This window comes from Anabrus simplex, chromosome 4, assembly GCF_040414725.1.
Source record: "Anabrus simplex isolate iqAnaSimp1 chromosome 4, ASM4041472v1, whole genome shotgun sequence".
Lineage (NCBI taxonomy): Eukaryota > Metazoa > Arthropoda > Insecta > Orthoptera > Tettigoniidae > Anabrus > Anabrus simplex.
In genome coordinates, this window is record NC_090268.1 from 348,215,994 (window position 1) to 348,360,172 (window position 144,179).

The 144,179-nt window shown below is 40.0% G+C and overlaps 1 protein-coding gene across 1 annotated transcript; it reads right to left on the reverse strand.

Moving 5' to 3' along the window:
* Positions 1-17,233: 17,233 nt before the first annotated feature.
* LOC136871982 (inositol monophosphatase 1) lies at positions 17,234-101,896 on the reverse strand. The gene is made up of 6 exons (XM_067145758.2): positions 101,497-101,896; positions 89,056-89,189; positions 41,693-41,952; positions 33,969-34,074; positions 17,861-18,012; positions 17,234-17,491 (listed from the first exon to the last, which is right to left on the reverse strand). Exons 1-6 carry the CDS (start codon positions 101,560-101,562, stop codon positions 17,385-17,387), a joined length of 825 nt encoding a protein of 274 aa, XP_067001859.2. The 5' UTR covers positions 101,563-101,896; the 3' UTR covers positions 17,234-17,384.
* Positions 101,897-144,179: the final 42,283 nt, after the last annotated feature.

Consider the following 144,179-nt stretch of genomic DNA (forward strand, 5'->3'; position numbering starts at 1 on the left):
AGTGCGGATGGTGTCCTGAGGGATGGTTCTCCATTCTCTGTCAACCATTTGCCACAGTTGGTCGTCCGTACGAGGCTGGGGCAGAGTTTGCAAACGGCGTCCAATGAGATCCCACACGTGTTCGATTGGTGAGAGATCCGGAGAGTACGCTGGCCACGGAAGCATCTGTACACCTCGTAGAGCCTGTTGGGAGATGCGAGCAGTGTGTGGGCGGGCATTATACTGCTGAAACAGAGCATTGGGCAGCCCCTGAAGGTACGGGAGTGCCACCGGCCGCAGCACATGCTGCACGTAGCGGTGGGCATTTAACGTGCCTTGAATACGCACTAGAGGTGACGTGGAATCATACGCAATAGCGCCCCAAACCATGATGCCGCGTTGTCTAGCGGTAGGGCGCTCCACAGTTACTGCCGGATTTGACCTTTCTCCACGCCGACGCCACACTCGTCTGCGGTGACTATCACTGACAGAACAGAAGCGTGACTCATCGGAGAACACGACGTTCCGCCATTCCCTCATCCAAGTCGCTCTAGCCCGGCACCATGCCAGGCGTGCACGTCTATGCTGTGGAGTCAATGGTAGTCTTCTGAGCAGACGCCGGGAGTGCAGGCCTCCTTCAACCAATCGACGGGAAATTGTTCTGGTCGATATTGGAACAGCCAGGGTGTCTTGCACATGCTGAAGAATGGCGGTTGACGTGGCGTGCGGGGCTGCCACCGCTTGGTGGCAGATGCGCCGATCCTCGCGTGCTGACGTCACTCGGGCTGCGCCTGGACCCCTCGCATGTGCCGCATGTCCCTGCGCCAACCATCTTCGCCACAGGCGCTGCACCGTGGACACATCCCTATGGGTATCGGCTGCGATTTGACGAAGCGACCAACCTGCCCTTCTCAGCCCGATCACCATACCCCTCGTAAAGTCGTCTGTCTGCTGGAAATGCCTCCGTTGACGGCGGCCTGGCATTCTTAGCTATACACGTGTCCTGTGGCACACGACAACACGTTCTACAATGACTGTCGGCTGAGAAATCACGGTACGAAGTGGGCCATTCGCCAACGCCGTGTCCCATTTATCGTTCGCTACGTGCGCAGCACAGCGGCGCATTTCACATCATGAGCATACCTCAGTGACGTCAGTCTACCCTGCAATTGGCATAAAGTTCTGACCACTCCTTCTTGGTGTTGCATTTGCTCTGTCAGTCAGTGTATATATGAAAAAAAAAAACTTTTTTGTAAGTAAAAGCTAGTGGATGGGGACTCAACCAGACATTTAAATGTCATGCTAGTACTTTAGAAACGGCAGAACCCGAAAAATACCACCGCCAAATGATCCGCAGGAGTCCGGCGTACAATAATATGCATAAATAGAAAAATCAATAATTTTTACTTTTTCCACCAAAAACTCAGTCCCAGCCTCCCTTAAGACAAAGTCGTCAGCATAGGCCACACTGCTTACTACATTTCCATCTAACTGAACCCCTCCCTGCCATTTTATACCTTTCAGCAGATGATCCATGTAAACTACGAACAGCAAAGGTAAAGATTACAGCCTTGTCTAACCCCTGTAATTACCCTGAACCAAGAACTCATTCTACCATCAATTCTCACTGAAGCCCGATCGTCAACATAAATGCCTTTGATTGATTTTAATAATCTACCTTTAATTCCATAGTCCCCCAATATAGCAAACATCTTTTCCCTCGGTACCCTGTCATATGCTTTCTCTAGATCTACGAAACATAAACACAACTGCCTATTCCTCTCGTAGCATTTTTCAATTACCTGGCGCATACTGAAAATCTGATCCTGACAGCCTCTCTGTGGTCTGAAACCACATTGCAGGAGGAATTTCGGTGGGACGTTTTTGACCTCCCACCGTACAGTCCCGATTTAGCCCCGAGTGACTCACCTCTTCCCGGGACTGAAAAAGTGGCTGGGAGGGCAGAGGTTCCAGGAGGATGAAGATCTTCAAACCAACGTTCGGGCCTATCTGAACTCACTGGCGGCAACATACTGTGCAGAGGGGATCGAAAAGCTTGTCCACAGGTATGACAAATGCTTCAACCTTCAAGGTGATTATGTTGAAAAGTAACCACATTTGTACCTAACATTTGGCAATAAATTCATTTGGATATGTACACTTGTCTTTCATTTATAACCCTCCGGAGTTTGAAAAAAAAATGCCTTCATACTTCTGTCTAATTTCCTCGTCCTGGAGATTTTCTACCCTTATTCGTTAGCAGACAGATTTCACTTTTTCTACCCTAGGCCTAGAGATACTTAGTTCACTACAGAATAGATAGTGGTCTGTATCATCGAAAAATCCACGGAAAACTCGAATATTCCTAACAGATTTCCTGAATTGGGAGTCGGTTAAGATATAGTCTATTATGGATCTGGTACCCCTAGCCTCCCATGTGTAGCAGTGAATAGCCTCATGCTTGAAGAATGTATTTGTAACTGCTAAACTCATACTAGCACAGAAGTCCAGCAAACGCTTTCCATTCCCATTAGCTTCCATATCTTCCCTACATTTTCCAATCACCCTTTCGTATCCTTCAGTTCTATTCCCAACTCAAGCATTGAAATCGCCCATTAGCACTATTCTATCCTTGCTGTTGACCCTGACCACGATGTCACTCAATGCTTCATAAAACTTGTCAACTTCATCCTCATCTGCACCCTCACATGGTGAATACACAGAGACAGTTCTAGTCCAAATTCCTCCAACTGACAAATCTACCCACACCATTCGCTCATTTACCTGCCTAACAGAAACTATGTTGCGTGCAATGGTATTCCTGATAAAGAGCCCTTCCCTTTCTAACACCCGTCAAGTACATTTTATAATCCCCTCTCTCTTCCTCGTTATCTCCCCTTACCGGAATATCACTTACTCCTAGCACATCCAGATGCATCCTCTTTGCTGACTCAGCCAGTTCTACTTTCTTTCTTCCATAAGCCCCATTAATATTGATAGCTCCCCTTCGAATTCCATTTCGTTCGCCAAGTTGTTTCCAAGGAGTCTCTCGCCTGTCAAATGGGATTGGGACTCCGTTACTCCCATAGGTCTGAGGCTTGCTTAAAATGTTCTGACTCGGTAAATTCATGAAGCAGGATGCTGCCCTACTTGCACATAGTCTAAGTGAGGATCTCTCCTCTAACGGGTTATGGACCACCGGTGAATTGTATTGTCCTAGCCGCCAGCACAAGGAAGGGCCATGACTCAGAATATGTCCAAGATGCCCACTCCCATTCCATATCAACTGGTATCCCTACTTTCAGGACCACATACTAGGCCACTCAGCCGTTGCCCATGGTTCACGAATTAGGACGTGACCACAGTAACCCACACCATGAACCATTATATTAATATAACATTTTTAAATAGAATTATACACATTTGCAACCTTTATAGCTAAATATTGTTAAGGAGGCCCATAATTTAGTTTTAAATACATGCAGTAACTTGCATGTTTCACAGGAGACAAATTTACCAAGGTTTCTTTACTGCATATCTGTAGACTAGTATCAATGAAACATTATCAGTTTCTCATCACCGTTGATTGACACTTTTACACAAGCTTGTAGTATATCCTGGCTCATTCTGTTTATTTCATCACAACCCTATTCATATTGCTGAATGACCTTTCTACATAGGCAGTGGAAATAGGAATGCAAGCACACATTCAGCAAGTGCCTTTAGAGCTTTGTACCGAATTGGCACTTAAGATAAAGGAAGTAACATCGGTCTCAGATTCTGATTTATTGTCAGTCACAGACTTATAAGACTGGAAGTCTGCTATAACAGCATCAACATTTTTGAGCCCCATTACTAAGTACAGTTCTTAACAGTCATCTTCTGTAAGTCGTTAAGTTTTAAATTCTCAAATTATGAAATTAATTGGATTAACTTCATGGCCTAGTCATTAAACCTTTGCTCCTTGTTGATACAAATTTCTTTGGATTTTGCAAAAAAGTTACAGCTGTAATTGACAAAGTCTATCAAATACTAAAGTGAACTTGAAAAGTTTTAAAAATCTCAAAATATGAAATTAATTACATTAACTTCACAGCCTAGTTATTAAACCTTTGCTCCATTTCACTGAGAATGTTGTACTGTACAAATTTCTTTGCATTTTTCACTGTTTGGTTTTTCTCTTCATTTAAAAACACACTTTTCAGTTCTGCTGCAGCGATCTCCAGATACAGTATTATGTATTAATTCATTTTCACCATGTTCCTTACAGTAATTATGTATGCTTAAGTGATTCGAAGTTCTGGACATTAAAACAGGAAGTTGTGTAACTGAAAGTTATTGGTTTAGCATGATCTTGCTTATGGAGACAGCATGTTATCATCATCATCATCATCATCAATGTCCCACTCCAGTTGCCCGAGTGTGTTTAACAAGTCTCCTCCACTGCTTTCTGTCCTTCCACTTTTCCTGCTCCATTACTTCCGCCACATCCAATCCAGCTTCTCTAATGTCGTTCCAGATCTGATCTATCCACCTTCTTCTCTGTCTTCTAACTGGTCTCTTTCCCGTAACTTCCCTTTCCAATTCCCTTCTTGCTACCCGTTTCTTTCCCATTCTTTTTACATGTCCGAACCATCTCAGTCTTGCTTTCTGTATGTTCTGTACTAACGGTTCTATATTTAGCTCTTCTCTGATTTTAATATTTTTGAATTCTATCTCTTATTGACTGCTTGGATCTTACTATCTTGTCTCTTATTAGTTACCAGAGTAATGTTTAGTCTAAAATCACCAAATCTACTAATAAATTGTAATTCACCATTTCTAATAGAATTCTCTCCGCCAAACTTGACAAATCAGCTCCATCCTTGTATGTTCACATACAATCATAGTCTAATGGATTAGTAGCACAGGAACACACTATGAACTGTGTAATAGGATGTCAATAGCTTCTGGGATTTTTAAAACTGGTTTCTCTAGAACAGAATGAACTTCATGCAGTATTCTTTCTCGTTTAGGAGAAGTATGGAAAAGTTTGTACACATCCTTAATAACATGCAACACCGAGCTCAATAGCTGCAGTCGCTTATGTGCGGCCAGTATTCGGGAGATAGTGGGTTCGAGCCTCACTGTCGGTCGCCCTGAAGATGGTTTTCCGTGATTTCCCATTTTCACACCAGGCAAATGCTGGGGCTGTACCTTAATTAAGGCCACGGCCACTTCCTTCCTACTCCTAGCCCTTTCCTGTCCCATCGTCACAGTAAGACCTATCTGTGTCTGTGCGACGTAAAGCAAATAGTAAAAAAATAATAATAATAAATAACATGCAATATATATCTCATCATGGGATGTTTATTTCTAAATTGGGGGCAGCAGTCGACCAAAACGTGCCCTGCAATGAATATATGGCAACTCATATACCTTTTCCTTCGGAAGTCAAGCGCGAACGCCATAGTCACAACCAATGAATTTGGCAGTTTCATCATTCAACGTCAAGAATTTCATTATATGGTCCGTATTGAATCGAGATTCACAAAGTAATGAAATTAAATATAAGGATTCACATATTCAATATAGAGAATTCTATTAGATATGGTGAATTACAATTTATTAGTAGATTTGGTGATTTTAGACTAAACATTACGCTGGTAACTAATAAGAGACAAGATTGAATAGGTGGATCCTTATATTTCATTTCATTACAGCTCCATCATGCCTTTACTGGCGAGATGTAGTGTTTACAGTGCACTATGTCTTCTGGTATGGGCTATATCAAATTTGTTACTTTCATTGACCTGTCTCAGTCTCATCCTTGGCTTTGACATTATGAAAGTGACTCAGGTATGAGTGATGCTAGTAATACCATTCCTTATGCAGCCAGTCTCTGTTATGAATGGTGTGAAAATATCGCTCATAGGGTCGGTTGGTGCATGCATTTAAGTGGGCTTGGCAGACTGATATGTAATAGCAATGGCTGACTCAATGAGGAAAACAACGGGAAACTACCTCACTCCTCATTTCCCTAGTACACCTTTTCAGTGATGGCTAGGCTATTTATGACAGCTGTTGGCGGAGCTGCATAGGATCAAACCAGCCTTCGGGCTGAATACCCAACATACACAGCTCCATCAGACAGACAATACTAATTTATGATAAGAGAGACTTCATTTCTTTTCACTCACTATCAATACCTATAAATATAGATTCATCATGGGTACTCTTCAATTCTATCATGCACATAAACCTTTTCTTAATTTCAACAGGGGATTTTTCAGTATACTGAACCAACAAAGACAGTTTACTACTTACTTACATTAGTCACTTCATCTGCCAATACAGAAAAGTATCATGAAGAATAATTTCATCTTGAGCATCTAAAACATCACCAGTACAATTTACTACGACGGTAATCCCAAAAATAAGGTCTCCTATTTTTTTATGAATACATAGACCTGTTTATTTCTACAATGGTTTACATCAATTTACAGCTTGAACATTTAGCTATTTTTCTACATAATCATTCCAGTTGATGCATTTTTGTAGATGCTGTGACAGTTTTTGTATGCTCATGTCATACCAGCTCGCCGCCATGCTGTTCAGGAAGTTGCGAGTGGTGCATCGGGAAACCTCGGGAACCAAAGAGCCGAGATCATCCAGGGTGATCCGCCGATCTTCACGCATGATTTGCTCAACATTCACGACTGTCTCGATGGAAACTGACGGTCTGCCACTCCTTTGTTTGTTCGTCGTGAATTTCAGTCCGACCAGCTGCAAACTCTCTACACCACTTACAAACATTTTTGACATCCATGCATGACTCACCATACATTTCCGTCAATTGGCGATGGATTTCAATCGGTTCAGTACCTTTTGCGTTCAAAAACCGAATAACTGCGTACACTTCGCACTTGGCGGTAACATCCAACGGGAGCTCCATTCTCAACGGCTGCCAAACCAAGACCGAGTGCCTCAGTGCAGCATGTGCATGTTTATATGCGAGCGTGGGAAACACTCTTCACAATATTGTGACCAACAGCCACACGAACAAAGTTCTGTATTTATAAAAAAAATAGAGACCTTATTTTTGGGATTACCCTCGTAGTTCTGAAGTTCTGTTTTTGCTAATATATTGTGACGAGTTGGTGGGGTAGTAAAATATTTAACACTAGACTGGTAGCTTCTACACTAAGATTTATTAACTAAACACTAAAAGTACACAGGACTACAAAGAACTTCCGCTCATTACACACACTTACACAGTTCACGCTTTTTTCTCTCCCTCTCTTAGCTCCTCGCTTGTTCTAACACTACAGATTATTCTTACAAGCTAAACAGTTATGTCACAAGGTCACATGCACTTGCACCCTAGGGCAGTGCACACTGTGTTTCAAAAGCAGCCGCACTCTACACAGTTCGTGCGCGCTTCTACACAGTCTAATACTCAAACACAAGGTCCATCACACAGCTTCATAGTCCCTCTTTTGCCGTCAGTCCACACTGTAGCACGCTAGTCCAACAGTCCCGGCAGTTCACGCACTTCACAGCACTGGCACTCACTGACTGAGCTCACGACTGAACTACACAACTCCAACTCAGGCAAGTCACCACTGTCTTATATATCTGCGCCAGTCATTCCAGAACAGTCCGGATACTGGATGTATCCAGGAACCGCGCGAGATGGAAGACTCCAGGTTAATCGTCTCGTAATTTCCATGGTCCTATGCCACGCCACCATGGGCAAAGCGAGAGGGGGGCCGGTCTAGCACTAAAGCCTTCTTCGTGATCGGCGCAGTCGAAGAGTAAGCAGGTGGGCCGATACCATGACGTCACCAGCCAATAGCAAGTTGGCATGTTAGGCGCTATAACCATTACAGTATGTAGATGGTGCATTATGAGACTGAACCCAATTTTCAAGGTTCGTTATTTTAATTTTTTTACAAGTTGTTTTACGTTGCACCGACAGATAGGTCTTATGGCGACAATGGGACAGGAAAGGCTAGGAGTGGGAAAGCAGCATCCGTGGTCTTAAGTAAGGTACAGTCCCAGCATTTGCCTGGTGTGAAAATGGAAAACCATCTTCAGGGCTGCCGACAGCAAGGTTCCAACCCACTATCTCCCGATTACTGGATACTGGCTGTATTTAAACAATTGCAGCTATCAAGCTCGGTCGTCATTAATTTTTTAGAACTACAGTGGAACCTTGGATTGCGAGCATAATTCGTTTCGGCAACATGCTTGTAATCCAAAGCACTCGTATATCAAAGTAAGTTTTCCCATAAGAAACAATTGAAATACGGATGATTCGTCCACAACACAAAAATATTTATTCACATACCATTTCTAAAACAAAATATAATGTAAAACAAATTAAAGTGCACTTTTTCTTACAATAGAATCATTGTTTGTGTGAGGGAGACGAGAGAAAACATGAGAAGGGTTACTGTATAGCACAAATTTCTGTAACAGAATCACTGCTATCTGTTGGTTCACTGGAATTGTTTTCTTTTCGTGCAACTTTAACGAGGAACCTGTCCAATGACTGTTGCTTTTGCCTCTTTTTGAGAATCACTCGCACTGCTACAGCCTTATTCGAGTGGTGTTTTTCTACAAAGTTTTGCACCGATTCCCACATTTTGCACTTCTCCCGAATCTCAGTTGAAATGAGAGATTCCATTGACTTTTCCTCCTCTTCCCCGGACAAGATCTCCATAGCCTCCTCCTCCTCCTCCTGTTTGCGATGCAGGTCCATCAGTTCGTTGGTGGTCAGTTCCTGGCTGTGTTCTTCCACCAGCTCTTGAATATCCATGTCATTCACCTCCAGCCCCATAGTCTTCCCTAAGGGCACAATTTCATCGACAATCGGCGGCTCATTGTCACCAACAATCCCCTCAAAGTCACGTCCAAGAACAGAGTCGGGCCACAGCTTTCCCCAAGTGGAAGTAACAGTTCTCTTGGTGACTCCATCCCAAGCTTTATCGATGATCTTCAGGCAGTTCACGATGGGGAAACCATTTCTCCCAAACTCTCGGAGGATAAGGTTTGTTCTTTCGATGACTTCGAAGTATCGCTGAAATAGTGCTTTGTTGTATAGCTTCTTGAATTTCGAAATTACTTGCTGATCCATAGGCTGGAGTAGTGTTGGGAGGAAGGAGCTTAACCATAACGAACTTGAATTCCTCCAGTAAGCCGTCCTCAAGGTCTAGAGGATGAGCAGGAACACTGTCCATAACCAGCAAGACTTTGAGCGGCAGATTATTTTCTGAAAGGTATTTTTTCACTACAGGACCAAAGATCTCGTTCATCCACTCAACAAACGAACAGGGGAGGGGAAAACGTAGGCACACGTGACACTCGTATTGCGGAACCTCACTCACTTATCAAGTTACAATTTATTTAAAATGTTTGCTTGTCTTGCAAAACACTCACAGACCAAGTTACTTGCATTCCGAGGTTTCATTGTATTCTATTCATTAGCGGTTCATACCGTACTTTGTTGTACATGTGATCTCTTCTCTGCGAAGGAAGTACACACTTTTGGTTTTAGTTCAGAGAGTTTAACGATTCAAAGCTTTATCTTCGTCACCTTGTTTAATTAACTATGAATGGAGTTATTCGATCCCTGTTATCTAAAGGTTTCAAGAGCCACAGCTATCGCACGCTTCTCTAATTTCTCTCTACTTCCTGTAACTTCTCGAAACTTAACACTATGCGCCCGCCGGTAGTAATATTACTACCACGCGGCGTGCGCCTGAGTGCCGCTGTTAGTAATACTACTACCACGATTTTGAAATTCAGCCACTCGAAAGCTATTCATGTTATCGAATTAGTTTTTGCTTTGACGTGTTGCCGATTTCCTTTACTATCGTTAGGTGGTGTTGTCGATCGATAGTGATTGGTGGTACAACTTAGGGACAATGTTTCGTAGCCACGTGCACTCAGTTAGATCTTACGTAATTGCTGACATACGCACTCCTCGCGCGCTCCTGTTAGATAAGCTCAAATTTATGTGCGTGTGTTCTAATGATAGATTATATGACTTCACAGATTTATAATGAAAGTGTAGTGAGGAAATAGTCTTCAATCATCTCTCAAGGTGATGGAAATCGTGTTGTGAACGCACTGTGGATCTATTTAAAGGTAAACTCCGAGTAAAAATACACTGACCGGCACGAACAATGCAAAAGAGATATGGATCCCGGACCTTGTACAAGGAAAAGGAAATCCTACACATGCATACAGCCCACGGATAAGTGAACAGATGATTACGGAACTTGTGAACGATTCAGATTCTGATCTGTATGAAAGTGATCGTGAAGAAGAAAATGAAAATATACAAGTCCCTCAGGGTACTGAATCATCAGATTCATCACCAGAAGAACCAGTCGCAAAAAGACGAAGGGAGGTGAGAAACACCGGAACACAATGGAAACAAGATATTACTCCTGTGAACAGGCCCATTTTTTCTGGCGCACCAGGACTGAATGCTAATAACCTTGGTATTTCTGCAGAATCTTCACCTCTAGATTTCTTTAGTTTAATTTTTGACAAGTAATATACTGAATGTTATCCGAGTGGAAAGTAACAGATATGCCCTACAGCAAATACGTCTAAAGAAGCAAGCAGAATACCTGCAGTAGGCGCAAAGAAGGAAGGACACGCGCAGCGTAGTGCAAGATTTGCTACAAGTCCAAACACAACACTGGTCGTGCTGTGAAGAAAATGACAACCATATATTGTCGTAAATATGACATAGGTCTTTGCATAGGAGAATGTTTTGAGTGTTTCCATACCAAAGCTAAGTACTGGGAATAACAATGTGTAATTCTGTTATTCAGTGACTAAAAACTATCGAACTTTTCTAGTGAATTAGAAATTCAAGTGCGTGAACAAGGATATCAGAATGGACCAATATTGTAGCCTAAGTTTCTTTCCAATGCTGAAGGTAAGCATTTTTTATTTGATTTCGTGGGATAGCCCAAACTTTGTACAATATGTATATAAATTTGTTTATTTATAATGCAAAAACTGACAGAACTGTGATTTTTTTTTCTGAGAGTCTAAATTACGCCGGCACCGGGTAGGGACGCCTTCTTGAAACGTCCGGGCTCATAGTGTTAATAAAGTCACTTATGAATAAACCACTGCTCTCTTTTTTTTTCTTGTTTTTCTTTAAGATCAGTTTTTAAAATAGTCTCATAAAATTTGCAATGTGCACAACCCTGATTCCTATCAAAATATGCCCATTCATACTTTCACACACATTTTTTATGATATTTGAATTTATGTTCACTACTGCTTTGTTTTTGTACACTTTAGCAACAATGTGCAAGATCAACTGAAGAACTTGCTTCACTTTCACTCTATCGTGTTACCATTTTGTTGCATGAATTATCTGCAACATGTTGTTTCTTCAGAAATACAGAAAATAATATTTGACATTTTGACTTCATTATCAAAACACACCAACTTCACAGAGAACTGAGCACACACTGACAGACTTACACTGTGCCAGATAGAGAAACATGGTCAGGAATGCCAATCATGGAGACTCTAACACCAACATTGAGTTTGTTAAGAACACATTATAAGAAATTCATTTTAAAATAAGTTTGTTGTCGCAGCAGACTTTGTGACTGTTGAGTTAATTGCACCAAATTTAGTAGAACAAAACTTACTGACTCGTATCTCAAAGCCCAATAATCCAGTTAATCATTCATTTGATTGTTTACTTTTAACTTCATTTCTTGCATAACGGTTTGTAAAAAGCATCGGAGATTTGTGTTAAATGAAAACTAATGAAGCAAGAGACTGAAAAGTGGTTTGTAGTTCTAACTAACCAAAAGTTGATTATTCATAATGTAGGTCAAGCCTGGTTTGCATAAAATAATGAAAAATTTTAAGAAACTGGTCGCGCGGCTATGAGCTTACATTCAGGAGATAATGGATTCAAACCCCGCTGTCAACAGCTCTGAAGATGGTTTTCCGTGGTTTCTCTTTTTCACACCAGCAAATGCTGGGGCTGAACTTAATTAAAGCCACGGTCACTTTCTTCCCACTCCTGCCCCCCTTTCCTATCCCACTGTCACCATCAGACCTATCTGTATCAGTGCGACGTAAAGCAGATTTAAAAAAAAAAGAACTCAAGGGGACTAATTGGGGCAATTATTAATTCATAGGAAGGAAAATTAGGAATTGGAATAATTTATCAAGGGAATGTTTGATAAATTTCCAAATTCTTTGAAATAATTTAAGAACAGACTGATAGGAAATCTGCCACCTGGGCGACAGCCCTAAATGCGGGTCAGTGGTGATTGATATTGGTTGGTAGGTACATGTTGCAGTATATATTAGTATACAACAGACTAAACTACACAGCTTGGCTCCCTAGTCCCTTCATAGTGTATATTATTTCATTTGGAGCTACGAAGTCAGGTTACTGGTTGAAAATGTCATACTTTTATGGCTTTAGGTTGCTGATGAGTGCACACATGAACTCTTGAGAAGGAGCTCCGACTATCTGTTAATGAAGTAGCTCCTAAATTCCTGTACATTTTGTAATCTTTGATGTATAGCAGTAGTATTTGTAACCTTTGATGTGTAGCAGTAGTAAAAGAGTTTGGCTTTGAGATGTTGATGGCCTCATTTTTCTACTCATTCAATTGCTCTCTCCCTCCCCCCCCCCCCCCCATTAATTACATCCCCAAATGGGAGAAACTTGTTTGAAGGAAGTACCTGGATAATAAGTCAAACCTGGGAGAATAACATTAATAATATATAAGGTCTCAACTACTAATGGTGTTACTAGAGTACAGGAATTTTGGTCTGAAAGTTGTTCCTAATACGTAACTGCTGATCTTACAACATGGGTCTTTTGCATACAGGCATCCTTAAATGCTATCCTACAGCGCTGGGATTTAAAACACCTCATTCTTGAGCAACTATTAAATTAACCACTCCTAATTTTTGGAAAAGTTTTATTATGTAAGCTCTTCAGTATGATGATCAACTTCTCATGAATCAGACAGCTTTTCAATTAGGAGGATGATTTTGAAATTTTATAGAATCTACGAATAAGGGATGCCCTTGACCTTGAATGCTCTGAGCTTCATGAAAACATCCTCAGAATGTAGATTGTATTTCACAATAACAGTAGTCTGAGTTATTCCCATGGAAAACAGTGTGTTCTACCTTAAGAGATACCTGAATAATAATTCATTCAAGTCCAAAAATGGGTACGTGGTTAACACAAGGAAAAATATTGTCATTGCACCTGCGAAAACTGCTATGTGATAATATTTTTGGAGAAATACTGACCCTGAGCAAACATATTATGTCCTTGAAGATATTCGCACAGTATTGAATCTTAGATGTCGAAACTTACCGACCAAAGTTCTAAGCTAAAATATTTCAGATAGTGGTTTTTGCAGGTGCAACGACGATATTATCAATATAACATGAAAAACACACACAGTTGAGAGAGAGAGTGTGTGTGCGCGCACGCGCGCGCATTACATTTTCCATAACAATGAAGCACTGGGGATTTTCACTTTATAGGTGCATGTCCATTGCACATAAGTTGCCAGAAAATTATGAAGAGACATTGATAGAATTTCAGTGTTTCATAATAACACGGCGCACTGAAAATGACTATCTTCTTAGTTAGACAGGAAGTGTTAACCAAACTTGTGTGTTTTTAATATGCTTGCAATTTATTTGATAATCAAAGGGAAGAAGGAAGTGAAAATCTAGTCAACAGGGAGTGAAAAGCAATGCGTGCCAGTTATGCTTACATGTATTGCCTGCCAATGGACATAAACTACCACTTTCATTGTGTTAAAACGCAACACAATTACAACTGGCTTTGCGTTGCACTGACCTTGATAGGTCTTATGGTGACAATGGGAAACGAATTGGCTAGGAGTGGGACGAAAGCAGCTGTGACCTTAATTTAGGTACAGCCCCAGCATTCGACTGGTGTGAAAATAGGAAACCACAGAAAACCATCTCCAGGGCTACCAACAGTGAGGTTTAAACCCAGCAGCTCCCGAATGCAAGCCCACAGCTGCGCATCCCTAAATGCACAGCCAAATTGCTTGGTAAAATGCAAGGCATTGCCAAAGTCAGAAGCATTTCTGAAAAGCGTCATTGTGTGCACCAATAGAATTGTTGCAATTGGTGGGCTCTGGTGTTTTGTTCGGTATTCCTAAGTCTCATTGAATGTTATATCTCATTACGTATTGATGGTTATCACTTTACAAATAAAAAAATACTTTTTTATTATTTGTAAAGTGATTCCTAAGTCTCCTTGTCTTGGATTCTTAAGCAGACCATACAACAAAGGCAATAAAGAGACAATTAAAGGAGAATAAAGCAGATTTGGCTATCATTCCAGGCAGTACGACTTAAATTCTTCGATTCCTTAACGTATGCATCAACAAGCCGTTCAAGGACAAGCTGACAGAAATGTACGCAGACTGGCTCACCCGGGAGAATGTAACACTGACGCTTATAAGACTTATGAAGCGGGCTAGTCAATCACAAGTCTGCACGTGAATTTATCGCTGCATGGAAGAGTATCTAAAGAGAAATGACCTATGTCTACGAGTTTAAGAAGTGTTCAATCTCGAATGTGCTTGACGGCACAGAAGACAATGCCCTGCATGAAGACAATTACAAAAAAATGTGGCAAATCTGAATCATCTGATGGCGACGACTGACCAAAAAATTAAATGGCAGAAAATGTATTCCTTATGCTTTGTATGCTTCATTAATACGTTAGTTTTAAAAAATTGTTTTTTAATTTCCAGAGGTCATCTTGTAATAATAAATACAGTATGCATAGGAAACAGATAGAGAGCAGTGACTTACCACATAAGCATCATAAAGGAAAGACATAGGTCATTTCTATTGCCTGCGCTGAATTTTCATTTTTGATTGTGACTGATCTCTGCTCTATTATGTACTGAATTTATTATGCTTTGCATATTTATTTTTTTTTTTTTTTTGCTAGGGGCTTTACGTCGCACCGACACAGATAGGTCTTATGGCGACGATGGGATAGGAAAGGCCTAGGAGTTGGAAGGAAGCGGCCGTGGCCTTCATTAAGGTACAGCCCCAGCATTTGCCTGGTGTGAAAATGGGAAACCACGGAAAACCATCTTCAGGGCTGCCGATAGTGGGATTCGAACCTACTATCTCCCGGATGCAAGCTCACAGCCGCGCGCCTCTACGCGCACGGCCAACTCGCCCGGTTTGCATATTTTTAAGACTAATAGTAGCAGAGATATGATCACTTTTCTCCGCATAAGTTCAATCATTTGGATTGGCCTGATATCCAAGCCTTTGTAGTAGTAGGCATAAAAGAAAAACATAGGTCTCTAGGTGTTTTCCATCCATGTGTGCTTACTTGGTAAGCCAATGTACATCTGGTTTTCATACATATATACTATTATTCTTGAAGTTGCTTTTCTACCTTTTTCCCTTCTTTTCTCTATATCCATTTCATGACCCTGGTAACATAGAATATGAATGTTGTAAATACAGTAATACCACATGGAAGGAACATGATGAACATTTCTTTCCGGATTTTTTTTTTTTTTTTTGTTTGTTAAGAAGGAAACCCTCCCCCTCGACTCGATTAACCCATTTATGCCCAAATTATCTTTTAGTTCAGAGATTCATATTTGCACATAGATATGTTCAATATGGACTGCTACTCACATAAATATAAACTAAAATTGCTTCGCTCATTTACTGTAGGTCCTGTATAAACACTAAACGAGGTACTTCTGAGCCACAAATTACATATTTAATAAACAATTTCCAGTGTATGACTTTTTTTGCTCCACTGTGTATTTCCAAAACAGCATACAGAGAAATCTTGTTATTGCATTCCTCATTAACAAGTTTTCTCGCTTAAGGTATCAAAATTTCGAAGTCCTGATTCCTAACGTATTAAGTCTATATAAAAATACCTCACACCTCGCCTCACAAATTTTTGCAATAACCATTCAGTATGATCACATTCTTTCTAGCCCTGAAAATATTCTCATCCCTTCTGAAAGGAACCTAATTACCAACACAGGAGGCAGGTCTGGTAAAATTGCGTGATGAACAGGAAAACATCTTGAATTGTTGAGTTGCACCTTCGGGAGCATGTCAACATGAGGAATGTTTAATTTTGCTAGCTGGTTTATAGTCAGATTGCTGATTAACCCAGTGACCCTGTCTATGCTTGTTTGTCACATTCCATTCAGAAATTAGAAATTTGTGTCGAGTGGTACACCGAAGGGTAGATAATATTTGCCTGGTGATAGCCTAATTATGGATACAGAAAAAGTGAGGAAATTGCTTACTAATTAAGACAAAATTAAAATCTTTCAGTAAGTAGACTGGCATCTGCATCTTTAAGCGCATAGAGGTAGCACAAATATTGAAACTTGTACCTTTGACTTTTGACTCAAGTCAGAGTTTTGCTGCATTCAAAATGGCGGCCAAAGTCATTATCTCGCACATGGCCGGGTGTAAACTCAAAATAATTCATGGTCAAAGAATGTGACCAGAAAACAACATTTAATAAACCACTGGTCCAAAATATAAGGCTTCAACTAACATTTGTTATAGTAAGGGTGCAATCTGCAATAATACAGTGATATTTATATTCTGGAAATGTTTTCATTCAATTTGTCTGGTATTTATCAGACCTTTTAATACACTATTGTTATTTTATAAGCTGCAGCAGAAAAGATTTCATACTTGTTCTCATGATTTTCACACCTTTCAATACTTTCATATTTTGAAACTTAACTGCTCATACATGATGTAAAATGTACCCATGTTGGGGAAAATCATATATAAAGTGTTTCTATATTCCTGCTGGATACTTTTTATTCATTTCAATAGAACGTTTTCTTTCTTAACACATTCATTTTTCTTGTCCCTTGCAGAAATGCAGTTTTACTGTATTATTAATCTTGTTTCACTTCAGTGTAGTTTCCATTCTCATTTAAGAGGACTGATAATAAAAAGAAACATATAGCATATTTCTGGAAGTACTGTAAACCAATTATTTAAAAAAGTTTAAAACTCAAAACTGGCTCCAGTTGCTCAAGATGATGACGAATCCATACTCTGTATATTATATACCATACAAACCTAAACAGATTACTTCAACATTTTGAAAAAATAAAATAAAATCTAACTCGCAAAGCAATCTGAGCTGTCGGAAATTGACTCTAAATGGAATATTATATATTGCAACAGATCTTTATATATATTTTCTCTCTTTATATATACACAAACTTTTGCACAAGAAAATGCTTTTCTTTAAATACAGTTCATAAGTACACAGAATGTATTGCACAGAAGTACTATTTTTGGAATGGTATATTATGTTAAGAAGTATTACACTAGTCTCTCTCCAGGTATAGCTGTTTCACAGTTGCTGTCAGTTTCTCAGCCAACTGGTCTGTTCCTGCGCACAACATACGTCGACTCATCAAGTCCAATGGCCCTCCTACAAAGAATATAAAATCTGTTGTATTCTACATCCATATAGAAATGTAACATGTACAGGTTAGAAATACAGAAGCCTTAAGTGAGTCCCTATCACTCATCAATAAAAATAATCCATTTTATAATGCAGTTTTTCCTTTTCAATAAACCCCATGACAATATCAACTAAATAAACAATTGGATATATTAATTATTTGGTTATAGGAAGGTATTCAACTCAGTATAGGAATCTTGTAAATAATGAAAATTCCTTAACAGATATAAATTTTCTATTTTAAATGAAATTTTGAAAAAACTTTCAGCAAGCAGAATATCTGCAAAATTCTTCATGTAATTTTGGCCATCCTTGGTTCTAGAAAATCACACCTACCTGCCGGATCCATAACTACTCCACCAGCCTCGCGTACAATCAGGTCGCCAGCTGCTATGTCCCAAGCATGAATTCCATATTCAAAGTAAGCATCAGCAGCACCCATGGCAACCATTGCCATGTTTAAAGCAGCTGACCCTGAGGAACGAGTGCTGTTGAAATATATAATGTAAAATAAATAAGTTGCCCTTGAAAAAATAATCAACACTACTGTCAGAATAATTAAGACATTATGCTAGGTAATAAATAAAAATTAGAAGAAAAGGAAGAGCAAATTTGTACTAAATACAGTTTTAAACCAGCTGTACATATACGTGGTCTGTGAGACCAGCGCTCAGGAATTTTCATTCTGTTTGATAGACAATTGGCCGTGTTGGATTCGTAGCTTATCTACCTTCAGTTTAGACGTATGAGACAGGGTAGATATGAGCAGGCTGCACCTGATGCATTCCTGACACGTAAGTTGAGTTTCAAACACTGCTGAAGTCTGTCAGGCCAGCTGCATGTTCCTGTATTCTTACTCATAGTTAAACGTGAGTTTATTGTTAAGAGCCCGGTCAAGGAAGCCAAGAATAACGGCCGAGAGGATTCGTAGTGCTGACCACGACAGCTCGTAATCTGCAGGCCTTCGGGCTAAGCAGCGGTCACTTGGTAGGCCATGGCCCTTCGGGGCTGTTGCGCCATGGGTTTTTTTAAATTTCTATTTATTTATTATTAACAGAGTTTCTTGAGTTCTGGGCCATAGTGGATTCCTTTGTACATTTCTAGTGTACCGATGAAATAAAATACATACGTTGTATTATAGTTAGATGTCTTGTATATTTAACATTAAAATTCTTTGAACCCACTTTTATACTACATTTTATGACTGGAAATGGTCAATTTAGAAGTTATTTTCAACGTTTTAAAATACCATCACCAGAAAAGATACCTTTGTAAGTGCCAATCAAAACAACTGGTAGTTCATTTCATTTTCTATTGTCCACTATACGCTATCAAAAGAAACAATTTGTTAGAACACCTCAGTTATTGCAATGTAAATTATTTCCGGCAAGTTTCTGATCTATTTGTGAAAAGGTGTTGCACTTCAGCTTTTATCCGTTTCTTCAAACAATGCTTTTAACTCTTTTTCTTATTATGCCTTTGCTGGTGAGATGTAGTTTTTACAGTGTACTACGTCTTCTGGTATGGGCTAGAATAAATTTGTTACTTTCATTGACCTGTCTCAGTCTTATCCTTGACTTTGACAATATGAAAATGACCAAGGTATGTGCAATGCTAGTAACACCATTCCTTATGCAGCCAAACTCTGTTATGAACGGTATGAAAACGTCACTCATAAGGTCGGTTAGTGCATGCATTTCAGTGAGCTTGGCAAACTGATATGTAGCAGCAACTTCTGGCTTGGTGAGGAAAGCAAAGAGGAAACTACCTCACTCCTCATTTCCCTAGTATGCCTTTTCAGTGACACCTAGGCTACCTGTGACAGCTGTTGGTGGAGCTGCAGAGGATCAAACCAGCCTTCAAGCTGAATACCCAACATACATACAACATTCTTATGCTATCATAAGTTATGATTTTCATTTCCATGTTGATGTATAACTTATATAATAGGAATTAATTGAGGGATGTTCCACCATTCAACACAATATATAATACATAACATTTATTAAGTGAAAACCGGTTTTAATTCCCTTGAAATCATCGTCAGTTCACAGTAAATAAATAAATCAAAGGATCTTAACAACAATCAACATGAAATCTGCTTTTAAATACAATTAAAATGGTTGACATGGGTTATATGCCATAAAAATTAATATTTAAAGAACGTCTTAGGATCCAGGTCACAGATAACTGCAGTGTGTTTGTACAATGTTGAACAGAGTTTTAAGATAATGCATAAAAACTTGAAGTTGAGGAATACTATGAGGTTCTTATTTGTTACTGTAGATATACAAAAATCGTATGTTAAAATGTTCAAATATTCGTAGTTGAATCGTCGATGGAGGGTAAAAACATGTATCAAAATTTATGATCTTGTAAAGTGCCGATGTTAAAGAAATTTACTGTTAAAACGATTAGCTGAGGAGTTGGGGGAACATCCGCGTTCTTTTATATCATCTGCTTTGTTGTTCAAACTCTCGCTGTTATTGTTGTTGAAGCAAAAGTTGAATGATGGTATGGCCTTGGTTGTATGGCAAAACAAACATACTTTATGAGGCCATCCACCCCCTTATTCTCAAGACGTAACTAGGCAGAACAGAGCTACAACAGATCACTCCCACTCTCTCACATACCCTCCACACCACAGCCAATCCAAAGCAAGTCCCCCCCTCTCAAAGCCAGCAATAAGCTCCACGCAGACGCGGACGAGCAGTGCACCTCCTACTTTTCTAACAGCAGGTTAACGAGAGTGAGGAATAAGGGATTAACTACTATCAAACCAGTTTCCAATAATTAAATCCAAACACACACATTAGTTCTCATTTCTTTTCTTTCTTCTTCTTCTTCCTCAGACATCCACCTTTTAGGATACTCCATCTCTTAAAGTATTTTATTTTATTAACATTTTCAGCTTCCATAACTTCTAAATGTTCTATGTTAAAAACATCTTGGAGATCATTGTTATTTTTTCTTCTTTCAATGTGTGCTTAATGGATAAGTTGGATATTTTACCACTACAGACAGTAAATACTCCTAAAATTATTATACAATGATCACTCTTTTCTTTTTTGTTACTCGCTGCTATACAAGGCTTATACAAGGGTCCTGGTCTGTACAAACAATTCAGTGAATAACTATGACAGATATTGATATACACTGGAGGCTTATCAGTTTATTAGTAACAAATTACACATAAATTATGAATAAACGTGGTATAAAAGTTATACACCGTTTATTAATACGACTGTCAGTATAGAAGTTCTCGTAGGGCAACAGCCAGGTGGCCCATACAGAAGGGACAACAGACCTCAGGAGGTACTTTTAAGTTTGTATGAATCTATATTAAACCCTGGCGGGAATATTACTGTTCTGGGGCTGTACCTCAATTAAGGCCACAGCTAATTTCTTCCCACTCTTAGGCCTTTCAATCAATCAATCAATACTGATCTGCAATTAGGGCAGTCGCCCAAGTGGTAGATTCCCTATCTGTTGTTTTCCCAGCCTTTTCCTAAATGATTTCAAAGAAATTGGAAATTTATTGAACGTCTCCCTTGGTAAGTTATTCCAATCCCTAACTCCCCTTCCTATAAATGAATATTTGCCCCAGTTTGTCCTCTTGAATTCCAACTTTATCTTCATATTGTGATCTTTGCTACTTTTATAAACGCCACTCAAACTTATTCGTTTACTAATGTCATTCCACGCCATCTCTCCGCTGACAGCTCGGAACATACCACTTAGTTGAGCAGCTCGTCTTTTCTTTCAATTCTTCCCAACCCAAACTTTGCAACATTTTTGTAACGCTGCTCTTTTGTCGGAAATCACCCAGAACAAATCGAGCTGCTTTTTGGATTTTTTCCAGTTCTTGAATCAGGTAATCCTGGTGAGGGTCCCATACACTGGAACCATACTCTAGTTGGGGGTCTTACCAGAGACTTATATGCCCTCTCCTTTACATCCTTACTACAACCCCTAAACACCCTCATAACCATGTGCAGAGATCTGTACCCTGTATTTGCAATCCCATTTATGTGATTACCCCAATGAAGAACTTTCCTTATATTAACACCTAGATACTTACAATGATCCCCAAAAGGAACTTTCACCCCATCAACGCAGTAATTAAAACTGAGAGGACTTTTCCTATTTGTGAAACTCACAACCTGACTTTTAACCCCGTTTATCAACATATCATTGCCTGCTGTCCATCTCACAACATTTTCTAGGTCACGCTGCAGTTGCTCACAATCTTGTAACTTATTTATCACTCTATAGAGAATAACATCATCCGCAGAAAGCCTTACCATCGTCGCCATAAGACCTATCTGTATCAGTGCGACGTAAAATAAATCAAATTTTTTACATACATACATAGATACATACATTATCATTATAGACTGTTATGCCTTTCAGCGTTCAGTCTGCAAGCCTCTGAGAATTTACTGAACGTCGCCACAATCCTCATTTTGCAACTAGTGTTGTGGCTTCATTTCGATCTATACCTCTTATCTTTAAATCGTTAGAAACTGAGTCTAACGATCGTCGTCTTGGTCTACCTCTACTTCTCTTACCCTCCATAACAGTGTCCATCATTCTCCTAAGTAACCTATTCTCCTCCATTCGCCTCACATGACCCCACCACCGAAGCCAGTTTATGCGTACAGCTTCATCCATAGAGTTCATTCCTAAATTAGCCTTTATCTCCTCATTCCGAGTACCCTCCTGCCATTGTTCCCACCTGTTTGTACCAGCAATCATTCTTGCTACTTTCATGTCTGTTACTTCTAACTTAGTCCACCCAGCTTTCGCTCATGTAAAGCAAAGTTGGTCTGAAAACAGACCGATGTAAAAATAGTTTCGTCTTGGAGCTGACTTCCTTCTTACAGAATACTGTTGATCGCAACTGCGAGCTCACTGCATTAGCTTTACGACACCTTGATTCAATCTCACTTACTATATTACCATCCTGGGAGAACACACAACCTAAATACGTGAAATTATCCACCTGTTCTAGCTTTGTATCACCAATCTGACATTCAATTCTGTTGAATTTCTTACCTACTGACATCAATTTAGTCTTCGAGAGGCTAATTTTCATACCATACTCATTGCATCTATTTTCAAGTTCCAAGATATTAGACTGCAGGTTTTCGGCACAATCTGTCATTAAGACCAAGTCGTCAGCATAGGCCAGACTGCTTACTACATTTTTTTTTAAATGTATAATTTATGAGCTATGAGCTTACAGGAATGCTTCTGGGGGGAAAACCCACAACTGTAGGATTACTGAGGAAAAATAAAAGGCAGACACCTCAAGACTTGTAGTAAATTCTTCTATGTCTGGATTTCAGAAACACTGCATTCTAGTGTCTTACATGCCCAAGAAAGGGAGGTTGTGTTGTTGATGTCCACAATGCACAATGATGACAGGATTGATCATGATAGTAGGCACACGAAAAAGACTGCATTGATTACATTCTACAATTAAAATATGCTGCTGAACAACACTGAATCCACATTTTTGGTGTGAAGTTGAGTTTTTAACGGAACATTGATGTATGTCATGCCTTACACATGAAAAAGTCACTGGAAGGTCCAATATCCATCCCTAGGTGCCAATAAAAGTCAGATATCTGAAGCACTTCAGTGGAATAATGCTGTATAGCAAACAAGACTGCAGTCACTGGAAGTATACGTTTCGCCAAGCACTATAAAACGACTTAATAGGTCAAGGAAATGAAAAATTAACATATCCCAGTGGAATAGTGTGAATGGAAGAAGTTAAGGGACTCCACAATGCCAGAAGCAATAATAATAATAATAATAATAATAATAATAATAATAATAATAATATAAAAGCCGAAGAGGCAAAGAGGTGGCTGGAAAGACACCTCCATATAAGATGAGCCGAACAATGCTGTATGTATTATTCCTACTGCAGTACACAAAATTTCCAGTCTCCAGATTGCCATTCATGATATTCATGTTCCTACACACTAATGTATGTGCTATTTTTAGGCTCTTTTCAAATGTTATGGCTGATATCAAATGTAGGCACCATTATGAAAGATGGATTATAATTTTAACACACTAGCTGCCACGAACATTTGACGACATTTGAATGAAACATGGTTTCTTCTTATATCCTATTTTATTGTGCACATGTACTGGTAATTAACCGTAAAAAAGGCAAAACATTAATATTCAAGGACTGAACAGACCTCGATTTCCATGAGACGGGACACCTAGCGAGCACACTTCCATTTAAAATACCCAGGGGTGATCCTGACCAAGACTGGATCATGGCTGCTCAGCACTGCTCTACACTTGTAATATGAACTGGCTCTTACCTGCCAATTGATTTACCAATTTGTGACATTGAAAGAAAAAGTGTGTACTCTTTGGAATATGTTAAAACTGTTATATTAGTTCTGAAGTGATCATCATCATCATCATCATCATCATCAATTTTCCACTCCAGCAAGCCGGGTGCGGATGTTTACGAGCCTCTTCCCCAATTTGTCCTGTCCATCCACAGCTGATGTTCTACCTTTTGCTGCCAATTTACAAGGTCTTTGAAAATTTGCTTTTCCCAACTACCACAAGGCCTCCCTCTGGACCTCTTACCAACAACATTCCTTTCATAGTTTGCTCTTGGGGTCCTAATTGGAGCCATCCTTCTCATATGTCCATACCATCATAATCTGCTTAATTCTAAGGTTTCCAACATGCTCCTGTCCAATCCAAGTTGTTGTTGTATACTTTTATTCCTTATTTTATCTCTCCTTGTCTTTTGGAGACATGACCGAAGGAACTTAATTTCAATGGCCTGTAGGCGACTTCATGGAGATTTAGTCAACATTGCTGCTTCCAGTCCATATGTTAGAATTGGTACAAGATATGTTTTGTACAGCGTGAGCGTACAAGCTTGGGGAAATGAGTCATCCCAAAGTAATTGACGAACGGAGTGGTAGAATATTGATCCAGTTTGTATTATATTGCCTATTTCTTGGTTTATGGTACTGTCAGAAGAAACGAAGCTCCCTAAGTATTTGAAGATATTGATAATGTCTACTTCTTCATTTTGAACTCGCAGGTGGACTGCTTCAGGATTTTGACTCATCACTAAACCGACTGTTTTAGTTCAGCTGATGATCATTCCCATTCTTTCAATTTTTTTTTTTTAATTTTTTTTTTTTGCTATGGGCTTTACGTCGCACCGACACAGATAGGTCTTATGGCGACGATGGGATAGGAAAGGCCTAGGAGTTGGAAGGAAGCGGCCGTGGCCTTAATTAAGGTACAGCCCCAGCATTTGCCTGGTGTGAAAATGGGAAACCACGGAAAACCATTTTCAGGGCTGCCGATAGTGGGATTCGAACCTACTATCTCCCGGATGCAAGCTTCACAGCCGTGCGCCTCTACGCGCACGGCATTCTTTCAAATTCTTCTTGCCAAAGATCTAGTTTAGATTGAACTTCTACTTCTGTCTCACCCCATAGTAAAATATCATCAGGAAATACAAGTGCATTTGTTGTCTGATCCTTCATTTTCACTGCTTTTATAACCTCATCCATTATAGTAATGAAGAGAAGTGGTGATAGACGACTTCCTTGTTGAACTCTTCTCTTGGTTTTAAAACAGTTTGACCTGTCTCCTTGAATTTGCACACAGCTCTTTGCCTCTTGATATAGCTGTTTTACTCGAGCTATAATCTCATCTGACATTCCTTTACATCTCAGACATTCCCATATGTGCTTATGTGGTACATGATCATATGCCTTTTCAATATCCAAGAATACAACTATAACCATTTTTCAAAGAGCATTCTTGTCAACAAAAAAATAAGGTCCAGCATTGACCTGTTCACTCTAAATCAATGTTGTTCTTCCTCAAGTTTAAGTTCAAGAAATTTTCTGATTTTGCTCTCCAGGAAGGTTTTTATATATTTTTAACCCATGAGACAGAAGGGTTACGTCTCTATAGTTGTTACACCTCTTTCGGTCACCTTTCTTAAATAGTGGAATAATCACTCCTTGCCTCCAGTAACTGGGGATTTCATTTTCTTCCTAAATTTTATTTAGTACTCTGTACAACCACTGTATTCCAGGTTCTCCAAGTGCTTTGATCATGTCCACACTGAACTCATCCAATCCTGCAGACTTCTTGTTTTTCACTTTACATATTGATGGTGATGATGCTTGTTGTTTAGAAGGGCCTAACATCTAGGTCATCGGCCCCTATGGTATGAAATGTGATTACATTTTAAAAGTACAAAATTCATCCACTGACCAGAATTCAAAACGTGATAATGATGAATGAACTGATGAATATGAATTTAAAACAATCCGTGGATAAGATGTGCAATGCCTCACATTCCCATAAACAATATTACTGACCAAGGGACTGCTTCCAAAGCCCAATCCTGAATCGATGATGCTTGTCTAAATAGGTCAATATCTATGTCAACGATCCCGCATAATGGCACTTATCACTAGTAAAGGAGGACCATGGTATTTCTCAAGTTGCGGTACTAATCAAAGGTAGTGTAAACTCAAGGTGTTCCAAACATTATGGTACTACTCACAACTATTGTACGTCATACAGGTAACGCAGACCTATGGTATTTCTCACACAATGGTGCCACTCATAGCCAACGCAAACCGATGAGGTTCCTCACCTAGGTGTACTAATCACGGGCGCCGGTATTCCCGTGGTGTTCCTCACGTAGTGGGTACTAATCACAGGCAATGCAGACCAACGGTGTCACTCATATAGTGGTACAACTCACAGGCAACGCGAAACCCACAGTCCACACACACACACTGCTGCTACTACTAATCACAAACCTATTGTGTACCTAATGTAGTGGTACTGCTCGCAAGTAAAGGCAACCCATGGTGTTCCCCACGTGATGGTACTAATCAAAAGTAGTTTCATGGTTCTAAGACAATCATCCCTTGGTCGCCCCTTTTAGTCGCCTCTTACGACAGGCAGGGGATACCTTGGGTGTATTTTTCGTCTGCATCCCCCACACACAGGAGGTAAAGAGAGAGAAAAAAGAAGAAGGAATCCATCACTTCGAAAAATGAAGTACAGGACGAAGAAAGGCAAGGGCCATGAAGGGTGTGAAAATGAAAGACTCCCTAGGCCTCGAATGCTCTAATACCGTCGGGGTCGGAAAAGAACAAGAGTTGATCAAGGGAGGTCGGACAGGATAGACAAAAGTGAGAAGCCTGGCACAAGAAAGTGGGAGCAATGCCAAGACTCAGCTAAGGGCCCCGTGGTCGTCAACCCACACTCCCAAGTTGACAGCCCCTTGGGCCCCTTTTAGTCGCCTCTTATGACAGGCAGGGGCCCCACACATATTGCTGTCTCCACTTCCAGCCAGTTTTCTACATTATAAATTATAGGGTTTATAGGGCCATCTTGTGTCTCATCAGTTGTATTACAGTTCAGTAACTAATTAAAATCTCTGTTGAACTCCTGTAATATTTCATTTTCATTTCTAGTTACCTCTCCGCTTGGAAGCTCGCATCATTTCTTTTGTTTTTAACAATGCTATACAGGATATGCTTGTAAAATTTGGTTTTGATTGAGCAGTGTGTGCTACCACAAGTAATTATGGGTACTTACATGCTTCACAACCAGTGTTGCTAACTTAGCGGAATTTCCGCTAATGGAAAATTCTAAATTCCCATGGGGGGAATTAGATATTTTTCACCAATAGAGCATGTCAAAAACATATCAGATGTAAGGCTGAATTAGAAGACCGTTGGCGGAGAAATATATAATTTAGCGGACAGCGGATTTTTTGGCGGAATTCTAGACTTATTATAGCGGAATTTAGCGTTTTATCTATTTTACATTTTTTAAAAATTTGTACTCCAGCCTGTCTCCAAGCTATTCCGTATTGCTTGTCAGGAGCTAGTAGTCACGTGAGGAAAATATGTTATATGGATTTGATGTTATGAGATCGTGGTATTATAAATTTGTAATGTGTGGGAAAAGGGTACTTATCTCTTAGTTGACGAATGACGACAGATAATGAAACTGTGAGAGAGTAGCATTTATATTTATGCTATGATGGAAGACCGTTTAATGAATTGGCCTGTTCTGTGTGTGGCCCTTCAGGTAGGGGCTTCACCTAGTTTGCACCCGGCAGTAAAACGCCTACAAGTTTTATCTCGCCGGCTCGCAGGCAGAGGGTTAATCCCAGTGAAACTCACAGATCAGATGAGTGCAGACATTTACTTTTATTATTATTATTATTATTATTATTATTATTATTATTATTATTATTATTATTATTATTATTTCCGGCTCCATGCCTAAATGGTTAGCGTGCTGGCCTTTGGTCACAGGGGTCCCGGATTCAATTCCCGGCATGGTCGGGAATTTTAACCATCATTGGTTAATTTTGCTGACACGGGGGCTGGGTGTATGTATCGTCTTCATCATCATTTCATCTTCATCAAGACGCGCAGGTCGCCTACGGGGGTCAAATCGAAAAACCTGCCCCTGGCGAGCCAAACATTTCCTGGAACGCTCCCGGCACTAAACGCACATGCCATTTCATTATTATTATTATTATTATTATTATTATTATTATTATTTGAGATCGGATTTCTTGGCGGAATTTTAGCGGATGTTTAGTAGTATTTAGCGGATCTTGAAAATATAAGTTGGCAACACTGTTCACAACCTTAAAGTGTTAGCTCTATTACATTATTTTTGAGGCTTTTCTTTGTATTTATGTTTATAAGATTAGAAATCCAAGTCTTATTAGTAAGTTCATCAATAAAGAACACACAGCATTGTTCCACGAAGTAACATATATCATTGTTCGACTGATATTTGCTTTAAAACGACTTTGATGTTGAAATGTTAGATTATAGACAGCTGATTCCACAGCCGGCCCCGTGGTGTAGGGGTAGCGTGCCTGCCTCTTACCCGGAGGCCCCAGGTTCAATTCCCGGCCAGGTCAGGGATTTTTACCTGGACCTGAGGGTTGGTTCGATGTCCACTCAGCCTACGTGATTAGAATTGAGGAGCTATCTGACTGTGAGATGGCGGCCCCGGTCTAGAAAGCCAAGAATAACAGCCGAGAGGATTTGTCATGCTGACCACACGATACCTCGTAATCTGCAGGCCTTCTGGCTGAGCAGCGGCAGCTTGGTAGGCCAACGCCCTTCAAGGCCTGTAGTGCCATGGAGTTTGGTTTGGTTTGGATTAAGAGTTACTTTGTATAGTTATGATGTAACATACCTGTTTCCTTGATATAAGGACTAAATTATTATTTATTTTTGTTATTTTACATATTTTGCCTCTACCATAAAAAATGGAAAATGTGCCATACAGCATTGTTCGGCAGTGCATTTCAATTTTACAAAGAAAGGTGCTAGATGTTGAGGATGGAATATCTGATGCATACAATGTAGCCCAGCCTACTCGAAGATGGACAATGGTGCTATTCCACAGTTTACTCAATAAGCTGCAATAAATGCGTGTGTGATCTGGAATACCAATAAGCCACCAACCACCAAAAGAGAGGCAGGAATTTTTGAGCTGCATGAATACCTCGCTCAGAAAGCCTTACAGCATCACAACCAAAGGTGGGAAGAGTTCAAGGGTGCTGCAACTGTGGACCAAGGAAGAGGAAAACCAGGTCATTTTGCAAGGGTTGCAAAAATTTCCTATGCCTTGTGCATTCAGTAATGATATGCAGAGGTGCCAACCTTTGAAGTGGGTTATCAGTAATCCCCCTCTGCACCTCCACAGAAAATTGTGTCAAACCCAAAGCATGCTTCTTCCCTCTTCATAACGACACACTGTTTGCACTTAATTATATCATATTACACAATACAATTTGCACATTGCCTGTTAGTTCTGTGATTTAAAAAAGATTCTTTGTAGCTTGTTTTGTACCCAGCAGCTCATCGCTGCGTGAGCAATTCCGCATATCTGGCAATGCTCTTCCTATCCATTATTATCCTTACGATTGTTCATGCTTCGCAGGCGTATATAGATATGCAGTTCATTAGAACAATTTTTGTTCTTGTGTTAATTTACCTGTGCTAATGTGCAAAGTAAAATGAACCTTAAATACATTATACTCTAGGAGTGTGTAAATACATCATGCAAACACACATTCCTATAATGCAGTACGGTAAGGATCATTTTCCTTTACACTTATGCATAGAAAACTAACATAAGGAATGTTGCCATTGATTCTTTCACGGCCCATACTTATAGACAATATATAGGCTTTTGGTCTTATGCCGTGTCAAGAAAATAAGATGAAATTCTTTACGTTTCACAGAGGAAACTGTGCTCTGCGTCACCAGAAGAAAAATCTCTACTGTCCACGATAAAGACTTCTTAAACAATGAGCTTTGAAATTTAGACGTTATAATAGAAGTGGAAATGATTCGCTCATTCGTCACCAGATGGCTCCCCAGATGCGGTACAGCGCTAGCGTTCGAAGCGGAAGCTGACAGAACCATCAGAATCGGTCTAAGAGGGTCACATAACATGTGTACGTAACATCACTGACAGGTGTATGACATTGACACAAGCCTGGAATGAAACATCTGGCAATGAGAAACATATGAATTTGGAAAACATAGAGATGAAATAACAACATGAACATGAACGTAATATTTGTCTCAACCAGCCAGACAAATCAGCAATAGCTGAGCACGCTCTATTGTCGGGTCATGATGTCATGTTCCAAGATGCTCGAGCTCTTACCCACACTAGACACTACAGATCCAGGATTATCCGGGAAGCTGTGGAAATACGTAGAAATCCTAACAATTTATACAGGGGCACTGGCTATCATTTAAGTAATATCTGGTTGCCAGCCATTAAGGATTTACGTAGGTAGTTCCCTTCCCTGTCCCTTCACTATTGTTATTTCGTCTCTGTGTTTTCCAAATTTGTACGTTTCTCATCGCCAGATGTTTCATTCCAGGCTTGTGTCAATGTCATACACCTTTAAGGGTTATAAATTTCATGTTGTTGGTCCGTATTCAACTGGGATTACATATAAATTATAAACATAAAAGTTTTCCACCTATTCAATACATAGTTTTATTTACGCTGTGTGTATTTACATTACATGGGACTAGTTTCAACCCTACTTGGGGTCATCATCAGCCTTATTTAAACGTCAAGTATTGTGTATAGTTTAAATATGGCTGATGATGACCCCGAGTAGGGTTGAAACTAGTCCCATGTAATGTAAATACACACAGCGTAAATAAAACTATGTATTGAATAGGTGGAAAACTTTTGTGTTTATAATTTATATGTCATACACCTGTCATTGTCATATACAATGACTTAGCAAATGTCATGGGATAGTCACCTAATAGCGTGTGGGGCCTCCTCTGACCCTGCAAACTGCAGTGAGATGCCGTGGAAGGAAGTCGACAAGTCCCTGGTAGTCCTCTGGACGCAGCTGACACCAAATCGTTTGCAGAGCAGCCGCCAATGCTGGTCTGTTCGTGGGTGCAGGATCCATGGTACGGAGCCTGCGTTCCAGGACATCCCAGATATGCTCTATAGGGTTCATATCGGAGCTCCTGGGTGGCCATGGCAGTCATTGGACCTCCGCTGCATGTTCCTGGAACCATTCCCGGGCGACGTGAGAGCGATGTGGCGGCGCGTTATCACCTTGAAACACCGCAGAACCGCCTGGGCACTGGAAGGCCAAAAATGGGTGGAGATACTCTCCGAGCAGCTCAACATACCGCATACCATTCAAAGTCTCTTCCAGAACAACTAGGGGGCCCATTTCATACCAGGAAAATGCACCCCAAACCATAACAGAGACACCAGCGCCCTGGACCACACCTTTGAGACAGGCGGGATCCATCGCTTCATGTGGTCTGCGCCACACACAGTGCCACCCATCGGCACGGTGCAGTTGAAATCGTGATTTGTCCGACCATATCACGTTACGTCATTGTTCCAGTGTCCATCGCTGGTGACTGGCGACAAATGTGTGTCGTCGTGTCCAATGACGGGTTAACAGTGGCACCCGTGTGCGTCGCCGGATCCCATACCCCATAGAACCCATGTTCCTATGGATTGTCCACTGGGAGACGTGTCTAGCATGGCCTGTGTTGAACTGAACCGTGATTTGTTGCATGATTGCCCGTCTGTCACTATTGACAATCCCTCTCAGATGTCGCCGGTCACGGTCTTCGAGGGTGGTTGGACAGCCGGTCATTCGTCTGTTGTGGAAGGTGACAGCCGCATTCATCCATTCACGATACACCCTGGACACCGTTGATCTTGTGAAGGCGAATTCCCGCACCACTTCCGAAATCGCACTTCCCATCCATCGGGCACCAACCACCCTACCCCGTTCGAACGGTGTCAGCTCACGACGACGTTCCATGTTACACCCGTCACTTGCACAGCCACTGCTCACAAGGTCTCCTATACAACTGCCGCTGGCACAGGGGGCGTGTGGTGCGCAGACACACCTGCGCATCAGTGCTCCGCTATCGCATGACATTTGCTCAGTCAGTGTATTATGTACACATGTTATGTGACCCTCTTAGACCGATTTTGATGGTTCCAGCAGCTTCCGCTTCGAACACTAGCACTGTACCACGTACGGGGAGCCATCTGGTGACGAATGAGGGTACTATTTCCACTTCTACTATAACGTCTAAATTTCTAAACTCATTGCTTAAGAAGCCTTTTTCGTGGACAGTTGAGATTTTTCTTCTGATGATGCAGAGCACAGTTTCCTCTGCAAAACGTAAAGAATTTCACCTTATTTTCTTGAAACGGCATAAGCCCAAAAGCCTATATCATGTCTATAACAAACGTTGTTCTAATGGACTGCATATCCATATGTGGATGGGAGGTGTGACCAGTATTATGGGAAATAATGGATAGGAAAAGCATTGTCAGATACGCAGTATTGCTTTCTCAGTGACGAGCCTATTTTTTCAGTGTAGATTTTCTTGAAGCATCCTCCCCATTATGACATTTTCCTCTTCTCAGCTATATGCTATTCCAGTGTAGATGTACTTAACACATTCACGGCCGATGACACATATGCATCACAATCCGCGCCAAATATTAAAGTTTGTATTTCCGCCAATATGTATGTAAACAAACAGACTTCTTATCTGTGCATTGTTAAGATGTTACTAACCATATGTGCCATACGGGCATCAGATCAATTGCGAGTTGCATGGGCCTGCAAATATCGGTAATGAACCATGGAACAGTGGTGGCGTGTGGTATGGTCCAATGAATCCCGGTTCCAGTTGTATCGAGCCCTCCAGATTCCCCAATTTTAATTCAATCAAGCATTTATGGGATGCTGTTGATGCTGGTGTACACTCCATGAACCCCACACCAACTACACAAGACCAATTGTGGGTAGCAGTGCACGATGCATGGGTTCAGATCCCTCCAGAATGACTCCAACACCTTGTAGAGTCGATGCCTTGCCCTATTGCTGCCAGTTTGAGGGCTAGCAGAGAAGTAACTCGTTATTAACATCACATTCAGTGTCTTCTCATGACTTTTGGCCACTCAGTGTAGTTAACGTTCTGTTTCAATGATTCTCTTCAAATGAAAATTTTATAACACATACTGAATGGTAACTTATGAACCCTAACAGGTGTATCAGGTTGTGTAAAGGCTTAGTTATTCTTTTCTTGGTAATTATTCCAATTCATGGAAATTGGAAGTGGTCGAGGAACTACCTTTTGTAAATATTCTCGTTGTTCTTTCATATATATATTCCTATTTATCAACCCTGGCAGGTGTATCGGGTTTTATAAGGGCTTAGTTATTCTTTTCTTGGTAATTATTCCGATTCATGGAAATTAGAAGTAGTCAAGGAACGTCCTTTTATAAATATTCTTGTTTTTTTCATGTACATAAATTCCTATTTGAGATAGATAATTTGGTAAACTATTTTTATGTACCTTTAATGTTATCTATTACTTAGTCTTCTCTGTAACATCCTTCTGTATCCAAAGTTTCTCTTAGTGAATATGGAAATAATTTCAGGACACTATTGTTAACATGTACAAAGGATTGAAAATGTAGGAAGATGTGAAGCAGCAATCCTAACAAGAGTCATTAAATTGGTGGGGAAGTATTTTAACCTTGGAATAAATACATTGCCCTTTTCTATTTTCCAGTCCCTATCTTAACTTTATTTGTATCATCCATGGAAACCTCTTCATATCCAATATGCTTTTGTCATCCATGCACACTATGGCAATTGATTTCTCAAATAAGTAACTAAAACAAGTAACCGTTACATGTAACAAACCAGTGATAAACTGAAAGTCTGTTAAAGTGGCTATGCCTACAGATTTCTGCTATAAAATGAAAAAGTTTCCACTTTGAAGTTTGCATGAAATATTTCTTTTTGCAAAAATAAAAAGTAAGTTATTACCCATGCACCAATGGAACAAGCATCTGCATATTTTCCATGACTACTTTCATCTTGTTCGGGTCACGACTTGTTCCAAACTCCATGATCATAAGTGACTTTGATAATTCTGGAAATGAAAAAGGTGCTGTAATACAACATACAATACAGATATTAAGAGAGAGGATCATGTCACAATTAAGATTTCCTTCTTTTTTAACAACAAATATGTCTGATTACAAGAATATAAGAACAGAATAATATTCTCTTCATAGAAACAACCAGCTCAATCAAATAATGTTTATAATGCAGTGCTCAAAAATTGTTCTGCACATTCTAGTCTAGTGCATTTATAATTCTGCTACGGGCATGTATGGTACCTTATACATTACGATAGGTATATACAAAGAAAAATAACATGCAGTCAGCTATACAAAAGCAAAAGAAATGCAACAAAAACACAAAGCTGGTATAGACTATTCCACGTAACTTTGGGCCCTGAGGGAGCAATCTATTTCTCCCCTATTACTACTGAAGGAAGTGATTTATAGTTACTTCCTAACAGTTGGGTTGCATTCTGCATCGCTAACCATACAGTGAAGGGACCCTGCTTGCCATTACGATATCTTGTAGTTATCTTTTAACTCGCATATGGCATTATCTGCCATAAGTTGAGCGATGAAAAACCACTGCCAACTTTTATGTCGTATTTGCTTTTTCTTTAGGAATGTAAATAATTATGTTAGCATAATACCAGGTAAAAAGAATTGTGGCATGTTCAAATAAAGCATTTAATAAAGTAGTCCGACAAGTTTGTATTTAAATTTTCATCGAGATGTCCAAGAATCAAGAAAAATCTCTACGAATATCTCCAAAAATGAAAGCAAAGTAGCTCTACAAAGTTCATTTCAGGACACTATAGTTAACATGTACAAAGGATTGAAAATGTAGGAATATGTGAAGCAGCAATCCTAACAAGAGTCGCTAAATTGGTGGGGAAGTATTTTAACCTTGTTTTTGTAACAAGTTTCTAATATAATATGAATTAGATAAAATTGAATTAAAGGTTTACTTTCATGATCAGTCTAACCTAACAGTAATACGTTGTTCAAACGTTATTCATGACTTCATGGTGGTACTATTTGCATTTTCTCTGTATTTCTATTGATTTATGGAAAATGTATATATTATATTTGCCTTTATATATTACTACAACATGCATTCAGTACAATCAAGAGAGTGATAATGAATTCTAAGAAATGTATACATGGCAGTAAGCATCAAAAGTGTGAACTGAAATTGACAATTTTACAAAGCAAGCCATTGCATGGTTTATTTATAGCAAATTATATCAAGCCAAGATAATTTCACAAGAAATCAATTGCAAGATTATTTATGGTAAACTATCTGTAGTACCCAGCTTTGTGGCTCTACTTGGGCACTTTCTTGAATGTTTAATTTTAGGATTTTTTACAGTGTTTGAAGGATTATTTCTTTGCGACATTGGCAGATAGTTTACAAACTCTTTTATAAATTTAGAGTTATTCTTATGTGTTTGATTTTAGTTTGAGATTATAATTTTGTGTTAAAGTACTTCCTCATGGCAGCCCAGATTGTCTGGGAAGTAGCTGATCCTTTCAAACAAATAATAAAATTAAGTTATAACTGTAAGTATTTACACCTTGCGCAATAGATATTAATGTGCACGATTCTAAATGTCACTGGGGCTGTTACCAATCAGGTTATGGACCCCAAAAACTGTAGTCTTAACACAAATATCGGTCATTTTGGACATATTCTTGTTCATCCCTTCTCAACCCCCCAACAGCAACCAGAGTGTCAGAATTCATCCCAGCAACCCTGAAAGCCATGGATTTGACATTAATATAAGTTTTTATTTTTTCTTATTTTCACATATCAACCCCTCCCCTTGAGGAGCTAGTGGTGTCTTGCCCCCACAGTATTTTTGCAGATAATAAGTCGTGCGTACCAAGTTTGGATGAGAGCTATGCTGGAAGATATACATTTTTTTATTTTTTTTTTGCTTTACGTTGCACCGACACAGATAGGTCTTATGGCGACGATGGAGCGCAACGAGCGATCCAGTCAGCCGTGATCTAATCGACCGGATAACGATGATTAAGAAATGGATTGTAATTTTAAGAATAAGTAAAGAATATATTATTCTCATACCTTATTTTCATATTTTATTTACCTATAATTCGGAGCTCGTATCCCTAGGATGTTTTCAACATTGAGTTGCTTGGCTTTTTTTTTTTTTTTTTTTTTTATCCAACATTTCGTTGCCCGCTGGAAAGTTGCACCATGGCCTTTGTATTGTCTTTTACATCTTTTGGATGAAATGAGTGGTTTAGTGGACGGGAGGGAATAACCGGTAACTCTACTGAGGCTCGCACTATACAAGCAATGATACAATTTGTATTCTTCTGATAATAGTACATCGTTTCACTGTTGTGCCTGGTTTCTGTGTAATCTGATGAGGAGGCCGGTCACTTTTGATTCCCTGAGAGGGGCGGTTACCTGCTGGATACTCTGTCTACTTCCATCAACCACCAAATTTTCTCCCCCCCCCCCCCCCTCATTTCCCTTTTAATAACACGTTGGTGTCCGACACTCGTTGGCTGAACGGTCAGCGTACTGGCCTTCGGTTCAGAGGGTCCCGGGTTCGATTCCCGGCCGGGTCGGGGATTTTAACCTTAATTGGTTAATTCCAATGGTACGGGGGCTGGGTGTCTGTGTTATCTGTCAAATAGAAAGACATGCACCTGGCGAGCCGAACCCGTCCTAGGATATCCCGGCACTAAAAGCCATACGACATTTCATTTCAACACGTTGGTCTTTATAGTAATATTTCCATTACTTGACGGGTTCTACCCGTGTTCTCTTGTCCTTGTTGTTTGTCTGTCTGTACCTCTCACTGTTTGAACCACCTTCTTACTCAAGTATCGTGCTTCTTTTGACCAAATGTAAGCTAAAAATTTTAAGACAGAGAGAGAGAAAGAGAGAGAGAGAGTAAATAATCCAAAGACACGTCCATGTAATTGTATATTAACTTGGCGACACACTTGGCTGCTCGACCACTGCGTTCTTGCTGTTGTCTAAATGAGAACTGCAATGAACTACTTCTTTTATGTTCTCTGGACTCGAGATGTTGTTGGCCCGATGCCTACGCAGCCTACGTTCATCCACCGTCAGCATGGAGGGTGAAAAGGGGTGAAAAAGGGAAATGTCCAAAATGACCGAGGTTGTAAATGTATGTGTGACCGAGCTCGATAGCTGCAGTCGTTTAAGTGCGGCCAGTATCCAGTATTCGGGAGACAGTACGTTCGAACCCCACTGTCGGCAGCCCTGAAGATGGTTTTCTGTGGTTTCCCATCTTCACACCAGGCAAATGCTGGGGCTGTACCTTAATTAAGGCCACGGCTGCTTCCTTCCCACTCCTAGCCCTTCCCTGTCCCATCGTCTTGGACTTAAACAACATCCAGAGCGTCACTATTCATCTCAGCAACTCCAAAAACTATGCATTAATAGAGTTTGTGGTTTATAGCATTTTAAAATCAGAGATTTAGCGTTTTGATTGTAAAATTTAGCGTTTCGTAGCAAATTGGTTAAAAATTAGCATAATTTGTAAAAATGCACACACTACAGTTGAGAGTAAAATCATACTATTTAATCACACATTGCTCATCATGCAGTTTTGAATACACTACAGAAAATTAAAAAAACATCAACATAAGACTGCAAGAAGTATTAACACATACACATGAATATGCATATTTACAAATTTACAAACAATTTCAAAGTGAAAAATGCTATTCTGAACGTATTCATTTATCACAGTACAACCGACCTACAAGGAAGAGGAATTTCAATGATGACATACAACATGCCAATTGTTTGAATAGTGTCCTTCATTCGAGACAACTTATCAGTTACAATCACGTTGTACTTGATAAAAAATCTCTCTACATTGACACTGTTCATAGGGGCCCAAATGCACTGCAGTGTTGCCGAGGCAAAGAAAAGAAACTTTAACCTAAGTGGCATCAACATTTGAAGAGTGTCAGTGTTTTTTTTTTTTTTTTTTTGCATCTATTGGTGATATGCCTCACAGCCCTCGACAAACTGATCAACAGTGACACTTCTAAAAAATGGCAATGGTAGTTTTCTATTTTTTTTTATTTCAGCCTTTCCCACCTTCACCCCTAGGGGTGCCTTACCTCCACAGTAATTTTTTCAGATAGTAAGTGATATATGTAACAAGTTTGGTTGAGAGCTGTGCTGGAACATACACACATTCAGCCAAAATTTTGATCATTTTGGACATCATATTATTATTATTATTATTATTATTGTTGTACCGGGAGGTACACCTCTACGCCGCACGTTTTAATCTTGCGGCAATTAAAACTCCCCTACAGGAGAAACTCTGAACTTAAAACTAGACCTTCGCCTGCATGGTCAGTTTCAATTTACATGAGTGTTTTTTAACAAAATAATGGCATCAAGATAATTGAGTTAAGAGGTTTGAATGATTGAATATGAGGCCTGGACTTAGCAACCGTACTATGAACTGGCTTCGTACTTTGCATCTTAACATGCTTGGGCGACTCCCACAGTTATGATCCCGTCTCCTCCTCCTTCCCAGTATAAACCTTGCAACATTTTTGTAACACTACCCTTTTGTCGGAAATTACCCACAACAAATTGAGTTGCTTTTCTTTGGATTTTTTATCAGTTCTTGAATCAAGTAACCCTGGTGAAGGTCCCATACACTGGAACCATACTCTATTTGAGGTCTTACCAGAGACTTGTATGCCCTCTCCTTTACTTCCTTATTTTAAAACTGTGTTCGTTTATCTCGTTCCGCTGAAGCTTGAAGTTTGTTATATCGCTTTAAATTGCCTCAACTAATATAAAACTTTGTAAATGGTCTAGGGGTTTCTTGTATATACATTATTTCTATTCAAAACATTGTTCTTATACTTGAACATGCTGTGGAATGTTGAGTTTTGTTCTGGTTATCTTCCACGTAGTAAGAATATATAGTCTTGGTTAACTTTACTATTATTCTTCTTATTCCCTCCACTGACCTCTCATTGGTCCCAGCCTGTTTCTTATTGGATAGCCTGCCAATGTATCTCTAAATAATTATTACGTCACATGGATTACTACCTTCTACGAATTGCTGCATATCGATACATGTTTGGTTACATATACCCCAACAATCATAACATCATTCCACGCCATCTCTCCACTGACAGCTCAGAACATACCACTTAGTCGAGCAGCTCATCTTCTTTCTCCCAAGTCTTCCCAGTATAAACCTTGCAACATTTTTGTAACACTACCCTTTTGTCGGAAATTACCCACAACAAACTGAGTTGCTTTTCTTCGGATTTTTTATCAGTTCTTGAATCAAGTAACCCTGGTGAAGGTCCCATACAATGGAACCATACTCTCTTTGAGGTCTTACCAGAGACTTGTATGCCCTCTCCTTTACTTCCTTACTACAACCTCTAAACACCCTCATAACCAACTGCAGAGATCTGTACCCTTTATTTACAATCCCATTTATGTGGTTACCCCAATGAAGATCATTCCTTATATTAACACCTAGATACTTACAATGATCCCCAAACAGAACTTTCACCCCATCAACACAGTAATTAAAACAGAGAGGATTTTTCCTATTTGTGAAACTCACAACCTGACTTTTAACCCCGTTTATCATCATATCATTGTCTGCTGTCCATCTCACAACATTATCAAGATCATTTTGCAGTTTCTCACAATCTTGTAACTTATTTATTACTCTATACAGAATAACATCACCTGCAAAAAGCCTTATCTCTGATTCCACTTCTTTACTCATATCATTTATATATATATAAGAAAACATAATGGTCCAACAATACTACCTTGAGGAACCCTCTTAATTATTGCAGGGTCAGATAAAGCCTCGCCTAGTCTAATTCTCTGAGATCTATTTTCTAGAAATATAGCAACTCATTCAGTCATTCTTTTCTCTAGTCCAATTGCACTCATTTTTGCCAGTAATCTCCCATAATCCACCCTATCAAATGCTCTAGACAGGTTAATCACGATACAGTCCCTTTGATCTCCTGAATCCAATATATCTGCTATATCTTGCTGGAATCGTATAAGTTGAGCTTCAGTGGAATAACCTTTCCTAAACCCGAACTGCCTTCTATCAAACCAGTTATTAATTTTGCAAACATGTCTAATATAATCAGAAAGAATGCCTTCCCAAAGCTTACTTTTATTTTCTTTCTTTCTTTCTTTCTTTCTTTCTTTCTTTCTTTCTTTTTTTTTGCATATTGCTTTACGTCGCACCGACACAGATAGGTCTTATGGCGACGATGGGACAGGAAAGGCCTGGGAGTGGGAAGGAAGCGGCCGTGGCCTTAATTAAGGTACAGCCCCGGCATTTGCCTGGTGTGACCAAAGCTTACATGCAATGCATGTCAAACTTACCGGCCTGTAATTTTCAGATTGATGTCTATCACCCTTTCCTTTATACACAGGGACTACTATAGCAATATCCATTGCACTCTGAGTGGCTTATAGGAGATAATCTCCTGTGCAAGATGGTGGGCACAGAAGGCACTGAAACATGTGGCTCGTGATTTGTTCTTGTCCACATTCACATCTTATATCGATTGTGCTGAATCCCCATTTCTTCAAGTTATCCCTGAATCTTCCCACTCCTCATTGTAGCCTGTTCAGGGACTTCCACACCAGCCAGCTTTCATTACGTCCAGGTGGTAACTGTTCAGCAGCTGACATCCAGCCACGAAGGTGAGGGGTTCTCTTCTTCCACAGCTCCAGCCTTGCTTTCTCTGGTGAGACAGTGAACACTTCAGATGTCCTCAGGAAGCTCTTCCAGGATCTCAGCCGTTGCTGAGGAGAGCTATGTCCATGCAGTGGGGGAGTGCTGTTCTGTTCCACTTTAAGCCCTTCCATGTTTGTAGCTACTTTTCTACGTATACAGGATGGCGCTATTCCAGCCAGGTAATAGAGCTTATCTGTCAGATTAGGCTTTAAGCTACCTGTAATCAACCTACAGGTTTCATTGAGAGCTGTATCTACCTGTTTGACATGAGGTGAACTGTACCAGACTGGAGAAGCATATTCAGCAGCAGAAAAACACTGTGCCACTGCTGAAGTTCACATTGTGCAACTAAAGCAACTGATGTAATAGAGATTTTGGTGAGGCTGAATCTTTGCAGAAATGAACAAAGAATTTAGTGATGGTTCCTCTGGCTCCTATCATTAAACCAATGATGAGGGAGGGTGAAATACTCTAGTAAAAAGATAGAAACCTTGACCCAATCCCATTCATGCAGTGTCTGGATCATGCTTAAGCCACCAAACAGGAATGTCTACTTGATAATAAATGAGAATGCTTATTTATTACTCTAGAAATATCAACCAATACTGTCAATGAACAAGGGACATGCACAAAGACAACATGCACTGTAGCAGAAATTATGCAGAGTTTAATTATTCAAAGTTCAAGAGAGATTCTAATATAAGAAAGAAAACTCAAAACAGAAAGCAGAGGAACAGGGTATCGGGAAGCACACAAGGAAAACAACATAATTTAAATAGATTTAAGCACTCGGAGAGAACTATACATTGTTTAGTATGCAGTAAAGCCACACAAAAAGAATAGTGCAGCACATCGAATTAAATCTGCAAACCTGTTTCTGATGAAGCATGAATTTGATTTCCATTAAGAAAGGCTCCCTTTCCTTTTTGGGCAGAAAAGAATTGTTCCAGCACAGGGTTATAAATTATGCCTATCTCAGCCACTTTATTCACCCAAAGTGCAACTGAGATGCATACATTAGGATATCCATGAACAAAATTCATGGTTCCATCAACAGGATCTATTATCCAAGTTGGAGCATCTGTTAACTCACATTTCAAACCTTCGGCAGTGGATTCTTCCCCTATGAACCTATATAATGAACAAATTATTACTTTGAAAAAGAAAATGTAAGAATATCAACAGCAAAAACCTGAAGAGAATCACAATCAATAGAGGTACCATATCGCACAACTAAAAAGATAAAATAACATGTGACACAAAGATTAATACAAAATCAGGAGGAAAAAAGAAAAGAAAAGATTTACAAGTTAGAAGTAATAATACAATAAGTAAGAATTTTTAAAACTTGAATGACACCTTAGCACAGAGCAGTCTCTGAAATACCTCAGAACAACACAAGTGATCAGGAATTGAAAAGTTATCAAGTAGAATTTGAAAATCAATCTCAAAAAGATACAGTAATAATAAACACTCTATATAATTGTTACTTCTTTACCTCTTACTTTTATTTCTTTACAATTTGCTTTACATCGCACCAACACACACACACAGGTCTCTCTTTTTTTTTTTGCTAGTGGCTTTACGTCACACCTACACAGGTAGGTCTTATGGCGACGATGGGATAGGAAAGGCCTAGGAGTTGAAAGGAAATGGCCATGGCCTTAATTAAGGTACAAATCCAGCATTTGCCTGGTGTAAAATTGGGAAACCATGGAAAACCATCTTCAGGGCTGCCGACAGTGGGATTCGAACCCACTATCTCCCGGATGCAAGCTCACAGCTGCGCGCCCTTAACCGCACGCCCAACTCACCCGGTACACACAGGTCTTATGGCAATGATAGGATAGGAAAGAGCTAGGAGAGGGAAGGAAGCAACCATGGCCATAATTAAGGTACAGCCCCAGCATTTACCTGGTGTGAAAATGGGAAACCACAGAAAACCATCTTCGGGGCTGCTGACAGTGGGGTTAGAACCTACTATCTCCTAAATGTAAACTGACAGCTACAAGCTTATTAGTAACATATTCTGAAACCAATAAATTTTGCTACTATTCAGCAGAATTGATCTGAATAATAAACTAATATCATTTGTTCACTGGCCCCGCGGTCTAAGGGTAGCATGTGTGCCTCTTGCCCAGAGGCCCTGGATTCGATTCCCAGCCAGATCAGGGATTTTTACCTGGACCCAAGGTTTGATTCGAGTTCTACTCAGTCTACGTGATTACAGTTGAGGAGCTATCTGACCAAGAGATAGCAACTTCGGTTAAGAAAACCAAGAATAACAGCCAAGAGGATTCGTCATACTGACCATGCATCACCTCGTAATCTGCAGGCCTTCAGGATGAGCAGCGGTCGCTTGGTAGGCCAAGGTCCTTCAGAGCTGTAGTGTCATGGGGTTTGTTTGATATCATTTGTTCAATTAATAACTTCGTCAGATTGTAACCAAGATCCAAAATTGTTTGATCACAATCCTTACAATATACTTTACATCCCAAACAAAAAGAGGAGAAAAAGGTTTCAAAATAGTTTCATTCTTTCATAAATGAAGGCCTCCCTGGAATAAGGATGCAACAAACAAATTTTTGAAAAGTGAGATTTCAGTGAAAATAAGGTGTATCGTCACGCCTCTATGCTGTGTTGAAATCTTATCTCTTACATTTGAACTCAAGCCAGTTTACAGCCAGCAGAACTTTCTCCTCCGTGGTGTAAAGATGGATCATCAGTCAAGATGGTGGACAGTGCTTGTGCTGGTTCATAACCAGGTGTAATACAGGGTGGTTGTAATTAAACTTTTGCTACTTGAGAGGGCCCTCATGAGAAACGAGTCATCACAGGACAATGAAACTTTGTGGAAGAGAAATAACTAATAAACTATTGAAAGAAACACATTTTAATTTCCACATAAGAGGGTAACATTTGTTAACTGCGTATCACGTTTACATTCCAGGTTACAAAGGTTGTTCAATGTGACGACCGTCTGCATCAATGACGGCCTGAACTGTACTAGATATTGCTCTACTGCTGCCCAAAACATCTCAGGTGGGATGTTGGCTACCTCCCTCCCTATGCTCATCTTCAACCTCCACCATGTGTTAGTGTCCTATTGATAAAACCCTGTCCTGCAGGTAACCCCACGGCCAGAAATCACACAGGTTCAAATCTGGTGATCTTGGTGGCCACAAAGTTTGGAACGATTGGCCAAAGATTCGGTCTTCTCCAAATGTGTTATGGAGTAACCACGTGATCTCACGAGCAATGTGAGGTGGAGCTCCATCGTGCAACAAAACAGTCAAGTCCAAAGCATCTCTCCTCCATAGAACAGGGATCATATGTTGGTGAAGCAGATCACAGTAACGTGTTCCGTTCATGCTGCATGTCCTCGATTCTTGGGGTCCAAGTTCCTGAAAGAAAAATGGACCAATTATGAACTGTACAATGAAGCTACACCACACAGTGACGCATTCACTATGAAGGGGAACTTCATGAACGTTTGCTGGCCGTGACAATTCCCAAATGCGACAATTGTGAATGTTCACTGCCCCAGTGAGCGTAAAGTGTGCTTCATCACTCCACAAAATGTTCCATGGCCACATGTCATCAAATTGAACCCTTGCAAGAAACATACGAGCAAAGTCTACTTGAATGTCTGCGTCACATGGCAACAGTTGGTGAGTAGAGTGAAGTCTGTAAGGATACCATTTCACAACTGTTCGCAGCACTTTTCGAATGGTGGACCATGGAACATTCAGCTGTCATGGCACAACTCGTGCACTGCTTGAAGATCGTACATTCCATCCAGCATTCATAGCCATGGCATCAATAACTTCTACAACAATTTGTGGCACAATTAGCCGTCGGCCTCTCCTAGGAGCAATTCCCAAATTGCCAGTTAATTCGAACTTCTGAATCACATTCTTCAACCCTGGTGCGGAAAGAGGACCTCTCTGTATTTCCTTAACACATCAATACTCGCGAAGAGCGGCAGCACCATAGCTGTTGTTTTCATAATACAACTTTATGAGTAAAGCCCTGCTCAACTTGTCCAGACCCATGTTGACTGTCTGTAACTGTAATGCACACTGATGCTTATGTTTCAACCCTATGTCTCCGTACTAGCACTGGTGCCTAACGGCAAGTCATGACAATAACAATACTAACAACGCAAATCCTGCAGTGTACAGTCTGAACATCCACCCTGTAAAGTTGGGTATCCATACGGTACATAGTTTTCTGTCTACACTGGCTCAAATAGTGAAAATTTAATTATAACCACCCTATCGATCATTTAAATAAAGGCCATAGACAAAAACACATCTATATTATGAAATATTTTCTTGACATTTTAATTGTTATTGTCAAAATTACACTAATATACACTAATACTATTTGCTATAATTTGTCTTCCAAGTGCATGTACAAGATTTCTCTTCTGTTATATACAAACATAATACATACTTGCATATTATTTTATATTGTATCACTTTAAATTCATGCATTTTTAAAATGTTTAGCTATAAAAATAAAATATTGATTTTTAATAGATGAACTCATTTGTATGTTTGCATATGCAATTGGTTCAAGTAGTGTATACCATGAAATAAACCCCAAAAATAACTTTCCTCTCTCCTGGAAAATTACTGGCTTGTTCGTTACATCCTTATCCTGGAGAGGTCTTCAATTCGTGCATAGCTGCATTCATATACTACCTACCACCTTCACATGGTAAAAAGACCAAAACTTCTTCCCTCTTAATGCTTCAGAGGCCTGAAATAGTTGTTGATATCTTGAAACCAGACAGGAAGATTAAGATGTATGGGACAGTTTCAAAAGTAGTACATGTTTATTGATGACTAGCAAATGTACCCATGCTTCGCTATGGTATTCTACCTTGTATAAGGAATTCTACGTACGTTACTGCACACAAAGTGAGTAAGATTATATAAAATTGCACCTCTCATAGTGCTATCCGAGAAACAAAACGGAGAAGACCCCATACGTTGTTTTCAATGTAAGACGATAACTGGAGGCCACATTTCCTACTGGCGTTCACAATCGAGTTCGGGAGTTTCTGCAATAACGGCAGGCTCACTTACCAGCTGCCATTCGCAATAGAGATGAATACTTTTCATTATAATGACTGGCCCCCTTTCCTAACGATAGTCCCACTCGAGTTGGAGAGATTTGATTGTAACCGAGACTTGCTGCTCTATCCAAAATATATAGAATATATATATATAGGCACAGGACCAAAGTTGAAGATCTCTCCAAATTGAACAGCGATGGTGTGATCTGTTTTGTGAAATGACTTACGGTTTAGAAAGCATTACCACGAAACGAAGATCTGAACCGTCATGGAAATTGCCTCCATATTTCAATATTTTCTGGGGCCCAAAAGTAATACATTTGAACAGCCTGGAATATTCCCTCAAAGGAAAGAGTGTGCAGTGACCAAGAGAAATAATGTAGATAACAAAGAGATGTAACGTACACGGGATGTTTCACATGTAGTCCACGTATTTTCCAGAAAATCAATGGTATAAAAGAATATAGAAAAATACTGTTGTGGTTTCCCTATAAACCTCCATTCTATTCAGCGATTTTTAAATCGTGTGCATATCTAAACCTTCCCCTGGATCATATGAAGTTTGGTTGAGATATATCCAGCCGTTTTGCTGTGATGGTGGAACAGACGGACAAACAGACATGAAAACTAAAAATCACTGATACTGGAAAAAATATCTGAAAAACTGGCGAAACAAAAAGAATTACAAACAGCGGAACTCCTAGAACTTTATTTATATAGATGTGCATGGGCACGTTTATAAGTGCAGACCTTCATTTTGAGATTTACTGCTTTTAAACGGTAGGTCATATCAACAAACTTATTCCGCCATCAGACGCCCCTTTTAGTGTTCTACATGGTTGGTCCTATGACATTTTCTCGTATTTCCTATATTTATGGATTAGATTGAGTTAGAATAAAGTAATGTGTGAAAACTGTGAAATTTGGGTACAGTTTCCACACATTACATTATTTTTCGGATAGTTACGAGCAGCTGGAATCATAAAATTTGGCTAACATATGACCACTGGTCGCGTCAATGTGTGTACCGCATTTGATGATTTTATCTTTCTGATAAGTGTGCCAAACAATAAGACATACATGTAATTAACTTAAAATTGAGAAATGCAACTCTATCTAGCATAAGTTATAAGGGATCGAGATACGACAATATGTCATAGGACCAAAGCTGTAGATCTCTCTAAATTGAAATGCGATTGTGCATTCTGTTTTGTGATACGACTTACCGTTTAGCTGCCAATTATCCCAAAATGAAGGTCTGCACAGTCATTGAAATTGCCTCCATATTTCGATATCTTCCAGGGCCAAAAAGTTATACATTTGAACAGCTTGCAATTTTTCCTCAAAGGAAAGAGTGCCTAGGTTCTTGGATTAGCACTCGCATACATACGGAGTAATTAAGGAAGAAAGTATTACAGTTAAGAAAGTTGAAATTAATAGAAAACAGGATTATAACCGAGGACAGCCGGATGGGACAACGGTACTTATAATGCATACATGTAAGTAAAGATAATACATAATAATAATGCTGAAAATAATAAAGACAAGGAGGAAGAATGAATTGAAAACACATATACAGAGAAAATGAACACCCAGAGTACATCAATGATTATTTCTACACTATGAAAAATACTGGAATTGAAACAAGGATACAACTAGAGTAGTAAGTGACTATAATAATAAATACATTATAGAGCACCTATTATATAGAAAAAGGAGTCTGAATTAATAAATTAGAAATTAGAAACACGGCCTTTAAATGTGTATTAATGACAGTGTGTGATTCTGAAAGTAAGTCTATTCCTGCAGCAAAAGTGTTGTAAAATCATAGCATTTTAATAAATGGCGAGTTCAAGTGATGAGACGTTGGAACTTGAAATACTGTGTTCATGCGAGCTCCAGCTCGTGGAACATGAAAGGATATAAAATTGAGCAGTTCTATGGGATTAAATTTATTTCTTAAGATTTTATTTAATGTTTTTAGAGAAATAATTATTCTTCTGTTGCGCAACGACATGAGGTTAAAGTTACTTCTTAAACACCATGTTGATGTATCAAAAGGGCAAAATGTCTTATTTGTTTTATAATACAGATACCGCAAAAACTTGTTTTGAACAACTTCAATAGTATGTATTTCTTTAGAACACGGGTCCCAAATTACAGAAGCATATTCTAATTTACGCCTAACAAGGCTAGTAAATAAATGAATGACAATCAATGATTGAGTAAATAATTTAGAATTCCTTACTATAAACCCGAGCATACGGTTGGCATTGTTCGTTATTTTTGTAATATGGGCGTTGAATGTTAATTTTTCATTAAATATTACTCCTAGATCTCTTATTGCCGAAATTAGTTTCTAGTTTGGTATCTTTTATATAGTACACCGTGATCGTACCTTTCTTTTTTCTGGTAAAAGTTACAGATTTACTTTTCTTCACATTAAGAGACATATGATTCATATCGCACCATTGTACAACACGGTCAATGTCCTGCTGTAGCTCATCATCCTCCTTCTTGTTATGTATAACTTTAAATAGTTTTACATCGTCAGCAAACAACTAGCATGACGAAGATTATTCGGCAAGTCGTCAATCAAAATTAAAAATAGAAGGGGACCCAAATTAGATCCTTGAGGAACACCGGAGTAACTAATGAAGTTGTCTGAGATTTCGCCTTTAAAAGACACAAACTGACATCGATCTTTCAGGTAAGTACATAACATTCGAAGTAGTGGTTTCGAGAACCCAAACTGGTGCATTTTTTGGACAAGAATTTTATGATCTACCTTGTCGAAGTCTGTATAGGCAACATCCGTTCTTCCATTGTTATCCAATACATCACACAGTGTCTGAGTGAATCCTACAAGATTTGTAATAACAGATCTATTAGGTAAAAATCCATGCTGAAATTCTGAAATACCTGCCTTAATGTGATGATAGATCTTAAAATATAGTATATATTCGTATACTTTTGCAAAGGCGTTAATAATGGAAACAGGGTGGTAGTTAGATATATTTTCGTGAGCGCCTGCCTTCGGAACTGGTGTAATTTTTTATATCTTCCACCTTTCAGGGAAGCAAGACTTCCTTAATGAAAGGTTGAAAATGACGGTTAGCTGTGGAACCAGTATTTCTGCACATCTTTTAATTATATAAGGTGGGATGTTATCTGGACCGCTAGCCTTTTTGGGTTTTAGTTTTCCATTATGACTCTTTTTACCTCCTCCTCTGATACAGAAGTAATATTGAGCACATCCATAGTTGGTAATACAGGAATCTCATCCAAGTCCATGTTATCGATATTATAATTAAAGTCCGGGATGGTATACAACGATGAGAAATATTGTGCAAATCCTTGCGCAATATTTCCAGTTTCATACCTGTTGTCGTTATAGAAATGGGCATTATCACCTATTCGCGTTACTCTTTTACTACTAGTAAACGTCCAGAAATTATTAATACTGTGTTTTATTTCATTTTCTAAGTTCTGAATATATATTTTATATGCAATGTTAATTTTAGATTTTAGTTCACTTCTAAGCTGCCTAAATCGATCGTCATATTTTGAAAACTTTCTCTTCCTGGCAGATTTATTTTTTCGTTTTAGAGTTTGGATAATATCGTGTGTAAACCATACGGGATATTTGGATTTTTGAATGAGATTCCTCTTGGGAATGCATGGATCTAAACATTTGTAGAGTGAGGTGTAAAAGAAATCTACTGCAAGGTCAACGTTCTCAAAGGAATACAACGGGTTCCAGTCAAAGTCACGCACTTCACAGTAAAGTTTCATAAAATCTGCATTTTTGAAGTCATAATATTCACGGCATATGTTCTTAAAAATGGGAAGTTTCCTGGTTGGAAACAATAATAGAGTGCGGGATGATGCAAATCTTCTGGTACCAGTACGAATTCTTCATGTTTTATATTAATTGGTCTGTTGGCCAAAACCAAGTCTAGTGTTCTAGAGTTAAAATTGAGAACATTGTTATATGATTTCAATCCTAAATACGACATGAAATTTGCTAGACTACGACTGGCCCTTGATCCTTCAGTAAAATTATAATTTACATCATCAATTTCAGCTAAATTAAAATCACCCATAATGATGCAATCGGACATTATAAGGTGATCAACGTCTTCGACATAGTTAATGTAATCCTGATATACAGAGTAGCCAGAAGAAGGAGTTATACAGACAACATTTATAACTAACTTTCGCTTGTTACCGAGAATTTGAAGAGTAAGAGATTCACATTGTTGACTATTATAAACAGAGGATGCTTTACACAGTATCCCTTTTTAATAGCTATTAATACCCCACCTCCACGTGACTTTCCTGTTAGTGACGTGTCCCTATCATTTCTAAATACTACATATCGATAATCAAATAATTCACTATCAGATAAGCCATTCGCCAAGAACGTTTCAGTTAACACTAGTATGTCAAATGAACAGCAAAGGAGATTTTGAAGAAATAACTCACACTTGGTTCGAAGTCCTCTGACATTTTGGTAATAAATTGACAAATTGTTCACAGACATTTTAAAAGGCAATTAAAAAGAATGTAGAAATTTTCAAATGACTGATCATTGGAAAATATTCATACATTAAGGGTAGAAAAGGAAACCAAAACGCATTACAGTTTACCTAAATCTTCCGACACTATGAAGGACATGAACAGGACTTCCGCCTTCTTTCCTGATCATTATTTTTCCACTGTTATTAATCCATAGATATTTATAATCTTTGTCGTGCTGCAGCTGTTTTGCCTTGGCAAACAGAATTCTCCTCCCTGGGGATAAGGACTGATTAATGTACACAGGATTAACAACTGTAAAGCCCAGGTGAGAAGTGGATAAGTTTCTTTTGATTTTTCGCCTCTCAAGGAGCTGTTCCTTATGACATATGCGAAAGAACTTCACAATAATGCCTCTAGTTGGACGATTGTTGACCTTTTTTAATCCATGGCAAGCATCAATCATATCCTCTTTAAGCTCAACATCTAAGACTCTAGCGACATTTATGACTGTCTGAACAACGTTTCCATTGGTAACCTCAGGAACTCCATATATTTCAAGAGTATTTACCCTAGAATATTGTTCACTGTCATCACGTCGGATCGAAAGTTCATTTACTGTTTTCTGGAGCCGCAGATTTTCGGATAACAGATTGTCGATTATCGTTTGCTGTCTTGCGATTATTGCTTGCTGATTATCAAAAAGTTTCTGATGCTCATCTAATCTCTTGTGGCAGACATTGAGTTACCTAGCTGCCTTTCAATATCAGTAGTTGATTTTCTTAGAGTTGCCATATCCTCCTTCAGAGTAACCAGAAGTTCATAGATGTCACCACAGATGGCATCTCAGCTACTGACATTTCATCACTCACAGCGTTCGATCTTTTTTTTACTATGACAGGCTTTGCACCTCCATTTATGATCACTAGATGAGAGTAACTTCAAGTCTCTGTCTTGGAGATTCACACATTTAGAATGAAACCATTTACTGCAATTAGAACACTGTATTTTAGCAGTGGTATCCTGCCTGGATACGGATTTTTCACACTCCAAACAGGTGCTCATCGCAAGCGTAGGCAAGGTCGATATCTCAAACAAACAGTGAAGAACGTACTCCGGTGTTTTGAATTTGTTGGGTTTGCAACACTGACCGCCCAATGTTTACATACAATATCCTTTATAAAGAATACAAATTAAACCAGTATTACGGCTATCTACCAGTGAATCTTAGTGTTATTACTGTTCGCTGAAACTTACTACATCGGTAGACACGCCTCCAAGTCAGGAAACCAGTATAATCAGCAAAAATAACACATTTACACTGGAGCACTATTCACACACGTCCTCACTCAACTGCCATCACACTAGAATCTGGACAGAGCCAACCTCAGAAACTGTTGCAAGAGAACAAAGGCCATCACAAACAACAGGGAAAAAAGACGCTGAAGCAATGTAGATATTGCGAAGAAAAATATTGAATAAGAGGGAAAAGGTTGTTCCATGTGAAACAACAGACAACAGCAGATGGGATTTATAAATAACTTTCGCTTGTTACCGAGAATTTGAAGAATAAGAGATTCACATTGTTGGCTTATGTTCACTGCTTTTCAAACAGCAACAACAACTGTAAGCAATAGCCCAACTGTGAATAGTGCCACAGAACATGCTTTGTCATGGAGAAAACAGATGTTTGTCAGAAGTGTATTGGTTGGATCTCACATGATGGAGCAGAATTAAAACCCTTTCACATAATCCCTAAACCCATGAAAAGCGTATTAAACACCGAAGACTGCTTGTAGTTTTACAATTACTTCTGCGAATGGGATGAAGATGATTTCATGCATTTGACACCAAGTGATGAGTTCTTTGAGTGGACAGCCAGAAGACCTACCACAGTGTGTGGCCTCTCTCAGTAGATGATATCATTCATGATGAACATTATCAGGAATTATTGAAAAAAAAAAGAGACTGCGCTGGAATATTTGTATTTAAGAGCAGAGAGAATGATGTGAATCATGAAAGAAGAGCAATCATGGAATGATAAATACTTCAGGGATATGGTTCTAGAGCAAAATGTTTTCTTCATCTTGTGAGATCCTGCCAATACACTCCTGGCAAACATCTGTTTTCTCCATGACAAAGCATCTGAGCTTTATGACGAATGCAATGCAACAGCTCTTGCGCAGACAATATAAATGTTGGATATTCAGCCTGAAGGCTGGTTTGATCCTCAACAGCTCAGCCATCACCTATCATAGATGTCCTAGGCATCACTGAAGAGGTGTACTTGGGAAATAAGAAGTGAGGAAGTTCCCTATTGCTTTCCTCACCGAGTCTGAATGTGCTATTACATATCAGTCTGCCAAGCCCACTGAAATGTATGCATCAACTTACCTTACGAGTGATATTTTCACACAATTCATAACAGTGACTGGTTGCGTAAAGAATGGAATCACTGATGAACATTTTGGAATAATTTTAAAAAATACTGTTGAGTCACTAATGATCCAAGAAGGAGATGCCAATAGGTATTCCCAACACATTCCGAGCACACCTTACTAATGTTTATACGACATGTAAGGGGACAAAAACAACTTTGAGACTCTTCTACACTCATATCCTGAAAGACTGCACACTGTTTGTGACTCTGAGGGTGGACACACCGAATACACTAATACAATGGAGAAATTATAAACATTGTTATATTAACTAGAGAGGGTAATGTACATTTTTTTCTTTCCCCAGACCCCTGCAAATTGGTTATGTGGTAGTAAGTACAACAAGATAATACCCTAATAAATACAACATACAAGTGTGCTGATTTCTTCTCAGTCGCATGTTAATATTTAGGATGATATCATTCATGATGACCATTATCAGAAATTATTGAAAAAAGAGACTGCGCTGGAATATTTGTATTTAACAGCAGAGAGAATGATGTAGATCATGAGGTAAAAAGAGTCATAATGGAAAACTAAAACCCAAAAAGGCTAGCGGTCCAGATAACATCCCACCTTATATAATTAAAGGATGTGCAGAAATACTGGTTCCACAGCTAACCTTCATTTTCAACCTTTCATTAAGAAAGTCTTGCTTCCCTGAAAGGGTCGGGGCATGCATTTCAGTGGGCTTGGCAGACTGATATGTAATAGCAAGTTCTGGCTCGGTGAGGAAAGCAACGGGAAACTACCTCACTCCTCATTTCCCTAGTACGCCTCTTCAATGATGCCTATGCCATCTATGACAGCTGATGGCAGAGCTGTTGAGGATCCAACCAGCCTTAGGGCTGAAGACTGAACATACATACTACATTTCATTATATAAGATGTCTTTTACCTTTGGAACCAAAGAACTGATGAAGGATATTCAAGCCAAATAATTCTATAAAGCGACGAGGAAGCTGTCTCAGATTTGCAGTTAACTGGTGATAACAGTAAGATTAGGAATAAATCTGTTTCTTTAGGAAAAATTATGCATGCATGTACTTAGAATGTGCTAACTGCTAGGATGATGTAAGCCCTAATTTAAAACCAGGTTTTTATAATGCGTGCATACATTCATACATACCAGACTGTTATGTCTTTCATTCATCATTACAACTTGCTTCACGTCGCACCGACACAGATAGGTCTTATGGCGACGATGGGATAGGAAAAGTCTAGGAGTGGGAAGGAATCGACTGTCGCCTTAAGAAACAGCCCCAGCATTTGCCTGATGTGAAAATGGGAAACCACGGAAAACCATCTTCAGGGCTGCCAACAGTGGGGCTCGAACCCACTATCTCCTGAATGCAAGCTCACAGCCGCGCTGTTATGTCTTTCAGCGTTCAGTCTGCAAGCCTCTGTGAAGTTACTAAATGCCTCCACAATCCTCTACTTGTAACTAGCTCTGTGACCAGGTAAGTTTCTGGCCTTTTATCTTTAAATTATTAGAAACTGAATTTAACAATCATAGTCTTCGTCTCTCTCTACTTCTCTTACCCTCCATGGCCGAGACCACTGTTCTCCTAGGTAACCTATCTTCCTCCATTCGCCTCAGATGACCCCATCAGCGAAGCCAGTTTATGCGAACAGCTTCATCAATCGAGTTCATTCCTAACTTAAGTCGTTATTTCCTCATTTCAGGTACCCCCTCCTGCCATTGTTCTCACCTGTTTGTACCAACGATCTTGCTACTTTCATGTCTGTTACTTCTAACTTACGAAGATATCCTCAATCCACCCAGCTTTCACTCGTGCACACCAAAGTTGGTCTGAAAACAGACCGGGTTAAAGATAGATTTGTCTAAGAGCCGACTTCTTTCTTAAAGAATACTGCTGATCGCATCTGTGAGCTCACTGCATTAGCTTTGCTCATCTTGATATACACATCATCTTGGGAGAATACACATCCGAAATATTTGAAATGATCTACCTGTTCCTGTTTTTGTATTCCCAACCCGACATTCAGTTCTCTTATAGATGTGTTACCTACTGACATCACTTAAGTCTTGGAAAGACCGGGCGAGTTGGCCGTGCGCGTAGAGGCACGCGGCTGTGAGCTTGCATCCGGGAGATAGTAGGTTCGAATCCCACTATCGGCAGCCCTGAAGATGGTTTTCCGTGGTTTCCCATTTTCACACCAGGCAAATGCTGGGGCTGTACCTTAATTAAGGCCACGGCCGCTTCCTTCCAACTCCCAGGCCTTTCCTATCCCATCGTCGCCATAAGACCTATCTGTGTCGGTGCGACGTAAAGCCCCTAGCAAAAAAAATAAAGTCTTGGAAAGGCTAATTTTCATATCATACTCATTGCATCTATTTTGAAGTTTCAAAATATTAGATTGTAGGCTTTCAGCACAGTCTGCCATTAAGACCAAGTCGTCAGTATAGGCCAAAACTGCTTACTAAACTCTGCCCAACTGAATCTCTCCTTGCCACTTTATACCTTTTAGTAGATGATCCTTGACAGCTATGAACAACAAAGGTGAAAAATTACAGTCTTGTCTAATCCCTCATTCTACCATCAATTCTCACTGCAGCCCAATTGTCAACATTTTGATTTTAATAATCCACCCTTAATCCCATAATCCTTCAGTACAGCTAACATATTTTCCCTCGATACTCTGTCATATCGTGGTAGCAGGTAGAGACCCTTATCGGAGGCAGTGCTACCCCGGGAATGATGCCCCTGCCTATGCGAGTCCCAGAACACACTGACCTGGTGTGTAGCATCTAGTAAGGGTTCCAGCTCAGGGTTGCAAGTAACGACCTCAACAACATCTACAGTGGAGAAGGTGGACTTTGGTACAGTGGATATGGCAGAAGAGGCAGCCTTGTACTCAGGTATTAATATGAATACAACCTGCTGCCTTGTAGGTTGAGGAGACTGGATATTAAAGGTTACGGTAGGAAACCATGAAAGAAAATCTCTCTCTGTGTTACACTCAGCAGGTCAACAGAGTAATTATTCAGGAAGCTGCTTTCAAGAATAATATGAGTCAAGGATATAGGAATTCAAGACAGCAACATCAGTTTGGTGCGTATGACGGCATAGAGCCTGATGTTACACGAGCTACCCAAACCAAACAAAGACCAAGAGTGTGGGAACATTAAATATCCTGACATGGCCAAACAAAACTGAAGAGCTGATAAACCTCATGGAAAGAAGAAAACTCTGATTATGGGGTTGAATGAAAGTAAGTGGAAGAAAACTGGGAAAATAAATATCAGATTGGACTACAGTCTGTACTGGTCTGAAAATGAAGTGGAGTCTAAGAATGGGGTGGTATTTTGAATACATAAAGGCATTGATGTTTGTGGTCAAGTCGAGTTTGTTAGTGAAAGGAACTTAGAAGGGAAAAAATACTATGTGATCGAAGTCTATGCCCCACAGGTAGGATGCTCAAAAGAGGAAAAGGCCAACTTCCTTAATAACTTGAAAGAACACCCCAATACGGAAATTTAATTGTAATGGACGATTTTATTTCACAAGTTGGCTCACAATGAACAGGATATGAATCCACACTGGATCCGTATAGAAATGAAGAGGGAGAATATATGCTAGATCTATGCATGACAAAAACGTGATAGTGAGTAACTCTTGGTTCACGAAAAAGGACTTCCATAAAATGTAAACGACATGTGATTAATTCACACTAATAAATGTAATTGTATTGAATATGTGGACCCCTAATAATTTCAATTATTAAAAAATCACAAGATATAACTGGGATGATAAAAAGGTTATAGTAATAGATAATATTCTGATAGATCAAAATGTACGGAAGAATGTGAATCATGTCAAGGTCATCTCATGTGAAGACCTTGGCGGTAGCAGTTATTGCACAGTAAAGAACTCCCAGAGTCTGTAACAAAAGAGCCAAATGTAAAGGAAGAATTCAGGGAAGGTGTCCACAGATTGTTGCTGAGAGAAGAAATTAAATTAGTAGATGAAGAATGGGACACACTAAAGAAGGTTGAGGTAGATACAGCAGAAAAACTATGTAGACGACAAGAGCCAAATACAAAATCTACAGAAATTGCCTGGTGAAATGATGATATTAAAAAAGCAATCAATGACAGAAACTGTCCAGCTCCATGATTAAATGGTTAGCGTGCTGGCCTTTGGACACAAGGGTCCCGGGTTCGATTCCCGGCAGGGTCAGGAATTTTAACAACCATTGGTTAATTTCTCTTGCATGGGGGCTGGATGTATGTGTCGTCTTCATCATCATTTCATCCTTATCATGATACACAGGTCGCATACGGGCATCAAATCGAAAGACCTGCACCTGGCGAGCCGAACATGTCTTCGGACGCTCCCGGCACTCGAAGCATATGCCATTTCACTTCAATGACAGAAACTGTGCATGAAGAGCCCTATATCAAGCAAGACCATTGGGGGGGCTCAACAGATAATAGTGAAACTGTCGGTTTACAGAGAGAGACCGAGTTAGTGGCTGTGAGGTTTGGGTCACGTAGCTGTCAGCTTCCATTCGGAAGATAGTGGGTTCGAAGATGGTTTTCTGTTGTTTCCCATTTTCACACCAAGTAAATGTTGGAGCTGTACCTTAACCTTTTGAACTCCATTACCCTTAGTGTATGCTTCCTGCTCCACTCCTAATTAATTTGTGCACTACGAACAGCTGTAGGATGTGAACAATGCAAAAGAATCTAACACAAAATATAAGTATGTTACATGAATATATTTACAATTAGGCACATAAAATATATTAATCCTTGTATGTTTTCACTGTGTGGTACTTTTCAAAACAGTTTTCTGGGTGGAGACCGGGTTTTCTCATTTTCTGAATTTTGACTTTAGCATATCTGTTGGTCTCATCGGCAATTTGCTTGAATAACTCGTCACTAAAAATAAGTTGAAAAAATCTGTAAGGTGTTGAGGGATTGTTCCTACCTGATGCTTTGTATCCACAAATTGTTTCATTGAATGAGAATGCAGGTAATTCAGTATCACCAGCTTTCCACTCGCGCCATGGTTATGAAGGAGCATCACCACCTCCGGTTGCATTATCACTATCACTTTGTTCACATTCACTTACATTATTCACTAATAAATCATCCAAGTCAGTTGTTGGTTCATCACCGCCACTATCACTGTCCGCTAACTGTTCTAAAATATCCAGTTCCGTGAGTGAAGACGAAGCAGAAGCCATGTTTACATTCAAACAACAACATCTGTGAGCTTGCATAAACATTCAAGAATAACAGAGCTTAAAAAAGTTACCACAATTCCCGCAAATTATTGTAAATAGGAAAACGTGTTCTCTCAGAGACCGTTAGATAGCTCTACAATACCAGAACACGGCACAGTCATCACACGAGCGCTGAAAGTACGAGAAATTGTCAAGTTGAGTGGAGCTCGACGTCGGAGCGCCAGTCTAATATTTTAACGTCGAACCGCACTCGACATAGGAGTGCAAAAGGTTAATTAAGGTAACGGTCGCTTCCTTCTCACTCCTAACCCTTTCCTATCCAATTGTTGTAAGATCTATCTGTGTCGATGCGACGTAATGCAAATTGGAGAAAAAAAGGAAGTTTACAGAGAGAAAAAATTACAAGTCATACAGTTGGTTGTAGCTGAAAAGCAGAAATAGAAGGAAGCTCTGGCTACCAGAATAACAAAATGTTATACAGAATTGTTAGGAATAGAAGAATTGGAAATTAATCTATCTAATCTGTAGAACTTCCTAATGGTGAGGTGACTAGGGATAAGACCAAGATATTACAAGAGTTCGAAAGGTGCTTCAAAACTTTACTGAACTGTGATGGAAACGTCACTCCCTTAGACGACGAACTTTATGATTTTGGCAGCACAAATACCAATAGTCTGAAATGATTGGAAGTGGAGACAGCAGTATCTAAACGGCAAAACAAGTCAACTGGATCAGATGAATTTAGTGTCTAGATGATCCAAGCACTAGGAGAGGATGGACAACAGTGGATGTACAGAATTTGGAAAGAGAATGTAATACGCAATGACTGGAAGCAGGGAGTCATAATCCCACTGTTGAAAACAGGTGACAGGAAAACCTGTGCCAACTACCGAGGTGTAACTCTGTCACATGGCCTCAAAATCTACAATTCCATTCTTGAGAGCAGGATTAGAAAATATGTTGAACCTACTTTTGAGGAGGAACAACATGGATTTAGACCTCACAGTTCAACTAACAACCTCATTTTGCCACCAGAATGCCCAATGAGAAGTAGGCTATTAGGAGAAAGATAAAATACTTATAACTGTTTTTCTGGATATTGAGAAAGCATATGATCGTGTACCACGCAGGCATATATGGGAATGTTTGAGACGTAAGAAAGTGCTGATGACATCATAGCAAGAGTACAAAGATTACACAATGAAACCAAGAGTTATGTCCAGGACCGGGATGGAAGATCAGGTTGGTTTGAAACAAAGAGTGGAGCCCAGCAAAGAAAGTTGTCTTTCACCACTCTTCTTCATAATCATAATGGATGAAGTTTTAAAAGCAATTAAAAGAAAGGATCCAACAACTAATATCCTGGTTTTTCCTGATGATGTGCTTTTACAACGTTAGGTCTTAAAATTAGCAAAACCAAGACCAGTTAGCTTGGTGACAAGTAGAAATTCTTCAACTGTTCACCTAAGAATTGGAGATGACGAGATGGATATTGTAGACAACTTCCAGTACAAACATTGTGTTCTCTCCTCACACAACACCATACATCAAGAGATCAGCAACGGAATACAGAAAGCTTCCAAATTCTATCATGCTGTACATCAAATACTTTGGGATGAAACATTTCTGAAAATTTTCCACAATCGGCTTGTACAAATTATATCTGGTACATATATTGACGTATGGTCTGGAAGCAGCAACACTTCCTGAATTAACAACAAGTTGTCTTCAGGCAACAGAAATGAAGTTCCTCCATTCTTGCCTTCAAAGAACAAACATGGATAAAATAAGGAATGTGGATAACGATAGCAGCTAGTATTGGAAAGAAGCTTGATGAGACCCTAGAATTGAAAAGATTGCAATGGTATCCAACACATGAAAAGAACAGATACCCACAGGACTCTCCGAGCACTTTGACCACAGTGTTCCTGGAAAGAGAGATGTTACGGAGAAGCAGATTTTTAAGGACTGAAATTAGAGATGTCAACTGGCATTGCATATATATGAACACCATCTGGGGATGGGCAGGACAAACTGGAGGAGTCTCATACACAACCACACCCGTTGTTGAAGCGAAGAAACGATGATGATGATGATGATGATGATGATGATGATGATAACGACGACGACTCTGTCACATGCTTTCTCTAGATCTATGAAGCGTAAAGACAATTGTTTATTCCTCTTGTAGTATTTTAAATTACCTGGCACATACTGAAAATCTGATACTGACAGACCGTCTGTGATCTGAAATTGCACTGGTTTTCACCCAGTTTACTCTCAACCACTGAACACACCCTCCCTTTCAAAATGCCAGTGAACACCTTGCCTGGTATACTGATCAATGAAATGCTTGGATAGTTGTTGTAATCCTTCCTGTTCCCTTGCTTATAGGTAGGTATGATTACTGCTTTTGTCCAATCAGAAGGTAGCTTACACGATATTCAGTTCCTCTTTTCCTCCCTATCTTGCTTTATTACTGTCCAGAAAGGTTTCCCTGCAGCTTGACCTAGCCTTTCCAGGTTATTAACAAAATCTTCCCAGGATTTCTTCGATTGATCTACATACAATTCCCTCTCTTGATCAGCCCCTTGTTTGGAGCCATTTCTGATACGCCTTCCTTTTATGTTTACACCAAAACATTAACCTTTTCCCATCCTATCACACAGTTGTTCCTAGACATTCCCTTGCTGTTTCTACAACAGTATCCCTGTATGCTACCCATTCTCTTTCTGTATCCCAAACTTGTGTACTGTCTTACTATTTTTAATATGTTGCTACTTAAATCATCGTACAATACGTAATAGTTTGCTTTATTTAGGCCTAATTTGTGTAGCTTCCCACATCTTTTTGCGATTCAGTAGTCTGTGGTATATGAATCATATTTGGGTTGTTCTGTACTGACTGAATAATAAAAGAATAATATGTAATAGGTCCACTTTGATCAATACACAAACGTGTCTTAAAAGAAACTTTAAGAAAAATCCACAGTTCTAGGCCTTCACACAAGCAACTCAATGTAAAAAAACATCCTACGGATATGAGATACGAATTTTAAGTAAATAAAATATAATAAGGTATGAGAATATATTCTTTATTTATTCCTAAAAATTACAAGCCTTCTCTTAATCATTGTTATTTGGTCGATTAGATTAGCAGTTTGCCTTTTTCTAGCACGACGAGTGCTAATGTGAGTCAATGCAGAGTTTCACTTAAGCCCTTATAACTACATTTGGTGTGGACATTTTTCTAAAAAAGCAAAAAATGCCTGAGGGTATTGAACCAAGGAACACATTACAGAAAAAATTATGTAAATAAGTTAATTTGGCCAGGATTTGAATCATAAAGAAAACAAGTAAAGAAACAACTGATTTTAAGCTGTTTTTCCGAAACTGAATTTAGGTGGAAGTGATTTTCGAATTATTTTTTTTTAGTTTACTAGTTATCCAACACTCACAATTTGAAACCTTTCCGGGTCCTTTAGCCCTTCAAATTTTGGCGCAATGTCACAAATTGATCAGCAATAGAATACTGAAAAAGTTAAACCTTCGCCCACAATCTACTTACAGGAAAATAACTGATCTTAAATTCTTATATAATGCTGTTAATGTCTTGCTTTGTTCCCATGAACCTGTATCCTTTTTCCGACATGTCCCAAATCGCTAAACCAGGATAAATCCGCTCCATCATATTCCACCCCTCTTGATGATGATGATGATGACAATGATTATGTTTGTTGTTAAAAGGGGCCTAACAGCTAGGTCATCGGCCCCTAATGGTATGAGGTGTAACTAAATGAAAACTAAAACTTTGAAATCTATCCACCGACTAGAATCTAAAATGAATGGTGATGAGAAAATGAAAGGAAATGAAAATGAAATGGCGTATGGCTTTTAGTGCCAGGAGTGCCCAAGGACAAGTTAGGCTCGCCAGATGCAGGTCTTTTGATTAGACGCCCGTAGGCGACCCGCACATCGTAATGAGGATGAAATGATGATGAAGACAACACATACACCCAACCCCAGTGCCAGTGGAATTAACCAATTATGGTTAAAATTCCCGACCCTGCCGGGAATCGAACCCGGGACCCCTGTGGCCAAAGGCCAGCACGCTAACCATTTAGCCATGGAGCCGGACGATGAGAAAATTATTGTGAGACAAAAAAAAAAAAAAAAAAAAAAAAAAAACAATCAGTGGATCCAATTCAGAATGTCTGAATTACTGGGATGATGATCTGAATGGGTCCAAAATCCAGATCAACGGCCCCTCACAATGGTACTAATCACTCTAGTAAAATAGAACCATGGTGTTTCTCGCATGGTGGTACTAATCACAGGTAACGTAAACTCATGGTGTTTCTCGCATGGTGGTACTAATCATAGGTAATGTAAACCCTTGGTATGTCACACACAATGGCACTACTCGCAGGTAGCACAAACCCATGGCATTTCGCACATAAGGGCACCACCCACAAGCAACGCAGACCATGGTGCTCCTCACCTAGGTGTATTTATTACGAGCACTGATATTCCCTTGGTGTTCCTCACTTGGTGGAACTGATCACAGGCCATGTATACTCATAGGGTCGCTCACATAGTGGTACTTGTTCCGAGGTATCTGTGGAACAGCAGAGGTGAAAGAAGGTGCGGGGGTGAACAGGTCTCAGGCTACGAAATTAAAGTTAATTTAAAATTTAACAAGGTTATATTTTCTTTGCAAAATCAAGAAATAACAAGCATGGCAGGTACAGAGTAGCAAGGCAACAAAAGTACAATTACCGTATTTACAGGATTTGGGCTTCGAGCCCCGAACTCACAATTCTTGAGCAATTAGCCCAGCTTTACCCCAAAACAAGTTTCAACAGAGGGGCAGAAAACCCCATTCATGCCCAGGAGCACTTGCTCCAAATTACACAGTAAAGCCTCCTCGAAGCACGCAGAACCAAATTTCAAAAGAGCAAACCGCTCTCAACGTTCAAGCCTATAAAAGGCCACACCAAACTCCACCTTCAAGTTGTCCTCTAAGGACATAAACACAGGGGTAAAATACCCAACCTAGTGAGGCCTATTAAGTGAGAAAAGGTTAATTACATGGCCTCTAAAATACCAATTTGAGAGGAGGCGATCTGCACTCCTAATACATTTTGTTTAAAACCTAATCTGGCTCTAGGCCGCTAATGCAAGGGCTAATCCCATACTAAAGAGGTGAGTTTAGAATGAAACAATTTACATTACGTTAAGGAAGAAACGGTTGAGAAAAAAATAAGTTCACCGCAATGCAATATGAGTGGGAGCTCGAGAGGGTTAAGCACTCTCTATCCCAATATGCAGCTTAAGAGAGAATAGATACTAAGAGTCTTTACATTTTAGGGAAAGGTTACATGGTGGAAAAGCATCGGACATGCCCCGAGAGTTAAACTGCTGAGCTAGCAAGAAAAGAAGTTATTAAACGGCCATTACCTTGTTGTTGAACTGCTGCCCGAAGAAAGAGGCGCTTCCCGCCCCCTGCTATGTACTTTACACACCAAAAGATGTTACTGGAGTGGCGCGGAGACCCGAAAATCAGCAGTTTATATACTCTCGCGGAAAGTTCGAGGCGTTTCAGGAATGAGAACACCCGCCCACAATCACTTTATTGGCTAGGGTTAAGCAACATATCCCCTTTGGGGAAGATACACCTGATTGGTCATAAATTAACTAAAGAAATTCGGGATTGGCTAAATTCAAAACAAGGGGAAAGAAAGGGTTAATACTGCCAACTTAAACCATGACTGCAAGAAATTTAACAAAGAACAAACTTATGAATTCAAATTTTCTCCAAAAAAACAGTTCCTTCACTTCGCACTAGGGTGCACCATTGTAGTTCTTCAGTAGTGTCCTCTAGAAGAGAAAGTTCACACTTCTTACTACAGGCAAAACAAAATACATCGAAAACGACCCAGTTCAGAAACTTCAAAATTTCCAAGTAGTGACATCTTCTGAGAAACTTGAAAATTAACACCTTAGATAAAGTTTAGACTTCCTCCAGTAGGGGAGTTTCAACTGGCGCATAGTTTGAATTAGCGACGTGGAGGTGTACCGCCCGGTACAGACCTCCCCCTCCAAAAGTCCCTCCAAGGGGTAACACAGAAGAACATAAACTTTTATTTCAACATAAGGTCCAAGCTATGATGTTGATATGGAAGTTAATTGCAGAAGTATTTACCAACAAATTTTCTTAAAATGATTGGATCCAGTTTCAAAATTCTTGTAGTAACTTTTGAAGTAATGTCTTTATGTTTGTAGAAGTTGAATTCAGAAGGAAACTTTTAGTTTTTAAAGTTGAGGAAAAATTTTCTAAGTCCACCAGATATTGGAGTAAAAATCCAAAATAAAGGTAGTAATGTTGAACTGGAATGTCCATATAGCTGGATATGTACTTTTAACGTTGATAAGTTTGACGGCCAGACCAGCCGCCGCTGCTTGAGTTCAGAGGAGGCCGCTCGGTCCCCTCAAGTACCCTGAGATACCGCTCACCCGCACTATGAGAGGAGTAGTGGAGTTGAAGCACGCCGCACCCGCGGCGAACATGCAGGTCGCGGGCCAGTTACAGGTTGTGCGCCGCACATCAGCCTTGGCCGGGAGGAGGACTCCGGCTCGCCGTACACAGGTTGGCCTCATTGGGGAAGGGCGGGCCCGTACCCTGCCTCAGGAGCGGTACGGCGCCGCGCTGCTGCGGGGGCACTGAAACATTAAAGCTCGGCGGCAGAATTTTGTTGGACCATCATCATTTTGTTTTGAGGCCACAGGCTTTGTGGAGAGGTTGAGGGGCCAGCGGCGTGAAGATATTCATGTCATGTATAAGCCACTGGGTGTTATGTTAGCAGGAGACGGGAGCGTGGTAATGGCCGTGGTAAGGACAGGATGGCAGTTCAACTGATCGGGGGAGGTTTACAAAAAATAATTACACACAAAGGAAACAGATTCCAAGGGCAGAAGGCCTTACGAGTGAAACCCCTCAAACAAAATATAACCTTCATATTCCCCCCTTCATATTTCTTTCAAAATTATATGAAGCAAGTTAACACAGAAATTACACCGGTTTCACCTGTGACAGGTGAACCCTAAATATCCTCTCGGTGGCTGGATTGCTTAACAATAAGGTAACGGGAGTAAGGAAATCGAGAATGATACACGGCCCATGAAATCTGGGGGCAAGCTTGCCCGCGGGAACAAAATTCTTGACCATCACCTGGTCACCTACCTTCAAATGGGTGGGTCTCCGTCCACGATCATATCTTTCCCTAACCTTTTCATGAGAAACTTTAAGGTTGGCTTTAGCCTTCTTCCAAAGATCTTTAATGTTATCTGGGTCTATTGTCTCAGGTAGAATGTCACTCAGAGACCACAGGTTAGAGAGCGGCGTGTTGGGAACGAACTTGAACATCAAAGAAGCTGGAGTAAACTTATGAGATTCATGAACTGCCGAATTCAAAGCAAAAGCTAACCAATGCAGGGACGTGTCCTACCTAGAATGATCTTCATGATGATAGGCAATAAGCGCGGACCTGAGATTACGATTAACCCGTTCAGCCAGAGATGGTTGAGGGTAACAAGCAGAAGTTGTCACATGAGAGATGGACAGGTCGAAGCAGAATTTACGAAATAAATTAGATGTGAAAGCCTTAGCATTATCAGACACAATATATTGACACGGACCAAAAGAAGCAAAGATAGAATTTAGACAAGTAATGGTGGACTGAGCGGTAGCCAGCTTAGTCGGAAATAACCAGGAAAATCTTGTAAAACAATCTACACATACTGTAATGTGAAAATGGGAACTAATATTTACTGGACATAACTGAATTATTACATCAAAGCATCTAAGAGTATTTATTTATTCATCTGTCATGTCGACTTGTGTATCCAGCCGTTATCTATATTATCGGCTATTGTTGGAACTGTTTCCTAACTGTGGAAGTTACCAGAACAATTTAATTCAAGTTATTTATCCATTATTGTCAGGCATTTGACTGGACTATGTGATGCGCTGAATTATCATTTTGTAACTTATGCGCACCTTCGCGGTGCACGCGTTGAATTGTGGGACGACTGGCTACTCGCCCAGCTCAGGGTGTGAGCTCAGTAGTCGGAGCAGTCTGCTCGCCGCTACTCTCCAAGATGGCTGTGTTGTGTGAAGCTCCCAAGCGGACGGCTTGGCAAGAACGGAAAGCGATTATAATGGAGCCGGACTCCGGCGGTTAAAGAATAATGTGAGGGCTAGGCCCTGTTATCCTTTGAAGGTTATTCAGTGTGCTCCAACCTTAATATTTTCTTAATGTAACATGTAAACTAGGTGCTATGAGTTAACCGTTATCGGTATGAAAAGTTGCAAGTGTCTCGTAAGTTGGATATCTTAACTCCAAGTAAGTACTGAAAATTATATTTATTGAAGGGATCCCGTTCGTTCAGGCACTAGTGTGAGTAATTTCATCGTGGACATGAGCAACATTATAAACGCCAATTTTGGTATAGTGTAACCTTGTAAGCAAAATTTGATACATATTTGAACTGAATCCGTTGAAAAAAGAAAATTTAATGTAATGTAGGGAGCTCGGGATCGCTAGTTATGCATCTATGAGGTGGTATTTTGTGTAAGTGACTTTCTTACGTTTTTGTCGGTGTGCATTATTGCCAACTGTTTTTCTTGATGTTCATTATGATGATGAATCTTATTATTATTATTATTATTACTTTTATTCTTTTGTAATTCATTTCGGTGCGTATTTTCTCCCTTAATTTTTCCCTGTTGGTTGTATTTGCTGTCTGATTTTGTCCTATTGCCTTCGTGGCTGATTATTTGTACATGATTATTGTTGCATTGTTGCGGGCGTTTATTAATGACACCTCATATTCGCATCGTAGCGGAATCCAGGGCCCCCTCTGTTCTAAAGTATGTAAACTGTTGGTAAATTGATTAACTAAAGCTAATGTAAACTGGTACTATCACCTCTTGGATAAATAATAATAATAATAATTATTATTATTATTTTAATAACTTTAAAATCTTAAGATTGAAATTTGCTGGTCGAAATTAAGTTTAATATGGGGGCTTTCTTTGGTTGTCCTATAACATGTCTCCCATTGTTTGGGTTCCTTGCTTTTGTCTTTATTACGTCATGTCATCCCTTCTTATCTAATCTGAAGATACGCTATTTTTTTTTTGGGTGGCTTTGATGATTATTATGGGATCTTGGCTTCGCGTCGGTAACGGGTAGCTCCTGTTGGGTGCTTCAGTGTTCTTTAATTATTTTTATGAGCGCACCGTTAATTGTAAATTTCCTTTAATATACTTCATCTTGTTGGTGTTGCTGTGCGCTATTCTTTTATTGTTTTCATCTACTTCGTTTCTTTGGTGTAATGTTTATTCGCGGTTGGAGCCACTAATTTTTTTTTTTTCTTTTTCGTGTGTCCTTGTGTGCGTCTTATAATTCAGCATTTTAGTAGTGTAGCAAATTTCAATTTTAAAGAGATTTTATATCGCGGGCCCGCATATCGGTTGCAACCAATTTTTAAATAATTTTATCTTTCTGAATGTAAGGTAATGAGTTAGTAATGAATTTCAAACTTTGATTTGGGTGGAAGCCAATGTTAATTTCATGTAAGCTTCATTTCATCTTAATTTCAATTTATTTTAAAATACTCATTTAGTTTAATTGCATTTTTAAATTTTGGAAAAAGAAATATATATATTTTTATTGTTCTTATTTTATACCATTTTCAAATTACATTTACTTAGTAAATTTTCTTCATTTTAAATTTATCTGGTGTGTCATTTAGTAGCTAGCGATTTTTACCTGGCAACCTGTCAAAGTTATGTAAGACCCTGGCCTTTTCATTCTCGTCTTTGCCCTCCACGCTTCATATTTTTTTTATGCTGCTGCCCTTCGGTAAGTATTGTGCTTGTTTTCTTCTTGATGTTTGTGCCTTTCATTTGGATGTTTTGTTTACTAACTGGTAAGGTTGCAGTAGTGTGTGGTAGCTTTCGTCGTGGTTGTTGTTGTTGTTGTCCTAACAACTTGATAAGTTGCCCGGGTCAGTGTTGCTGGCTGCTAAAAGTGACCAACTTTTAAACTTAAAAATTGTAAAACTGAAATGGATCCAAGTAATTGTGCTTAATATGTGTTTCATGTTTGATCGAGACTTGCTTGTCGCTGCTTTCTTGGCCTTGGAGTATGGCGTGGCTCTGTATCTGTGCACTTGCTGCTTGTTTGGTTTACCATGTTCCGTGGTCATGGAATCCTGTTGGTTTTGGGGTCTGCTTATACTATACCTGCCATGTAGGGGTAAGTTGAAGACCATTCTCACTTTTATTAATAATTAATTTGAAATATTTACTTAATTTGCTTTCTGATTAAAATAATTGAAAGTTTCTTCCACATTTTACCTTAATGATGTGATGTTCTTTGACCTTGTTATCTGCAGCTTCTTTGTATACTATAGGTCTTGCTGGAATTGCAGTCCCTGTCCTTGGTGGGATTTACTTGGATTAATTTGTGTTGGGTTGTTGGAACTGCTGTTGTAACCCTGGTTTAATCTCTATGTTTTTATTCCAGCTTCATTCCTGGTCCAGATGGAGTGTTACAATTTGTATTGTAATTGCATTTTCTCTTCCAGTGACTGTGTACCCACCTCGCTGTTTGGCCTGAACATGTGAAATTGATTTACAATCTTCACCCATGGTGACTCTCTCTCCTTCCACCTTAATTTTTTCCTGTTCTGCCTTGTCTAGGTTGCTATGTGCCTTGTGTTATTATTCTGAGTTTATTTAATGTGGTGAGTTCTCATGTTGTTGGTCATTCTTGCTTATGTAGGCTTATATTGGTTCATATCTGGGTCATGTGCTGTGGGATTTCTTCCTATTTTACCTTGTGTGGTCTTGTGCATGTTCCTGTTCTTGATATGGTGTTGTTGTAGGGCTGTATTGAACTCGTGGATGATTATGTCATGTGATTATGGTGTATTGATGGGAATCTCACTTGGACTTGTTGTGTTTAATCGTATTTGTGTAACCTTGGGCAGTCTTCTTATTGTCATATACTCTGAAAAGCTTTTCCTGATTGAACAGTGATAGGCTACGTCTGTATGGTTCATCTGAGATGGTATTATCTTTTTAATTTGATGTGTTCATGTCAGGTAGTTCTGTCAGTTCTGTTGTGGAGTGATTAATTTCAGTACCTGATGTTATTCATGTCTTGTCCTTTTGGTAGTACTCATCACCTTTTATTTACCTTTTCTGCTGTGTGCATGTACTTCACTCATGTGGTCTTGTTGTAATGAGGTGTGGTCTTAATTTCCTTGTGAATCTGTGGTTTATTTGACCTGGTTAATTGTAGTCATTGTGTATTAGCTTCTTCCCCTTGCATATTTTCTGTCAGGTGTCTGTGTACTAAATTCTTGCTTTGGGTTTCATTCTCTGCTGTGCATTATGTGTGACTAGTGTCACGCATGTGTGTGATCTTCTGGTGCTGGTTAATGATATCAGTTTTGGCCATGTGCTTGAGTGAATTTTCATTCTTCCTGATTTTTCATTGCTAGTCCTGGTGGGTTGCTCCATGTGTTGATTCTTGTTCATCCTTATCTCTTGTCGTTATACCTGTGTGGTGTTACTGGTACTTCATGGCGGTTGTGTGGGTTCATTTCTGAGTTCTGGTGTGGAGTACAGCTGGCTTTTCGCTTAAACGACCCCTCGTTTTTACTGTGTCTTCATGTTGGGATTTTGGTTGTGAGTTTTGCAATTGTTGTGTTGTTACTGGTGGCATTCTTTATCTAATTATTGTGGAATCTGTTCTGAAATTAACCTTCTCCATTAAATCTTCCTTCCTGGTTATTTTCTATGGATTATGGGAGTGTATTTGTTAAATGTTGTCATTTCGTCAATGTACACTGTCCTGATCATATCTTCATTTGATGTCTAGTGGTATGAGAGCTTATGTCTCTTTTGATTTGTATCCGTGTATCTGATGCTGTATGTGATCTGCTGTTATTGTGAAAAATTTGTGTACGAGAAGTTTTCCTTGCATCTGGTGGTTGTCACTGTGTAATGTCTTCTGATTTATCTTATTTACATATGGCATCCCCTTGTTCGTGCCTTCCGTAGTTCCTCATCTGGTTTAGTAAGGTAACCCCTTGTAACTCAGTTGCTTCTGGCTCTACCCTGCATGTTTTTGCAACACTATATTGTTGCCTGGTTTTCATCTGACTGTTCTGGGTTCTATTCCAGTGAGTATGGGATCATTTGGGGTAAATCCGGAACTGTCGCTAAAATTCCTTGTCCGTCGTTGGGGTATGGAACCCAACTGATTGACTGAAGGTTCTTCTCCATCAACTTATGCGCCTTGTCATCGTGTAACCTATCACTTCTTCATCGTTTATATTTTATTATATCCCGTGTATTCCGACTGGCTGGTAGGGTGTCTGTGGTGATTGGCCTAATCACACAGGGTGGACTGTTGTTTTTTGCCACCATATTATTAGTCCTGGGTTATCCAGAGGTTCTTCTGAACACTTGATGGTTGTGATAATACACCTGTGCTCAGTATATTCAAAGATTATTTATATGGAGAGGTAACTTTCCCTGAATTTTGGCCCTTGTTATGCTGCGTTTAGCTGGTTCTGTTTGATGTAATGTAATTTCCATGTCTTGTCAGTTGTTCCCTATCGTTCTAACTGTAATTGTTGGCTGTCATGTAGTTGTTGACCTTGGTGATGGTTGCATGGTAATCTCTTGTGGACACACTTTGAGATCTCCCCACCATCTATTATTATACCGGTTAAGTCTCCAGTTATTGCCATTGCTTGCTCCTTATTCTGGGTCGATTATCTGTGTGATTGCTACGTTACGGTTGCGGACGGTTGTGTTTATTGCGAACGTTTCTGCCTCTGCGTCTCCTGTTTTCCTAATCTTCATGTTCTGGGCTACCTGTTTTCTGTACATGGTTTGTCGGTATGTGCTCTGCTGCCTCCATTTAGTAATATGTTTTTGCTTGGTTACCTTCCTGTACCCCCTGGTCATTTATCTTTCCTGTTCTTGGTCTTAAGGATCTTTGTGGTATCTGTACTGTCCTGTGGAATTATGTAATGTGTGGAAGAATGCTGGTATTACATGTAAAAGAATGTGTAAACTATAATGGTCTTCGACCTATCATATTGTTGAGTCTATTGAATTTTACTTAACTTGCTGGGACTAAACTGCTGTAACTTGCCACTGGATTCCATGAGCCATCTTAAATATTCAAAATTACATTTCTGGTCTCTTGTGATTAGTCTCGATACTAGTATATTGAAGTCTTGGGATATTTCAGTTATTTTTTCCCTTTCCTTAATATGTAAGTCTTATTCAAAGGTTGGATGGGTAATACTATAACTCATGAATTGGTAATTCAAAAATTTGTGTATGTTTGCTTACTAGTCAACAAAAGAATGTAAAACAACCTCGTTATTTTGGTAATTCTTCAAATGCCGATACAAAATATGGGGTCTGGTATAATGACGTTAACGGTGTTACTTGTGTGTTTAGCTCGGGTGCAAAATTGGAGCTATTATCGCTGATAAATTTGGACATGTGGAACTTGCGTAACTGCTCGAAACATAATGAAATATTACTAAGGTGTCCTGGAAACCTAGTTGGAAAAATTTTGTGGTCCCTAACATTAGTGGTTGAATCATTTCCGTTTATTATGGTCTGCTATGTACACTTGGACCATCTCTTTCTGCTCCTGTGTGTGGTGTTCCAGTTATTTGCGCGGGCAAGCACCCATGCATCTGCTGATCGGAGATCTAATGTGTGTGATATCTATGGTTCCCTACTGCACTCGGTACTGGTGTGATCAATGTGCTGAATAATGTACTGTCAACTTGTGTGGTGCGTGATGAGACGCTGGCCCCGTTGCATCCCATTCTGTTCACACTCAGCATGTTTGTCTGCTAGTATTGTGTGAAGGTCAACATTCCTGCAACCAAGTAAGACCATTCCTTGTTATTTGAACCTGAAAAGAAAAAATTTGGTGTGTCTCTTCCTGTATCCAACGTATGAAGATTTGTTTGGACATTGAAATTATACCTATGGCATGCTATCCATTGTTTTGGACTTGCGCCTCCACTGTGTTCTGGCTTCGGGAGGGGAGGACTGTAATGTGAAAATGGGAACTAATATTTACTGGACATAACTGAATTATTACATCAAAGCATCTAAGAGTATTTATTTATTCATCTGTCATGTCGACTTGTGTATCCAGCCGTTATCTATATTATCGGCTATTGTTGGAACTGTTTCCTAACTGTGGAAGTTACCAGAACAATTTAATTCAAGTTATTTATCCATTATTGTCAGGCATTTGACTGGACTATGTGATGCGCTGAATTATCATTTTGTAACTTAAGCGCACCTTCGCGGTGCACGCGTTGAATTGTGGGACGACTGGCTACTCGCCCAGCTCAGGGTGTGAGCTCAGTAGTCGGAGCAGTCTGCTCGCCGCTACTCTCCAAGATGGCTGTATTGTGTGAAGTTCCCAAGCGGACGGCTTGGCAAGAACGGAAAGCGATTATAATGGAGCCGGACTCCGGCGGTTAAAGAATAATGTGAGGGCTAGGCCCTGTTATCCTTTGAAGGTTATCCAGTGTGCTCCAACCTTAATATTTTCTTAATGTAACATGTAAACTTGGTGCTATGAGTTAACCGTTATCGGTATGAAAAGTTTCAAGTGTCTCGTAAGTTGGATATCTTAACTCCAAGTAAGTACTGAAAATTATATTTATTGAAGGGATCCCGTTCGTTCAGGCACTAGTGTGAGTAATTTCATCGTGGACATGAGCAACATTATAAACGCCAATTTTGGTATAGTGTAACCTTGTAAGCAAAATTTGATACATATTTGAACTGAATCCGTTGAAAAAAGAAAATTTAATGTAATGTAGGGAGCTCGGGATCGCTAGTTATGCATCTATGAGGTGGTATTTTGTGTAAGTGATTTTCTTACGTTTTTGTCGGTGTGCATTATTGCCAACTGTTTTTCTTGATGTTCATTATGATGATGAATCTTATTATTATTATTATTATTACTTTTATTCTTTTGTAATTCATTTCGGTGCGTATTTTCTCCCTTAATTTTTCCCTGTTGGTTGTATTTGCTGTCTGATTTTGTCCTATTGCCTTCGTGGCTGATTATTTGTACGTGATTATTGTTGCATTGTTACGGGCGTTTATTAATGACACCTCATATTCGCATCGTAGCGGAATCCAGGGCCCCCTCTGTTCTAAAGTATGTAAACTGCTGGTAAATTGATTAACTAAAGCTAATGTAAACTGGTACTATCACCTCTTGGATAAATAATGATTATTATTATCATTATTTTAATAACTTTAAAATCTTAAGATTGAAATTTGCTGGTCGAAATTAAGTTTAATATGGGGGCTTTCTTTGGTTGTCCTATAACATGTCTCCCATTGTTTGGGTTCCTTGCTTTTGTCTTTATTACGTCATGTCATCCCTTCTTATCTAATCTGAAGATACGCTATTTTTTTTTGGGTGGCTTTGATGATTATTATGGGATCTTGGCTTCGCGTCGGTAACGGGTAGCTCCTGTTGGGTGCTTCAGTGTTCTTTAATTATTTTTATGAGCGCACCGTTAATTGTAAATTTCCTTTAATATACTTCATCTTGTTGGTGTTGCTGTGCGCTATTCTTTTATTGTTTTCATCTACTTCGTTTCTTTGGTGTAATGTTTATTCGCGGTTGGAGCCACTAATTTTTTTTTTCTTTTTCGTGTGTCCTTGTGTGCGTCTTATAATTCAGCATTTTAGTAGTGTAGCAAATTTCAATTTTAAAGAGATTTTATATCGCGGGCCCGCATATCGGTTGCAACCAATTTTTAAATAATTTTATCTTTCTGAATGTAAGGTAATGAGTTAGTAATGAATTTCAAACTTTGATTTGGGTGGAAGCCAATGTTAATTTCATGTAAGCTTCATTTCATCTTAATTTCAATTTATTTTAAAATACTCATTTAGTTTAATTGCATTTTTAAATTTTGGAAAAAGAAATATATATATTTTTATTGTTCTTATTTTATACCATTTTCAAATTACATTTACTTAGAAAATTTTCTTCATTTTAAATTTATCTGGTGTGTCATTTAGTAGCTAGCGATATTTACCTGGCAACCTGTCAAAAGTTATGTAAGACCCTGGCCTTTTCATTCTCGTCTTTGCCCTCCACGCTTCATATTTTTTTTATGCTACTGCCCTTCGGTAAGTATTGTGCTTGTTTTCTTCTTGATGTTTGTGCCTTTCATTTGGATGTTTTGTTTACTAATTGGTAAGGTTGCACATACAAAGATGAACTTGTTGGCATTTCCCTTTGACTGGGGGAAGGGTCCTACATAATCAATATACAGGCGTTCCATAGGGCGCGACGCTTGGTGAGAAGACAACAGGCCTACCTTGGTGGACGTGGTGGGTTTACTAAGCAAGCAGGATTTACAAGCCTTTACTAGTTCACGGATTTCACCGTCCATACCCTTCCAGATGAACATTTCACGAATCTTCTCACGAGTTTTAAAGATGCCTAGACGCCCCCCTAATGGGGTCTCATGATAGTACTTAAAGATCATAGGTACAAGAACAGCTGGAACGACAACTTTCATCATCTTATCATGCCTCGAAGGGCAACATAGAACACCATTCCTCAGTACATAAGGGACGACACGTTCCCCAGAAGAAAGGGTTTCCATTATCGGAGCCAGCGTCGGATCTTCCCGTTGGTATTTCTCGATATCCCTAAAGAGCATGGGAGCATCTGTTAAGATGGTATTAACATCAGATAGCATGGACTCGGGACGAAATGAACTATCGACCGGTTCATGGGTGTCGACGTCGCTGGAAAACATATGGCTAAGTCCGTCTGCAACGACATTTTCGGTACCTCTGATATGCCTGACATCGAATTGGAAGGCAGAAATTCGGATGGCCCAACGGGCTATACGACCAGTACGACGCGGCCTACCAAAGACCCAGCTTAAGGCTTCATTATCTGTCTCCAGGTCGAATTTGACATGTCCCAGATAGAGACGGAACTTTTCTAAGGCAAATAAGACTGCCAAACCTTCGAGCTCATAGATGGAATACTTGGCTTTTTGAGCCGACAAAGTCCTAGATGCATAGGCGATGGGTCGCCTCCCTAGTTCAGTTTCTTGAAGAAGGACTGCAGCTACCGCCGACGACGACGCGTCAGTTTGGACGATGAATTTCTTCGAGAAATCGGGCATAGCAATGACAGGGGCATTACAGAGAGCTAATTTAAGATCTTCAAAAGCGGCTTGTTGAGAAGGTCCCCACTCAAATTTGATGCCTTTCCTACGAAGAAGGTTCAAGGGCGCCGTTCTACTAGCGAAGTTAGGAATAAACTTCCTGAAGAAATTCACCATACCAATGAACCTGGCGATACCTTTGATGCCCTTGGGAGGCTTAAAATCACGGATGGCCTGTGTTCTAGAATGATCGACTGCCACACCATCAGGTGACACAATATGCCCTAGGAATGACATGGAGGGCTTAGCAAAGGCAACCTTGGACAACTTAACAGTTAACCCAGCCTTACGAAGGCGATTGAGAACTTCTCGCAGATGATCTAGATGTTCTTCAAAAGTCTCCGAAAATACGACATCATCCAGGTAGTGATACAAGTACTCAAATTTGATGTCGGAGAAGACCCTATCTAGCAGTCTAGTGAGTACAGCTGCTCCCATGGGGAGCCCGAAAGGCACGCGGTTGTATTCATACAAATTCCAATCCGTGGCGAACGCTGTAAGATGTTTAGACTCTTCGGCAAGGGGAATTTGATTGTAGGCCTGATTCAAATCCAAGATGGTGAAGAACTTGGCCTTACTGAACCATGAAAAACAAGAATGAAGGTCGGGAAGGGGCACAGATTGTAACACCACCTTCCGATTGAGAGCCCTATAATCAATGACAGGCCTGAAGCCCCCTTGGGGTTTCGGGACTAGAAAAATAGGCGAAGAATACGCCGACTTAGAGGGCCTAATAATACCATCCTTCAACATTTGATCAATAATTTCTTTCAGAGCCCTCATTTTAGGTGGAGACAGCCTATAAGGTGGAAAACGGACAGGAATCGAATCCGTGACCTCAATTTTGTATTCATTAAGGTCAGTAACACCAAGAGTATCAGAGAACACCTCTGGAAACGACTGACACAACTTACGAATACTATCAGCCTGCTCCTCAGGTAGATTTCTAAGGTCTAACAACATCTCATCCTGGGTAGGCGAAATAGATGAACATGATGCAGAATTACATTTTAACAAGGGGATTTTACAATTGGAAGCAAATTTAAATGTGCACGACTTACTCTGAAGATCGAGCACAAGACCAGTGTGAGAAATGAAGTCAGCTCCCAATATGATGGGGCAAGACAAGTGCTTAGACACAAACAATTTGATTTTCCATGTAAATTTAAAAATACGAATTTTGACCTGTAAAGAACCTAGAATTTCTAATGGAGATGAATTAGCCGAAACATATTGGATCGCAGACAAACAATAGTCAGGAAGCTTACAAACAGATTTCAATTTTGCATACCATTCAGCCAAAATAATAGAACAAACACTGCCTGAATCTAATAGAGCTGTTATAGGCTCATTATTTAACTCAATTTTGAGAAAAGGCACCGGTGCGGGGGTATCCGCCGCAATCCTAAGACATTCTTTGGGGCATTCAAAAGATGAATTTGAAGACTGAACTTTCCCTGAAATTTCGACCTGTTTACCAGGGGCTGAGCCTCGGGAAGATGGATTAGTCGACTCAGCCGAAGCCACTAGTCACTTTTTATTATTGGCAATGGTGGAATTTGCACCAGAAGTTGAGCAGGAGGGGGTGCTATTCGAATTTGGGCAATTCTTGGCGATATGTGAGAAAGCCCCACATTTAAAACAGCCTGGTGATGAACCAGCTCCATTATTTGCCCTACTAGATTTGATCAATGGACACTTATTGCGAAGATGGTCAGGCGACCCGCAAGCATAGCATTTATGAGGTGTGACAGGTCGGCGAGGTGGAGGCCGAGGATTACCAAAAGAAGGAGGAGGTTCTTTCGCGACACGCAAGGAATCGGCGTATCTAACTCCTTCCGCTGAGACAGCCAATGCTTCAAGTTCAGAGAAAGTTTGCGGGCACACCGCGAAACACAAATATGACCTATAGGATGGTGAGATACCTTCCACAATAGCTTGTACAATCTGATCCTCAGGGAAGTGAAGAGCAAACACCCTAGTATAGAACTTAATATCTTGGATGAAATCGGCCAAGTTTTCATCCAACCGCTGTACACGATAATAGTACTTCTGAATAAGGGAGGACCTTGCCCTAGCCGGGATGAAGTTAGCTAGCAAGTGGGCGTGGAAGTCCTCAATAGATGATTGCTCGGCAATGGCTCTTACTATTTTGTCTGAGAGAATACCAATTGCATAGGGATAGATGATTTGCAAAATCTGACATGGAGAAAGAGAAAAAACAAGGGCATGATCCTGGAACTCAACTAAAAACCTTAAGAATGAAATAACTTCACTGGTAGTGTTAACAGAAAATTTAGAGATACCTCTGAGCAACATTGCTAATGGATGAGGCAAGCTGCTGAACCCCGGTGACATAGTAAGTAAAGGTTTAAGTGGCAAGGATGTTAATTCAGAACATACATTATTCAACGAGGTACGGCGTTCAGACTCGTTGTCCAATGGGGCAGAGGTTGTCTGAGCTCCAAAGGTTTTCCTATTGACGTCTCCCTTAGGAGGCTCTTCCTCGCTACCTACATTCACCATGGTGGGTTGATCAGTTTTGGGAGGAACTTCCCCAGTTAACAATTGGGTAACTTTACTGGACAATTCAGAAAGATTTTCGAGAACCATACTAGCTTCCTTCCTCTGAACGTCATTCAACTTCAGAGACAACAGATCGTTAATTCTATTTGAAAAATGAAATAGCCTGGCTTGCACACGCTTAATATGATTGGGAGAAGGATCATTTTCTTCAAAAAAAAACTAACTACAGATGCTAGCTCAGTAGTATTGTCAGTGATCGTGGAAAGAGAGTCGTCAATTTCTTTCTCTCCCAAAGTGGGGATGGAAATGGGCAAATCAAGGGACTCTCTAAGCTTATTTGTGTCTACCACAACCGTGCCTCCAGATTGCACATTTCTAATAGTTAACTCATAGATCAACTCCTCCTTGCGCAAATAGTTAAGATGGAGAACATCGCAAGGGCCGGGCATGATGACAGAACAATTTTGAAAAAGGAAAAATCAAAATATTCCAGCAACTGAGAAAATTGTTAGAGTTCGGATCAAAGCAATGTTTAGCCGTCAAAAGGGGCTAAATTGAGACCCATTCAACCACGCTCTGCTACCACTTGTTCCGAGGTATCTGTGGAACAGCAGAGGTGAAAGAAGGTGCGGGGGTGAACAGGTCTCAGGCTACGAAATTAAAGTCAATTTAAAATTTAACAAGGTTATATTTTCTTTGCAAAATCAAGAAATAACAAGCATGGCAGGTACAGAGTAGCAAGGCAACAAAAGTACAATTACCGTATTTACAGGATTTGGGCTTCGAGCCCCGAACTCACAATTCTTGAGCAATTAGCCCAGCTTTACCCCAAAACAAGTTTCAACAGAGGGGCAGAAAACCCCATTCATGCCCAGGAGCACTTGCTCCAAATTACACAGTAAAGCCTCCTCGAGGCACGCAGAACCAAATTTCAAAAGAGCAAACCGCTCTCAACGTTCAAGCCTATAAAAGGCCACACCAAACTCCACCTTCAAGTTGTCCTCTAAGGACATAAACACAGGGGTAAAATACCCAACCTAGTGAGGCCTATTAAGTGAGAAAAGGTTAATTACATGGCCTCTAAAATACCAATTTGAGATGAGGCGATCTGCACTCCTAATACATTTTGTTTAAAACCTAATCTGGCTCTAGGCCGCTAATGCAAGGGCTAATCCCATACTAAAGGTGACTTTAGAATGAAACAATTTACATTACGTTAAGGAAGAAACGGTTGAGAAAAAAATAAGTTCACCTCAATGCAATATGAGTGGGAGCTCGAGAGGGTTAAGCACTCTCTATCCCAATATGCAGCTTAAGAGAGAATAGATACTAAGAGTCTTTACATTTTAGGGAAAGGTTACATGGTGGAAAAGCATCGGACCTGCCCCGAGAGTTAAACTGCTGAGCTAGCAAGAAAAGAAGTTATTAAACGGCCATTACCTTGTTGTTGAACTGCTGCCCGAAGAAAGAGGCACTTCCCGCCCCCTGCTATGTACTTTACACACCAAAAGATGTTACTGGAGTGGCGCGGAGACCCGAAAATCAGCAGTTTATATACTCTCGCGGAAAGTTCGAGGCGTTTCAGGAATGAGAACACCCGCCCACAATCATTTTATTGGCTAGGGTTAAGCAACATATCCCCTTTGGGGAAGATACACCTGATTGGTCATAAATTAACTAAAGAAATTCGGGATTGGCTAAATTCAAAACAAGGGGAAAGAAAGGGTTAATATTGCCAACTTAAACCATGACTGCAAGAAATTTATGAATTCAAATTTTCTCCAAAAAACAGTTCTTTCACTTCGCACTAGGGTGCACCATTGTAGTTCTTCAGTAGTGTCCTCTAGAAGAGAAAGTTCACACTTCTTACTACAGGCAAAACAAAATACATCGAAAACGACCCAGTTCAGAAACTTCAAAATATCCAAGTAGTGACATCTTCTGAGAAACTTGAAAATTAACACCTTAGATAAAGTTCAGACTTCCTCCAGTAGAGGAGTTTCAACTGGCGCATAGTTTTGAATTAGCGACGTGGAGGTGTACCGCCCGGTACAGTACTAATCATAGGCAATGCAGACCCACGGTGCATCACACATTTTGGTAATGCCCACAGGCAAAACAATCCCATGATGTTCCTCACATAATAATACTACTCTCAGGCAACGCAGACCAATGGTTTTCCTGAAATAGTGGTACTAATCACGGGCGTGAGCCCTAACCCATGACATTTCTCACACAGTAGTACTAACTGTAGGCAACGTAGACCCATGGCATTGTACATACAGTGGTAGTACTCATAGGTAACGCAGACCATACTGAACTCAGTGGAATGGACCAATGGAATACACATGATCTTTTTCACAAGCAACACTCGGACCCATAATGTTCCGCAAAGAATGTTACTGCTGCTATATAACGTAGACCCTCACAAGGTGGTAGTATCTTGATTTATTAGTTTCATTTTCCGTACTGATAGTTCTCATATATTATAGACAAGAAAGGGTCCACCTTATCAATACAAGTTTTATTTATATAAGATTCTACTTACAGTACTGGTTTCAACTTTTTATACAGTCATCCTCAGCTGTACATTAGTACCTTCACATAAGTCAAAGTTAGGCATTCCATCTTTCGTTTCTTACAGACATACACCAGCAATTATAGACGAGAAAAGAGCCACCATTCTGCAATTGACACTTATGCACAAAAGCAAACTAGCTGCACATATCTACCTCTGGTTACACATTAGACTTGTCATCAATAACTGAAGATTCTATTAATCAAACTAGTGGATAAGCCTAACATATAGCAGAACCCCAGAGAGCACTGCCTGTGAATACGGACATTCTCCATTCATATTGGATAAAAATAAGACAATCGACAAACGCAAGATGTCAAACTCATTTTAATGAAGTGTTCCTAGTCATCATAATGGATTTTAACATGAACTACATATTTTAATATGTACTATATATTTTAAAGTGTTTATGTACCTGTACTTTTAAAATAAGTTAATCCGCACGAATTTTAGGCCTAAAAGATACACCCACACTCATTTTTAGATTGTACATATAGTCAGCTTTTACTATGAAACATGCCCAAATTGAATGTTGGACAAACTCCATTATTATGACTGTTCTACTAAGCAAGGCATATTAACTAACTTTGACTTATGTGAAGGTACTAATGTACAGCTGAGGATGACTGTATAAAAAGTTGAAACCGGTACTGTAAGTAGAACCTTATAAAAATAAAACTTGTATTGATAAGGTGAACCCTTTCTTATCTATAATATAAGGTGGTAGTAGTCGCAAGTAATGTCGACCCATGGTGTTCTGCACCTAATGGTACGAATCACAAGTAATCTCATGGTTCTAATGTCATCATCCCTTGGCCACCCCTTTTAGTCATCTCTTATGACTGGCAGGGGATACTGTGGGTAGTCTACATCTGCGTCCCCCACCCACAGCGGGTAGAGAGAGAGAGGGAAAAAGGAAAAAGAAGGGATCCGACATTTCAAAAAATGAAGTACCAGATAAAGAAAGACAAGGGCCACGAAAGGCGTGAAAATGAAAGACTCCCTAGGCCACGAATGCTCTAATACTGCCGGTAAAAAAAAAAAAACAAGAGTTGACCAAGAGAGGTCGGACAGGATAAATGAAAGTGATGAGCCTGGCACAAGTAAATGGAAACAATGCCTGGACTCATCTCAGGGCCCCGTGGTTACCAACCCACGCTACCAAAGTTGAGAGCCCCAAGGCGTCACCTCCTACGACAGGCAGGGTATACCGTGAGTGTATTCATCTGCGTCTCTCACCCACAGGGGGTCCACCCCTGTCTTGTACAAGTGTTTAGCTTACAGTGCACTGTCTTCTGGTATGGGAAAGAACAAATTTGTTACTTTCATTGAAATGTCTTGGTCATCTTTGCCTGACAATATAAAACTGACTGAGGTTAAAACAACGCTAGTAAAGTCATTCCATATACAGCCAGACAGCCAGTCCCTGAGTAGAATGGTGTGAAACTGTCGTTCATAGGGTTGGTTAGTGTGTGTGTTTTTTCCAAGTGGTTTAATGATGCACTAACACTACAGCCCCAGCATTTGCCTGGTGTAAAAATGGGAAACCATGGGAAACCATGGAAAACCATCCTCAGGACTGCCGACTGTGGAATTCAAACCCGCCATTTCCCAAATGCAAGACTGATAGGTAATAACACTTTGCGGTTCAGTGAGGAAAGAAAGGGAAACACCCATGCTCCTCGTTTTCCTAGTACACCTCTTCAGTGCCGCCCAAGCTATCGATAACTGGTGGTGGATCTGTTGAGGATCCAACCAGCCTTCGGGATAAGTACAGTGGATCAGGGTGATTTGGTACAGTGGGATAATTTGGGTATAAATAACAATTTATTGAATAAAACTTAACCCAATTGTCATATACATTTAATATGGAGGGCACATGAACTATTACGCTTCTTAAGGTGTTGTTTGGTCAGCACAACGAATCCTCTTGGCCGTTATTCTTGGCTTTCTAGACTGGGATCACTATCTCACTGTTAGATAGCTCCTCAACTGTAATCACATAGGCTAAGTGGACCTTGAAACAACCCTCAGATCCACGTAAATATACCTGACCTGGCCAGCAATCGAACCTGGGGCCTCTCCATAAGATGCAGGCATACTACCCCTAAACTGCAGGGCCAGCTCATTAATAATGTATAATTAAATTACACTCTTAGGTAAATGATTAAGAGGACTAAAACACTACCTTTATCTTTGCCATCTGTTTTATGTAGTACCAACTTGGACAGATTTTATGGTGACAGTGGGATAGGGCAGGGCTAGGACTGGGAAGAAGCGACCCTAAAGGAAGCCCCATATTTGTCTGCTGTGAAAAAGGGAAACTAAAGGAAACCATCTTCAGGACTGCCAACAGTGGGGTTTTAACCCACCATTTCCCGAATGCAAGCTCACAGTTACATGACTCAATCTGTGTAGCCAACTCATTACTTAAAACTCTACTTATTATTCAAATCTGGTAAGAGAAATAATATAGAGCATTAATTAACATTAATAAAAGGAACGTTTGGAGTCATTTGAAGCTAGCTAGTGGGACTTCATTATTATAATTATGCTCTGTTTGAACTCATTTTCTTCATAATTGTATGTAAATAACAAAATTTATAAAAAGGCTTAGATAAGAAATCAAATGTAAAAGGTAGTTCTTATGAAGTGGACTGTCCAGTAAATGATTCATACCTCACGCACGAGGCAAACAACACTGGAGACTTTAATATGTCTCGCTCTTAAGATGGATTTGGGAATGAGAGGAGAGGTTGAGGAATGGAATGAGCAACTTCACTGGTTCATATTCTTTCCGTTGCTACAGAAGTTGTTGTGAATCTGTCTCTGTGGGAGTAACCATCATGATGATGATGATGATGGCCTCTCTACTGATTTGCAGGCCTTCTGAAGTAATGCCACTCACTAATCTGCATACTGATCTCAGAGCTATGACTGCATAACCACCTAGCACCAAAATCAGACTGGATGATTTTTAAATACTGAGAAGTTAATTTTGTCAGGTAGACACTAAGTATGTCACCAGAGAAAAAGGAACACTGCCTGATATTGAACCATTCAATTCATGTTCATATAGTCTGGATTTTAGCCTTATATATTGGAATTACATGAGACCACCATGAAAGTCATTGTATAGCAGTTTATTATATAAGAGAGTCCAGAGGGAGCATTTCTCGTGGGAACATAGCAGCAGTATCATTATGAAAAATTCCAAAGACTCATAAAAGGAATTTATTACCCAAGCAAAGCTTCTTAATTATTAATGTTGGACGCGCACCACTTCATGAATCTCACGGGCTGACTGAACTTTGGAGGGAAGAAGAAATTAATTTAATATCTCCGGCTACAGAAGAGATGCACTGGATTTGATAAGAGAATTGCAACCTGCATAATCTCCGGTAAATTTTGATATGTGACACGGCTATAATTATAAGTGCATACGTTAAGTGAGGTACTTGTCACTCTTTGTGCGGGAGAAGCTTCCAGTCGCGGGCGCGGGTTATACAGATCGCCAACACACAAGCGTGGTAACGCCATCACCAGCCTAATTATAAATACACGACCACCGAGCGCGTCAATTTCATTCATTGACTCTACGGCTGCTAGAACGAGGTCGTCACGCTGCAAGTCGGCATTTAGAAGAGAGTCTTTATCTTCGAGCTGCATACACCTAGCACGTTTGAATCGGGGGAAAAGTAAGTAATCAACATGGATAATTAAGCTGAATTATTGATATTACATGCGCTGATCTGCTGTCATGAGAGTATGTGCTGCTAACAATTAGACTGTTTGACTAGTAGCTTCATATTACTTGAGGTTCAATTGTAACAAACGTAATACACGGATTAGTGTAGGCTCAGGTTATCTATTATGTCAGGAAGTTTGGTCAGTGTGCAAGTCTAACATGAAACTATTATCACAACTTGTAAAGAGAACATTCATGTATCAAGTCTATACTCTGAAAGTGACTTGGTCAAACGACCGCATAGGTATGGTGGTAGTGGAAACAGGCATCGAATACGGACTGTGTGTAATAGACATTTCTTTACAGTTTTCCCTACATCAACCCAGTACGAGATACTGCCCATTTATATTGAGGAAGCAGTAATGGGAGCTGAAGAAGACAAGGAATCCTCACTCCATCGGGAGTCGACCCCAGGAACATCAGGCACACCTGTTCATCACGACACTGAAGGGGACATCCTCCAACCACCCGAGAAGCTGCAGGAAATGTTCTCGCCAGCCAGAATGTCTCCAGTCATCAGCCCGTATCTGTCACCAGCGTCGAAGCCTGTCATGATGTAGTAACTCCAGCTGTCCAATGAGGGGCAGTTCTGACATGTCCATTTCAGGTCAGAGCTTTCCAATGTGTAAGAAGCATGCAAGGTTAAACTCCACAGGATAGGAACAAGGTTGGCCGTCAGCCAACGTGTAATGTTATGTTAGGGTCGGTCGTCGTGTATAGTATAGCTATGCCCAGGACTTGAACTCAGTTAAATTAATTGTAGGTTGTATGTTGTTTATTCCTTGTTTGTGTGAATATTTTTCCTTTCGGTATTATTATGATTGAGTACTTGTTGTCTCCACTTTTCATATCGGACCATTATGGTCATGATAGCGGTGTCAGGCAGATTGATATTGTTGATAGAGCAGCGTCAGGTACACATCTTTGAGGTCTTATGTAATATATTGGAGATCGTGACTTATCCCTTAACTTACTCAGACTAACGTGTCAGGGATGCGTGTCATCATGTATGAGAGATAGGAGCATTATGTAATTAGCTGACTGTGCAAATTGAAGTAGAGAAAGCCTTAGCGCAGATAAATAATGTGTTATATGTGTTTGATATGCCTGGTAATGGCCAAGTAATGACAGTGCAGTGGATTGCGCCTTTGTACAGTAATAGATAAGCCCAGTGGAAGCAGCAGTGAGATTATGTGGTATTGATAATGAAATAGATACGATTGCATGTAGCCCATGCATGATTATGAGAGCGCTATGTGGGCCAGTTTACGAGAGGGACAGTGAATGTAAAACACTCCCTGCAGTCAGTTTCCCAGTCAGCTGGAAGCTATTTATAGAAATAAAGTATGGCCGACTCCTGTCACGTGCCAAGAGTGAGCGAGGGAGGAAGGTGTGTGACGTCACGACACAAGAATGCGGCAGTAATAGCAGACTGCTGTCTGTCAAGTGTTTCAGGGAGACATCTACCTTTTTGTTACGGTACTAGTAGTGATTGCATTTCCATTTGTATTTGTCATTTTATGCGACTCGCCCTTTATGTGTTGGTCATAGGACGACGTAGTTGAGTTCCTGTTATTTTAATGTTTATGTTAGGTGCCTTGCTCTTAGCTGGCCCAGGGATCGATGCTCTGTTAGAGCACTGTATAATGTATGTTTATACTAGTTAGGTGTAGAGTTCTGAGGACTGTGGCATAGAATAGATAGGATTAGGATGAAATGAAATGAAATGTCGTATGGCTTTTAGTGCCGGGATATCCCAGGACGGGTTCGGCTCGCCAGGTGCAGGTCTTTCTATTTGACACCCGTAGGCGACCTGCACGTCATGATGAGGATGAAATGATGATGAAGACAACACATATACCCAGCCCCCGTGCCATTGGAATTAACCAATTAAGGTTAAAAGACCCGACCCGGCCGGGAATCGAACCCGGGACCCTTTGAACCGAAGGCCAATACGCTGACCGTTCAGCCAACGAGTCGGTTAGGATGATGCTGTTAGACTAGTATTTGTACAGATATCCATTTAATACTCCATTACTTACCCTATTTTTACATGCTTCTTACAGCCATGAGGTTTCGTGAAGGTGTTTTCTCGACCACTAAGTTGCTCTGGCCATCGACGACTCCATATTTTATTTATCCCATATACATTTGGACAGCTCTTATGTTTGTATTTAATCAATATTGTTTTTTACTGTAATAAACCCCTTATTGTAAAACTTTGAAAGCAGCTTTTTTTTTTTTATGAGGTTTCGTGAAGGTGTTTTCTTGACCACTAAGTTGCTCTGGCCATCAACGACTCCATATTTTATTTATCCCATATATATTTGGACAGCTCTTATGTTTTATTTAATCAATATTGTTTTTACTGTAATAAACCCCTTATTGTAAAACTTTGAATGCAGCTAAGTTTTCAGTTATTTTTTTTTAGTAGGATCTTCCCTTGCCTTGCACTTTTTGGTATCCTCTTTATTTATCTTATTAGGCCCTTGTTTATACCCTGATCCCCTGAATCATGCACTCCTGAGCTGCGGAGAGTGGATACGCATCGCAAGGTAAGCTATGTGCCAAACACGCCACTTTGGTGGATGTACTGATCACTATAATGCACTTGGTTCGATCTCAGTGTTTGCCTGATGGGAACCAAGGCATTATAGGGTACAATATAGTGAACAGTAACAATTCCTTGCCAAAACCTACAGTTTATTTTAAGTTGAATATGAAAATGCCTGATTTTCAAGACTATGGCCATTTTTGTTCTCAACAAGCAACTGTTAGCTGCATGGCTCAACAAATGAACTGTGTTTCTCCTGGTGGGAAACGATCCAGCTATTTCTGTTTTCAACAAGCAACTGTTAGCTGCATGGCTCAACAGATGAAATGTGTTTCTGCTGGTGGGAGACAACCCAGCACTGTATAATTATGAATATTTACATTACATTATACTGATAAAGGAAAGAAGTGAAGTAGCAGAGAAAATGCCAAATTGATCATTATATTTCCTAGAGGGGAGGAGGAATCCAGCAGAGCAAATTTATTTGTCTATTCAGAGAGAAAAGGTTTGAAGAATGTAGACATGAAGACATTTATTATGTATGCTAAGACTGACAGGAGAAAATCAAAATGTGCTAATACAGTCTGTTGAAGGTAATCGTCAAAATAACGGAGTACAATTTTCCATCCAAGACACTCATTATCATAGCAGAATTATGAATGACTCAGTAAACTATCAGTATAAAAAATGAACCAATTTTTAAAAGCTATTCACTTGAAATACAAATTTATTTCTTCCTCCTGGCCCTTTTCCAATAACCAATTTTACGACCGGGTGCATGTTTCTGTGGTGATTTGTAGTTTGATGTAAGTAACGGAAGTTGTCTATTAAGCTGAAAACTCACACCCAGTCCCAGAGTCACAGGAATTAATTGGACCCAGCTAAAATCCTTCACCCGTCCAGGAATCGAACCTGGTACCTTCTCAACTGAAAGCCACTATGCTGACCATTCAGGCAAGTAGCTGGATGTGAGTGAAATATAATAATAATAATTTCATAAAAACTCTTTCTGTTCTTTGGGAAGACTTAAATTTGAAGAGTTTTGTGACATGTGGGAGCTTATGAAAGGAATGAAATTCACAACTTTGAGTGACACTGCTTAACAAATAGCAGTTGTGAAAAGGTAGTCCACAAACACAAATCTGAAACAAATGTCAAAACCATTATGAAACATGAAATAACCGATTGTAAGGTGGTGCTTTACAGTTGAGATGGGTATCAGACAAAAGCAGGACTTACAGTTAGAGCCCTTCCTTCACCCGCATCTGCAAATGGCTATCCACGGATATTGTAAATATTTAACTACAGTATAGTATACCCAACGTATTGAAATGGATAGATCTATTAACGTAATACAATAGGCCTGATACTTGGCTCCAGAACCCTTACAGACACAGGTTTATGAGGGATTTTCTCTTGCGACAACTATCAACGCTTTGACCTTTGTTCTTTCCTTCCATTAATTGCAGGCAGGAGCCAATTACGCTTAGGTCAGATCTACGGCAGTATGGTCTCAAGGCTCACTATATATCACCATTCTCCCACACCAATGTCAAGGGTCGCCTAACCACAAGCAAAAATAAGAGTATACCTGAGTAAAAATCAGTTTCATTATTTAGAAATTATCAGAAAAATTATCCACACTGCCATACAGTTTGCATCCGCCAAGAAACTAACTTCACAGCTAATTGCTAACTATAATCACTTCAAAAGGGATGGTTTGAAACTTTTACACTTTCGACACAGTAATATAACAAGAATGCACACAAGCACATATTGCACAATACACGAGTTTAAAACAGTAATCATCTCAGGTGAGCAATCATAAGTTAAAATTTCCTCAGTGTGAGTCTTATGGAATTTTACTTGGCGTACAAACTTCAAGGATACCAATGGAAATAAATGACTTAGATTCTATGACATACCAATGGAGATAAATTCACACACACATGGTATATCATCAGTAAACTTACCACAACGAAATATAAATATCCTGCAGACACTGGACAAATAAGCATAATACACACCTATAATATATTTATTTACCTTCTCCACATCAAGAATGATGGCGTCCAACAAGTGAGACACATTTCTACAAACTATCTTCTATTCAAGTATGACCCTTAAATTCTTACCCCAGCCTAGACACACAATGAGGAAGTTTTTAATTACATTATCGTAACAAATCTCTATAAAGTATTAACATCATAAGATGACTCACTTATGGTCAGGAAAGCTTGACGATAGGCCTTCAATGAGCAGCCTTTCAACTTGCTGATCAGTTTCAGTAACCAAATCCACTTCACATGATTTAGTCTGCACTGTTTTCTTATTCCATATTCTCTCACGGACTAACTGTAATAAAATTATGAATGTGATTTCCATATTACTCATCAATATTTCTCAGGCAAATTACAATAATTACACATTCATACCTTATGTTGTGCTGTAAAAGATCAAATATTTCATTTTCATACCCTACATAGCAATGATAAAAATATAATGGACTCTGAAAGTCATGCTTCCTGGAATAGTTTTACTCAAGTAAGCCATAAAATTTGTAGTATACACAAACCTTTAATCACGAATCTGGCCTCAAAGGTCATTCCTTGAATGCAGTAGGCTATTTTACCCTTTTCTTACAACATGGAAAATGTTATATGATGATGATGATGCTTGTTGTTTAAAGGGGCCTAACACCTAGGTCATTGGCCCCTAGTGGAACAAAATGAGAAGAAATGTAATGACAAATTAAAAGTTCAAAATTCTCCACTGACCAGAATTCAAAACGTGAAGACGAAGAATGAATGGATGGATGGATATGAATTTAAAAACAATCAGTGGAACCGACCCACAGTGCCTCATATTCACAGAAACTGACGTAAAACAACACTATAACTGACCAAGGGACTGCTTCTAAAGCACAATACTGAATTGATGATGTTTGCAGTCTAAAGGTGTCCAAAATTCCAGTCATTGGTCCTTCATAATGGTACTTATCGCTAGGATAGTAGAACCATGGTATTTTTCATTGTGTGGTACTGATCAAAAGACAGACCTACGGTGTTTCGCACACTGCAGCGCCATTTACAGGCAACGCAAACCTATGATGTTCATCACATAGGTGTACTAACAAGAGGGACTCGTACTATCCCGTGGTGTTCCTCATATAGCGAGTACTAATCATAGGCAAGCCAGAACCATGGAGTCGCTCATATAGTGGTACTAATCACAGGTAATGTAAAAGCCAACAGTGCATTCTAATTGGAGGGCTGACCGCACGGTGCTCCTGCGTGCTACTAATCACAAACCTATTTAGTACCTAACATGTGGTACTATGCGCAAGTAAAAGCGACTCATGGTGTTCCCCGCGTGGTGGTACTAATTACAAGTAGTCTCATGGTTCTAATTCGATCACCCCTTATAGTCGCCTCTTACGACAGGCAGGGGATACCGTGGATGTATTCTTCGTCTGCGTCCCCCACCCACAGGGGGTGAAAATGTTATATTACAAAAGGAATGTTAGTATATATTATCTCTGACACAAAACCAGAATATTGTTCTATGTAATCATCATGCACTTGATAGAAACAACTCCATTAAAGTCATATAATCTAGATCTGATTTTTGAAGAGGCGGCAAAAATCCATGCAGCACTCCATATGATATGACGTTTACATGCAAAAGACCTCTAATACTACGTTCCTAACCTTCATAAAATTGCAGTCAAGTTCTGCCAGCTTCCATAATACAAACCCATTCAACTCATGATAGGCTACATATCCTTATGTGTATACTGAAATATTTCACATTCCCTTTCATCTTGCATTTCTCTCTTCTCTTCCCTAGCATTGCTGACTATATTACTGAACATTTTACAAAATTCCTGGGCTTTTCTCAAACCATTTCTTATGTTTTCAATATAACCTGTTACATAAGAAATCCTCCTAGAACGATTCCCCTGGTTTTCTCTGTACCTCTAGGCTATGTATTTTTCTGTTCGCCACCATATCCTTCCTGCTCACTTGCAGAAATATTAGCTAAAAATGCATCCTTAACCTTCTTCCTAACTCTTATTAGTTCCTTTTAATCAGCCTGATTTGCTGTTGCTCAGGTGGCAGATTTCCTACTAATTCTTTACCTAATCTTTACTTACATGACATCAAAGAAAATGGAAATTTATCAAACATCTCCATCGCTAAATTATTCCTATTCCTCATACTATAAATAAATAATTTCCCCAATCTGTCCTCTTGAATTCAAACTTTATCTTCATATCATGATCCTTCCTACTTTTAAACATGCCATTCAAGCTTCTTTGTCTACTAATCTCATTCCACACCACCCCTACACCACTTAGTCGAGCAGCTCATCTCCTCATTCTCATATCTTCCCAGCCCAAAGTTCGCAACATTTTTATAATACTACTCGTGTTGGAAATCATGCTGCTTTCTATTGGATCATTTTCCAGTTCTCGAATCAAGTAGGCCTATGCTAACAGGAATGCAGCCAGGATTCACAAAATTTTGTTGCTTTCTCTGCGAGTGGGACAGTCAAGATAAGCATAATAATTATGAAATTACGAGAGTGGTTATCAAAAGTAACTTTAGTATTAGGACAAAAAAAATGTTAAAATCTTGCCACTTGTTGATATCACCAAAATCATTTCTCCTTCTTTGCATATAAAACTGGGGTTGATGATGAACTTTATTTAGGTATCAGGAAGGAAATTTCAATATTTAAGGGGAAAATTTCAAGGGCTGAGCGAGGCAAAACTAAAGAAAGTACCGGTATCCTGAAGGCCACAAATATGCGATCTCTTTCATGATTCTGTATTCAAGGGGATATTCCTGTAAAAAAAAAAAAATATATATATATAAAAGGCTAGCTTGCTTTTAAATTGGTTTGTGCAAATTTAGACAATTACAAACATATGGTGGAAGATTTGTTGAAGGCTTACAAGACATTGGGATGCAACATGTCCCTTAAAATTCACTTTCTCCATTCGCACTTGAATTTCATTCCACCGAACCTTCGTGAGGTCAGTGATGAGCATGGGGAAAGATTCCATCAGGCCTTATTACTAATGGAAACGTGATACAAAGGGAAATCAGTGTTCAACGTGCTTGCCGATTACTGCTGGCAACTTATCACGGATGTTTCGGAGCCAATTTATAGGCGCAAATCTTCGAGGGAAAAGTTTTAAGAAGGTAAGAATTTTTACTATATAAAATCTTAATTGCAACATAAATACAATTTTAGAATACTTAATATATATATGTTGTGTATTTTGGATTATGGATGATTTGGTTTGAAATTACACCAAATATAATACAGTACGGTAATAGAAAACCACAACTGAACAACAGTTAACTATATAGCCTATGTTGTGGGAAGTTCATCATGCCCTCTCAAATAACTGTTAGGTGATAGAGAAAAATGAGCTTTAGATTCAAAATTAGCATATACAAAATTAAACTGCATATTTACATTTCTGAGAGTGAATAAAATTCAAATTTGTTGTATTGTGTTATTTAATTTTCTATCTATCTTTCTTTCTTCCTCAGTGTCAATATTTTCTCTTTTCTTCCCTATCGTCCAGCTTTCCTTCAGTTATCCAATTCTTTTTTTACTTCTACATTTAATACCCAGAACTTTTTTTGCTCTCTCAGTTTGTTTCTGAACCTCTCCCATTCTCCATTAACAAAGATTACCATTATTCGCAGTTTGTATCCTTTCAACAAAGCTCTCCTCCAATTCTTTGACCTTGTCATCTTCTTTCAAAATGTCTAAACATATCACGTCTTTCCTCTTACAGGTCTCTGAACACCGTAAAAGTACCTAGAGATGCCAACTTTGCAGGTGATCTGTAGTACATATCTGAGTGGAGGCTGAAGGATCATTTCTTTTGTTAAGTACTGTAGTTGCTTCCTTAGCAGCTTGTAGTTCCTGTTCGGTAAACGTACACTGGTGAGATGCTTTTTCTTTTGATATCATGTGCATCCTCTGCACTAACAGAGTACTTAACAGCTGGGAGTTTATATTAGCACGGAATTTAGTCTTGTTCTTCCTCATCATGCGCATCTGAAAAACCGCAGCAACACACACTACAAAACAAGTGTGAATGAGATTTTGAGGAACACAGTGAACAGGGCCATTCTTTCATGTATTCCTCCCTAAATTTTTGAACTATTTTCGGTTTATTACTAGTGTCACTAGTCACGGTAACGTCGTTACACGTATTTTCCTGTTCAAGAAATTGCTTCACTATTTCAAACCTTTTGCATTTTGTAACACACGATTAGCATAGATCTCAGAAGAGCAATATATGTAAATTTGGCAACCAATAAATACTTCAACACTCAAGCACACAGTATTCACAATGAAACAGAGTTTGTCACCACTTTGCCGCCAAAACAAAGACAAAAGAACTCGCATACTTGCATGGAAGTCTGATCATGTGACGAACAAAGACAACAACTCCACAAGATATACCACTTCACAGGTGCCTATTTTTCCGGTACTGGAAGCACACGCTACGTTCGGCACGTGAAAACTCGAAATATTCTTAAACGAGGGACAGGAAAGGGGCATAAATGATTACTGAGAAATCCGAAAATAATATTCTGAGAATTCAAGCTGTAATGGCATTCCTTGTGTATCCTTTTGAACACTTCATACACTTAGATTTAAAAATCAACAAAAAATCGTAATTTGTAGTGTGTGATTCGTAGAGGCGTAATTATGATGGGTAATTCGTAATTATTATGACTGAATCGTAACTGTTGGCATTTCTGCAAATATACTTTCACCTTTTATTATTTTCAAACAATTATGACGTTGTTCTGTTTGCAGAAGCCAACTAAATTCTGTCCTCTGTCATTTTTAACTCTGAGCCCATGTTATCCACTCCATAGTCTCAGTTTAATCCCCAGTCACCCTCCATTCAGTACTCAACTGATAAAAATCTCCACTGCCTTTAACTTCTCCCACGCTACCATAATCAGATCCACACATCCCCAACTATGTTGGTACCTATTCCTGCTTGCCTTGCATTGTTGGTACCAACATGAAAATTTAACATCATCTCCTCACTCTCCTCCTTCCCTTAACATGTCTTAACCTAATTTCATGGATAACAATCTATTCTGGTTCCCCTTCCTCCACACACTTTCCCCACATGCCTAACAAGAGTGTCTCCATGACCAGGGTCTCAACTCCATCCACCTCATAAAATCCTTTTCCCTTGTGGTCTCTCTGATGACTTCAGAACCTACTTCTCCCTCCCTTTTCCCCCTCTTATGGCTCTGTCTTACCTCCCTGTTCCTATCCACTAATCTATGTTAATCTTTTCTACCTTTCCCTTTCAATGATAAAAAAGAAAATGAATATTACAATCTTAATTTTAGCAACAACTGTATATTTCTGAAATGACACACACTTAAGTTGACCTAACACAGAAGTAATTTTTATTTATGAAATACTTCCTCTCATGCAGAGGCTACCTTGCGACAAGTATACTTTTAAATTTATTTTTAGAAGTAAAATAGATATACTGTACTTGATAAATGTTGAAGGTAACCTAATTGCAACAGTGATTTCTTAGAATTATCAGTGAGCCCCTTAAGGCTATGATGGCAATCTCCCGTAACACTGTAGCTGGCAGAGACATCTGTTTCCAGAAATTAGCGGCAAAAGCGGGAATCGTTGCCCTTGCTCCAATCATCAGACCTACTATGTCGATTTCCTCTATCTGGTATTTCTCCCTGTAGTAAGGAATTGTTGGTAAGTAAATATTCCTTTTCTCTAGGTTAACATCTGAGGGCTGCGACTTATGGCTTTCAAAGCGAATTGTGGGGTCGATGATGTAACCTCTCTTCTTATTCTTGAAAGCAATGATGTCAATCCTTCTGTGGCTTCCGTTGTCCACTAAGCCATGAACCTCTTCAAATACCTGGAAACCATGGTCTTTTAGCGTTGCTGCAATTAACGAGCGAATGTTATGATGACGCGCATTCCTTAAAAGTTCACCGTGAGAACAAGATCCCAGAACATGCGCAAGAGTTTCAATCTCCTTGAGGCAGCGCCTACAAAGGGAATCGTTCTGAGATCTTCCTGGTACCGATCTAACTGCTGAAATGTTTGCTGTCATCTTAATTGCTTCACGCCATTCACTACATGATAAGCCTTGGTGGTCTCAAATCCAGGAGTTGGCAGGAGTATATTCATTGTACAAACATACACCTCTTCCTTTCTGCTGCAAGTTACACCACTCACTGAATGCCCTTTCTCTCAGTACTCTTCTCACTTTCCTGGCATCTGTTATTTCTAGGCATGGATGCAGCAAATTGTCAGATGGAGGGACATTGAGGGATTGTAGTGAGAGAGTTATTTCTTTCAGATTTCTTGTAGCACGGATGTATTCGTCACCTAAGCTTAATAGTACCTTACAGATGTTAATGTGCTGAAAATGAGCTTCCCAAGTGGCGCAGAAGAGTCCCAACCCCTTATATTTTTTCTCAGTGTAGACCATTCCATTAGGAATGTCTGCAGGTATTTGAAGAATTTCCTCTGGCTTGATAGTTTGGAATGGGTATATGAGAGATGGGCACATAACTGTGTTTATTACTTTAAATTTCTGGTCAGCCTGTAATAGTGGAGAAGAAGCCAATTTCTCCATTTTATTCCCTAATTTTTTAAGCTCCTGTGTAGGTTGAAAAATTATTTCATTTGAAAAGTTAACTCCCAGATAGCGGATTGTTTCCCCACGTCGCAAACTCGATATATCATAGCTCTTAAATTCAGCTGGGTCTTAGATTAACTTTCCGCGTTTGATGCAGATTGCCGTAGATTTCATTGGGTTGATATAAAGCCCTATTTCATGAAATCTCCTTGTGACTATATTCGAGAGCTCAAGAGATGCTCTTCAACTATTTCCTACGACAACCAAGTCATCAGCGAAACCCATGATCGTTAAAGGTGGAAGATGCGGTACTAAAGAAAATCCATAGTGGCTTGTGAGAGAGTCTTCAGTTAGTTCATTTAAAATATGATCTGTCGCTAGATTGTAGAGACAGGGAGAAAGAGGTGATCCCTGCATAACACCCCTTTTTAGGCTTAAGATGGCTGTCTTTCCAGTTACAGTTTCTATTTTTGTAGTGTTTCCTCTCTGGAGATTAACTATTAGTTCCTTTAATTTCTCAGGTATTCCTAATGTCCTCAAGGTCTCATGTAAATGAAGGTGCCCAATGTTGTCAAACGCCTTTCTGACGTCTAGAAAAATCACTGTTAGATCAGTTTTGTGGAATTTAAAACCGAATCGAGTGTAGAAGTATTGATATGTGTACTGGCTGAAGATATGAATCCCCGTTGTTGAGGATTGAAAGCAACTGAACATGACTCCTACTCGAAGTGAATTATTTAATAATACTTCAAAGTGACTTGTAACAGGGTTTTTATTGATTCATAAAACACTATACACACTTGCTTATGGTTGGGGTAATTTCACTTTAAAGGTCTTTGAAGCATGTTTTACTTCAGTAATACATATACCCAAATTCTCCCATTCGTAGGGTAAATTGGATATACTTAAATTTAGGGTTATTTTTAGCCTATGACACACTGAATGTAGCTGCAGTATGTATTACATACAAAGGTCAATCAAATATAAATAGGATTTTTGTTCCTGAACATCAACAGTTGGTAGGACTGGCTCCACGCTTCTGCTATGCTTAGGCGAGACTGCTAGGAGTGAAGACAATGTGCTGTTAGATATTTCTTACCATTTCATCAGTAACGCTCACGATGTTGGAGCAACAGGTGCACCCCTCCACTGCGCAACACATAATTATAAAATTTCTTCCACATGAAGGAGTCACAGCGGCGGAAATTTGCCAGAGATTGACTGCACAGTCCGGTGATTAAACATTGTCAAGGACGTGTGTGTGTGTGTGTGTGTACGGAGTGGCAGAGGAAAAGGGAGGCAGCACCAGTGAATGCCAGGACTCGACTGTCAGCCGGCAAGGTTCTTGCAACCATTTTTTTCGATTGGCGAGGCATTTTGCTGATTGATTTTTTGCATAAGCGACGCACAATCAATGCTGCTTACTACTGAGAGCTGTTGAACAAGGCGAGGGTTGCATATCGCCGCAAAAAACGAGACCAACCGATTCAATGCACGGCCCCATACTGCAGCTCAAACTCTCTCCAAGCTACAGGAAATGCACTAGACTACACTTGATCATCCTCCTTACAGCCCGGACTTATCGCCCTGTGATTTTCATTTGTTTGCACCGCTTAAAGAAGCTCTAGGAGGGCAACGATTTGAAGGTGAGAGTGTGGAAGACTTCGTGTGCAACTGGTTGGTGACACGACCCTATTCTTTTTACAATGAGGGCTTCAAAAAGCTGCCCATTTGCTGGGACAAGTGCATTTCCAAGGCAGGGAACTATTTAGAAAAATAAATTGCAATTGCCTTGTTTTTTTCAATAAATGAATTCAAATAAAAATAAAATCCTGTTTATATTTGATACCCCCTCATAGGAAAAACAAGGCATCTGATTTCTACGTGACTTAAAGAACACACCCATCACACCAAGAACCAAGAGACAGATATTTCAGTTGTGGCCAAGCATTCCTGTGAAACAAGACACAAAATTTCATTTGACAGAACCAAGATCCTAGCAACTATTCCCTGGAACCTAGAAATAAAAATCCGAAAAGCTATCGAAATTAAGAAACACCAGAACAACGTGAATATAGAGGAAGGGAACAAAATCGGCAATTCTTGGATCCTATTACACATACATTAAAATAGGCAAGTCACAACATTAAAATATAGGATAAACCTTAAGTTATGTAATAGGACCCACAATCCCCAGCTATCTGGCTGTGGCACATGCATTCCAGAATTCTCAAGAGGCTGCGCGAAGACTTATGTCAGCCAGAGGAGAAGGTTATTTAAAGGACGGCACAATAACTAACTCGAAGTCTATTAGCGCCTGGGAGATTAATTACCTTAAATCGAGTAGGAGTATTTCATGATTTAGATATTGATTCCCATAACGAACCTGAAATATTTGTCCTGAATAAGTAAATTCATAACTCCAGTATAAATGGTCCGTTATTGGACATAAATTTTCCAGCCTAAATTGGCAAACTGGGGCAATGGGGCTGTCAACCAAGAATGAGTTAGCTGGAAAATGTCCAAAGTTGTCTACAGGCTACCGAAATGAAGTTCCTCCATTCTTGTCTCCAATAGGCAATGAGAGACAAAATAAGGAACGAGAATATCTGGGAACAACTCAGACTGGATAAGAGTCTGTTGGAAACCTTAAAATTAAGCATATTACAATGGTATGGCTGTATGAGGACAGCTCCAAATAGCATCCCAAAAGCGTACTTTGAAAGGAATGGTGTTGGTAAGAGGTCCAGAGGAAGGCCTTGTGATGGTTTGGAAAAACAATTTCAAAGACGTTGCTAAACGTAATGTAAATTGGCAGCAGAAAGTAGAACAACAGCTGTGGATGGACAGGACAAACTATTATTATTATTATTATTATTATTATTATTATTATTATTATGCTAGAACTGATGAATAGGATTTAAGATGGCCAATTATTCATCTGTAGGGCTCGTATTTCTATTAGGGCCTACCTAAAAACTCTTGAAATATGCATGCACTTATGTTCTAAAAAATACCAAAATATGACATGCTGTAAAAACTTACGAAATATAATACAAAATAGATTAAATAATGCCCACAAATTGCTTAGATGACTTTTTCATTCAGACAGCAGATAGATATTCCTAACTGAATACAAAGAAAAGTTAACTAATTTACAAATAACGTACCAAACTCACAGTCACTGAAAGTATGAGTGCTCATAAAAAAGGTATCACATACTAACCAAGTAAAGGTTAAACTTCAGTGTTATAATTTCACATCAAATAATTGATTTTGTTGTAATCACGCATGTTTTAGGTATTTAAGATTTTAGTTTGGAACATTTTACCCACCTCAAGTCAGCTCTCATAGGCTGCCAATAGAAGCTCAAACTACATTTCTAAATTGTTAAATAATTAAATATGATTACAAAGACAGCATCAATTCAGTGAATGCTGACCTGTAAATGACTTCAGCTTTCAACATGAAGTATTAGTCTATCAATCAAACTTTCAAAAATTCAGAGAAATTTTCAAGAAGTAGGTGGCCTGGAAACAGACCTCCCCTTTAAAAACATCCTCACCTCTTGCCCTTTTATTTGGAACAACAATCTTTTCACAATGCATACATAAAATCCTTTAGTCCACATTATACTGTACATTATCAATAGCAGGCCTATCTTGTTCCTCTTTCTATCTAATAATTAAAATTACTAGCCAAAAAAGACCCAATTTGGCCAGGAAAGTTCCAGTTTTCAGAGTCATATCCCCCTACCCCATCACGTAGAGCTGGGCTGCCTGTATTCTATGGTTTTCCCAAGTCAAATCAAATGACCAATCTCATCCAAGCAAAATCATCATCATCTTCCTCTTCCTGGCCATTTTCCAATTTCCTGAGGACAACACTTTGTATGGATTTAGCCCAGTTTTAAGACTCGATCCCTTTCCTAATGCCAACCCTATATGGAAAAATGTATTTACTACTGCATGTTTCTCTCGTGGTTCATAGTGTGATGCGTTGTATAAATTAAGATGTGTGTAAAGACAAACACAAACACCCAGCCCCTGAGTTAGAGGAATTAACCAGACAAAGTAAAATTCCCTGACTCGGCTGGGAATTGAACACGGAGATCTCTGAACAAGAGGCCAGTACGCTGACCATTCAGCCAAGGAGCCAGACTCAGTCAAGTAGATACTGTATCTATTACACATTTCTTTTTCTCTCTTTTTAATCACCCTAGGTGTCATATAACTGTGTTGCTATTTTGGCCTGTCCTATGCAGACCATAAACATAACCCTTAGATGATCCACAGGCAGAACAGCCATGCTCAAATGGGAGGCAGTATTTCAGTTGAAGTCGTAGCACTAGTGAAGCATTAGAGTTGTGTTCCAAGCAGTGTAGTAAGCGTCTAGGACGGTACGACATACAATGTCAATACGTGAACGTGTACACATTATCATATTAATAAAAACTAGCCTATTTAAAATAGTATATACTCGAATCCACCTTATCAATACACTTTTATCATTGAAAATTATTTATTCATCGAACATGTTTTGGGAACATAATACATTCCGTTCATCAGCTATTATTAAAGTCCAACTTATTTACAAAATATTGAAGAACAAACACAACCTCTAGTGGTTAAGATGAACTTCAATTACAACAGTTATGATTTTTCTGAAAATAAACTCTTCATAAAAGTATGGAAGAATTAGGGACTGACTTACTATATCATAAAAATATGCACATCAGGCAGGCCATTATAATGGTTGTATAAACATGTACGAAATGCACTGCAGTAGCTTGCACAGTCACTGTGGACTGTATTACTATGACTATCCAAATTCTGACATTGTGTTTAACTGTTAATTCATTTTATATTACATGTGTGCATGCCTTTGAATGTCTTATAGACCTACTAATTACAGTCCTTAAATTCATCCTGTCATGAACTTCAATAATATAGTGCATAATGACCCCTGAGCACTGTTTGGACTATACCACATAAAAAAGGCACGGAGGGAGGATGGACCTTGTGGTAATCAGCCATTTGGCCCCAGCTTCAACTCTCAGGAATACAGTCGCCTTACTATAGACAATCACTCATTTTATGTCAATTTACCGAGCGAGTTGGCCATGCGGTTCAGGTTGCGCAGCTGTTAGCTTGCATTCAGGAGATAGTGGGTTGCAACCTCAATGTCTGCAGCCCTGAGGAGGACTTTCTGTGGATTCTCTTTTTCACACCAGGCACATGCTGGGGCTGTACCTTACTTAAGACCACTGCTGCTTCCTTCCCACTACAATCCCCTTCCTCCCTCATTGTCGTAAGCTGTGTGGGCGAGACATAAAGCAAAATTGTAAAAATTATCCCAATTTCATCTGGTTTTACCAGGGATACATGCAATAGTCTTCTCTAGTGTTACCTGTCAGTTCCCAGACACACCCCCTTCCCAAAATGATTCTTATGCTAGACGCCGGTCATGTTCAAGGGAGACTGTACTGTTCTCCCAGTCCACATTTGGCACGATTTTACGTGACCTGGATATTGTATCCTCAAACTAGTTTAAACAAATTCCTGTAATCGACCGATGAGCTTGTATTAAAAGGGTTTTATCATTTCCAAACTTATTCTTCCAAGAAAACCCTATTGTATTACCGAAGTGATAACACTGATTTTGGGGCTGATATTTACGTTATTTTGCCGATAAAAACAACAAACTCCGCCGTAACCATAACATACATTTATTTTATTATTGGAAGTGCGCACAAATGTGCATAGTACCAGAAAACGACACTTTCTGCAAGTCATGCATTATAAGTGAAAAATCTAGTAATTTGGCAGTCTTATGCTCTAGCTCGCAACCGGTGCAGTATTAAGAATTTTCTTCCCTCTAAAGTCCAAGAGCAATGCAGATGTATCTCTAAGCCACCCAGTGCCGTTATAAAAGTAGCTTATAAAACTTTAAAATATTGCAAGAATCCAAAATCCTTACTTTTCCGGCCTCCTTCGTAAGTTGCACTATTGCCATATAACATGCATTCGTATCCACGGATGTCATTTTTCAGCTATGCCTACACGGAACCACAGCACTGACCCGTGCTTTCGTTTCTGCACAAAACTGTTGCTAAAATTGCCTGCTACTATCATCCACTATGTTGTCTTATCTTATCTTATCTTATCTTGCGGATATTTATTTGGGATTCAAAAGACTCTTTCCCAGTCACAAGATCGTTAATATATTACACTTATATCACAAAAACACACGTTTACAACACTAATGCCCGATTTTAGCATGTTCACACGTAGATAGATGCACTTAAAGAAGAAAAATTATATCGGGTATGAGGAGGTTCATGGAGGTATTACATTCGGTCGTTGCCTACGCTATAATACAAGGCCTTGTCTTGTCTTGTCTTGATCGTATAATTTAATGGGCTTCGCTTGAGAGCGGTATACCCAGCCACGCATCCTCTAAACAAACCCAAAAGATGGAGAAGATGAAAAGGAATATGTAAAATGTAAAAAAAGGGAATAAGGAATTCAACTACATATCTACCACACAGAAAAAGCACAAGGACACAAGGTACTAGACTTCACGCCAGAGTGACCGATACTTGGCGACTTCTACCAATCACAAACAAGACCAGGTCGACACATAAGGGGAAAAGGAAAAACAACACCACCGAACCTACAGTAAACAATTAGTGTCATGAAGGAAATTCGAGAGGGCAATTACCGTAGTAGGCGTGGGATCGAGTATCCAACACGTCAATTGAGTGGGTAACGCGAAGTGTGTACTAAAAAAAGGTTGTAACCATTTACGCCTACTAATTTCGAGTAACGGACATTGAAAAAGTAGATGATTAATGGTAGCAATCGACGTTCGACACTGACAGAGGTTAGACGCGACCAACTTCATCCGAAATAATTGATCCGGCGTGCACATGTGGTTAAGCCGCAAACGGACAAGATTCGTAATATGACGTCGAGTGTAAGGATGTTTTGTAAACCACGGAGAACGTGGGACATTCGGGAGAATTGTGAATAAGTTCCGTCCTTTTCGACACGCGGGGATACTCCACTCAGTCTGCCAAATCTGTCGTAGAGTCTCGCAACAACCGCTCCAAAATTCCATGTAGGGCAACATCAAATAAAACGCCACACCCTGACCATGCGCAGCAGCCTGGGCTAAGCGATCAGCCTGTTCATTACCAGTGATATGGGAATGACCCGGAACCCAGAGAAATTTAAGCTGTTTACCTCGTTGATGAAGATCGAAACAAATTTTTCTGAGATTCTGAATGTACCAATGAGAGCGGTAATTGGGATTGTGTAAAGCCTGAAGTACACTCAAGGAATCAGAAGCAATAGTGGCAGTTTCGAGGCGGGAGTACTTAACGTATAAGAGGGCTTGACGGATGGCGAAAGCTTCAGCCGTAAAGATAGAAGTCTCCGACGGGAGGGAGAATTGTTTACCTAGGACAAGATCTGGGGAGAAAAAGGCCGCCCCCACACCTGGGGGGGGGGTACAAATTTTGGACCCATCCGTATAGAAGACTGGTGCTAATGTGTGAACAACCTGTGCCAAAATGTGATGGACATATTTCCGAGCACTTTGTGTCCGGGCCGGGCCAAAAGATGGGACCTCCCCTGACGTGGGGAGTATCATGTCAGAGACATAGTAGTTTGCCTGAAAGGGAAAGATGTAGTTAGCTATGGACGGGTTACGCAGAATAGAGTTGCGAAGATAGCTAAATTTCCAATAAGCCCAAGCCAGCGCGGGGAATCTGTTTAACGGAGTACCCATATCGTGATAATAGCTAACGAGTAAAGATAATTTAGGAATGAGAGGGTGAGAGTTTAGAGATAAAGTCCGTAGAAGAAACTTGGTTGCTAGCAATTTTCGCCGCAGATTTAAGGGGAATTCCGCAGCTTCAACCAGGGTGGCATTGTTGGGGGAAGATGGTAGAGCCCCAAGACAAAGTTTAACAAACTGTACTTGCAGTGAATCCAAGTGATTAAGTTTGGTCTTGGCCGCCGTGTCGATAAACCCCGAGCCATAATCCAAAGACGATCGAAGAATGTTACGATATAACAGAAGCATCGTACTAGGATCGGATCCCCAAGATCTATGTCGTAGGGCAACAAAGAGTGATTTTTTTGGAAAGGACTTATCCACCAGGTATTTGATGTGAGAGTGCCATAGTAATTTCCGGTCAAGGTAAATACCAAGATATTTAGTAGACTGGACTATCGGGATCGAAAACCCTTGGAAGCGAATAGGCGGGTGATCTGTACGCCGAGCCCAAGAGAAAATCATCGCACGACATTTGGCAAAAGATACCTCTAAGTTATGATCATGGAGCCACTTTCCAAAATCCAGTAACGTCAGATGTAATTGCTTATAAACCTCGTCAAGTTGTGGAAGACTGAGATATATCACGAGATCGTCAGCAAATTGGATCATACGGGCTCTGCGTGTAATAATGTTCTCGAGGGACATCGAATAAATTGAGAAGAGAATAGGACTTAGGATATCCCCCTGAGGGAGCCCCGTAGAGGTCAGACGTGCTGAGATTTGTGGGAAGTGTTTGAGTTGAAGTGATCTGTGCCTTAGCATATTCAAAGGGAGATTAATAAAGAGCGGCGGAAACTTATAATTTAGCAATTTTTGGAGTAAAATTTTTAGGTCAACATGATCATATGCTCCCCGTAAGTCAAAGAAAATTGCCAACAACGGTTCCTTCCGACAGCGTGCTAAACTGATATCTGTAACCAAAAGATGAATGGCATCAGAGGCAGAACGACCCGGGAGGAAGGCAAATTGATATTTTGGTAACAGGTTATAAAAATCGAGAGACCATTTGAGGCGTTCCAGAAGAATTTTTTGGAAAAGTTTCCTAAGGCATTGGCCCAGGTAGATACCCCGGTAACTATCAGTGAGGAGAGGATTTTTAACTGGTTTCAACAGGGGTACGAGATAAAAGTCATTCCATGTGGAAGGGGTTCGAGCCGTCTCAAGGCAATGATTGAAAATGTGAAGTAAATGTTGCCTAGCTAGAAGGGGGAGTTGCTTTAATACGGAATACGAAATCGCATCCCGTCCAGGTGTCGAATTGTTGGAAGTATTGATAACCAGATTTAATTCGTCTATGTCAATTGGGCTCATGAGCGACGAAAAAGTATTGGAACTAGGAGGAATAACGAAACCATACTGAGGGTCTACCGAATCCGGCGTGAGGTGATGAAAAAAGTTAATCAAAGCATCCATATTGAAATGTATAGTAGACGGTGGATTAAGGAGGCGGTTCGATAGCCCAGCGATTGCTCTCCATATATGTTTGGACGGTGTCTGCCTATTTAACGAGGCAATGAATGTTTTCCAAGCTCGGCGGCGTTTATCATTAAAAACCTTTTTCGATTGTGCTACTATGACTTTATAATGTAAATAAGATTGGAACGTACCCAAACGTCGAAAAGAGCGCAATGCTGCTTTCCGGCGTGATATTAAGGCGGTGCATTCCGCGTCCCACCAGCGGGCATAAACGATAGATTTAGGTGGGAAATATGGTTGTAGTGGATGGTAGAGATCGAGATATTCAGTGATAATAGCTGTGAAGGAACTGTAGGACACCGGTTGACCTCCTAAGGCTGCAAACTTGTGGGCTAAAAAATGTTGAAACTGAGAAGAATTGAAGTTGCGCATTCGTCTGCTTACTTTAACCTGGGGTTGAGCGGCGGGGAGACCGTCAGCCAACCCAATAAAGATAGGGAAATGGTCACTGGAATGGGTGTCCTTGACGACCTCCCATTCCACACGGTGCGCCAGATTACTCGAACAGATAGTTAAGTCCACAGCACTTTTATTTGTAGAAGGGGGCGTAACGCGAGTAGGTGACCCATCATTCAAAATCCGTAAATAATGTGATGCCGCTAATTTAGCTATTTTATTGCCCTTAGGGCACGAAACGTCACATCCCCAACTCCGATGGTGCCCGTTTAAATCGCCCCCCAGAAGAAAGGGGTGCGGCAGGTGTGAGAAAAAAGTCGCCCAATCAGCATAAGTGCCTTGAATTCTCGGGGGGCAATAGATGGAAATAAAATGGATGTTGTTGATCACAATGGCGACCGCCTGTGTACCAGGTATTTTATACGTTAATGATACCGACGAGTATGATAGGCTGTTATGGACCAAAATACACGCCCCGTCAAAACCATAATTGTCATGACGAATAACAGTATAATGGGGTATATGAAAATGTTTGGCCGGAGCCAACCAAGTTTCACTAAGGAAAATGATATGAGGTTTGTAAGAATCAATAAGTAAGAATACTTCATGTCTCTTGTGAACTACGCTCCGTGCATTCCACTGAAGAATGATCATGTAACGATATAATTGATACTAATGAATGGAGTAGTGACTGAACTTCCTCTTGCATGGTGAGGAGCATTTTAGACCATTTAGCATCGTTTTCAGCCGCCCGGGCATAGGCAGAGAGTTTGTTTGAAATAGCTGTAATGGTAGCCGATACCGGGTTCGAGGCCCGGGAACTGTCTTGCTTTGAGTATACAGTAGAATCTACATGCCTGGAAGTGGCCGGGAGGTTCGTCCCCGATATGGAAGGTATAGGATGTATAGCAGTGGTGACAGAGGGAGGCTGTTTGAGAAGAGCACGATATCCCTTGACATCGTAACCTGGCGAACGATCCGGACTAGATGGAGGCGATGAAACAACCGCCGTAAATGTTCGCTTTCTCGGCGGCTGGGGTTGAGGAAACGACGAAGTGCTCGGAAGCGGAGGAAAGTTGTGCAAGGTCAAAAGGGGGTTGAATCTATTGGCTGTCGGAGTAAAAAAGGACTCTGAGGATAACTGAGGGACGGCCAACGCCTGCTGTTTTTTCAGTTCCTGTTGCCGTTTTTGTTCTGGGCATTGAAGTGAACCTACGGAATGTTCTCCGGAACAATTGAGACAACGGCGGGTAGAATTCTTACATTCTGTAGTTTCATGTTCATGTGCGCAATTAGCGCAACGAGGGTGTTGAGCCCTACAGTTTTTTCTGGTGTGGCCGTATCGTTGACATCGCCGGCAAATCGTCGGCTGGAAAACAAATGGTTCGACCTGGGTACGAACTCGGTAGACGGAAATGAAAGCAGGGAGAGTCTGGCTGCGAAACGTGAGTCTAATGGTACCAGTGGGAATGTAACTGACGCGGCCATCCTGAAAGGAGCGTCGGTTCATTCTCTGTGCTTCGACTAATGGGGCAGTTGATTCAGCAACCTTACAAAGTTCCTCGACCGATAAATCTTTATCAACCCCTCGAATAACGCCTATCTTATAGATTGACGCAGAAGGAATAAACGCTTTCAGGTTTTTTCCTTTAAAATAGGGTTGTGAGAAAATCGTTAGCTTTTGTTCGTGAATTAAACTCAATTTGGATCCTATGGCGACCTCGCCGAGCAATTTGAGTAACACCCTCAAATTTACGATCATAAATTTTTTTTCCCAAAGCCATGGGATGGATGCTGCCCAATTTCTTACCGTCAGCAAGGGCCTCCACAAGTACTACGTAGGGTCCCGTATGTGTCTCATCATATGTCTGTGTGTCAGGTTTCAGAGAATACACATCAACTTTAGGAGAGGGAGCACGGTTACTATCAGGTGGGGGTGGGTCATTTAACACGAGGGTGTTATCCAAAGAGAACTCACGACTATCTACCTCAATTGACTCCTCCTCCATACGCTGTCCCCCACTCGACTCCGCCATGAGGTTCGGAGGGAGTTGAGAAATTAATACATATAGTTACTCACAAGACTCCCACACCACTCCCAAGGAAGCGAAGAAACTTGAACACCTTACCAACACCAAACCTACTCGCACACTATACCGATTAATACGCTAGCACCGATAGTCACGTCCACTCGCCACCGGGAACCAGCGCGAACTGTCGAATACAAGGCCTTGAAATGCACTAGTGGAAAAGGGTTGCTCCCTGGTTCACCATTCAGCCGCTAGGATCGCGGTCTTGCCCCCTTGTATTCGCATGGCCGTATATGTCAATAAGTAAAGTATATCCTAAATAAAAAGAACTGAATGTTTTTGCGAGTATTGCCAGTACTTTATTTATAAAGCGGTGCTGCATTGGCTTGGATATGTCATTGAAGTTTCAAAAGTTTCCTTCTGAGGGGCTTCTTATCAAGTATCAAAACTTTCTCTCTTTTACTTGAGTGGCTCAAAGTAATGTTGTCTAACAGAGGTCTCAGAAATTTTCATAGTAAAAAAAGAGGTGGTTTGTCGCCTTTACACTTTCCACATTTAATTTCACTGTTGAACATGTCTTTCGAAAAAATAAACGTACACCTTTTAGTAACTTTCTTCGGGACAAGTACTGCATAGCGGAAGTGACAAATTCCGTCGTTCACTACAGAAGTGCCACAGACGAATAAGACACAATGTTGGACTTTGAGTAGCTGGAGAACAGATATGTTCTAAACAGCCTTTACAGTATGTTTTTTTCTTTTGCCACACGAACCATAATGTCATTGTATTCCGCTTGACGTCTTAGATAGTTGAAGAAGAGCTCGATGTCATAGCTCGTTAGGTTCCTCATCAATGCATAATGCAAATGTATGCTTATGAGGTATTTTACGCAGGCCACAGTGGGCTGGGTAGTCAAGATCTATGCCTGATACATTTCTCTCATGATTCTTTTTTACTTTCTCTGAATGCATTTTAAGTTTCTTAATATATGACAGGAAATCATTAATTAACCAACTGAGGAGTTCATCTTCAGTACTAAAAGATGCTTTTTTCTTTGATAGTGCCTTTACATCGCACCGATACAAGTAGGTATTATGGCGACGATGGGATAGGAAAGGCCTAGGAGTTGGAAGGAAGCGGCCGTGGCCTTAATTAAGGTACAGCCCCAGCATTTGCCTGGTGTCAAAATGGGAAACCACGGAAAATCATCTTCAGGGCTGCCGACAGTGGGATTCGAACCCACTATCTCCCGGATGCAAGCTCACAGCCGTGCGCCCCTAACCGTACGACCAACTCGCCCGGTTAAAAGATGCTCGTTTGTTCTCGTTCCTGAATATGTCCCATGTGAGGTGTTGCAAACGTTATGCGCATTGAACAATTTAATAAAATCCTCCATAAAACAAATGGCTTATTTTAAACTGTATTTTATGCTCTCAGGACAAAACCACCTCCATACTTTACAAACCGGAGATTGTTTCAGGGGGAAATACAATGTTTTTAGCTCTTGCTACATTCATTTTCGTGAAATTTGTTGGGCAAATTATTTTCCTCGTTGGTTTCCTAATTTAAGATTTCTGAGTTTGAAGATCCCTCTCAAATGATTGCCGGTCACGGTAGCATAGTTTTAAAAAAGTCCAGTGACAAATTTTGGGATCGCCCGATTCTTATGACGTAACTCGGATCAAAACTTAGGAAAAGAGGCCTACTTCGATCAGCTTGAAGTCGTATCTCATGCGTAATACTTCCTCTGTATAATGTTTCGAACATTGAACATTCACTGGAAACTTGTGAAACGAAATTCCACTACCTTTAATTTCTCGTGAATAAACCATGACTGGAACTGCGAATGCTTAACATCAGACAAATACATAATGCATTCACAACCAACTCAGTTAGTGAATTTAAAGGCGCGAGCCTGGTAGACAGGGGGCAAGATAGCGATCCTAGCGGCCCGGCATCGAACTTCAGTGTAACCACTTCCATAGCGTTTTACGGGCTCTATTTCCAGGCCTTGTATTATAACGTAGGCAACGCATTCGGTACAGGGACATTTAGAAGTGCCACCTCACAAACATGTCGGAACAAAAACAACTGCAAAACTAAATCATAATTACAATTTGATGTGAGTGTTATCAAGGCACTCGTTTAAAATAGTAATGATCGTAGGCGAAGGTTGGTGCAACAAAACTGAAAGTCGTGTAGGGAAGGATACTTGAACTTTGAGTAATTTCTGCATTAAAATGGTCTGGTGATGTGCATATTGGGGGCAACGAAAAAACAGGTGGTCACCATCGCCCTCAGATTCTCCACAGGAACAAGTTGGGTCGTTCGTAATGTGAAATCGAGTTAAATATACTGGGGTTAAGGCATGATTAAACCGTAGTCGGATGATATTAGTAATGTGACGTCGTGTATACGTACCATTTGCAAACCACGGCAGTGTGGGAATACTCGGTTGAAGTTGATAGTAATATTGACCTTTCGTACGAGCAGATAATCGCCATTGTGTGCACCATGTGTGTTGAGCTGCAGTTTTGATATGTGGAAAGAAGTCGGGAATCGCAATTTTAATTTGTAATATATTCGCGGTATCTGCACTGGCGTCTTTCGCTGCTATATCGGCCATATCGTTGCTTACGTGCCGATTATGCCCTTTAATCCATATTAGCGTTATAACAAAACCGGATGTTTCAAGTCGAAATAGAAGAGACTTGACTTCGTAGACATATGTATTTGTATGAGGGGCGAGTGAATGCAGAGCTTGTAAAACACTTTGGGAATCGCTGAATATATTTATTTTTTTGGATTGCAACTGTTGAGCATATACAAGGGCTTGGTATATGGCATATAATTCTGCTGTAAAAATAGTTAAATTATTAGGTAACGGATATTTAAAGCTAATGAGTAGTTGTGGATCGTAAAATGCTGCTCCGACTCCAGTATTTGATTTTGACCCATCGGTAAATAGGTGGTAATCTGGTGTAGTTATGGAACTTTTAAATTTTTTATGAGCGTATAATGTGGGATAAGGTGCAGACATTGATTGGATTGATGCATCGGAAGGGGCAATGATAATAGAAGGACGGAATGTTTGAATATCATAGTGGTATGAATACGTATTAATACGTGGTGTACGAAATATAGTCTCAGTAAGATGGTGGATTTCAGCATAAGCCATATATATGGCGGGATACCGATGATTGGGAGGAGGACGTTGTTGATAATATTCATATAATAATTGTAATTTAGGGACAATAAGGGAGTTCGTTCTACTAATATGTTTAAGTAGGAATTTTTTGGAAAGTTTTATCCTGCGGATGTACAGTGGTTCTTCCGTAGTTTCTACTAATAAAGCATTAGTTGGTGTTGTGCGGAGGGCACCCACACTGATACGTAGTGCTGAAAATTGGAGACAATCCAACGCTAATAAACTATGTTTAGAAGTTAAATCAATAATATGGGCGCTATAATCAAGTATGGACCGAATGGTTGCATGATATAGCTGTAGTGCTGACAAAGGGTCAGCACCCCATGCACGTTTCATTACCGTTCGTAAAATGGTGATATAACGTTCAGATTTCCTAATAAGGTGTCGTATATGAGTTTGCCATGTGAGTTTTTGATCGATATATATTCCTAAATATAAGTGTTGTGAAACCAAGGGAATGCTATAGGTGTCAAAGTTAATAGGGCTTTTATCAAAGGTTCGTTTATGTGTAAAGATCATTGCTGCACATTTAGGTATAGAAAGGGAAAGTCCATGGGGCGTTAGCCACTGAAAGACTAAACTTAAAACCTGAGATATTTTGTCTCTACAAAGGTCAATGTGGGAGTCAGCACAATAAATAACATAATCATCTGCGTAAGCTAGAATACGGGCGTGTGGTAACACAAGAGATTCGAGCTCTTTCATGTAAAGGGCAAACAAAATTCCACTGAGTATCGATCCCTGTGGTAAACCTTGTGATGTGTAACGGCTATCAATTGTGTGTTGAGGAGATTTAATAGTTAACCGGCGGTTAGTAAATAGTTGATTTAAAGTAGAAATGAATTGGAAGGGGATTCCAGCACTAAATAATTTCTCCCAGAGGATATGCAATAATACAGCATCATAGGCACCTTTAATATCCAAAAACACTGCTACGGTAGATTGTTTCCGCCATTTTGCTAATAAGATGTCGAGTAAGAAAATAATGATAGGGTCGTGTGTACTATTACCCCGTCGAAAGGCAAACTGATACTTGGGTAATAACGAGTGATGTTCCAATACCCACGCCATTCGTTTCATAAGGATTTTACAAAAAACTTTGCGTATACACGATCCCAGAACTATGCCTCGGAAACTGTCAGGTTCAGTAGGCCGTTTTGTTGGTTTCAGGATGGGTGTGATGAAAAACTCGTTCCATGATGCTGGTATATGTAATGTCTCGAAAATACTATTATAATATTTGAGTAAATAAATTTGGACATGGGGGTGGGTAAGGCCTTGAGCATTTGATAAGTAATTGCATCAGGTCCTGGTGATGAGCTATTGACGGTACATAATACAGAGTGTAATTCATTAATGTAATTGGATTCAAAAGGGAAATAAAAGAACAAGAGTTATTCCGTGAGGTGGGTAGAAAGAGTGGATTTACGGTAACAGGGGCAAGGGTGTATTAAAAATCTTCTAGAACTTGTCGCGGATAAGCAGAAGAAGTTTGGTATTGGAAAGTTCTCGTGATCATGCGGATCGCGTTCCAAAATTTCGTTGCTGGAAGCTGTGGAGTTAATTGAGAAATAAAAGATTGCCAAGCTTTTCGCTTTTTTGCATTAAAGACGAGTTTTGTTTTCGCGATATGGTTTCGCAATTGAAAATAATGCTGCTGCGTCATCGATTGGAGATATTGTTTGAATAATTGTTTGCGTTTATGAATAAGATCGTGACATTCTTTGTCCCACCATTTTAGTTCATATTGCTGTGGATGGGTCGTCACTTTTAATGGTCGGCACGGATGAAACATGTTTAAATATTGGGTAAAATAAGGGAGTAAACGGGAAAAGGAAAGAGGGGACTTATGTTTTTGCTGCAAGATATAATTGAGGTATGATTGGTAATTAGAAACATTGAAGTTTTTATAAGATCGGACGTTACTTATACAGGAGGGTGCCTGAAACTGGGAATGTGGTGGGTGAATACCATATGTGATGAGAATGGGGAAATGGTCACTAGTGTGCGTATCAGATAATGTATGCCAGGTGGTGACAGGGGCCATAGTGGTGCGGCAGAAAGTAAGGTCTACTGCGCTGGGTGGAGATCCAGGCGGAGTTAAACGGGTCGGGAAGCCGTCATTTAAAAGAAACAAATTATGATGAGTTGAAATAGTAAGTAAGTTGGAACCTTTGATTGTATCTACCATACATCCCCATTCAGTGTGGTGGCAATTAAAATCTCCGAGAAGAAAAAGATGTGGAAATGTGTCAAATTGTAGGATAAAATGCATCCATTGGTTCTGAGTAATGTAAATGTGGGGAGGGCAGTAGATGTTGATGAAACAGGTGTTATGGTGTACTATTCCTACAGCATAAGTGTGCGGGATGATGTATTGTAAAGAGAAATGTGTAACTGATAAGGAAGTATGTACACATGTGGCAACTCCATCAAAGCCGTTACCATCATGTCGGAAAACTTGATAACCTCGTAAAAGAAAAATGATATGCGATTGAAACCACGTTTCTTGTAAACAGATAAAATGAGCTCGTGTTTCATTCAGCAAAATTTGTAACTCATGTCTTTTAGAGGCGGCACTTCGACAATTCCATTGAAGTAAAGTAATCATGCTAGTATGTTCATGATAGAGTCTCGTGGCTTATATAAGACATGGTGAAGTTGAGGCTCGTGACCCATACTTTGAATTAACATTACCAGCAATTGCCGGATTTCTTGTTGTAGGCGTTCCTTGGAAGGAGGATAATGTATATCTTGAGGGGTTGCAGAGGGTGGCTGCCTAGCAGTTGTGGTCGCACTTGAGGGATATGCTATTGACAGAGGTTGTTGCATGGCACTCGTTGATGGAATCGAATGTACTGGAACTGACGGTTCGTTTCGCAGAATGGCCATGTATCCTTGACGATCGAAACCGGGTTCGGGTGTAGGAGGGGGAGATTGCATGATTACTTGGGTGAACTTGCGCTTACGCGGATTGGGAGTCGAAGGGGATGGGGGATTTGACGATAGAAGAGGGAACTGAAGGTCTTGTTGCTCGGAATGATAAATGGGGAGGGCGATTCGGGCTTTGGCTTCGGGAAAGGATATGTGTTCAGTACTCATTAATTTTTTAATGGTGACCTGATATTTATGTTCTGGACTAATTGATGAACCTGTGACATGGTTTTGTTTACAGTACGCACATTGCTTAAATTGCTCCGTACATGCTTGGGTTTCATGTTGTTGAGCACATTTCCCACAACGAGCATTTTTCGCTTGACATTGTCGAATGGTGTGGCCATATCGCTGGCATTTGCGGCAGCGAATAGGTGAAAAGATGTAGGGTTCCACTTCCATGTACACCTTATATAAGGCGACATGGGAGGGTAATGTTTGTGATCTGAAAACAATTTTTACTGAACCCGTAGGCAGGTATTGGGTTTCCCCATCCTGGACGGCACGGCGATTAAGTCGTTGCACACTTTTCACTGGAGCCTCGGATTCCAGGTACTGTAATATGTCGTCATTCGATAAACCCTTTTCAACTCCGCGAATAATGCCAACTCTTAACACTTGTGAGGATGGGATGTACGCTTTAATTTTGAGGGTTTCAAGCATGGGATTACTCAGAAATGCGTTTGCTTGAGAAGCCGTATGAAAGGTAACTTGTAGTCGATTACGTCCTTTACGTTGAATCGACTTGACATTGAGTTTGGTTTCATAAAAACGGCGACCAAGTGCCATAGGATGCAAATTGCCGATGTTTTGCTCGTTTATTGATTCAACAAAGACAAAGAAAGGTCCATGATGAAATCGATTATAATATTCCGGTGTAGGAGCCACTTGGGGCGTCTCGGATTGATTGTTAGATTGTTCAGAATTAAAACGGTCTACCACTTCGGTATTACTTCTCTGTACGTCAGACTCAGTGGACTGAGAATCTTGCTGTCGTGTGGTATTACTGGATGAATTGGTTATGGGTTCTTCTTCCATAGGTACTACGATTTCACGCTCCACTCGTAAGGAATTCCCAGTTACCGCCGACGTTCCTCCACTGTCGGTCTCCATTGCTTGGCACTCCCGCACCACACGCGAACGAAAACACAAGTGGTTACCACTACCGCGCACCTCTAACTCGCACAAGTAGAGTAGTGTACCGTACCACTGTCACTGCGTGACTGACTATGTTGTCAAATCCGGTAAGTTTGGGTTCTGGGTTCTGGTTCTTAACAAGTTAGTAATCCAATTCAAAGAGAATGATCCCATCAAAGAGATCCAATTGAACCAATTTAGTAAGACTTCGGAGAATAATCAGCATTCGGCAAAAGTCGGGACCGGTCGGTACCAACCCTGGTACCAACGGCACAGTGAAGAAAAATCAAAGAACAAACGACATGCGAATCAAGACAAGCGTCTCGGTAACACCACTGCGATAATACGACCTGGCCAAAAACAACGCATTCTCGCCTCGCCGTGTCCACTCATTCTCTTTGGCCGTATCTATGGCCGCTTTTATTCCCATAATTCCCTATCTAGGGATGGGACCAGTCAGTTCATTTGCTTGAACTAGTTCATTCGATACCGTTCATCGCCTTGAGTCGTTCAAATAAACTAGTTCAAATGAGCGAGGTAGTTCATAAGCAGGTGAGAAATGTGCTGTCACATGACCATTAACATGGCAAGCCATTGGCCATTTTTGAGCGAGCTTAGTTCGTCGTTCAAATGAACGAGGTAGTTCATTTGTGCTCTCGTGGCATTTCGTTCAAATATACGAAGTCGTTCAAACAAACGAAGTCGTTCAAATGAACGAGGTAGTTCATTTGTGCTGTCTTCGTGGAAACGCTCTCGTGGCACGCCGTTCAAATGAACGAGGTAGTTTATTATGAGCTCTCTTGGCAACAGCACTAGCGGCGTGAGGAGAGGTAGTTTGCTATACCGCACGCGAGCTAGTACGTAAATTTTACAACAGATGGTACTTTTGCATTGTTGGATGCACTTGAGAACGGTTTGCTGTTGAGAGAGCTCTTGCATTATTGTAGTGATAAAGTAGTGAAAACCTATTGAAATAGCTTAATTTTGTGTATATCTGATTCATTTAGTGCTGTTTATATAGTGGTGTTTAGTGCTTGTTGGTAGAAATTGGGAGTAGTAATAATTATTTAAATTTTGTAACAAGTAATTCAGTTGGTCTTCAGTAAATTACGTTTTCTAGGTTAAGTAGGCTAGCTAGGTGCACCTTGTTTCGAATTTAGGTTTAGGTAATACTTTAGGTAACAATATTAACTTTAAAAATATTTGTAAATATCTGTAGATTCGTTGGTTGTACTTACAAAGGCAGATTATCATAAGGAATAGTACCGTAACTTCTGCAGCAACTTCTCCGGTATTTCGTATAGATATACGTTCAAACTATCGCGAAGGTAATAATTTACTACATTAAAAAACACGATACGCCTGTAAACTTCCATTTAAAAAGAAGTTATCAAGAGATTACACGGTAATAGTTAACAGTCGTATTGTTATTGATTATTGTCGCTCCTCATATTCAAATATTTCATTGTTGGCTACAGTCGTGAACAAAGGGTGTAGTGTAGTCAAGTAAATATAAATAAAAATAAGCTGACCTTGTATTCCATTCATTTGTACTTCTGAGTAGGTAGTTAGTATCCGTAATTTACATTTCACTCCCTCGATCGTTCAGTATTTATGAGCGGTTAGCTAATAATAATAAAGTTCATATATCCCAGTAATTGCAGTTCAAGTCCCTGGAGTAATAGTAGTAGTAGCTTTGACAGAAATATTTGAGAAATTATTGTAGACAACCTCGTATTTTTCAGTAGGCCTAAATAAGGACACTTTTTTTTTCTCCGTCCCGTGGAGTAGGGAAAATAATAGTAATCCACCAGCTGTAATAATCACATAACCACATTTCAGTAGAATTGTAGTGAAGATAAGGTATAATATATTAGATAGTATCTTGCCAGTTATATTTGTGTTTTTCTTCGTGTACGGCAATCCTTTTGATACTTAAGCACTTAACCAAACGCAGTATAGTGTAGTGTAGATACATTGTGGTATAGATACAGTACGGTACATTTAGATAATGCCGTATCTTGCGTGCTATATTCGTGTGTTATCTTTCGTGTGTATCTATTAGACCGTAATACTAATAATAATTTGTCTAAGCATTTAGGTTCGTTGGTAATCTTTGAGTACAGTAGGCTAGTTCTTGCAAATTTCATTTCTGTTGTGCTTAATAGTGACATACGGTACGGTACCGGTATCGTAATTAGGATACGTCTGAAAGTAGTTTAAAAATTACTGTAGTGTACTGTACAGTAGTATACGAGTAATATCCTATTAGAATTTAGTGTGCTTATTTTATTATTGTAAAATATTTGTGTAGTACTGGTGTAGTAGAGGTATCCGTAGAAACTCTTACTAAAATATCGTTGAAATTAGGATAGGCTTAATTGCAGTTTGGAATTGTGTAGTTCTTGTGTATTACTTTCGATATTCAGTAATTAACAGCAGTTTTTATCCTGTTAGGGGTTGTAGGATTAAAAAATAGAGCACGACTAAGTAGTATTGTAGTGTAGTCATATATTAATTACCTTATTGTTGTGTACTATCCCAGACAATATATCCCTCCGTTCATTTATTTTTTTGCAAATAAGTTATTTTATTTTTTAATTTAAAATTTCCCCCCGTAAAGAATGGCTAAGGAGCGCGAGTGTACTTATTGTGGGTGTGGTGAGGCATTGAGGGGTATGAGGGAGGAGTTGGAAAGTTTGAGGGAGATAATTAGGATTCTCACAGAAGACAGGAAGGAAGATAGGACTCCCTCAAACAATGTACAGGTTACAGTAGGTGTACAAGAGGGAGGGGAAGGAAAGGGAGGAGTTGTAGAAGACAGGTGGTCTAATGTTCTAAGGGGAAGGAGATTTCAGGCCAAGGGCTCTATTCAGGATCAGAATTCAGGACAGGTGTCTGTGCGAAATCGGTACGAGTCACTCCAGGTAGAACAACAGAGGGAAGATGAGGGACAGGGAACTGTTGCTGAGATGCATGGAAGTAGGAGGAAGGGAAAAGGTAGGAAATGGAAATGTAGAGTAGAGGATAGGAAAAGACAGGTGGAACAGGGTCATGGAAAGGAGAAAAGGGAGGAGGAAGTAGCTTCTGCAGCTATCAGGAAAGATAGGGCTGACCAGGAGGGGAGGGGATCAAATGAGTTGGGTAGGGTTGAGGCTCTGGTCATGGGGGATTCCATCGTTAGACACGTGGGGAAAGTGTGTGGAGGAAAGGGAACCAGGGTAGAATGTTATCCAGGAATTAGTTGAGGCAGATGTTGAGGAAAGTAGAAGATAGGGATGAGGGGAAAGAGAAGGTGGTAGTGCTTCACGTTGGTACCAACAATGTAAGGCAAGCTGATATAAGTACCAACATAGTTGGAGATGTGTGTGATCTGGTAAATACAGCACGGGTGAAGTTTAAGAAAGCGGAGATTGTTATTAGTGGAAAACTGTGTAGGAGGGATACTGACTGGAGGGTGAATAGGGATTTAAATGAGACTATGGAGTGGGTATGTGGGAAACTGGGAGTGAAATTTCTAGATCCTAATGGGTGGGTAGGAGATAGGGATCTGCGCTCGGATGGCCTTCATTTAAACCGCAGTGGTACGTATAAGTTAGGAAATTTGTTTGGAAGGGTAATAGGGAGGTACATTCAGGGAAACGGGATGGCCTAGGGAGCGGTGATAAGGGAACAGGGAACTGGAAATCATGTAAGGATGACATAAAATTTTTAGTGCTGAACTGTAGAAGTATTGTAAAGAAAGGAATAGAATTAAGTAATTTAATAGATATATATTTACCAGATAATGTAATAGGAGTTGAATCATGGTTGAGAAATGATATAATGGATGCAGAAATTTTCTCACGGCACTGGAGTGTGTATCGTAGAGATAGGATAGGAAAGGTGGGAGGGGGAGTTTTCATTCTGGTGAAAGAAGAATTTGTAAGCTACGAAAAAGTTAAAGATGAGACACATGAAATTCTAGGTGTAAGGCTCATTTCTAAAGATAATAGGAAACTTGATATATTTGGAGTGTACAGATCGGGAAAGGGTAGCACTGACGCGGATTCAGAATTATTTGATAGGATAGTCAGCTATGTGGGAAACGACATGGAAAGAACTGTGATTGTAGCGGGAGATCTGAATTTGCCAGATGTCAATTGGGAAGGAAATGCGAACGACAGGAAGCATGACCAACAAATGGCAAATAAGTTAATATGTGAAGGACAGCTGATTCAGAAAGTGATGGAACCAACCAGAGGGAAAAATATCCTGGATGTGGTGCTGATAAAACCAGATGAGCTCTATAGGGAAACTGAAGTAATAGATGGTATTAGTGATCATGAAGCTGTATTTGTGGTAGTTAAAAATAAATGCGATAGAAAGGAAGGTCTTAAAAGTAGGACTGTTAGGCAGTACCATATGGCTGATAAAGCAGGTATGAGGCAGTTTCTAAAAAGTAACTATGATCGGTGGAAAACGGTAAATAAAAATGTAAACAGACTCTGGGATGGGTTTAAAGAAATTGTTGAGGAATGCGTAAACAGGTTTGTACCTTTAAAAGTGGTAAGGAATGGTAAAGACCCACCTTATAATAGAGAAATAAAGAGACTAAGAAGGAGGTGCAGATTGGAAAGAAATAGAGTTAGAAATGGCTGTGGAAGTAAGGGAAAATTGAACGAACTTCAGGAAATTGAATCTAGATAAGAAGGCAGCTAAAGATAACATGATGGCAAGCATAATTGGCAGTCATACGAGTTTTAGTGAAAAATGGAAGGGTATGTATAGGTATTTTAAGGCAGAAACAGGTTCCAAGAAGGACATTCCAGGAATAATTAATGAACAAGGGGAGTGTGTATGTGAGGATCTTAAAAAGGCAGAAGTATTCAGTCAGCAGTATGTAAAGATTGTTGGTTACAAGGATAATGTCGAGATAGAGGAAGAGACTAAGGCCAAAGAAGTAATAAAATTTACATATGATAACAATGACATTTACAATAAGATACAAAAGTTGAAAACTAGAAAAGCGGCTGGAATTGATCAGATTTATGGGGATATACTAAAGACAATGGGTTGGAATGTAGTACCATATCTGAAGTACTTATTTGATTATTGTTTGGTCGAAGGAGCTATACCAGATGAATGGAGAGTTGCTATAGTAGCCCCTGTGTATAAAGGAAGGGGTGATAGACATAAAGCTGAAAATTACAGGCCAGTAAGTTTGACATGCATTGTATGTAAGCTTTTGGAAGGCATTCTTTCTGATTATATTAGACATGTTTGTGAAATTAATAACTGGTTCGATAGAAGGCAATTCGGTTTTAGGAAAGGTTATTCCACTGAAACTCAACTTGTAGGATTCCAGCAAGATATAGCAGATATCTTGGATTCTGGAGGTCAAATGGACTGTATCGCGATTGACCTGTCTAAAGCATTTGATAGGGTGGATCATGGGAGACTACTGGCAAAAATGAGTGCAATTGGACTAGACAAAAGAGTGACTGAATGGGTTGCTATATTTCTAGAAAATAGATCTCAGAGAGTTAGAGTAGGTGAAGCTTTGTCTGACCGTGTAATAGTTGAGAGGGGAGTTCCTCAGGGCAGTGTTATCGGACCTTTATGTTTTCTTATATATATAAATGATATGAGTAAAGGAGTGGAATCGGAGGTAAGGCTTTTTGCGGATGATGTTATTCTCTATAGAGTGATAAATAAGTTACAAGATTGTGAGCAACTGCAACGTGACCCCGAAAATGTTGTGAGATGGACAGCAGGCAATGGTATGTTGATAAACGGGGCTAAAAGTCAGGTTGTGAGTTTCACAAATAGGAAAAGTCCTCTCAGTTTTAATTACTGCGTTGATGGGGTGAAAGTTCCTTTTGGGGATCATTGTAAGTATCTAGGTCTTAATATAAGGAAAGATCTTCACTGGGGTAATCACATAAATGGGATTGTAAATAAAGGGTACCGATCTCTACACATGGTTATGAGGGTGTTTAGGGGTTGTAGCAAGGATGTAAAGGAGAATGCATGTAAGTCTCTGGTAAGACCCCAACTAGAGTATGGTTCCAGTGTATGGGACCCTCACCAGGATTACCTGATTCAAGAACTGGAAAAAATCCAAAGAAAAGCAGCTCGATTTGTTCTGGGTGATTTCCGACAAAAGAGTAGCGTTACAAAAATGTTGCAATGTTTGGGTTGGGAAGAATTGAGAGAAAGAAGAAGAGCTGCTCGACTAAGTGATATGTTCCGAGCTGTCAGCGGAGAGGTGGCGTGGAATGACATTAGTAGACGAATAAGTTTGAATGGCGTTTATAAAAGTAGGAAAGATCACGATATGAAGAGAAAGTTGGAATTCAAGAGGACAAACTGGGGCAAATATTCATTTATAGGAAGGGGAGTTAGGGATTGGAATAACTTACCAAGGGAGATGTTCATTAAATTTCCAATTTCTTTGAAATCATTTAGGAAAAGGCTAGGAAAGCAACAGATAGGGAATCTGCCACCTGGGCGACTGCCCTAAATGCAGATCAGTATTGATTGATTGCGTACGTCTTCGTCTTTCTTTAATTGAATGGCAAACCATACAGCCTTGACCCCATCCCACCTCCTACGTTCGGTGGTTTTAAGGGGCGTATGAATCAGCTGTTTGAGAGAGAAGAAGCTACTGTATTTACTGCCTTTATACACGGGAAAACATTGCTCTAAGATGATAATTGTCCTTTTTATCTCTTAAAGAGCTGGGAGGACGAACCGTATGAAGCGTCCTATTAATAAGGGATGTTCCTGAATAGCTAAGTAATAATGTCAGATGTAAGTCCTTCAAGGCGTTTGCTGTATAAAACTAGAGTTTCGTCTTATGCCTGACATTACACTCATCAGAGTGGAATGTGTCAGGCCCTATCCACTGACGATGATAGGTGTAGGCACGTAAATTTATCAGAAGCCCATTAACTTTTGATATGCTCTATTGGTATAAAATATCTAATTCCCTCATCGATAAACATTCCCTATTAATATAACAACATATTACAGTGAGTTGTGACTGACATTATGAACTTGAAATGCGGTCAGCTGATTCTTAACCCAGACGTAATTAATAGTTTCGTTGTCAGGGAAGAAATGTAGGAGATACACAATTTCAATTTGTCTTCATCACACAATTGTAAAAGCGTAGTTCTTTGCTCTATTCACTTGATCATAAGAATGTATGGTAATTTCGTAGGAATATGATAGAAAAACGTTTTGTATACGACAAAGTGACAATAAATACGTACATACGTTAATGGGAATGCAAAACTCCCTCTGTAGATCAGTAGTCTGCTTCCGATCCGCAAGATTGGGGGTTCAAACCCGGCAGAATTACTCGGATGTTTGAAGGGCGGAGAGAAATCCGTTCGAAACTATATCGTGCGATATCGGCATGAAAAAGATCTCTGGAAACACATATGGTGTTTACCTTAAGTCAGTCAGATCACACTCCTGGTGAAGTAAAGCAGAACGTCAAAACAAAATGCCTGTACATGGTAGCTGAAGCGTACTTAAAATAATAATATTAATAATAATAATAATAATAAATTTATTTATCTGTTTCCCCTCCAGGGTTGGTCTTTCCCTCGGACTCAGCGAGGGATCCCACCTCTACCGCCTCAGGGCAGAGGGATACAACTGGGGAGGAGGACTAGACCTCGCCTAGGCGGCTTCACCTGCTATGCTGAACAGGGGCCTTGTGGGAGGGGGGTTGGAGATCAAAAGGGATAGACAAGGAGGAGGGAAGGAAGCGGCCGTGGCCTTACGTTAGATACCATCCCGACATTTGCCTGGAGGAGAACTGGGGAAACCACTTCGAGGATAGCTGAGGTGGGAATCGAACTCATCTCTACTCAGCTGACCTCCCGAGGCTGAGTGGACCCCGTTCCAGCCCTCGTACCACTCTTCAAATTTCGTGGCAGAGCAGGGAATCGAATCCGGGCCTCCGGGGATGGCAGCTAATCATGTTAAGCACTACACCACAGAGGTGTACATTTTATTATTATTATTATTATTATTATTATTATTATTATTATTATTATTATTGTTCCGAGGTATCTGTGGAACGGCAGAGGTGAAAGAAGGTGCGGGGGTGAACAGGTCCCAAAATACGAAATTAAAGTTAAGATAAAATTTAACAAGGTTATAGAACAGGTACTCAGTAGCCGAAACACAATTCGAAAATGTACAATTACAGTGATTACAGGATTTGGGCTCCGAGAGCCAGACACACAATTCTTGAGCTATAAGCCGAACTTTACGATATACACAATTTAACAAAGGGGCAGAAGACCCCAATCATGCCTAGGAGCACTTGCTCCTCTTTACACGGTAAAGCCTCCTCGAGGTATACAACAACTCAATTTTCAAGAAAGAGCAACTCGCTCTCAAAATTTAAGCCTATCAAAGGCCACACCAAACTCCACATTCAAGTTGTCCTCCAAGGACATGAAAACAGGGGTAAAAATACCCAACCTACTGAGGCCTATCAAGTAAAGAAACAGAAATATGACATGGCCTCGACAATACCAATCTGAAAGGAGGCGAAGCTGCACTCCTAATACATTTTGTTTAAAACCTACTTGGCACTAGGCCGTTAATGCAAGGGCTAATCCCATACTAAAGAGGTGACGTATATGAGAAGACAATTTACATTACGCTAGACTGGAAGAAACGGTTGAGAAAATAAGTTCACCTCAAAGCAATATGAGTGGGAGCTCGAGAGGGTTAAGCACTCTCTATCCCAATTTGTAGTTTGAAAGATAGAATAGATACAAAGTGTCTTTACATTTAGGGGAAAAGTTACATGGTGGAAAAGACTCGGACCTTCCCCGAGAGTTAAACTGCTGAGCTAGCAAGAAAAGAAGTTATTAAACGGCCATTTCCTTGTAGTTGAACTGCTGCCCGAAGAAAGAGGCGATTCCCGCCCGCTGCTACGTACTTTACACACTGAAAGATGTTACTGAAGTGGCGTGGAGACCCGAAAATCAGCAGTTTATATACTCTCGCGGAAAGTTCGAGGCGTTTCAGGAATGAGAACACCCTCCCACAAGAATTTTATTGGTTAGGGTTAAGCAACATATCCAAGTTGAAGAAGATACACCTGATTGGTCATAAATTAATTAAAGAAATTCGGGATTGGCTAAATTCAAACCTGGCGGAAGGAAGGGGTTAATATTGCCAACATAAACAATAACTGAAAGAAATTTAACCAAGAACAAACTTATAAACACAAAATTTCTTCAAAAACATAGTTCTTTCACTTCGCACTAGGGTGCATAATTGTATTTCTTCAGTAGTGCCATCTGGAAGAGAATGTCCACACTTCTACTACAGGCAAAACAAAAATACATCGAAAACGACCCAGTTCAGAAACTTCAAAATTTACAAGTAGTGACATCTTCTGAGAAACTTGAAAATTTACGCAGTAGATAAAGTTCAGACTTCCTCCAGTAGAGGAGTTTCAACTGGCGCAAAGTTTGAATTAGCGGCATGGAGGTGTACCACCTGTTACAGACCTCCCCCCCCCCCCAAAAGTTCCTCCAAGGGGTAACACAGAAGAAAATAAGGTCCAAGTTATGTTGATATAAAAGTTAATTGCAGAAGTATTTACCAACAAATTTTCTTAAAATGATTGGATCCAGTTTTAAAATTCTTTGATTACTATAGTCCGTTTTGGTTGAAAGCGTCCTGCGCGAGAAATAGTTGCGCATGCAGTGGTGGGAGCTATCGTCCCCCCACTCCTACAGCAGGTCCAGTCGCCAGGCTAGCGCTGAAGTGAAAACGTCTCTCAAGCGGCGCGTGTTGTTACGTGCGGGCTAAGTTGAAATTACTGAAGTGACGAGCATGGCTTCTAGGTCCTCTTCTAAATCTGGGAGACCACTGCGAGGCTAGGCACGTGAAAGTGTTTATACCATGAGTGAACATATGAAACATATCATCCAGATCTCAATCACACCGAGTCGGTTTGGGGAGATATCAAAGGAGAGGTCCGTGATAAGAATATATCTCACCGGGCGAGTTGGCCGTGCGCGTAGAGGCCCGTGGCTGTGAGCTTGCATCCGGGAGATAGTAGGTTCGAATCCCACTATCGGCAGCCCTGAAGATGGTTTTCCGTGGTTTCCCATTTTCACACCAGGCAAATGCTGGGGCTGTACCTTAATTAATGCCACGGCCGCTTCCTTCCAACTCCTAGGCCTTTCCTATCCCATCGTCGCCATAAGACCTATCTGTGTCGGTACGACGTAAAGCCCCTAGCAAAAAAAAAGAATATATCTCAATTAATAGTAATACAGCATAATTAGTTTTTTAGCATAAAAATGTGTGCCATAGCATCTCTAATGCCTTCACTGTTCATAAATGAGGCGCTCCTATTCCCAGTATAAATAAAAATGCTTATTCTGTACGAAATATTTCTCTGTCTTATAGATCACTCGTGACTTGACAGCAGACACACTCGACAAAAAGGAAGCTCTTTGCGGATATTGCTTGCACAGTATTCGCAAGACAAACGGAAAAAATGTTGCGACCACGTAAAAGACACTGAGCAGGAATACTGGGAGCGTGACAACACCATGCATAAGGAATTAGAATTAGACCAGTCCGACATCAACCTCGGTGAAACTTCAGATGACACTGATTCAGACGAGAGTGAAGATTATTCTGAATAATTTGTAAATACGATCCCTGAACTCTGAATATTAAACAAACGTGATCATAGAACATGTAAGAAGTCCGATAATATTTTTGCTCTGATTTTATGAGACAGATTTATATTGTCTATTGTTCCGGAGCATTTTGTTGCTGTTTTCGTTGTTTTTGTTGCTGCTGTTGCTGTAGGAGACCTGTTCTCTCAGTCATAACAATAGCAGGTTATTCAAGAGTATTATATATTATTATATTTCTTCTGATGGACAAGAAAAGTAGACATTGTTAATGTTATTATGAAAGTAGCTGAAGTATTTCTGCTAATGCTTCTTCTCTTCATTTTCGCGACAAATTTGCATTAATTAATCTCTTTTATACGTATTTCACTAGAAATCACGTTAAGTAGATTATATCTCCAGGCTGTCAGTGGAAACAACTTCCTCCTATTCGTTAGGCGATTGATGAACTGATAGCGCGTACCGATGCGCCTTTCCTTGGTATACAGTACAGTACAGTTTCAAACGAACTTCCTTTATTCGCAGTATTACCAGTTGCAAGTTACTGTCTTATGTTCAATTGATTTTCTATCAAATGGTTCAAACCTTTCAATTTTATATAACAGATTTCATATTCGTAAGAATGTATAATAAGAATGTATAAGAATAAATTAAAGGCTACAGAGTGCCAAAATATTCACCTCCACTTTTACTATACACTGAGATTTATTTCAATTGTGTCGAAAGCATCATCCGATATGAATTCTTTTAGGCATGACCCTCTGATTTCTTGACGTCACCAACATTTACGACGAAAGTTACGAAGTATTTCCGTACTGGAATAGAACTGAAATTTTAGAATGTTATGCTCAAAGGCCTGTGTAGTTAATTGACAAGGTTTTAAGGCAGACAATCGAAAGATAAGACTCGATTTGTACAATGTACGGTACTATTTTATTTTCACTAGTTTATCATATTAAGTAATTCCTACACCTTTGAGTTAGTGTGATGTATGTACACCGATGAGCCATTGCATAATGACCACCCCGACCCGGGAACGTATCGCGCCTAAGCTTTCCACACTATTTCAGTCAGTTCCCAGGGCTACGTCCGCTGCCTGAACTCGACTGTGTCAGCTGGAGGAAAGGTTCAAGTTCTTCCCCCACCACCAGCGCGAACGCTCCCATAGTTCCTCGCACACGAGGCTAGGCCACACCTCCGGTCGTCCAGAAAGACGCTTACTACGAAGATGGACTATATTGATGTAATGTCTTTATGCTTGTAGAAGTTGAATTCAGAAGGAAACATTTAGTTTTTAAAGTTGAGGAAAAATTTTCTAAGTCCACCAGATATTGCAGTTGGATTCAAAACTGTAGTAATTGTTGATGTTAAATGTCCATGTAGCTGAATAAGTACTTTAAACGTTGATAAGTTTGACGGCTAGACCAGCCGCTGCTGCGTGAGTTCAGAGGAGGCCGCTCGGACCCCTCAAGTACCCTGAGATACCGCTCGCCCGCACTATGAGAGGAGTGGTGGAGTTGAAGCACGCCGCGCCCGCGGCGAACATGCAGGTCGCGGGCCAGGTACAGGTTGTGCGCCGCAAATCAGCCTTGACCGGGATTAGGACTCCGGCTCGCCGTACACTGGTTGGCCTCACTGTAGCCTCAGTAGCCTCAGTAGCGGGCTACAAGGCCTCAGTAGCGGTACGGCGCCGCGCTGCTGCGGGGGCACTGAAACATTAAAGCTCGGCGGCAGAAGTTTGTTTGACCAGAATGGTTTTTTTTTGGGCACAGGCTTTGTGGAGAGGTTGAGGGGCCAGCGGCGTGAAGATATTCATTTCATATACAAGCCACTGTGTGTTATGTTAGCCGGAGACGGGCGCGTGGTAATGGCCGTGGTAAGGACAGGGTGGCAGTTTAACTGGTCGGGGAGGGTTTACAATAACTAATTACACACAAGGGAAACAGATTCCAAGGGCAGAAGGCCATAAAAGTGAAACCCCTTAAAAAAATATAACCTTCCTATTTCTTTCAAGATTATATGAAGCAAGTTAGCACAGAAATTATACAGGTTTCACCTGAGACAGGTGAACCCTAAATATCCTCTCGGTGGCTGGATTACTTAACAATAAGGTCACGGGTGTAAGGAAATCGAGAATAGTACACGGCCCATGAAATCTGGGGGCTGGAACAAAATTCTTGACCATCACCTGGTCACCGACCTTCAAATTGGTGGGTCTCCGTCCACGATCATATCTTTCCCTAACTTTTTCATGAGACACCTTAAGATTGGCTTTAGCCTTCTTCCAAAGATCTTTAATGTTATCTGGATCTATTGTCTCAGGTAGAATATCACTCAGAGACCAGAGGTTAGAGAGCGGCGTGTTGGGAACAAACTTGAACATCAGCGAAGCTGGCGTAAACTTATGAGGTTCATGAACAGCCGAGTTCAAAGCAAAAGCTAACCAATGCAGGGACGTGTCCCACCTAGAATGATCGTGATGATAGGCAATAAGCGCGGACCTGAGATTACGATTAACCCGTTCAGCCAGAGATGGTTGAGGATAATGAGCAGAAGTTGTCACATGAGAAATGGACAGATCAAAACAGAATTTACGAAATAGATTAGATGTGAAAGCCTTAGCATTGTCAGACACAATATATTGACACGGACCAAAAGAAGCAAAGATTGAATGTAGACAAGTAATGGTGGACTGAGCGGTAGCTAGTTTAGTCGGAAATAACCAGGAAAATCTTGTAAAACCATCTACACATACAAAGATGAACTTGTTGGCATTTCCCTTTGACTGGGGGAAGGGTCCTACATAATCAATATACAGGCGTCCCATAGGGCGCGACGCTTGATGAGAAGACAACAGGCCTACCTTGGTGGACATGGTTGGTTTACTAAGCAAGCAGGATTTACAAGCCTTTACTAGTTCACGGATTTCACCGTCCATACCTTTCCAGATGAACCTTTCACGAATCTTTTCACGAGTTTTAAAGATGCCTAGATGCCCCCCTAATGGGGTCTCATGATAGTACTTAAAGATCATAGGTACAAGTACAGCTGGGACGACAACTTTCATCATCTTATCATGCCTCGAAGGGCAACATAAAACACCATTCCTCAGTACATAAGGGACAACATGTTCCCCAGAAGAAAGGGTTTCCATTATCGGAGCCAGCGTCGGATCTTCACGTTGGTATTTCTCAATGTCCCTAAAGAGCATGGGAGCATCTGCTAAGATGGCATTAACCTCAGATAGTATGGACTCGGGAGTGATGAACTATCGACCGGTTCATGGGTCTCGACGTCGTTGGAAAACATATGGCTGAGTCCGTCTGCAACAACATTTTCAGTACCTCTGATATGCCTAACGTCAAATTGGAAGGCAGAAATTCGGATGGCCCAACGGGCTATACGACCAGCACGACGCGGCCTACCTAAGACCCAGCTTAAGGCTTGATTATCCGTCCCTAGGTCGAATTTGACATGTTCCAGATAGAGACGGAACTTTTCTAAGGCAAATAAGACTGCCAAACCCTCGAGCTCATAGATGGAATACTTGGCTTCTTGAGCCGATAAAGTCCTAGATGCATAGGCGATGGGTCGCCTCCCCAGTTCAGTCTCTTGAAGAAGGACTGCAGCTACCGCCGACGACGACGCGTCGGTTTGGACGATGAATTTCTTCGAGAAATCGGGCATAGCAAGGACAGGGGCATTACAGAGAGCTAATTTAAGATCTTCAAAAGCGGCTTGTTGAGAAGGTCCCCACTCAAATTTGATGCCTTTCCTACGAAGAAGGTTCAAGGGCGCCGCTCTATTAGCGAAGTTAGGAATAAACTTCCCGAAGAAATTCACCATACCAATGAACCTGGCGATACCTTTGATGTCCTTGGGAGGTTTAAAATCACGGATGGCCTGTGTTCTAGAATGATCGACTGCAACACCATCAGGTGACACAATATGCCCTAGGAATGACATGGAGGGCTTAGCGAAGGCAACCTTGGATAACTTCACAGTTAACCCAGCCTTTCGAAGGCGATTGAGAACTTCTCGCAGATGGTCTAGATGTTCTTCGAAAGTCACGGAAAATACGACGACATCATCAAGATAGTGATACAAGTACTCCAATTTGATGTCGAAGAAGACGCTATCTAGCAATCTAGTGAGTACAGCTGCTCCCGTGGGGAGCCCGAAAGGCACGCGGTTGTATTCATACAAATTCAAGTCCGTGGCAAACGCTGTAAGGTGTTTAGACTCTTCAGCTAGGGGAATTTGATTAAAAGCCTGATTCAAATCCAAGATGGTGAAGAACTTGGCCTTTCGAAACCATAAAAAACAAGAATGAAGGTCAGGAAGGGGCACAGATTGTAACACCACCTTCCGATTGAGAGCCCTATAATCAATGACAGGCCTGAAGCCACCTTGGGGTTTCGGGACTAGAAAAATAGGTGAAGAATACGCCGACTTAGAGGGCCTAATAATACCATCCTTTAACATTTGATCGATGATTTCCTTCAATGCCTTAATTTTGGGTGGAGATAGCCTATAAGGTGGAAAACGGACAGGAATCGATCCGTGACCTCAATTTTGTATCAGGTCAGTAACACCAAGAGTATCAGAGAACACCTCTGGAAACGACTGACACAACTTACGAATACTGTCAGCCTGCTCCTCAGGTTGATGTCTAAGATCTAACAACATCTCATCCTGGGTAGGCGAAATAGATGAACATGGTGCAGAATTACATTTCAATAAGGGGATTTTACAATTAGAAGCAAATTCGAAAGTGCCCGACCTACTCTGAAGATCGAGCACAAGACCAGTATGGGACATGAAGTCGGCTCCCAATATAATGGGGCAAGACAAATGCTTAGTCACCAACAATTTAACTTTCCAAGTAAATTTAGAAATACGAATTTTGACATTTAAAGAGCCTAGAATTTCTAATGGAGATGAATTAGCCGAAACATATTGAACAGAAGATGAGCAATAGTCAGGGAGTTTACAGATAGATTTCAATTTGGAATACCATTCAGCCGAAATAATAGAACAAACACTGCCTAAATCAAAAAGAGCAGTTATAGGCTCATTATTTAACTCAATTTTAAGAAAAGGTACGGGTGCGGGGGAATCCGCCGCAATCCTAAGACATTCCTTAGGGCCTTCAAATGATAGATTAGAAGACTGACATTTCCCCGATCCTTCAACATGTTTACTTGGGGCTGAGCCTCGGGAAGGTGGGTTCGCCGACTCAGCCGAAGCCCCTAGTCACTTATTATTATTGGCATTGGTGGAAGTTGCACCAGAAGTTGAGCAGGAGGGGGTGCTATTCGAATTTGAGCAATTCTTGGCGATATGTGAGAAGGCCCCACATTTAAAACAGCCTTGTGATGAACCAGCTCCACTATTTGCCCTACTAGATTTGACCAATGGACATTTATTGCGAAGATGGTCAGGCAACCCGCAAGCATAACATTTACGGGGTGTGACTGGTCGGCGAGGTGGAGGCCGGGGATTACTAAAAGAATGAGGGGGTTCTTTCGCGATACGCAAGGTCCGCTGAGACGGCCAATGCTTCAAGTTCAGAGAAGGTTTGCGGGCACGCCGCGAAACACAAATATGACCTATAGGATGGTGAAATACCTTCCACAATAGCCTGTACAATCTGATCTTCAGGGAAGTGAAGAGCAAACACCCTAGTATAGAACTTAATATCTTGGATGAAATCTGCCAAGTTTTCATCCAACCGCTGTACACGATAATAGTACTTCTGAATAAGTGAGGACCTTGCACGAGCAGGAATGAAATTTGCAAGAAGGTGTGGATGAAAATCTTCAATAGATTACTGTTCCGCTATTGCCCTAACAATTTTGTCTGAGAGAACACCAATTGCATATGGATAAATTATCTGCAAAATTTGACATGGAGAAAGAGAAAAAACAAGAGCAAGGTCCTGAAACTCAACTAAAAACATAAAGAATGAAATTACTTCACTGGTAGTGTTAACAAAAAACTTAGAAATACCTCTGCGCAACATTGCTAATGGATGAGGCAAGCTGCTGAACCCGGGTGACATAGTAGGTAAAGGTTTAAGTGGCAAAGAAGTTAATTCAGAACGTACATTATTCAACGAGGTACGGCGTTCAGACTCGTTGTCCAATGGGGCAGAGGTTGTTTGAGCTCCAACGGTTTTCCTATTGACTTCTCCCTTAGGAGGCTCTTCCTCGCTACCTACATTCACCGTGGTGGGTTGATCAGTTTTGGGAAGAACTTCCCCAGTTAACAATTGGGTAACATTACTGGACAATTCAGAAAGATTTTCAAGAACCACACTAGCTTCCTTCCTCTGAACGTCATTCAACTTCAGAGACAACAGATCATTAACTCTATTAGAAAAATAAAATAACCTGGCTTGCACACGTTTAATTTGATTAGGAGAAGGATCATTTTCTTCAAAAAACTAACTACAGATGCTAGCTCAGTAGTATTGTCAGTGATCGTGGAAAGAGAGTCGTCAATTTCTTTCTCTCCCAAAGTGGGGATGGAAATGGGAAAATCAAGGGACTCTCTAAGCTTATTTGTGTCTACCGCAACCGTGCCTCCAGATTGCACATTTCTAATTGTTAATTCATAGATTAACTCCTCCTTGCGCAAATAGTTAAGATGGAGAACATCGCGAGGGCCGGGCATGATGACAGAACAATTTTGAAAAAGGAAAAATCAAAAAAATTCCAGCAACTGAGAAAATTGTTAGAGTTCGAAAACAAGGCAATGTTTAGCCGTCAAAAGGGGCTAAATTGAGACCCATTCAACCACGCTCTACAACCACTTGTTCCGAGGTATCTGTGGAACGGCAGAGGTGAAAGAAGGTGCGGGGGTGAACAGGTCCCAAAATACGAAATTAAAGTTAAGATAAAATTTAACAAGGTTATATTTTCTTTTAAAGATCAAGAAATAACAAATAGAACAGGTACTCAGTAGCCGAAACACAATTCGAAAATGTACAATTACAGTGATTACAGGATTTGGGCTCCGAGAGCCAGACACACAATTCTTGAGCTATAAGCCCAACTTTACGATATACACAATTTAACAAAGGGGCAGAAGACCCCAATCATGCCTAGGAGCACTTGCTCCTCTTTACACGGTAAAGCCTCCTCGAGGTATACAACAACTCAATTTTCAAGAAAGAGCAACTCGCTCTCAAAATTTAAGCCTATCAAAGGCCACACCAAACTCCACATTCAAGTTGTCCTCCAAGGACATGAAAACAGGGGTAAAAATACCCAACCTACTGAGGCCTATCAAGTAAAGAAACAGAAATATGACATGGCCTCGACAATACCAATCTGAAAGGAGGCGAAGCTGCACTCCTAATACATTTTATTTAAAACCTACTTGGCACTAGGCCGTTAATGCAAGGGCTAATCCCATACTAAAGAGGTGACTTATATGAGAAGACAATTTACATTACGCTAGACTGGAAGAAACGGTTGAGAAAATAAGTTCACCTCAAAGCAATATGAGTGGGAGCTCGAGAGGGTTAAGCACTCTCTATCCCAATTTGTAGTTTGAAAGATAGAATAGATACAAAGTGTCTTTACATTTAGGGGAAAAGTTACATGGTGGAAAAGCCTCGGATCTGCCCCGAGAGTTAAACTGCTGAGCTAGCAAGAAAAGAAGTTATTAAACGGCCATTACCTTGTGGTTGAACTGCTGCCCGAAGAAAGAGGCGCTTCCCGCCCCCTGCTACGTACTTTACACACTGAACGATGTTACTGAAGTGGCGTGGAGACCCGAAAATCAGCAGTTTATATACTCTCGCGGAAAGTTCGAGGCGTTTCAGGAATGAGAACACCCTCCCACAAGAATTTTATTGGTTAGGGTTAAGCAACATATCCAAGTTGAAGAAGATACACCTGATTGGTCATAAATTAATTAAAGAAATTCGGGATTGGCTAAATTCAAACCTGGCGGAAGGAAGGGGTTAATATTGCCAACATAAACAATAACTGAAAGAAATTTAACCAAGAACAAACTTATAAACACAAAATTTCTTCAAAAACATAGTTCTTTCACTTCGCACTAGGGTGCATAATTGTATTTCTTCAGTAGTGCCATCTGGAAGAGAATGTCCACACTTCTACTACAGGCAAAACAAAAATACATCGAAAACGACCCAGTTCAGAAACTTCAAAATTTACAAGTAGTGACATCTTCTGAGAAACTTGAAAATTTACGCAGTAGATAAAGTTCAGACTTCCTCCAGTAGAGGAGTTTCAACTGGCGCAAAGTTTGAATTAGCGGCATGGAGGTGTACCACCCGGTACAATTATTATTATTATGATTATATTCTTGCTAGTTGCTTTACGTCGCACCGACACAGATAGGTCTTATGGCGACGTTGGGACAGGAAAGGACTAGGAGTAGGAAGGAAGCGGCCGTTGCCTTAATTAAGCTACAGCCCCAGCATTTGCCTGGTGTGAAAATGGGAAACCACGGAAAACCATCTTCAGGACTGCCGACATTGGGGTTCGAACCTACTATCTCCCGAATACTGGATACTGACCACACTTAAGCGACTGCAGCTATCGAACTCGGTATTAGTGTTAATACAGCAATTGAATGAGTGCACTTGTTACACACATGACCACTTCCTTTTAAAATTTCGGCTTGGAGCTGTAAAAACGGTGGTAGGGTGATAGTAATTACATTTTTATACAGGAAAAACTGAACAGTTTTTAAAGCCCGAAACTGAAATATTGATAGGCCTATTTGAACGGAAATAGCCAAATTTTCACTCCTGATTCACCTTAGCGTAGTTTACGGTATTATTTGCTTAAGATGTATTTGTTTAGAGAAAATATTCTTAAGGCTTATTTTTTATGTGGTTTATGATGGTGGAAATGATGAAAACTTTCACGTATTCTGTGTCAATCGCATCTTAAGATAACTTATGTGTACTGATTATAATACTGATGTCTTGTATCTGTTACCATGGTTTTGCTACTCCGCTCGAAGTGCGTGTGATTTCGTTGTTGACATTGTTTATTTTGTGTGCCCCCGTGTATTATTCCCCACAACTGTCGTGTATGATAGAACGCTTACGTAAGTGCCAGACAGTGAACACGTTGTTTTTTTTAATGGAATTCTGAGGAACCTCAAATACGGTAGGCCTATTGTTCGTTAATATTTTGTGGGATATCGTTGTTATAAGAGGTTAACCAGCGACATTATCACCCCATCGTGTGTTTCGTGAACCGTATCTTGCATAGGACCGGACTCGAACCAACATGCGCTCAGTTACAAAGCTAGGCGACTAGAACGACATTCTATGAACTTCGTACTTCATCGTCTTGCGGAGCGCCTAGCACGAGCAGAAAACAGCTGCCCAGTGCCCAGCGGCGCCGCCAGCCTGCCTAGATGGAGAAAATGCATCTACGAGAGACAGAGAAACAGGTAAACTTTCTAATTTTTAATAACTCTTCTCGCTGCTCCATCACCAGTTGATAAATGTGCTGTCATGTGATCATTAACACGGCACGCCATTGGCCATTTGCGTGCGTGCTTATTTTGTCGTTCAAATGAACGAGGTAGTTCATTTGTGCTCTCGCGGCATTTCGTTCAAATGAACGAGGTAGTTCATTTGTGCTGTCTTTATGGAAGCAGCCCTCGCGGCATTTCGTTCAAATGAACTAGGTAAAGCTCTCTTAGCAACAGCACCGGCGCAAGAGAGAGAGTATATCGTGCTGGACGTGAGCTAGTACGTAAGTTTTACAATAGATGGTGCTTGCGTACGTCTTCGTCCTCCTTTAATATGCTGTATGCTCGCGTGAACGACTCGTTCAAAATATTTGAACCGTTGCCTACGTTATAATACAAGGCCTTGAAATGCACTCGTGGAAACGGGTTGCTTCCTAGTTCACCATTCAGCCGCTAGGATCGCGTTCTTGCCCCCTTGTATTCACATGGCCGTATATGTCAATAAGTAAAGTATATCCTAAATAAAAAGAACTGAATGTTTTTGCGAGTATCGACAATACTTTATTTATAGAGCGGTGCTGCATTGGCTTGGATATGTCATTGAAGTTTCAAAACTTTCCTTCTGAGGGGCTTCTTATCAAGTTTCAAAACTTTCTCTCTTCTACTTGAGTGGCTCAAAGCAATGTTGTCTAACAGAGGTATCAGAAATTTTCATTCTAGAAAAACAGTTGATTTGTCGTGTTTACACTTTCCACACTTAATTTCACTGTTGAACATGTCTTTCGAAAAAATAAACGTACACCTTTTAGTAACTCTCTTCGGGACAAGTACTGCGTAGTGGAGGTGACAAATTCCGTCGTTCAGTGCAGAAGCGCCACAGACGATTTTCGGTATCTGAGGGCTCCTCGATCTTGAAAACGAATAAGACACAATGTTGGACTTTGAGTAGCTGGAGAACAGATATGTTCTAAACAACCTTTACAGTCTGTTTTTTTTCTTTTGCCACATGAACCATAATGTCATTGTATTCCGCTTGGCGTCTTAGGTAGCTGAAGAAGAGCTCGATGTCATAGCTCGTTAGGTTCCCGGCAGCCCTGAAGATGGTTTTCCGTGGTGTCCCGTTTTCACACCAGGCAAATGCTGGGGCTGTACATTAATTAAGGCTACGGCCGCTTCCTTCCCATTCCTAGGCCTATCCTATCTCATCGTCGCCATAAGACCTATCTGTGTCGGTGCGACGTAAAACAAATAGCAAAAAAAATAATAATGCATAATGCAAATGTATACTTATGAGGTATTTTACGCAGGCCACAGTGGACTGGGTAGTCAAGATCTATGCCTGATACATTTCTCTCATGATTCTTTTTTACTTTCTCTGAATGCATTTTAAGTTTCTTAATATATGACAGGAAATCATTAATTAACCAACTGAGGAGTTCATCTTCAGTACTAAAAGGTGCTTTTTTTTTTGCTAGTGACTTTACATCGCACCGCCACAGATAGGTATTATGGCGACGATGGGATAGGAAAGGACTAGGAGTTGGAAGGAAGCGGCCGTGGCCTTAATTAAGGTACAGCCCCAGCATTTGCCTGGTGTCAAAATGTGAAACCACGGAAAACCATCTTCAGGGCTGCCGACAGTGGGATTCGAACTCAATATCTCCCGGATGCAAGCTCACAGCCGCGCGCCCCTAACCGTACGACCAACTCGCCCGGTTAAAAGATCCTCGTTTGTTCTCGTTCCTGAATATGTCCCATGCGAGGTGTTGCAGACGTTATGCGCATTGAACAATTTAATAAAATGCTCCATAAAACGAATGGCTTATTTTAAACTGTATTTTATGCTCTCGGGACAAAACCACCTCCATACTTTACAAACCAGAGATTGTTTCAGGGGAAAATACAATATTTTTAGCTCTTGCTACATTCATTTTCGTGAAATTTGTTGGGCAAATTATTTTCCTCGTTGGTTTCCTAATTTAAGATTTCTGAGTTTGAAGATCCCTCTCAAATGATTGCCGGTCACGGTAGCATAGTTCAAAAAAAGTTCAGTGATAAATTTTAGGATCGCCCGATTCTTATGACGTAACTCGGATCAAAACTTAGGAACAGAGGCCTACTTCGACAGCTTGAAGTCGTATCTCATGCGTAATACTTCCTCTGTATAATGTTTCGAACACTGAACATTCACTGGAAACTTGTGAAACGAAATTCCACTACCTTTAATTTCTCGTGAATAAACCATGATTGGAACTGCGAATTTTTAACATCAGACAAATACATAATACATTCACAACCAACTCGGTTAATGTACACGTTTAAAGGCGCGAGCCTGGTAGACAGGGTGCAAGATAGCGATCCCAGCGGCCCGGCATTGAACTTCAGTGTAACCACTTCCATAGCGTTTTACGGGCTCTATTTCCAGGCCTTGTATTATAACGTAGGCAACGATTTGAACGAACTCGTACTAGTTCAAATAAATGAGTCGTTCAAATGAACTAGTTAGTTCATGAACGACCCAACTCTATCCCTATCCCTTGCTTTGGTGATGGCGACCGGCGACTAGTTTGTTTTGTTTACGTTGATCTGCTGGTGAGGACATCAGTGATCGAATCCAGCCTATTTATGCCACTATCTACGTTTGTCTGATAATCTAAAACAGAAGAATTAAATTTATCCAAGTAATAATTAAAACACGAATACGAAAGGATAGATTCTTCTTGCGTTTTACTGTGAATGATTTCAGGTTAAGTTGCTCAGTAAACCTAGGCAGTATTTTTACAGTCCACGTTAATAATTATGGAATGATTTCAGGTTGTTACACAGAAATCCGAGTCAGTACTCTTATTTGTCCATGTTTAGAATTACGTAACCGATAGTTTTGCATAAGGGGTTCGACATTTCAAGCTGTGTTAGCAGAAAAAACGAGAATTAGGGTGTTCTTTATACATTATAATATAACTGATGAATTATGAAGGATTCCATGTAATCAATCATTGAACTACATTTAGGACTGTCTATACTTCGACGAATTCATGTCGGTGCTTTCATTATTCACATTTGCAACTGCACAACCTGTAGTTTTTTTTCAAGTTATTAGACTTTTCAAGCTTGGTTACCAGAAATAATGAGGACTCGGGGTGGGTTTTTTTTTTTTTTTTTAATATAATTGAATTATGAAGGATTCTATCAAGGCCGTGATCACTGATCTGCGTTTAGAGCTGTAGCCCAGTTGGCAGCTTCAATTATTTCAAACAACTTGGAAATCTGTCAGACATTTCCCATAATAAATTGATCCAATCCCTAACTCCTCTTCTTATAAATAAATATTTGTCCTCTTGAATTCCAACATTATCCTCATATTGTGACCTTTAAAAGCTCCACTCGAAGCTTATCCGTCTACTAATGCCATTACACTCCAGTTGTGGATCAACTTATGGGGAGGGGGCTTACAGTTACAAAATTATGATACAACATAATGAATATGTTTTTGTGTGTGTGGCACATGCATGCTTGAGTGTCATCATAAAGACATTGATACAAATAATAATTTTGTGTGTAAGGCAGACCCTCCGAGGAGGGTGGGTGACATCTGCCATGTAACTGCGTGTCATTGTGGTGGAGGATAGTGTTATGTGTAGTGTGGTGTGTGAGTTGCAAGGATGTTGGGGACAACACAAACACCCAGCCCCCAGACCAATGGATTTAACCAATGAAAGTTAAAATCCCCAACCCGGCCGGGAATCGAACCTAGGACCCTCTGAACCAAAGGCCAGAACACTCGCCGTCAGCCAACAAGTCGGACATTAATACAAATGAATTACGTTAATATTCAGATTGCAATACACTACAGAATCTTACATTAAAAAACAGAAATAGGTGCAATATGATCAAACTCAGTAGTTTTACAGCAAATGGTATATTCAGTTTACAATCTAAAATCCAACATTCATGACTTCTTAGAAGACAGATTCAAGAGATCTGTCAGTTTTACAATTTTGTGTCTGTGAATGTTCAAAAAAGCCAACCCCCCACTGAGTCGACTTTCATTTGTTTATTGTCACTTTCTGTTTATTTTATAAAATTTCCATCGGAGGGGGGGGGGTTCACCAGAAGTAATTATGTTGCTTTCCTTTCGATCTTCTCCAGTTCTTGTATCAAGTAATCCTGGTGGGAGTCTCACACACTGAAACCATCCTCTGATTGGGGGTATTACCCTCTGGTTTACCTCCTTACTACAACTCCTAAATACCCTCAAAACCATACGAAGATATGTGGAACCTTTCTGTACTACCCTACCTCATTAATGAATGAAGATCTTTCCTTATATTAACACCTAGACTGAGATCCCCATGATGTGTCATCACCTGATCAACAGAGTAATTAAATATGAGAGGACTTTTCCTCTTTGTGAAAATTACAACCAGACTTTTCATCCCATTTACCATCATACCCTTGTCTCCTGTCCATCTCACAACATTCTTGATCTCTTTTTGTAGTCGCTTACAAACCTGCAACTTATTTAATATATACAATATAACATCATCAGCAAAAAAGCTTTATCTGTCATTCCAGATAACCATTTCAGGATCAGATAATGCTTCATCTACTCTAATTCTATGAGTTCTTTCTAGAAATTTAGCCACCCATTCAACCACTCTTTTGTCCATTAGGCATCATTTTCATCAAGTCTCTAATGATCTACCCTGTCAAAATCCTTGAATCGATACCTCCTGTGGGTAGGGGCAATAGAATACACCCGGTATCGCCTGCCTGCCATAAGAGGCAACTGAAAGGAGTCCAGGAACTCTCAACTTGCAAGCACGGGCTGGCGACCGTGGGGACTTTTGGCTGATCTTGGCATTGTTTCCCTTTATTTGCACACCAGGTTCTTCACTTTCATTTATCCCTCTTTTTGAGGTCTAGAGAGACTTTCACTTTACCAGTCTTCATAGCCCTCACCTTCCTTTGGCCGCTACCTTATTTTTTTCGAAGTGTTGGATCTCTTCACACTGATTAGTGTTTATAGAGGATGGTTCCCTAGTTCCTCCTAAAACAATAATCACCACCACATCCACCTTGCATCGATACAGTCCATTTGACTTGAATCTAAATTATCTGCTATATCATGTTGGAATCGTAGAAGTTGATGCTCACTGGAATAACTTTTCCTAAACGTGAACAGCCTTCAATCAAACCAGAGCTTATATGCAACACACATTTAAGCCGACTGGCCTGTAATTATCTGCTTTATGTTTATCACCCTTTCCTTTATACGGTGGGGCTACAGCTTCTTCTTACAAACAGCAAACAGATAAAGATTTCAGATATGGTAGCATATTCCAACTTAATGCCCTGAATTCTTAAAAAGAAGCTAGCTGCTTTTTTAGCCTTTACCTTTTGTACATCTTTTTTTTGTAAATGTCTTTATTATCATAGGTAAATTCCACTATTTTGCTTGCATTCGTCACCTCCTCAACCTGGAAATTAATCTTACATCCAACTATCTTTGCAGATTGCTAACTGAATTCTTATGCTTTCTGGAAGTCCTCACATATGCACTCTTCTAGTTTATTAATGTTACCTGGAATGTCCATCCTGGAGCTTGTGTATACCTTAAAGTATCTATACATACCTGTCCATTACTCCCTAAAATTCATATGGCTCTCAATTATGCTTGCCGTCATGTTATCCTTAGCTTACTTTCTTGCTAAATTAAATTTCCTAGTAAGTTCTTTCAGTCTCTCCTTACTTCCTCATATATTCCTATTTTTTTGTAACCTGGACCTCTGTTATAATACAGTGGATCTTTACCATTCCTTACCACTTAAATAAAAACACCATACCTGTTTTCAGACTCCCCAACAATTTCATTAAAACCCATCCCATAGTCTGTTTATATTTTCATTCACCATTTTTAACTAATCATAATTAATTTTTAAAAACTCCCCTACATCTCTCCTATCAACCTTATGATATTGCCTAATAGTCTTACAGCATTCTTTTCTCTCACATTTATTTTCAACTACAACAGCAAAGATCTTCATGATCACTTCAATTTTTCTATAGTGCTCATCTGGTTTTATTAGCACCATGTCTAGAATATTTTTCCCTCTGTATTGTTTGTTCCACCACTTTCTGATTCAGCTGTCCTTCCCAGATTAACTTATTCACCATTTTTCGGTCATGTTTTCTGTCATTTGCAACAGTCACCACTGATCTGCATTTATGGCAGTTGCCCATGTGGCAGATACCCTATCTGTTGTTTACTCATCTTCTCTTCAAGATTTGCAAAGAATTTTAAAATTTATTAAATATCTCCCATGGTAAATTATTCCAATCACTAACACCCCTACTTATAAAATATTTGTCCCAGTTTGTTCTCTTGAATTCCAACTTTATCTTCATATTGTGATGTCAAACTTATTTGATTACCAATGTCATTCCACACCATCTCTCCACTGACAACTCAGAACGTACCATTTAGTCTCCTAACACCCAAGGTTTCCCAGCCCAAATTCTGCAACATTTTTGGTAATGCTTCTGTTCTGTCAGAAATCACCCAGAAGAAATTGAGCTGCTTTTCTTTGGACTACTTCCAGTTCTCGAGTAATCCTGGTGAAGGTCCCATACACTAGAAACTTACTCTTCATTGGGGTATTACCAGAGACTTATATGCCCTCTCCTTTACATCCTTACTGCAACCCCCAAATACCCTCACAACCATGTGCAGAAATCAGTACCCTTTATTTACAATCACATTTATGTGATTACCCCAATAAAGATCTTTCCTTATATTAACATGCAGGTACTTACAATGATCCCCATGAGGAACTTTCACCCCATCAATACAGTAATGAAAACTGAGTGGACTTTTCCTATTAGTGAAACTCACAACCTGACTTTTAACACCGTTTATCATCATATCATTGCCTGCTGTCCATCTCGCAACATTGTCAAAGTATTTTTGCAGTTGCTCACAATCTTGTAACTTATTTATTACTCTATACAGTATGACATCATCCGCAAAAAGCCTTATCTCGGATTCCAGTTCTTTACTCATATTATTTAAGGTCCATTAATACTGCCTTGAGAAATTCCCCACTTAATGATTGCAGCATCATTACCATCAGCATTGAAACACCAACTTCATTTTACAGTAATATGTAGGAATTATTTTCAATAAATGTCAACTCATTATTTTTATGTACATTCATTCATTAAAATATTAATACAATAGTACATGAGAAAACATGTCAAAATGATACTCTCCTCATCTTGCAGCTATTAAGAACTCATTGGTACTGTTTTACATTAAAGCTAAGCAGGGTATTGTGGAAGGCTATTAAATAATTATGTAGAAGACACACTGAAAAATGAAAAATAAATGCCAATGACAAATTCATTAGTTCCAAAAATAAATGCATGGCAGCTTGTGCTGAAATAATGAAACTGGAAGGAAGGTAGCAAAGGAACCTGTAGCCATTGTGCCAAATATACTGAATGATTAATTTGAAAATACTGTAAAAGAACATGTCTAAACTGGAAAATAATCTTGACTTACTCAAGGAGAATGAAGATACATTTACAGATATGCTGAGTAAACTATAAACTACCATGAAGAAGTGAAATAAAATATACATGACATGAAGTTGCACCGAGGGAAATTTTTCAAAATAGTTAAAGAACTCAGGAACTCCAGGACAGATGAGTACAATGGGCTCTCCTCAATACCAAATGAATATGTTTGCATATTGTAGAATCCAAAAAATAGTCACAGCATGTACATGGATACTCATGAATACATATTTTATAGTCAGAGCAAATCAATGGGCAGCAGAATGACGTGTTACACATTCTTTCCTGACACTATAAAAGTCATCTGTCCTGCTTTTAACCTTACATGAAGTGGAACTTTCCACTGTCATATCATCAATACACATTTCTAGACTGTTTTTGTGTCTCTGCCTTATATGTTGCATAGCTTTGCTAAGTTTTCCTTTATTTACTTTTACCAACCTATCAAACACTTTGTGTTTTACCACCGACACCGCAGCATTTATGCTTTTATCCAGTCTACTGACTCAGAGACCTTTCATTACCACTTGTTTTAGAACTCTGTGGAAGGTTTCTAAAGGCATATTTGTATTCAGGTGTTTTCCTTATCAGTAACAATAGGCCCACTGATCACACCTACTAGCACATTCTTTTTCGAAGTACACACCAAACTATTTTCTAGATCCTAATGGGTGGGTAGGAGATAGGGATCTGCGCTCAGATGGCCTTCATTTAAACCGCAGTGGTACGTATAAGTTAGGAAATTTGTTTGGAAGGGTAATAGGGAGGTACATTCAGGGAAACAGGATGGCCTAGGGAGCGGTGATAAGGGAACAGGGAACTGGAAATCAAGTAGGGATGACATAAAATTGTTAGTGTTGAACTGTAGAAGTATTGTAAGGAAAGGAATAGAATTAAGTAATTTAATAGATATATATTTACCAGATATTGTAATAGGAGTTGAATCATGCCTGAGAAATGATATAATGGATGCAGAAATTTTCTCACGGCACTGGAGTGTGTATCGTAGAGATAGGATAGGAAGGGTGGGAGGGGGAGTGTTCATTCTGGTGAAAGAAGAATTTGTAAGCTACGAAAAAGTTAAAGATGAGACACATGAAATTCTAGGTGTAAGGCTCATTTCTAAAGATAATAGGCAACTTGATATATTTGGAGTGTACAGATCGGGAAAGGGTAGCACTGACGCGGATTCAGAATTATTTGATAGGATAGTCAGCTATGTGGGAAACGACATGGAAAGAAATGTGATTGTAGCGGGAGATCTGAATTTGCCAGATGTCAATTGGGAAGGAAATGCGAACGACAGGAAGCATGACCAACAAATGGCAAATAAGTTAATATGTGAAGGACAGCTGATTCAGAAAGTGATGGAACCAACCAGAGGGAAAAATATCCTGGATGTGGTGCTGATAAAACCAGATGAGCTCTATAGGGAAACTGAAGTAATAGATGGTATTAGTGATCATGAAGCTGTATTTGTGGTAGTTAAAAATAAATGCGATAGAAAGGAAGGTCTTAAAAGTAGGACTGTTAGGCAGTACCATATGGCTGATAAAGCAGGTATGAGGCAGTTTCTAAAAAGTAACTATGATCGATGGAAAACGGTAAATAAAAATGTAAACAGACTCTGGGATGGGTTTAAAGAAATTGTTGAGGAATGCGTAAACAGGTTTGTACCTTTAAAAGTGGTAAGGAATGGTAAAGACCCACCTTATAATAGAGAAATAAAGAGACTAAGAAGGAGGTGCAGATTGGAAAGAAATAGAGTTAGAAATGGCTGTGGAAGTAAGGGAAAATTGAACGAACTTCAGGAAATTGAATCTAGATAAGAAGGCAGCTAAAGATAACATGATGGCAAGCATAATTGGCAGTCATACGAATTTTAGTGAAAAATGGAAGGGTATGTATAGG

Excerpts from the sequence above, each read along its gene's own strand:
- LOC136871982 (XM_067145758.2), bottom strand. The coding sequence starts at position 101,562 with ATGACATCCGTGGATACGAATGCATGTTATATGGCAATAGTGCAACTT. Across the intron at positions 18,013-33,968 it reads CTTGTTCCATTGGTGCATGG|CACTCGTTCCTCAGGGTCAG; the intron begins GTAATAACTTAC and ends ATATTTCAACAG. Across the intron at positions 17,492-17,860 it reads AGTAGTTATGGATCCGGCAG|GAGGGCCATTGGACTTGATG; the intron begins GTAGGTGTGATT and ends TATTCTTTGTAG.